Source organism: Strix uralensis, chromosome Z, assembly GCF_047716275.1.
Source record: "Strix uralensis isolate ZFMK-TIS-50842 chromosome Z, bStrUra1, whole genome shotgun sequence".
Lineage (NCBI taxonomy): Eukaryota > Metazoa > Chordata > Aves > Strigiformes > Strigidae > Strix > Strix uralensis.
Window position 1 is genome coordinate 96,152,684 of NC_134012.1, and position 144,179 is coordinate 96,296,862.

Sequence of the window (144,179 nt, forward strand, 5' to 3'; positions counted from 1 at the left end):
AACATTTCTGGACCAGGGTACTATAAGAATTTATTTAGTTATTGCTAGGGATTCATCTTTAAATTAACTGTGCCTTTATAGTACTAAAATTCTGCTTTTTCTCTAGTGACATAGCTTAATTGCTTTACAATCAGGGGAAAAAAAATTAGAAATACGAAGAAGAAAGAAAAAGAGGAGAGTAGCAAATACCTGCTTGACTTAACCACATTAAGCAGCATGGTGCAGAATATAACTTAACAGTCCAGTGAACTGTCAGTGGCAGAAGTAATTGGAAATTGGTGGGATAGTTCTTCATGTGATGGGGATGGGAGTTTTTCATGCCTATTTTTAATGGGCAAATAGCTCTCAGGGCAGCTTCATATTCTGTCATTAATTTGTAAAGATCTTTTATAATGTAGAGAAGTTAAGATAGCAAAAAAAAAAAATTCCAATTACATGTTTAATGACTTGGCATTTGTGGTAATGCTATCTAGCACTAATTCACCTGTTAGAAAACAGTCTATCTTTTAGCCCTTGGGGTTAATAGAGTGCAAAAGCCTAGTCTTATCGGAGGGTGGGAGAAAAGTGATTAATTTTTTCCTACAAATAAGATAGAAAAGCAAGAATGACAAAATTGATTATGAGTTTTCAACTTGCTTTTTGAGCTTAGACTATTTGTCAAATACCTTCTTAAAGAAAATAACAAACTTCAAATTGCTGGTGTCTCTCTGTCCCTCAGTATTTTGCAGAGAGGCATGGGGGACCTCATTTCCTTTGTAGCCAACACGAGCACCCGCTGGAGTGAGGCATATATGCATATCGTGTCACTGGGCTGCAGCAATGATGCCGTATAGCCTGCCCTTGAGATCAAGGCCTGCTTCACGTCTATATGGAAATAGGATCCATAATAAAAAAATATGGTTTGATCAGTCAATACGTGGATGGATGGATTTATTCCGTCCTCAGCTACATACTCATAACTACACTGAAATAAATAGCAGATGCTTAAATGGAACTAAAAGCAGAATTTGTTCCACAACAGCAAAGAAATACAGTTTATGCAAACATCCATATTCATTTACATGTCTGTCTTTATCAGTCACTGCTGTATTTGCATCTCACCCTGGATAAAAGGTTAGCAAAGGCATTTGTAATGAACCCTTCCATTTTAAAACGTTTAAATAGTTGGTATTATAAATTGTGTATTCTGACTGCTCTGGTGTGAATTTTTGAGTCCACTGAAAGGAAGAGAGGCAGTATTTACTGTGTTTATGCAACATCTTCCTTTGCTTAATACCAGATTTGTCTGTGTCAAGGCTAAATCAGGATTAGCCTCAGAAATACTAAATGATGTTAGAAGTCATGCAGTCCTGTCTAGTCCATGTAGAACATGGAGATACTGGGAATATCAAAAAACCCCAAACCAAACCAAACCATTGTCATCAGTCCCATCTCTAAAACTAGGAGTTTCACATTAAAGATAAGGGCTGTCTAATGGCTGGAAATCAAGCCCAGAAATCAAGGCTTATCTCCCCTGTTCCTAACTCAACTTGTGGTTCATCTGTCAGGAGCTAATGAAGGCTGAATACTGAGCATCCAGAATACTGAAATCCAGTGATTTCATCCAGAATTCTGTAACCTTGGGTCTTCCGAGCAGTCAGCCCATACAACTTGTTCTTGAGCCCTTAAAGGGCAATTATGGTTTTCTCATTAACTTCAGTTGGAGAAGAAAACACCAAACTTCATATTGCCTGTCCCTCAGCACCTCCTGTCTGTGGCAGGGAAGCAACAAAACCCAGCGCACTCTCAACAATTTGGATGTAACTGGTGCTTAGAGAACTAACACTTACAATGTGCCCTTTAGTGACTGGTGGTTACAGGGAAACTACATAAATCTCAGCTTAAGGGTGGGATTCACCTCATTTAATATTAGCTTATAAAAGCAGTGTTTAATACAAGTAGGTCATCTAGGTTGCCTTTAAAACTTTTTGAGAAAAAAGGAATTGCAAATAGTGGTACAGCCCAGCCTCAGGCAATTAATGAAGGCAAGTGTGATTATATTGCTCTTAAATGTTACTGCCTCCTTCCCTTGACTCTAAAGCAAGGTGAGGCTAGCCTAGACAAGGTAAAACTATGTATCCCAACATAACAACAATTTTAAAGAAATTAACAATCTTTTTTTTTTTTTTTTTTTATGGCCTGAAGCCTTATTTGGATTTGGATGTTATAAAAATGGACTCCTCTGTAAGTGGGTGGGTGGGTGGGTGGATGGATGGATGGATGGATGGATGGATGGATGGATGGATGGATGGACAGACTAAATTTTGTCATTAGATGCATGGTGAAAACTTACGTTTGTGTTTTGATTTTCTTTTTAAAAGTTGCTATTATTGTTGCTTCTTATTTGGAACAATCTAAAAGAAATATTCAGCTACTTCAGGGAAGGAAGCATGGGGTGCGGGTGAAAATATGACCCACTCTTATAAAAGAGTCAAACTTGTTTTCCCTAAGTTAGTTGAAAGTGATGTGCCCTCATTCCCATGGCAAGGAACATTTCGTTTAGTGCAGCTGACAGGTTTTTCAAGGTGTTTCTGCACATCCTGTAGGGAAAGCAAATTGTCATCAAAATTGAAAATTCAGAATATGGTTGTTTTTTTTTTTTTTTCCCTGAAGGTCCTTAGGGCTCTTGAAATGCTAAGTAGAAAACTGAGCTCAATGCATATGGAGGAGATTTTCATATTTTAAAAGACAGACAGAGTGTCAGCCGGCAGATGCAGCAACTCCAAGAATCTTCAAAAAGGCAGAAGCAGAAAAGTTTACTGCTTGTTCGGCGGACACGTTATTTTAGCCTGTGTTCTGCAGATTGAGAGGCAGATTGCCTAGGGTCAGAGGGTGACCCTGCTCTGCAGCATGAGTATTATTCCTTTTTTTTTAAAGTGCAAATTTACATTTGGCTGCAACCTGCCTCCTTAATGATGGATCAGCCTTTTGTGCAGGTATAAGCTCTGATTGATGGGAGACGGGGATGGGAGAGTAGAATGGAGAAAACAAGTTTATAAATTTGACATAAGATTTGAATCGCAGCAGGAACTCTGCCAGTCTCCTTAGGCATAAAATTGGACTGGCTGGAGATATGTACTGCATGTGTGATGTTTCAGCACTTATTGCTTTCATTATATCTTTACTTACTCAGTTAACAGACTACTGAACTTGCAGAATCTGGCAGACTGGCGGTTTTTAAAACAAATTTTACAATGGGGGGAGGGGGAGGAGGAACTAGAAAAACCTGAAAATTACATACAAGGTCTTCATCTGGTGTAATCCAATATTATGTAATTGATTTCATTGGTGTTACGCTGATTTTCTATAGCTGATGACCTGACTCAGTATTTTTGTTTTGCTATAGCTTTTTTTTTTTTTTCCTTCTGAACAGGCTGTGTTGACATTTCATGTTTCCCATTATTATTATTCCTTCTCCTTCTTTGTTTCAGGAATTATATGGCTTATTGACTAAACAGCATTAGAAAACTAAAGTTAATGGGCCAAACTCTTCCCTAGTGCAACTTTATTGAGTTCAAGTTATATAGAGATGAATGAGTTCAGGGACTCCTCCAAAGAGGGTTATTGCAGAGACTGATTCTATAATAAAAGAGAAGTCCACAGCTTTGTTGTCATTTCAATGGAAATTAAACATTGCAAGAAGCCCAGTGCTTTAATCTTCAGCTGATGTGATGAAATGTGAGGGTACTGAGCACAAAAAGGTAAAATCATGTCTTGTTTTATTCAATTAGAATAAATCCTTTACTATTATCAAAAACACATTTAATAATACTCCTGCCCATGTCTACCTACTCACCGGAGCACTCGGAGTTGTATGGCCAACCAGAATGGTCACCTTCTCCATCCTATCTCTATCAATGGCAAGTGAGAGAGGGGCTCACTGACTGGTATGACATCTGTCCCAGGAGCGAGGTGAGACTGTGAGAATCTGGCTCCTTAAAATAGCAGAAATGCAGCACCAATCTGGATCAGGATCAGAGAAAACAGACTCTTATGGATGGGACAAAAAAAAATAAGGTGTTTTCTAAGTGGGAGTGTTTTAGGACAACCTTCTCATGATCTCAGTGGAGCCAAAACCCTTTTTGCTTGGAAAGTGGAACTCACTGAGACAGACTGAAACAGTTGGTGCTGGTAAGAACGGGACTGAACATGTGAAGAGATGCCCGCAAGTCCTGGATTTCTCTGAGCACAAAGAATGATGCTGTTGTTCTTGTCAGAAGGCTGGGGAAAGAAGAACTTGGAAAGTTTTTCTGGTGGTAGTGTCACTTAATGAGAAAAGGCTTGGCACACACTAGACAGAAAATACTGTACTTTCTACTGTAGTGTTTAGGAGCTAAGTCCTATAACAGCAAAGCACAGTAGAAATGCAGAAGGGTAGATGACTTCTTCCTCAAAGAACTCGACTAGTCTTTAGTTATGGAAAAGTACAAAATCAGCTAGAAAGTGAACCTTATTAGGTAAAACATCATTCCATAAATCTAAATTATTGGTGTTGTGAGTTTTCAAATAGAACTTTATGCAGGTATTTGTGTTATCTGGATGAGAAATTGTAGGGCCACCCTTGTGAGAGCCTCAGCTCTCTTTAGGAGTATATGCTGCTGGCCAAACAGTCTTTGTTAGACTTTGGATATTTGCTCCCTGCTCCATATGTTCTAGATCTGAATGTTTTCTGAGAACATTACAGGAACAGTTTTGTTTCAAGGTTAGAATTTTGAGAAGGAACTCTGTCCAGTTTTTTGACCCAAATGATACTATTAGGTTTGACTTTAACTCCAAATTAACTGTTTTTTTTTTTTTACAGCTAACTAATGTCCTGCACAGATACTTAAAACTATTCAATATGTACAGTATATGAATAAATAGCCTTTTAAAGCACCTATAAATAAATGTAAAACATACATCTGAGGAAAGGAAAGTTTTTTTTTTTTTTCTTAAACCCCATTCTTATCCATTTTTAAAGGAAAAATGGTAGCCAGTGTGTTAACCACCTCTCCGTTGTAGTTCTAAAAACCTGCCTGTCATTGTGGTATTGGAACAGCAGAAACTCTCTCTGCTGTACATCCAGAATGTAAAGTCTTTCTTGGGATATTACTAGAGGGAAAAAGGCAGTTGCCAATTCAGTTTTGTTCCAGTTCATTAGTGACCGAAAGTCATTACCATCTGACAGATTACTAAGGGTTATGTATAGCTCTTAGTTTTCTCAGTCCAGTTTCTAGTGGACAGATGTTCACATTCAGAAAAGATGAAACAAAGCAAGTCTGACAACACAGCTACTTTCAGCAACTTTGCTGAAAGTCTTTACCAAGAATGTGGGACCTGGCTGAAAATCTGAACTGATCAGTACTCTTGCTTATCGTGGTAGTCCCATTAGCAGAAAATAGATGGTGTATGAGGAAGCAATGCTGTCCTCTGGAAGATGGTATATATTTCTTAGTAGGATTGAGAGGTTACATATTTCTCTGTAGATATCAATCAAATATGAACCGCAAGTGATACTTTTGCTTCAAAACAAGAAAAATAGCCCCATTCCCTCCAAAGAGAATCGTGTCAGCAGCAGAGCTCTCTACTGCTCCCACTGTTTTCCCGATGCTTCACCTCATCACGCTTCTGGGACCTGACAAACTATCAGATTGAAAACCAGAAAAGGGATGGGGTAGATTTTAATGCATGAGCAAAGCAATCAAGAGTGTCAATCTCATACTTGCTATAGGTTTTCCAAAGACAAGAATGGCATAATATCAGTAACTAAATCTAGGTGTAGCCAGCCAGTTTCTTATAGTCTTCATGAGAAAAAAATAGATTTCTCTTTGTGCACTTTTCCTCGGAAAGTTTGTAAACGCTTACGTGTCTTGAGGTCAATTGGTGTTTCAAGATCAAACACTCAGGGAAACATTAGGGTGCTACAGGAATGTGTTGTTGGGCTGTGCTGTGGCAGAAAGCCAGGGCCTGTGCCACTGCCCCAGCCACAGAGCAGACCGGTGGGTGGCCAGGGCAGCTCCAACCCGCAGCATCAGGCACCTCCATGGGGATGGGATGTTAGCCCACGAGTGGGAGTTGTCTCAGTAGAGCCCATGACTGAGCTAGGCAGGGCTGTGGTGGAGCAGGAGACTATCTATGGCATTGCTGGGACATGGAACTCCCTGAAATGGGATCCTGGGCCATGAGCAGGGTAGATGGGTGACCAGTAAGGCCTCTTGGTCCCTCAGGTCCCTCTCAGTTTCACTTCAAGTCTAGAAGGGACAGATGCCCTTTTTCTGTTGGCACAATGAAGGTCAGAGGTTGCTTCAGAATGTACTTGGAGCGTCAGCAATGTCGACACTCCAGTTTGCTTCCAGAACTTGTTCCTGCTATCCCACACACACAGTTCCCTGTACAGTGTGTGCTAGTTCACTCCCAGACTTCCTTCTGGAATATACTTATTAGTCTTCTTAAGGAAGAAACCCAAGCAGAGTTGCCAGGAAAGTTTGCTTATGCGTGTGCTGCAGATTGGCAACATGAGAACAGATGTTCCTTGTTTGACACCCAGCACTTGAAATAATGCTGCCCGACTTCAGTAGGCCAGAAACACTCAGCCACTGCAATGTGCCTTCATGCCATGCCCTAGATGTCACACTATAAAAACCTTCCTGCAGGCTGCAAAACAACCCTTACATTACATCAAGCACTTTGAGCTGGAAAACACACAGAAATAATTGTGTCTTTTGGCCACAAGAGTGGTCAGTGAAGCTTAGAGAAGAGACGGACCAAATATTATTGCAGTTGGGATACAGATGGACCAGTCTGCAGGGGCCAAGTCAAGATAGGGTAGACGTGCGTCACACACACTACTTTATTCAGGGTCAACAGCCTACGGTGGCTGTTTTTAGCAGTATAGATGTTGCCATGAATGCTGAGTGCCCTGAAGGATCCAGAGAACCGGCAGCAGACAGTAAATGGGATAATGCCCTTATCTAGCTCTGCATCTGCTCCCTACCAAATGGCCCTGCTCAGCTTTAGCATGCTACCTTGGTTGTAGCAATGTGGCATGTCGTACAGACACTGCGCCCGCTCAGACATCTGTCACCTCCGGCAAGATCTGTGTCACTAGTGTAGGCAACAATTCCCAGGCATGTACGGTATGTTCATCACTGTGCTTTCGTAGTGCTTCAAAGTGAAAAAGTACTCTTTCTATCTGCCTCTATGGCAGTATTTGAGAACTTATAAATGTAAGGATATTAATATGAGATAGTATAAAGTGACATTTTTGATTGAAATCGCATCTTTCTTTCGACAATTTTATTGTCGAAAATGTCTTTCCTAAACATTTTTCTCCTCTTTTGCCTCCCACAGACCTAATCTATTTATTTAGTTAGACACACTGGAATCTGAGAAAGTTGGGAAATATACCACTTCAAAAACTTTTTTCAATGGCAACTTCAGAGGTCTTCTGTAATTTTTTCCCTTATTTTTTTTTGGTGATAAACAAAACTTGAATAATAACCTGAAAATGTTGCTGTAATGGTGAAATCGATGTCAAGATTACTTAACTGATTTTAATTGAAAAAGGATCCAATTTCTTCCTGAGACAAAATAACCAAACAGGTACACACAGATATACATTGCTTAGCTTTAAAATTGTCTTTTACATTTTTACAGTTTTATCTTTCACTTCTTCTCCACAGCCAAGAAGAGCAATACGTTTGTTTATCTTTGTTATGGAAAGCAGAGATGTTATGTAAAAAACTGGGCTGGAACCAACCAAACAAACAGAAGCCATCAAAAATTACGAGGCAGGCAATGAATGAATGGCAGCTGCCAGAGCTGTAGAAACTGTAAATGTGATCAAAAAGTGACAAATTATGATAGGAAAAGCTGGGTGAAAGATTACCTTTTTTTAAAAATATATATATATTTTTTAAAAAAGTAATTTTAACATAATCTGTGCATTGGGAATTTGTTAATTATGTTTAAATTACATTTTGCATTCATGACACATGCCAGCTTGGCAGTGCTGGAAAGCAAAGGCTTCATTTTAGTGATACATGGTTTTGGGTCATGTTCTTCTCTAATTTCCTAGTTGTTTTGGAGAAAAAGGAAGAAAAGACCTCCTGACCACGGCACCTGCGGGGAAAAAAAAAATAGTGTTGAGGTGAAACAGTCCTTCTTTCCTTAAAGAAGGGTTTTTCCCCTGCTTTGGCCTCTTTCCCCATTGCTGCTGACTTGCAAGAGAAGAGGACTAGCTGATGACATGTCCTTCCACATCCACCCGTTAACGGTTCTTGCTGTGAAAATGGAGGAGAATGTACGGGTTCCAAACGACAATTATCTTTTTTAATACAAGCAGCGCATGCTGGAAGAGAGCACCTCTGTCTTGATGCTTCCTCAAGACTAGCGCTGCTGTATGTACAGCAAGCTACACCAAAACAGCACTTTTTATACTTTTGTTTAGCAGCGCTGAGAAGTTCAGTGGCTGTGGTGGATTGTAAAACACAAAGGCCCTCTTTAGTCAGCCCCGGCTGCTCTGCCTACATAGACAGAGTAAGTGTAGGATAGTAATGACAAGTATATTTTTGTCACTTAAAAGCGCCTGCAATCCTTATTAACCCTCAAAACCCTAAGGATCGTTTAAAATTATACAATTATTTGCAATATGTAAGTTGTGGGTGATTTTCAGTTGTCTGTGCCAGATATAGAGTCATTCTCTACTTGTATTTTGCAATTTTGTTTTGTTAGGTGATGATCACTGATCACCTACTGCTGCTGACAGCTGAGACTTCAGGAAAAACATAACAAATGAGCAAAAAATACTCCCAAAGTGTGGTGAGACTCATGGTAAAATCATTATGATGAATTCACCGATCTACCTGTAATGTCGGCGCCCTGCACTGCATTTGCTGCATGCTGGGCCTCCTTCGGAGGTGTCGGTAACATAAAGGAAGAACCATTAAGTATAAAGTTACCCGGTGTGCGACTGCTCCTGGAGAAACATGAAGCATACAGGCTGTATGCCTCACAGAAACGGCACCTGCCTTCCAGAGCACAGAAGGGCTTTGGAGACAAGGAATTCGGTCGCAGCACAGAGAGTCACAGCCTGAGGAAAGAGATGCTGAGAAATCCAAGTGCTGCTGGGCCTCCTGCTGGAAAACAGAACAGAAGCAGAACCTGGAAGCCTTCAAGCACATCACTCTGGTCACAGCTACCGCGAGGCCCGGCTCTCTCTGGTCCTAGGTGGCACAGCCCGCCACCTCGCACCCTGCAGGCGCACCCTCCATCTTGCCGTGCCTCTCCCTGAAGCGGCCATCTTGCGTGCCGTACAGCCGGCGGCAGCCATAGCAGTGAGAGAGCCGTGGGCGCAGCCATCTTGAGGCCGCGAGGTCAGCTGACTTCGGCTGACGGCCATCTTGGTAAGGGGTCGCTACAGCGAGAGGCAGTGGCATCCCCGCTCCTTCCTCCCTTAAGCGAAATGGCGGCGGCGGCGCATGCTCAGAGGGCGGCGGCGCGGGGCCCAGGCGGCGGGGCGGGCGGCGCTCATGCCCGCGGGCTGTTGTGGTGGAGGGTTCGGGCGCCGCTGAGGCGGCGGGTGGGGACCGGTGGCAGCCATGGGCGAGACCGAGAAGCTTTATTATGTTTATAGCTGCGACCTGGACATCAACGTGCAGCTGAAGATGTGAGTGAGGGGGGCCGGGGCGTACAGCGTCCCCCTGCTCCGCCGCGGCCGGCCGGGGCTGTGTGGGAAGCGGCCCGGTCCCTGCCGCCTTGGGGGCGGCCGGACTGCCCGCCCGCTCCCCGGGGCTGCGCGGGGTCCCGAGGCCTGGCAGCCCCCGGGATCCGGCTGCGGCGCGGTGCTGGCTCTGTCTCCCCTTGCCAGCGCTGGGAGCTCCTGGATGCCGCCGCCGTGGCCGGTGTCCCGCCGGGCTCGCGGCCGGGCGGAGGCAGCGTGGCCACGTCCCTGCCCGCGTTCCCCGCCGCACCGAGAGGAGCCGGCGGGGGGGGGGGGGGGGGGGGGGGGGCGGGGGCCGGCCGAGGTGCTGCGGCGCAGCAGCAGCAGGGCCAGGGTTGTAAGCTTCGCTCTAAACGCGTTACAAACGTTCATGGCGTTGTGTCCCGCAGTGCAGGACGGTGCTGTAAGGCAAAAACTGGTTGTCAGTTCAGCGCTGGTGTCACAGCTCACCCCTCAGTGTTGGGGGACGGAGCTAAACTGCCAACACTTTTTACTAATTGCTTGAATGCTCCTTTGAAAGCAAGTTGCTCATGGTCGGGTTCATTGTTGTAGGCAGGTCAGGTGATGCAACAGGTAAGTATGTTCCTAACTGGGCATATGCAGGTGCTCTTGTGGAAGCTGGTATTACCATGCACTGATGCACTTCCTTGTTCATTTTTTAATTCCTTAATTTTTAAGTTTGGGATTTTTCAGCATCACACCAATGGGATGTTTACATTTGCGTAGGAGGGACGTGGCTGGCTCTAAAATGTAGTATACGGGCTGTTGCTACATTAAGGTATATTGCGTGTTTTTGGAAAACTAACTTAGGGAAACTTATTTGGAGGTTGTTTAACTTCTGAATGGAAGATGATATCTGAAGTCAGAGGCATGTGTCCTCTCTGCTAATTCATTCTGCCAAACAGAAATTCTGCCAAACTAGTTTTTTTTTAGTGCAGCAGAGTGTATGTCCTGTAACATGCTATGCTAGTTTCTTGCAAAAAGACTTGTTCATCTACTCAGAAGTGTTTTTGTGGTACTGATAGATTTTTGTTTTCTGGAAGATCTTTCGTGGTGTTCCATCACCACCACAATTCCTTTTTTGTTTTCACGTCTGCATCTGCGGTCAGATATTTAATACGTATCACTGTTTTCATCATGGTAGAGCTGAGGCCCGAGAAATTCCATCGAATTACTAACACTAGCATCCTGCAAATTGTTGCAGGACTTTAATCAAGTTTGGTTTGAACAGACTGCTTAGTTGAGGTTCCATTTGTTCTTGATTTGAGGGATAACTGGCATCCAAAGCCAGTTATATGTTTCACATTTCATACAGCTTACCAATAAGGGTGTTCTTATCATGTGTGGGTTTGTTGTTTTTCTTTTTTTTTCAGGTAGCATTTGGAGCATGTGTAATCTGATGGTTTGATCTTTTAATAATAGCAGTATACGTCATCTTACTGTTATCCTGCTTAGGATATCTCATTTGATGCTGTTAACTTCTACTACAACCTGTAGATCCTCTATCTCCATTGAAAAGATAAACCAGTAATTCTTCCTTTCCCTTCCCTTCACTTCTTCCCCCCCCACCCGCCAAATCATTAAAGCAATAAATTCTGTGTTTGTTCATCACTTCACGTCCTGGGTTCCTCTCCGATATTTGGATTTCACTACTGGCTAGTAATGCAAAGTGAGGGTAGCTTCAGTACTGGGTGATCTAAATATAAGCTATGGAAATAGAGTTTTTACTGTGGATAAAATAAATTTTGGTTTATTTTTTTCTCTTTCCCTTCCTCCTCCCATCCCCACCTAGAGGAAGTCTGGAAGGGAAAAGAGAACAGAAGAGTTACAAAGCTCTCTTAGAAGATCCAATGCTGAAGTTCTCAGGACTGTATCAAGAAACTTGCTCTGACTTGTATGTAACTTGTCAGGTGTTTGCAGAAGGGAAGCCTCTTGCTCTTCCTGTTAGAACTTCCTACAAGGCTTTTAGCACTAGGTGGAAGTAAGTGGCTGACTTTTATTTGATATTCCTCTTAGTTACTGGGGCATCAAGTTATGTAAATAAATTATGTTTTTTATTTGTGTCAAAAAGATTTGTGTTCTGTTGTCTTCTTCAAATAACTTATGTTTTTGCAAGTCTCTGTGTGGTTACTAAGTGTTGCCCTGGTAGTATGAAACAACTTTTTTGTGTAATGGGTAATGAAATTGTTACTTGTGTGTTTGAGCATGGCTCACTACTTAAATAACTTCTGGGGCCTTGACTAGCACACTTTTGTACTGTTTACTGGACAGATTGATCTTTGGTACTTAGTTGTCAAGCTAGAGTATTTTTCCTTTGTTATCTAGCCTTTTAATCATGCTCAAGTATTTGGTTAAAGCCCATAGGTAAACAGTCCATCTGCCCTTAGAAATTCATATTCTAAGGAGAATCTAGGTTGTATAAACTCATACAGAGTAACTTAAATTCTAAAGCTTTATGACTAATAGAAAGTGTTCCTCTGCAGCTGGAATGAATGGCTGAAACTGCCTGTGAAGTATCCAGACTTGCCTCGCAATGCACAGGTGGCTCTGACCATCTGGGATGTGTATGGACCCGGTAAAGCAGTTCCTGTGGGAGGAACAACGGTCTCGCTCTTCGGGAAATATGGGTATACTGCTTTTTCTTCTGTGGTACAGATTTGAAGCTCACTTGTGAATAGTAAGGTAGCAGTCGTTATAAGAGATTTTTTAATTTTTTTTTTTAAAATCAAGTTATCAGTTCCATGTTTGAGAAATCGGATACATAGATGATTTACTTTGTTTCTTCCTGAGTGTAACTTCATACATGCTACAGTGTTGTAAAAAAAAACTCTTCTCCTGTATAACACCAAAATTCAGACCTTTTATTTTAGCTCTGTAAGCTTGGATTTTAAAATAGCAAATGCTGAAATCACTTCATATTATACTTCTATAATGCATGGATGCCAGTACTGATTACTTAATTAATTGGCTTGCAAATGGGCTGCTAATGCAGTGTTATTTGTAAGGAATAAAGTGTAACTCAGTAAATCAGGAGTTTTCAAAATTAATAATCTGTGATTCAATAGTTTAATAAATTTGTGGATGATAGCACTAACATGGAAAGGATTACAAGCATGCTGGAAGGTGACAGTACATCAAAAGAATCCTGACTAAGTTCAAAGGCAACTGAAAAAAAAATAGGATGCAGTTTAAGGAAAAGTATGAGGCACTGGTACTTTTTGGAATTGATTCTAGTCAAATGCAGAATGGAGAGAGCTGCCCAGGAAAACAGAGAAAAATATTTGGGTTTTAGAATGAATCTTAAGTTTTGCGTGATTCAGCATCATGATGTTCTTGTGAAATGTGCAAACAACATTGAATATATGAACAGTCGTACAAGTATGTGCATCAGGGACAATGCTGTATCCTTTTTGTCTGACTCATCCATCTGGGGGTATGTTCAGTTCTATTTAACTGACTTTAAGCACGTTGCTGACTACTGGGAGCCTAAGGGAGTCCATATCATTGATTGACTAGCACATAGGTAGAGGAGGAGTAATGACTAGTGAGGCTGAAGAACAAACTAATAGGAACACTTTTCGACTATGTAGACAGCATTGGAAAATGGGGAGAAATAGCCTTTTTTTGTCTCAGTGGTGGATAAGAAGAAATAAGGCTAAACTGAAGAGCAGGAAGAGTTTAGGTTAGCATTAGAAAAGCAGTTGTAGTGATACTTGAATGCAGAAAACAGCTGTAGAGAGAGGTTGTATCTCCGTCACTGAAGATACTGCTTTGACAAAAAGACTGACATTGTCTTAGCGCAGAAGATAGAACTGAATCAGTTGGACTGTGCCCCAAAGACTGCTGGCAGTTTTTAAAGTATTGGAGCATAGTTCCTGGAAAAAGAATTTATAAAAGTAAATTTCATTTATTTTCAGCGTGTGGGGCCTAGGGGAAATAGATGAACAGCAAGCAGCAAATAATTTTGAAGTTTTGTATTTGCTTGTAAATGGAAACCCTTGTAGTAGTATTCCACAAAGTGATGGGTAAATTCAAGGTCAGATAGTCCTTCTAGTTGATATTTCTCATTTTTAATGGTTGACTTTTTAAAGTGTTCCTTCCAGTTGTATTTACCTGAAGTTGTTAAGAGGTAAGTGATCACCTCTTACTGGCAAAAGTAATGCACTTGATTTCTTGGGGGATCTTTTATAGATGGATCAGTATAAATACACAAGGGAAGCAGGATTTTAAAGAGAAAAGGTGTGGTCAGTTACTCTGCAAAGTTCTTTTCACTGCAGTTTCAATTAGCAATTCAATTTCAAACGTAGATGGAGAAAATGGTGTGTGGAGGGCTGTGGTGGTGTTTTTTTTATTTGGCAGCTCAGAAAGCTGCTTTTTATCAGTTGGCCTTCATATGAAACTTAGGTAGTTTTTTAGTTTAAATTTTTTTCAGACTGGCAGACCTAAAGTCAGTATTATAATTTGCAAGTCAAGAGGAATATTTTCTGATTCATTGCAAGTAATAAAACGAGGAAGGTCAAGATCTGTCCTCAGTTTGCATTTGTACCACCCCACTGACTTTGGGAATTACCCATTTTTCTTCCACTTGCCAAATAAGTTATCTCAGACTTACTCATTTTCTTCTAAACTCCGTGTGCCAATAAAAATGAAGGCTGTAGAGGGCACAAGGTGCAAGACACTTTTGCAGCAGTTAAATTATGCATGGCAGTCCATGTTTGTAGGTTTGGCAACAGAAGCGACTCCATTTTCTTGCAGCTGCTGCTATACTTTGATTCCTGACAGTTGTATTATTTTGAATTTACTGGAGCAATTCTGCATTTTTCCCTGCAGTATGTTTCGTCAAGGAATGCATGATTTGAAAGTCTGGCCCAACGTAGAAGCTGATGGCTCAGAGCCCACCAAAACTCCTGGGAGAACCAGCAGCACAGTCTCTGAAGATCAGATGAGCCGCTTGGCAAAGGTAACGGCAAGTGACCTTTTAGATGTACGTGAAAAGCTTGCACTTCCACTGCAGTGAAATGAAGACAGGCTTAATGAAGACAGATGTCTCATCTTGTTTTCTCAACTGAAAGATACCTTCCTTTGATTGTTTAGATATTTCACAGCATTTATACAGATGAGTAAACTAGATAATACTTGCTTCTGAAGCATTTTTTAGAAAGGGGACAATAAATACCTTTTTAATAGACATAGCATTCTGTTGTAACAATTAACATCCTAATTCTTTGTAAAGAATGAAAACGAGACCATACTTTGAATATGCTTGAAACCAAAATTCCATGAGGTTCAGTAAGAGCAGCTCCTAACAGTAACTTGTGAGGATAGTCCAGTTGTTTCTCAGTAGCTAGCCTTTATATTTAAGGCTGGCTGGTGTAGTGTTCAGATGTGTATGACATACCTCTACACTAGAAAGAATTTCAGTAGAACTGCAACAATTAACTGAAGTTTCATTCATTTAAGCTCATGGATATGTGTGTATATTAGTATTTTCTTCTCCCAGCTTGATGGCAGAGTGTGTTTTTGCCATCAAAAGTACTCCTGGAATTGATCAGTAAATGTTAGTTCTTGAACTGTTTTACTAGCTGATCTCCCTCATTCTTTAGGGAAGCTTACTCCAAGCTTGCCGAATGGCTCAATCCACTTACTCAGTGTACTTCTTAATTTTGGTCTTCTAGTTTTCATCCTCAGAATTGTGCAACTCCCAGTGAAAGACAGGTCTAGTGTTACAAATTTGTCCATTTTCTCATCTAGAGATTTATCACAGCAATAAACTAACTTTCATTTAGCGTCTTTATTAGTCTAGTTCACCTTGAATGTATAATGGAAAACTCATTAAAGTTTTCTGCCAGTGGTGGTGCCCCATTTCTTGATCATAGTAGAACAAATCCCCTCCAGCCTCAGGAGGCTTTGTAGACAGACACTAAATATCAAGGCTTGTTTATAGTTTGTCAGATAGTTACATGATGTAGGCATTGGGTCTCTGAGAAATGGTTTTACAGTGTAGGCCTTCCCTTTCATGTTAGTTTTATTACACAAACATGGCTATACCCTACCAGTGTTTTTTTTCCTCTTCCCTTCACTCCCTTATGCTTCCTAGCTCAAGAAATACAAATAATGTAGAGTATTTCAGTCTTGAAATACCTGACTCTGTTCTAGCCTGTTCTTTTGGCATATGGGAGATTAGGGCTCAAGGCTGCTTAGGAAGAAGAGGGAATTCTCCTTTCACATCACAATTGAGAGCTCTAGTTAATGGCTAATAATAAACTAATAACATCACTGTCCCCATCTTCTCTTCTGAAAGCTGTTTTGGGAGATTAATTTCTGAAAGATGAGAGTGTTTTAACTGATATTTTGTTGTGTTCGTTTATAAAAACAGTTTACCATCAGATGCTAGCAAAGTGACTAGGGTTTCTGGGTAGTGTGTCTGTGAGAGCTTGCATTTGCACAGCTGTTTACACAGCAGATGAGGTTCTTGTGATGTATTATTCCTAAATAGCCATTGTTTGAGCACAGTCAGCTTCAGTTTTTCTATGACTTACTCATCAGTTGCCGAATGCTTCCTGATGCTACTGTATGTGAAGGTACATTTAAATATAGGTAAGAGGAGTAGGACTAATTAAATACAAGATGAGTTTGTGTGGACTTTGTTAGTCTTGGTTTGGTTTGGGTTTTTTCTGTTTGTTGGACAGACTTAATATTTATAAGTGTCATGCTATTGATCGATGTCTGATACCAGAGGCCAAATTTGTCCTCCAGACAATAAGTAACTTCTGATAAGAGCTTGCTGAAGGACCTTTTCTCCGTCTAAAAAATAACTTTTTCTTTTCTTGATGTGCTTCTGAGTGCATGTGTGTGTATTTGTGTGGTATTTATTATTATGGGGAATTTGTATGAAGTCAGTGACTGGCTGCTGGAGGAGTTGCATCCTTTTACCTTAAATAGTTGATACTATGGCAAGTCTCTGATTCTGTGTTGAGGTGTCATATGGTGGCGCTCTGACAAAACATGTGAAAGTTGCTTGTAAAATTGCTACTGATGAAAAAGCCGTGGCTTTGCGTCCTGGGGGTCATTGTGAATGCAGATTTTTTCCTGTACTAAGGAATGTTAATGGTAGGAGTGTGGAATACCTTAGTGCACTCAAATATTAATGACATTAAGATGTTTCTCCCATGAGTGATGTGTTAATTCATTGTACTTGAACAAAAAGTACTATTAAGTTCTCTCTGATCCATTAATTTCCCTCGCACCTTGTGCTGGCTGAATGAAATTAGATAATAACAATGGTGAGATAGTATCAAAAGGGATGCCTCTTATTTAAGTAGCAGATGATGAATGCTTCTTTCCCTGAAGGGAATGCACTAGCCTCTCTCTTATTTTAAGCTTTGAAAGTTAATCCGAGAACAGTTCTTCATGTGTATGTATATGCCTACAGTTCTTCTGGGTCTTGTGTGCAGGCCTAACTAGTGGCTGTATTATGACTTCTTTTCCTCTATAAGGGGGGTTTACAGGTTTAAGAGATTAATAATTTTCCTCTGAAACATACAGAATGAATTTTTTCTTTATTCTGTAGTGCACTGAACAAGAAAATGAACTAAGAATTTGTGATCAAGGTATTTAAATAACCTTTTTTTGCTAAGACTGAGAAGTGCTATCCTGAATCTGTGTGTTAGTGCTGGATATGAATACGTGGTATTCTGAAATAAGAGGAAGATATTAGAATAATAGAAATAAGAGGGCTACCTTGAGTAAGAAAAAAATATATTTTTGTTAGATAAAAAAAATAGGGAGTAGTTTAGAAGTGGCTAAAATGTAAGGGATTTCTTCATTGCTGAGAATGAGACCTTTTCTGTGAACTAGGTAGGACGTGTTTGAATGCATTGAGTGATGATGTCCAGCATGCCTGAAACAGCATTTTGGGTTGTAACTGGTCTGCATGCAGCTGGTTCTCTACCTTTGAAATATAGTATAAAGCCACATATGAGGCCAAGGCGAAGTCTTGCATTATCCTTTCAGTATAGTCCAGGCACATTCTGACTCTCTAATATTGCTGAGATAGAATTTGATGAACTGGCTGCAGAATATAAGATAGCAAAAAAATTATTACTATATTGTACTTCTGTTTACAATCCTGCTGATAAATTGAAATAACCCAGACTGTGTTTCTGTGCTTTGGTTAAATTCAGCATCCTGAAATGTTATTAAGAATTATACTTTGCTCCCCGCTGCTCCTCCCTGCCCTCACCCGCCCTTCCTTTTCCTTTTGTGCTGTTAAGCTTCTGCAGTTTATTGAAGGCAATCTGAAGATTAGCTGTCCCAGAATTTACTGGATATAAAACAAATTTTTAAGAAGCCCCTACTACATACTGAACGGAGTTAATTAATTCTTAGAAGTTGCAGTGGTCTTCGAAAATTTGCATCAAATCTTACTACTTCTGTGAAGCTATACTGTGGTCTAGATCTTAAAGAAATGTTAGGTGATTTAGCTGCTTCAAGCAAACAATCTCATAGATGTTATGGCATTATGTTTTTATGTTTCATGGAATGAGTTCAGAACAAAGGGCATCAGATGCTTATGGCTAATTCACTATTTAGTGCTTCTTGAAATGTTTAGTTCCTAGCCAATCTGGAAATAAGTTAAAAAAAAAAAAAAAGGCAGGATTTTCCTCCTAACTGAATAGGATTTTTTTAACTGCCTTTTAAATTGTGACTGCTTTTGTGTAGTCCTTTACTTTGGTAGAGCCAATTACTATAGTTGAGGATTAATATTCAGTGGAAAATTTTAAACTTCATCTCTCATAGACTTAGTAGGAACCAAGAATCAAAAAAGCTGAATTAGATAACATATTTGTGAAACGAGCAAGTATTGGCATTCATAGCTAAATACCATGCTTGCTTTCATAAGTAATCTGCCTTAAAATGTAATTCAGGTCTTGAGAGGGCGCAGAGGCCGTGGTGTGGGCTGTAGTGTATTTCAACTCTTTCTAACATAAAGTGATTGCAAGAAAACTAAATTGGGAGTTTTGTTTCCTGCTTAGTGGTAAGAACCAGAATCCAAAAATGTTGCCAGACCCTAACACCAAATTAAACTCTGTGGAGGTGAGTAAGAGATAAAAAAAACCCAACGAACTTGTCTTAAAAAGCAAGAAGTCACTTTGTGAAAAATCAACAAGCAAGATGGTCTGTTGTTGTTGGGTATGAAGGGGCAGTTGATCAAGGTGTTAAAACGGAAGGATAAATATTTAGGTGATCTTTGATGGATAAGTGCCACTGGTAGAAGAACACCTGCAGGGAGACTGTAGAACACTGAAATTTCATTAATGGTTTTAATGGCTATTACGGTCTTGCTGTTATGTCAGCATTGCTACCTTTTAAAACCTTCCAACGAATCACATAATTTCTGAGTTCTTGTGAACTTGTCATGTATGTACTGTCCAGATTTGTCAAGATCTGGATCTGGACATGAAGTTGATGCTGTTTTCAGAGCACATTGTGATGGGGTTTATATTTAGCCCAGGTTATTCTTGGTAGACAGAAACTGCAATAGGATGTCTGTGCTGTAATACTTGTACTGCCAAGACATCAGTTTACTGGGGGTTTGAGTGAAAATAATGGAATGGTACGTCTGGTGCAAACTCTTAACTATTTTTCCTCACAGTGATATTTTTTTTTGGCACTTACAGTAGTGAGCTGCTGAAAGTCTAGTGCCGGTATCTGACAAAATGTGCAACCTAGACAACTCCCAGCATATAGGAAATCCTGAGTCTTCTGTGTCTCTTCTTGTAGTAACCTGATCTCCAGTTCTATATGGAGGAAGTAGACTTGTGTATCCTGTGTTCTCCTACATACAGGATATGCCATTCCTGTGCTGTCCCAGTACTCCATGTGTATTGCCTGTCCCTTAGCTGTCAGCTAGGCAGAAAGTGGCAGTTGGTGTGATTGTATGGCCTATTCAAATTTAAATGCTTATGGGTGGGCTGGTTGCCCACAGAACAAAGTTGCTGAAGTAGTAGTTGTAACCTTTCCCTTAACAGGAGTTATTCCGAAGGTCTCTTCACTAGCTGTTTTCTAGACGGATAATGACATGAAAGAACTTGATGTCTTCTAGTCGCTTTGTGTCTCTTCTTGCATACTGGAAGAATTACTAATGCTTTGAGCAACACTTACAATTTCTTAGGAGCTGAAAAGATGATCCTTGTTCATATTTGTGTGGTCTTCTGCTGAATTTTTCATAAACTATTGCGTGTCAGTGCATCTGAAACTACAGGTATTATGGCTCGTATCTTACTTCTCTTCTACTCTTCTGCTGTTAGGTAGTCGTTTAAGCAACTCAACTTCCATGGTATTTTTACAGCAGTATGTAGATGTAGGAGTAAAACTTGAACTACTTTTCAGGTGACTAAAAAGAAATGGAGAACAAGCTCTCTATGACTTGCTGTAAGTCTTCAGCTGGCCTTTTGCGATATGTAAGTCCCAGTCTGAAAACTTGTTTAGGTAAGGCTAACAAGGGCAGAATTATTCAATTTGGGTAGTTTTTTAAATACCTTCTTTTTGTTTGGCTTGGTAAGTTTTACTATATGAAGGTTAGTAACACAAAAAATGAAGTATCTTTGTTAGACCTTGCTTAAAAAATAAGTTCCTGTTTCTAATGTGTTAAAAATGCAGAGGTGGTGTGCTTGGAATGTGGTTTTGGTCTTTGTCATGATTGGTGTTTTAAATAGTAGAATTATTTTTATGGCATGGCTTAGCTGTTTACAAGGATCTGCTGTGTGTACTATACGAACGTTTTGTTCAGTTTATTTTTCCCCTGATTTCATGTTAGTGTCTCTGTTAAATTATAACTTTGATATTCTTTTCCTTGGTATGAGCAATTTAAATGTAGTAATTGTGTTTTTTCATGCAGCTCACCAAGTCTCATCGGCAAGGTCACATGGTGAAAGTGGACTGGCTGGACAGACTGACCTTTAGAGAAATAGAAATGATCAATGAGGTAGGTCATTCTACATCAGATCTGTTTTTTTTTTTTTATCTTGTTAATATGGAACCTTTGCTTGCTTAGGAGGCTAACTCTAAGCACTTGTCCTATTTTTCTTCAACTGCTAGTGTATATGATAAAAGGAAAAATAATTCTTTAAGCATCCAAAGTGGATTTTACTTTGGCAATAATGAGGATCATAGAATCAGATTGGATTGGAAGGGACCTTTAAAGGTCATCTAGTTCCAATCCCCTGCCATGGGCAGGGACACCTTCCACTAGACCAGGTTGCTCACAGCCCCGTCCAACCTGGCCTTGAACACTGCCAGGGAGGGGGCAGCCACAGCTTCTTTGGGCAACCTGTCTCAGGGCTTCACCACCCTCACAGTGAAGAATTTTTTCCTTACACTTAGTGTAAATCTACCCTCTTTTAGTTTAAAACCATTACCTCATTTCCTGTTACAACAGGCCCTACTAGAAATTCCCTCCCCATCTTTCTTATAAGTCCCCTTTCAGTCCTGGGAGGCCGCTCTAAGGTCTTCCTGGAGCCTTCTCTTCTCCAGCTGAACACCCCCAACTCTCTCAGCCTGTCGTCACAGGGGAGGAGCTCCAGCCCCCCAAGCATCTTTGTGGCCCCAGAGCTGGACACAGCACTGCGGGTGGGATCTCATGAGAGTGGAACGGAGGGGGACAATCCTGTCCCTCAGCCTGCTGGCCACACTTCTCTTGGTGCAGCCCAGGATACAGTTGGCTTTATGGGCTGTGAGTGCACATTGCTGGCTCATGTCCAGCTCTTCATCCACCAGAATAGGTAGCTCTCTTGTAAAGTTTTCAGCTTCAAGTGAACTTGATCACAAAAGACAGAATTTATTAATAATTTGGAATGATTTGTAACAAATGCTGTTATGTATGACTAATTTAACTCTAGGATTTAGACTGAGATGGGATGCTTTTTGGACATGCAGGCTGTTCCTTGGTTTTAGACCTGTTGAGCTTTATGGGTTTTGATTTTCGGTGCTGAGGAAAAACACTTGTAAGATTTGAATAAATATTTAAAAAAAAAAAAAAAAGTGGTAGTTAAATACCTGAATGAGGTGAGCATTGAGCTCAGTGAGCAAAATCACCCCCAAACTGTTAAAAGATTATATTCATCTTGCACAACAGAACTCCATTGTTTTCTTCTTTGTGCTCTGGGTTTTTTGTCGTCATGTTTATAATTAGACCTCTGGGAATCAGATTAATTTTGAACTTAAATCTGTGGTTTTTTATAAACCCTTATGAATATTTTTTTTTAACTCGGCCTATCCCTTTTGATTTTTTCCTCTTCCCTTTCTGTAAAAGTACAGAAAACTAAAAATTACTGATTTCTAGAGCTGTGCCTTAAATGCAGTACCCCTTTGCCTGTTCTGGAAAGTCAATCCACTGTTAATGCATGAAATGAACTTGAATTGCTTGTTATTAAAGGGAATGCTTATTTTTTTTTGCATTAAATATATCTTTCTGGTGGTGGTTATGTATAACTTCTTTCTTGTTTCCCACCTAGACCCTAAAATTCTAAGCACTTTTTTTAGGTAACGCATTTCAAAAACACGTACATGAGCAAATCTGCCTCTGAAAGTGAATGCGTATCTAATCTTGTAGCCCAAGTTTAATTTGTCTCTTTCATGCTGTTACCTAAAAATGTTTTTTTTGTCATGTCTTCTGTTTTTTGACTTGTGTCAAAATGGTCAAAATGTGTGTAATGATTTAAAAAAAAAAAAGGCAAATGCAAAAAACCCAATTGTTATCTAGTTGTTCTTCATTGCCTTTTTTCAGACCTTTAGTCCACAGTTGCAAGTCTCTGATTAAAACAATGTGATTTTATCTGTTACATGTGGATGTTTATCATGACGTGGGATGTGAGGAAGAAAGAATGTCAGGAAGAAGGTGATATGGTCTCAAATAGTGCTATGAAATGATTAACTGAATAATTGCTACAAGAATAGATAATCTAATTAATCAGTTATAGCACAAAAGAAGTAGGGTAATTGGTCTACTGAGAATGCTGAAGATTGATGCACTTTAATATATGATACACATCTGTGGTGGTTCTCTTCTCAGAGGGAAAAACGAAGTTCTAATTTTATGTACCTGATGATTGAATTCCGTTGCGTCAAGTGTGATGATAAAGAATATGGAATAGTTTACTACGAAAAGGTATGTGCCTTGCAGGCTTTATGGTCTTCTTTAAAAAGCAACATATGCACCTAAAATGGATGGGTTTTTCTACTGAGGTGAAATACTCTGCTGCAGGATAGTGGCAGACAGCTGTCAGTGGCAACTGTTTATGTACATACAAATCAAACAGCATAGATGCAACAAGATTGCAGAAGTCAATCATTCGTGTAATACAGTTCAAGATTGCAGAATTTAATAAATGTGAGTGATTAAAAATTTTCTGATTTATGGTTCCTTCAGTCATCCAGCAGTAGTTTCAGCGTAGCTGTATGTAAAATTATGTTTTATATCAGGAAGAAATGCACCTGTATTGACTGGTAACTTTGTAAAAGATAAGTTATTAAAACTTTGCACAGGAGCTCTGCTGGTGAACGTTTTCTCTAAAAGGAACAAATGTAAAAGCTTAGTCTTTCATGCTGAAAATGTTTTGAAAGTCAATTAAGTAAAAGACTTCTGGACTGGAATGTCTTGCATCTTTTCTTTCTGTTTCCAAAGCAGATCTCCAAAACAGTGCCTTCAGTGTTTTTTATGAATTCAGTTTTAATGAAATGAAGGATTCATCAGTTTAACAGACATCAGTGTGTCACTGGAAGGCATTATCAGTACTTGTATGGACCTGTGTGTTGTGGAAAAATGGCCTAAAATAGAAAAAGTAGTATATCTATAATTTGGTTGCAAAAAAAAATTGTCATTAACTGCCTCTTAAAATTTTCAGCCTGTTTAGATTCATAAGAAGTCAGAAAGTTACTGAATAATGCAGCTTTATGGGAAAGAGAAAAAAGGTAGAAAAAGAGACAGAAGTACTGTTGAGATCAGAGGCACTAACTTTAAGCAGCATCTATTCTGAGAATTTAAAAAAAACCTGTAATTCAGTACACAGAATGTTAATACAGTAAAAAACAGCAAATATTTCCATGTATGTGACAACATTACCAGTTGATCTGGACAGAAAAACTGTGATCTAACTTAAGATTCTTGAAGAAGGTAGTGAAAAACAGTAGTAAATGGCAAAAAGCAGGATTCCACAAAAATAATTCTGAGAAGAAACAGATCAGAATCTGCCTCAACTGTATGATCTGTTGCAAGTTAAAGCTTGTGGATGTTTGAAAAAATAATTGTTTAAATGCTATTAGTGTAGCCCTTTGAATAAAGGTGTTGTTGAATATCTGAAACTATTAACAACAGTAATCTCAGAACTTATTGTAATAGAGATGTCACTACAAAAGAAGCTGTTAAGGTTGTTTTTTCAAATTGCTGTAGTCATAACAAAAATGACTGGCACTTTTAAGAAATTTTCTAAGCCCTTGCAAGAGCTTTGTCTTGCAGACGTGATATAAAAATAATGCCTGTGGGTTTCCACGTTCTATCCCATACGGCAGTAGATGCCTTTGTAATGCTTCTATTACAATATACACTTACAAATAGCAGTTCCACTTGGCACTTAGTGTCCTCTCCCACAGTCTGAGGCAAATATGATGGGTGTGTTTTGGGCAGCATGTGGGGTGTTTTGTGTTTGAGGGTTTTTTTGTGTGTTGTATTTTTGTTCAGGGTTTTTTCTTTTTCTTTTGGGGGCATTTGTTTGTGGTTTGGTTTCGGGGGTGGGCTTGGGTATGGGTTTGGGTTTTGTTTGGGGTTTTTGTGGTGAATTTTCATAATTTTGGTGAAACTATACATTAGGCAGATGTCTAGGTTAGCTCTTTTGCATTTCTTTTTGTGGACTGTAGTTGACAATGGGACCTCTCCCCACCTTTCCATATCTTTTTGCCTTTAGAATAGCTTGTTTCATAGTGCTTCTATACACTTCTAGAACCAGCGATTGTAGAGGACCTTACTATTACAGAACTCCCTTGTGTTTCAAATCAGAATGAAACCTACGATATGTCAGATTCCTCCATGAAACAATATAAAGTTACTTCTGTGGAAATCAAGGAAGTATTTTTCCAGAGAGCATAATGGAATATGATCAAAATCTTGAAACCTTTTACTATTAGCTTTTTACATGATAATGTGCTGTACTTTTCCCAGGTGCAAACTGATGAGTGTGGCTACTGTGCAACTTTGTGTCTTTGGCTCTTTTATTTTTATAGTTGAGTGTGGCATTCCTAAAAATGATTTCTCTCCCTCACCTCCAGGAATCTACTATTATAGTTGAATTATTGCTCATTTACACACACTTTTTTTTTTTTTTTGGTCATCAGTATGGTTTTACAGATGTGCGAGATGAGGGAAAGAAGAGTCAGTCTTCAAGCATGCATCTGTTTCTTTTAATAGATGTTAAAAGTGCATGGAACAAAATAACTAGGAATTGGCTACTCTTCTGGAAATAAAGTAATTGAATGAGTTATAGTACATATTAATGCTATAGCTAACTGCAGTTTGAGGGATTGGTTGTTATGAAGTAGCTTTTCAACAAGTTCTTGACCCTTCTCTGACAGCAGTAGGAAACAATACATAAATTAGTGCCTGTCTCCTCAGTTTTGTCATGCTTCCAATTACAGTGTACAGTATACATATCTGGCATCACCAATCCAGTATATTGAGTCTAATGAAAGTAGGTTCTGTTGTCACCTGCCTGTGACCGATAGTCGAAGTGGAGATTACTTGTCACAGTTTTGTTGATAAATTTGTTTTCAAGTGTTTACGAAGAACTAGCCTGTTAAACAGTGGCTGATAGAATTTGAGATTCTTTGACTCAACATTCAATTACATTGAAGTGAAGTGGCAGTGGCTCCTTCCTTGTTCTCTGTTAATTTTAATACAGCATTCAAGATGTGAAGGATAGCAGTCTGCAAGTAACGAGAGCATTGCTCTGATTCTCCCTTTAGGCAAAAATTCAGTGTGACTTTCCAAGTGCAAATAACACCAACGTTTATGACTGTGTTTTCGTGCAGGCTTCAAGTGAAACCTTTGTTTGAATAAAGAAGTTGACTGTATTGCTGCATCCAGTTTCTTAAAAAAAAAAAACGAACAACAAGTAGTCTGATTATCAGAGCCTTTTTCATAGCTTGAAAGAAAGAAAAAGTACTGTCTACAGCTTTAGGTGTCCATTTACTTTTTGTGTGGGAGAAGTTGGATTCTGTTGGTGTACTTGAAATGATGTTTTGACTAAAGAATAAGATAAATAGAACTTCGTTATTTATTGATGTTGTGAAACTGATTTTCAGGAAAGTGCGGAACCACTTTGCTGGTTTAGAAAATTCTGCAAATTTGCTAGCTTTCTTAAATGGACTTAATATTTATATAAAGTCACACACAGACCTTAATGTAGTGAAATACCTCTGTAGCTCTGTCACGTAGTTTAAAGCAAGTTAATGCTGTTTAGTACTGATGTTACTTCTGTTTCCCAGTGGCAAAATAGCAGGTCATCTTGGGTTCTGGCTGTGCTAGCAAGAGGAGCAGATTTACAGAGTGAAGAGTTTGCTGAAGGCCCAACATCTGCGCTGTGTTGTTACACTTTAATCAGGTCCCATGGACTGAATGACTGTTGGTGGTTGGAGGATATTAGGTATTTCTAAAACTTCCACGATGCGAACTAAAGCTTGCTACGTGGGTATGATGAGGAGAGGGACTTCAAAAGCAAGCACTTGACCAAACTCAAATGCTAATTTAGAGTCGACTCTCAGCATTGGTGTGCCTACATTTAGTGAGTTCATATGGTCAGGGTCACAGTGATCCACAGGATGCTCTCCAAACGTGATGGAGAATTAGAGCTGCGTGTTCATCTAGTTGGAAGGCAAGTGAAACAGCTGACATCATTCGCAGGCCTTGTATCTTCTTGAAGATTTCATGAAACAGTCTGTTGAAAATGTTAACTCAACACAGTAACTTGGCCTACAAATGCTTGGCAAAACTTAGTTTCATAGCAAGTTTTGGTTGAAACTTAAGGCTTTGTTCTAAAATGCAGTGAAACAGTGGGAACAGTTTTCCTGAGCTGAATAACTAGCTTTTCAGCTTGGCTCTTCAGCATAATCTAACTGCATCTGGAGAGTTTAAAACACTGTCATTACAATATTTCTTTTGAAAAGTTAAAAAAGATGCCAGCAATGAGTTTAGAAATCATTCTTTTAACACTAGTATTGGAAAAAATCCCCAGTCTTCATTTTAGAGGGTATACAAACATTTTGATGTGAGGCGATGGAAGGCTTTGTGCATTTTTTTAGTTTTGTAAGTAAGCAAATTTTAGGAAATTGTGATGCTGTCATTCTCATCCTTGTAAGTTCTGAGTTGGTAATAGCTGTCATAGGCTTTTGATTGTGGGGTAGGTGCTCCGTTTTTACCAGCCTAAAAGCTTTGTCAGACTCCTTCCCTTTACAGCTATTTTATCTGAATGTGTTCACAGAGAGAATGATGTAGTAGTATGGGTGTTATTACTTCTTATCCCTAGAGAATTCACATGGGATATGGATGTTGTAAACACCTTGGTAGGAGTTTAAACATTTATTGGTGAATCCACTCCTGTGTCAAGTTTTTCCTAGAGCGCTTTTATGTGAAGGGTCTAAGTGGCATATAAACTTGTTTGTCACTGTGGCATTGGTAATCCTTTGTTTTATAAAGGGCAAGTCAGATTGCAGTCTTAGGTTTTGATTAGGAAAATAACCAGTTAGTAGATAGAGATCAGTCTGTCACCTCTTGGCATCAGATGTGTTTATTTTCAGAAGGACTTCCCCCAAAAACAAATCAACTGTTTTTTATGTAATTTGACTTTAAGACTAGTATAACACGATCTGAAAGTTGTGTCTGATGAGGTGGAAAAGGTTTTAGTACAAGGCAAGTGCTGATCTGTCAGCGTGGATCCAGTTCAGTCTACTGTTACAGTGATGCAGTAGTATTTTGTTATAATACTTTGGAAATGTTTTGATAATATAGAAATATATAATATAGAAATACTTTGGAAATGCTATTAATTCTATACAATCAGGTTAAAGCTAAGTTCATTATTTAGACAATAAGGTTTTAAAACAGGGAAGCTATAAGTACATGTCCTCTTTATCCTCTTCAGCATTTGCATGCGTACTTTTTTGAAAGAGTAATGGGTAAAGCAGTCCTGCTCATGTTTTGGGACCATCATCAGCCACAGCCAGATTGTATTTATATTTCCCTTAACTAGAAAGGATGTGTGTGTAGATACTGTAATTATTTTGACATTATTTTGACTATAAAATTGTTACTTCAAAAAGGCATAGGGCACTAATAAATGTAATAAAAGTGCCTTCCTGAATGTGCATTTTAATAATAAGAGATCTTTTACTGTAGTCAGGAACACAACATTTAGATAGCTGGAAAAAAATGTTTCTCCTGAAAGGTTAATGGCAGTTTTAACTCCTGTGTCTTGTTGGTGACTGTGTGAGGCTGCACAGGCAGGACTCGGGAACAACCACAGCACCACAGATGAAATGCAAAGAGTACATCTACTCATGACCTGGTGACCTGGGGGATCTCTGCAGCAGCACCCAGGCAGAGGCACGCAGGTGGGGACACAGGCACCACAGAGCTCGACACTCGCTTAGACAGAAAGAGAAGAAAGAAAAGGTCTCAAACCTGCTCCTTCTGCCTGTATAGATCAGGGATTTTCACGGGCGTAGTTTTCCACTTTGATCTTTCCCACAGCAGAGCAGGAATCTCCAGGATGTTCGATAAGCTGCCTCTGAGTCTATCACAGGCCTGTGTTATCTAAACGCAGACATTCTACCTGTCAAGAACTAAACAACAATTAGTATGATATGTGTTTTTCGACACCCCACCTGCAAGTCACTTCAGCATGTTTACAATCCTCCTTGCCAATCTGCTGTTGTATTCCCACAGTGACAAATGATTCTTTTCTTCCCTTGATACAAGCCCCTCACTTCTTTGAAAGTTACCTCTGAAAAGTATAAAGCAAAGCCATCCCGAGAGGCATATGTGATTGGAAAAACAGGAGAAAAACAAAGAAGAGGGTGGGAGCAGAAGCAAACCTGAGCGAGTTATCTCAAAACTGTCAAAACTTACATTATTGAGGGAAAAGTTGATACATTAAAAAACCCTTTTATTCTGAACTGAAATTTACTCCAAAAGAAATGGAAACAAACTAAGTATAAATATAGCATAGCACAAATTGTGTTGTTTTTTCTGTTTTACTGTCTTTGAAATTTTCTGTAGATCATGTCAACTAATGCTTAGTTACACTTCACAGTTAAAAAAACCCAAAAACTGCTGGGTGTGACTGGAAGAGTGAGAGAGTTTCTGGTTTTGTCATGTGGTGGCAGGCTTTGTATTTTTTCCTTCTCCCTGGTTCAAATAGGAAACTTTTAGCTTCTCCCTTCCCTCACTTGTGGGGCAGCAGGTTAGACTCCCCTAAGGAAAACTAGAGGGCTCCTGTCAATACTGCTCCAGAGCAGCACAGCACAAACCTGTAGAAGAGACTGTGGGTTCCATGTGGAACCCATGATACACAGGCACACGGGTATCTTCCTAAATTCATCTGTGTTGAACTATTAGGAGATACTTTCTTCAACATGGTGGTTATTTCTGGGAAATTACTTCATTTTGGTGGAAATATGTGCTCCGCTTTGGTTTCTCTTTGTACTTGCAAAGGACACATGTAATGATAATGGCAAATCTCTCCACTCACCTGTGTGCCAGCATAGTAATGAGTTTCCAAGCTCCATCTCCTCAGATGAACTTAATCTGTTTTGCCACCTTGTTTATCATCTAGCAAAAACAAGAAAAAAAAAATCCATTTCTTATTTTCTGTTTTCCCCTTTATAGCTATCAAAAATCAGCAAGTTGTAGTTGCATCATTCTTTCACTGTAGTATAATCCATAATACATTAATATGGCATGTTGTTTTTTTCCTAAAACTTGAGATGTTTAATATGCGTTCCAACTTTTTGTCATTCAGGATGGTGATGAGTCATCTCCAATTTTAACAAGTTCTGAAATTGTTAAGATTCCAGATCCCCAGATGTCTATGGTAAGCATGCTCCATGTAATGCCATCTGTATTACAGTATTTTTGTTGAAGTTTTCATAAATGGAGATGAAAGCTTGCCTATATTGCTGTCTTCAATATTTTAAAATTCCACTGGAAAGATGTGTTTGACCAGTTGAGAAATATCATTGGGTTTGACTTTTAAATTTTTTTTTATTTTGTTTTTTGCTACTGCTGTTAGATTAAAATACAAGAATTGATTTAATGCTTATGTTCATCTCCTCCTTTGTATACCTAATGTTCTTGCTTCTGAGGTGTAGGAAAGCAGAGGGAAGGGGGATTGTTGGCAAAAGAGGTCAGAGGGTGGGAATATAAGGTAAGAGGGAGCTGACAAAGAGAAATTTAGAGGAGGGTACAGTAACTCTTGGTCACTTTGTCTGTTAAAATATTTTCTCCCTACACTCTCTTGTATGTTGTCTTTCATGTAGACAGTGCCTAAGTACAGTTCTAGAAAAGATTTCCATTATTGTGGATGCCAATTCAGTGGGACTGGTATTGGCAGCTTTGGGAACCTTAATGTAAGTGGGCTTCTACTGGCAACACTGTTTGAGCACTGTGTAATCTAACACTGCAAGAGCAAGTCTGACTGCTGAAAACTGCCTTGGCTGCTGAAATCTCATTGACACTGTGGCTCCTATTGTGGCTCCTACTGTTGCTAACATGGTATTAACAGTGGGAAAACTTTTTGAGATGTTTTTCTTGCATACAAAGCTTTATACTGCAAACATCATCCTAAAAAATGTTCATAAAGTGGCTAGCACGTTTGGGTGCTGTCAATCACGGATGTGTTGACTGAGACGCTTACATTTTGCAGCAATTCACCAAAAGGCAAGATAGGGTTTGCAAATGTGTGAAGTAAAACAAAAGCAAGACTCAAAATCCCCAACAACCCTCCACATATTATTGAAGGAGTTCCCTCTAAAACAACAACAAGAAAAAATAATCCAGAAGACAATGTAGTTATAGATGTGTATTTTAATTGCCATGCATTATTCAAGATACTGGTGAGTCTTTGCTAGGTGGTTTCATTTCAATAGTAAGTTTCTCTGGAGTTTAAGTATTTATATATACTGACCCTCTGCGTTTAGGAGAACTTAGTAGAAAGCAAACATCACAAGCTTGCTCGAAGTTTAAGAAGTGGACCTTCTGATCATGATCTGAAGCCTAATGCAGCTACGCGAGATCAGCTTAATGTAAGTCAATCATATGATGGCTAAACTCAATTGTATTAGGTAGGTTGGTATTTATCTATGGCAACAATTTAAGGAAAATGCAGTTCATTTTAGTTTACAGAAAGTCATTAATTAAGAAATGTTGTTAAGTGTTTCTTACAAGTGCTTAGATAGATGGGTCCAACTCAGAAAGGAGCAGAAGGTACTTGCTTATTTTTATGTAAAACAGTTTGGGAGGGATAAGAATGCGTATTGTGCACATATCATGTAGGTTGTTAATGGTAGTCTTAAAGTAACTGTATGTTTGCCTACACTGCCAGTCCAATCAACCACATAACTGAGGAGCATCACTGTGATAGCATGAGAACTTTGTATTGTTGAAAAGCTTTTTTTTCTAGCTATTTTTGTGTTGTCAGTGTTGTGCTTTGTCACAGTGTAGTCTCTTGACTTGATGATGCCTGTTCATGCTTTTAAACTGACTTTCTGACTATGTATCTAATAGATCATAGTGAGTTATCCACCGACAAAGCAGCTAACATATGAGGAACAGGATCTAGTTTGGAAGTTCAGATATTACCTTACTAATCAGGAGAAGGTAAGTTGAATGATTGAGAGGACTTTTTAATGCAAGAGGTGCTTCATCTGGCAGTCATTCTACAATGTCCTGTCCTTGCAGAGACACAGAGCTTCAGTATCTTAGAAGCTAGTCAAAGTTATTTTAATTTTTTCTGTAATGTGTTACTGATATAAAAATTAGTGACTGTAATTTTCCCTCTTAAATCACGTGAACTGGCTATTACTACAGCAGTCTTTCTACAAACACTGACTGTCAGCTTAAAATACCAGTGTTGCCAATTCTGTCTTCAGCAAAGAAGAGTTATTAGACCCTTTTAGACAAGGTTTAGCTTTACCAGAATAAGTAGCAGCACATAAGCCCCAAGTAAATAAAATAACCAAATAAGTCCCCAGTAGTGGGCATTTTTTGTGTAGTGGCTATTGTGGTAGAGCAGTGACCACTGACTTTACATTTTACTTAGAAGATAACTCAGCTGCAGTTTTTTGGGACGTATTAAAACAATCCAATATTGTATGGTCCACTTATATCAGTAAGGTTCCCCAGGTCTTTGATGATGTAAATATAGTCTGAATCTAGTTCTACCTTAACATGAAACCTTAAGTTTTGAAACCATTTGTTTAACCTGGCTTTTCACTGATGAATTGTCCTATCTCTATTTAGGCCTTGACAAAATTCTTAAAATGTGTCAACTGGGAGCTACCACAAGAGGCAAAGCAAGCACTAGAGCTACTGGGCAAGTGGAAGCCCATGGATGTGGAAGACTCTCTAGAACTTCTGTCATCTCACTTCACAAACCCAACAGTTCGGCGCTATGCTGTCGCCAGGCTTCAGCAGGCTGATGATGAGGTATACCTTCATCTGTGGGTACATGTGAAAGTCAGCTGGTGTCGGGATTTTTAGTCTAATTGAGTACTTGAAAGGTTTGCTACTTTTTAAGGCATTTAAGTGAGTAACAGTGATGGAAAACTAAAGAAAAATGAAATGCACTGTGATGCTATTTACTACCAGCTCTTTATGGAGCAATGTCTTCACATTATTAAGTGGCACTCATTGATAATTGTCTTAGTGTGAACAGCCAGTGATAGCTGGTTTTGTCAAACAAGGTGAAACAACCATATGTTCTCCCCAGAATCCAGTGATAAATTTTGAATGTTAACTTGCATAGAAGTGCTCTGAACTTAAATAGTCTATGAAAAGATTTTCAACAAATCCACCTGGTAAATTGAAACTGTATATTGTCATACTCTTTTGCTGAAGAGGGTAGAAGAGCATCTGTGGAAATAAGGTGTTTCTAAATTGTATACTGATCAGAATATGATGAGCTGTGATTTGTGAGTAGAGCCCACTTAATAAATGCTGATCTCTTAAATTTTAATTATTTATCTATTTTGACAGTAAAAAAATATACTTTGAATGTATTACCATAACTCTTGAATCCTTGGCAATCAATAGCGTTTAAAATAGGGAACATAAATATATCAAATTTTTGCAAGCCTGCTTCAGTTGCCAAGGTCATACTGCTTTGACTTTAAAAATGTACATTTCACAAAACATTTGAAGGCAACTAAACAGAGCAGTTGAGTAGTAGAGGGAACAAATTTATTATAAACACCAAGTGATTAAAATTCTATTCTTCAATCTAAAATAGATGTGTTCTTTTTTTTTTTTTTTTTTTGGATCATCAGCTACACAAGGGAACAACAACAAAAAAAGATAGTGCATAGGGAGGAGAGAATCTGAATTCTTGGTAGCATGATCCATGTCTTATGCTTGAATTTTCTTCCTGAGCCACAGACTGAGAGGTTTAGTTTGTGGATGCTGGAAGCAAGTAGGGCAGCTTAACTAAACAGAACTTTAAAGTAGTAATTGCACTTAAGTATTTACTTAATCAGCACTTACTATTTTAGAGTAACAAAGAATTAGTATGATAATTCAGTATCTTTTGGGAGTCAAACTCCATCCTACACCAGTTTTTTCTATTGTATATTGCTTGCTAGGGAGACCCCAATTTCCATTTCTTCATAGGTCACTAAATCCTGACTTTTTCTATAAACTAGAATTTTGAAAATATATGGAGTCCCAGTCAGCTTTGACTGACGCCCCTCAATTGATTTTTGTTTTTTTCCTTCATGAGGATTTGCTGATGTACCTGCTACAGTTAGTCCAGGCATTGAAATACGAAAACTTTGATGACATAAAGAATGGACTGGAACCTAGCAAGAGGGACAGTCAAGGTTCAATGTCAGAAAGCATGGCAACATCTGGAACTAATGGTGCAGAAATAGACAGGTAAGAAGCTTAGATTTGCAGTAGAAAAGCAGAAACGTAACATTGTAAACCCTCAAATTCTTTTTCCTTTTTAGGGACCATTGCATATTCAACATTCTATTTTATAATCTGAAGCAATAACATAAAAAAAATTATCCCCCGAGTTTTCATGGAAGGTATTTCCTGACTACAGATGGTTTACAGAGCAAACATTCTTAACCTCGTAGTTGTGGCCTTTGACCTTGCTACACAAAAGGAAAACAACTTCTAGAGAGCAGGAAAAACTTGCTTCCTCCTGTCCTTGCAAAAGTTAGGATGTCTTCAGTGAAGTTTTGTGAGACTCCACTTCCCACTTTCATCAAAGAATACAAATCTAGAAGTCCAATCAGTCTGAAATGGAAAGAAATTTCTTCTGGTCCTGCAGAAGAAGGTGTAGGGAGAGTCCTGTGAATGTAAAGGAGCTGGGGGAGCATGCTTTTTATTCTTGCAGGAATCCAGAAGGACTGAAATACCTAATTAACATAGCATTAAGCAAGATGCACACAAACTTGGTTAACTGAAGTCTCCTGTGAATATTTAATACAGATTTTCAGGATTTTTAGTCTTAAGCTTCAATGTCTAATCACTTGTATCACTAGGGTATACTTTCCATTTTACAAGTATACTGCTTTTTATTGATCTTGCTGCTAAGCTGTAGAGTGGGTGTCCTGGGATATATGGTGTATTTTGAGGCTGCAATGACACTTAGACATTAGTAGAGCTGTTTGATTACTTCCTTTCAGGTAAATTTACTGTCTGATAATTTTGCCTTGCAAGCATGGGTTTGTCTACTCTGTTATGTGTAATTGCATTCCAGAGACAAGTGCTTGCAGGTGTTCTGTATTAGCAATTTCATCTTAAGAACATTTAAAAAAAAAGCTTATCCTGAAAATGCGGATTTGCTAAATTCCCATCTGTGTCTGCTTATTTTTATGGAAGATGAAACAAAATGCTAAGTTGGATATAAGTCAATGTCCTTCACAGGCATAAGCTCTGTAGCTACCCAGGCACAGATTTTTGCCGTTTTCAGGAACTGCAGCTGTCAAAGTTGCTGTTCATGCAGTTTATTCTGAAACAGGGTTGAGATGCTATCTTCAAAGATACACTTCTCCTCCCGTTTTCTGAATTTCCTATGCTGTGAAAGTGAAAAGCATTGCTATTTCCGTGCATGCCCCCTAACTCCCAAGCAAGAATTTTGAATCATGCCAATTCCGTGCTTTCCTTTTTGTAGTTCCCAGATCATGAGTCCTACTCCACCTGTTTCCTCACCACCTCTTACTTCTAAGACAAAGGACCTTGCAGACAATGAAAACCTGGATGTAAGTCAAATGCTTTACCTTGTATTTTTGATACTTTTTTTAGTGATCTGGTACTGTTTTTAGGAGTTTTTTTTGTGGATATTTAGGTCTTTCTGCTGTATCTTGCTGAATACTTAAAGTGCTCAGAGAACATAAACGTAAACTAAATGCTAAGAAAATAGCAATACCTTAACTTAATTTTTTTACAGGCCATCTCTTTACGTACGTAGTCACACTAACCAAAATTGGAGGACTGGGCATTGAATTCTTCATAAAATTAAAGTACTGTCCTTTAAAGGAGAAAATTACTGTGAAGGCTATCACATGCTGATTAGATACTGACAATTGCATGTGTTTGAGGTATTTTAAAGCAGGTTTTTTAATGGAAAACTGTTATCCAAATGTTTTAATCTCTGCAGTCTGTTCTTCCTGTAGCCATATTTTTTGGTGTGGGTGTCATCTTTTTTGAACCTAAGTGAGACACTGTGTTGATTTACGTCTGCCAAGGATTATACTCAATTTATACCACAAGTGGAAGAGTAATAATGGGACTGGAGTGAGGGAAATATGGAAGGTAAAGACAGTTTGAGGGAATGTGATTTAAGTCTGATTTTCAGTTAATTGGTCTTTGAACTAAAGATCCATTCTCTGTTGCAAATCTTCCTTTTTGTGTCTCAGTACTGCATAGAAAATAAGCCTCAAATTAAGCATATCAGTGAGGATACACAGATTTTTTGTTAGTTGGAATATTAAATGTTGAAAAGGCAGCTAAATGCTGTGTATCCTCTACAGATCTTTTTCTTTATGTTAAGATGTAGAACATTTTAAAGAGTTTTAGGTCTTCTGAATGCAAAATAGGGTAGCACATCCCTTTCAGGGCTGAATCTTACAGCAAGAGATAATTGCATAGGAGGAAAATGTAATATATTGTAAATAGAAACTTTACATTAAAGGTTTGTTGTTGGAGAACATGTACTTTTGATATGTTGGTAAGTATGTTACTGTAGTGGCAGACTTTTGTAGTGTTGTTGCTGGACTTGGAGTAATATTAAAACTAGTATGATTTAAATATTAGGTTGGATTGGATTTAGATTTTTAGAAGGGAATGTATCTCTCAAAAGTCCTTACAATTATTTGGGGTTTTTCCTCAACTTCATGTCTCTCTCAAGTGCTTAGACTTCTTTGTAACTTAATTTTGCTTTTTTCAATCTCTTCCAGCAAGACCTTTGTACTTTCTTGATATCACGAGCATGCAAAAATTCCACGTTGGCAAACTACTTGTACTGGTATGTTAGAAACTGTTCATTCGTGCTGTATCAATGCCTAATTGAAATCAAAGCTATAATGCCCAGAAGGATGCACAGCAAAAGGTGACCTGTCTTGAGAACTTGAGAATCTCAATTTCTCTTAGTATGAAGTAGTAAATTTAAAACCATATGCATTTGAACAGAGTAACTAGTAAAAGGAGAGGACTGGTTTCTAAAACGCACAAATACACTTTACTGTTAGACAAAGAAAGGAGATTTGTAGGGCATTAAGTACAGTGTTCAAAACAAAAAAAAAAAAGCCTAACTATGGTTTATAAGTTGTGATTCGAATTGTTTATGGTGGTGGGGAGGAGATAAAGTTCATCATCTGCTCTGTTTTTCTGTTTGATTTGTGTTTGTAGTTTTTGACGGTGTTGGCTAGAATATTGAACTTACACACTTTAGTATTAATCAAGTGTATACTTTATGAAAGTTCATAAAGCGCTCATTATTTTTTTTAGATTCCATTTGTGGTTATATTATGAGCACAAACAAAATGTCATTGCAGATATGTGCTTTCTTAAGGGGGAGCTTTAGTTGTGAATAGTTCATCTAGATAGTGGACGGCTAAGATTACTTAGCTAAGGTTCTATTCTCACTTCAGTGGTTTAAGAATTAAATTAGATGCCTAAACTAGTCATCTGCACACCTTCTGAGTAAGCATTTGCAGACAGGAATTCTCATTTGAAGAAAGCTGAGATGAATAGAGCTGTACTTTGAAAGTCTCTGTATATGTGTATTAATGTACATGTATATGTATATATACAACACAGCCAGCTATTTACTTGTATATTCATACCTATCTTAAAATAGAGAACTTAGGTGCCTTTTACGTGGCTAAATTAGTCAAATGGTTCTCATTTGTATCCTTTGTAGATGCATCTAATAATCAAAAATACTAATATGTATGATCATAATGTGCTATGAATATTAGCCACAGATAAGTCATGAATTGGGAATGGAGTGGGATATGTGACATAAACCTACCAAACTGTTCTTGCAAAATTCTTAAAAGAATCCTAGCCTATCCTGAGAGCAATGACATTTGTAAATGTCTTTTTTTTATTATTTCAGTGCTTTTTCAGTATCTTGAATTTAAGAATATTTAAGTGTATGACTTAACTATAGTTCTTTAGTGTACATACTTCTATTGCAGGGGCCAAAGATAATGCTTGGCTTCAGAAAAAAGTGTTATTAAATTGAAATGATTGAATTGATGTGGTTAGAAGCCAAATGCTTGACCTAATCAAATACTTCTCAAGATAAGTGTTAGTAGGTTAGCTTATTTCTATCACTTTGATAGAAACTATGCACTTACGTTTCAGCAACATCTCAGACATTCAGTCTACAGAAAGTTCAAACATCCAGAACTCTGAAGTCTTATGACTTAAAAAAACTGCAAACACAACCCCACCCAAAAAAAAAACCCAAACAAAAAAAAAATCCCCACCAAACCAAAAAACCTAGTCTCTTTATTCTTTGTTTTCTTTCCAGACATCTCAATTTCTCAGTGACAAAATAAAAATGTTGCAGCCACTGTTTGAGCTGACGTAGCCATAAATCCTCTTGGCTGCTGATCAATTGCTTGTTTCAACTATCCAGACACAGCATGCACCTAAAATAATCAATGGAAAAAGTACAATAACCCTTGAAAATCAAACCTCCTGCTCAGTCACTTGTCATTGTAAAGCTATCCCATCTTTACACTTTAAGAGCAGCTACAAGAAGTCAGTGCTACTGCTTTTTTCTGTCTCTTCTTCGGATGTATGAGACACCAATCCAAGTATGAAGCATTACTCTTACTCCCTGTTGCAAGATATCTTTGAGAAGCTGTCTAGGGCTTTTTAACAAATGGACATGAAAATGGCATGTTTCAACTAATTACTTCCTGTTTTCCTTGAAGTTTTGGTGCACAGACTTTGTAAATGTGGAGTTATTTTTACACAGATATTACTGCAATTTAATTTTGTCGTTTTAGGGAACGAATAGTGTAGAACAATGTATTAGCAAGGTCCTTAGAAGTCATCTTTAGTTACAGATTTCAGTGAGATAATGCTCATGGAATAAGCTACATGTGCCTTATTTTAATATATATAATATATTATGTATTTATAAATAAGACTAGTCAAATCTGATCAGCTGCAAATGACCAACCTCTAATCTTGACCCATAATCATTCAGTTGCAAAGATACTCTGCACAAGTGCATAAGGAACGGGTACTTCTAGCTGCCAGCGTAAAGTCCAAGTGTGTGTGTTGAATCTATAGAGTCCCTTTTAAATCCAAATGTAGTATTTGAAAATGGACTGACTTGCTGATTTCTTTGTTTTTTAAATAGTAGGCTTATATGTTTTTACTGTGTAGTACTAGGAGATAGCAGAAAGAAGACCTTCTGTGCGTAGCTGCTTTTTGCTTATCACTGCTGCAAATAGAAATAAGCACAAAAGCATTCCAAACAGCTGCTTACCATATCAGATTTTCAGCATAACTGTCCCAAATTGCACTGTTTAAATCTTGTACCTGAATCATAATTTTAGAAATGAAAACTTACTTTGGAATGTAGACTTTGGAGAGCTGCTTCAGGACCAATATCATCTCTTCCACCATTGCTGATGGTAAAATAGGGACCAGGTAGGGTGAGAGTCTTTTTGGTTTTGCAGGTATACTTGAATCACAAGTTTGCAGCTACTGCCTTATGTAGAGGGTAGTAGCACAGTGGAATGCCTTCTCCTCCCACGTGTACTGCTTGGTTGGAGCGTTCATGTGATTTGGACTCAGGACTTGCCCTGTTTGAGTGATGCCACTTCACTGTAAGTGACAGACCTCAGAAACTTTGATAGGTTCTCCTGGTCCAAGTGGGAATTTGTGACTATGCAATTTTGAAGATCTCACCTGTTTGTTGACATAGAGATCTCATTCAAAGCTCAACTTTATTTTTAGTTCCAGGCCTATAATACAGGGCTAGTGTATTTCACTCGCTGTGTAGCATGAGAGTACAGCATAACTTGGGTTGTTTTTATGCTGCAGGTATGTAATAGTGGAGTGTGAAGACCAAGACACTCAGCAGAGGGACCCAAAGACTCACGAAATGTACTTAAATGTGATGAGAAGATTTAGTCAGGCTTTGCTGAAGGTAATGCCTCTGCGTAAGGAAATACATAGTGGTTTGGGGTAGTAATTTTTTACAAAGGCACAGGTGTCTAGGAGGATGACAGTTTTCTATGTCATATGTATTGAAATTTTTAAAAAGCTTCCACTTTTGCTTGAATTTTGGGTTTGTGGTAAACCAAAGAAATTACTGAAAAAAGAACAAGTATTGAGAACTCTTTCCTGAGTTTTATTGCTTGTTCCTCTTAGTAACATGGTGGGCCTAAAATCCTCTGCCTTGTGTAATCAGTCTATTTTATTTAGTATTTCTTTATTGGGAACACTTGTCCTTGCAGTGCAAATTAAGACAAGAGACCCATCTTTTGAATTCACAAACTGTTGTTCTGTGTATCAGCAGCAGAGGGTGCTGGAGCAGCGGGGAAAAAAAGCAAAACCAAAAAATCCCAAACTTTCGTGAATTGCAAGCTATAATTTATAGCAGATGTGCAGTCTTTCCTGATCTTTGTGTATCTCACGCTTCACATTAATTCAGATTTTTAGGGACATTACTCAAATCTGACTCTTACGCTTCATACCAATGTTCTATGTGCTTATCCTTACTAACTTATTTTGGCTGTGTGAATAGGTTTGTCATGCATGACTGTTCACCACTGCAATTGTTGATGCAAACTGAAGTGCACTGATAGGTCAGATAATTAATTGCCAGCTACAGTGATTCTGATTGCGTTTTACAGAAAGTACCTTTTGAATTGACAAGAAATTGATCGTTATTCACTTATCTCTTAAAAGCCCAAAGGTCTAAGAATAAAGGAATAATTTCTAGATAAAATAATTGCAGAACAAAGAACTAATTTTGTTTCTTTTAATTCACTTAGGGTGATAAGTCTGTCAGAGTTATGCGCTCATTGTTGGCAGCCCAGCAGACATTTGTAGATCGGCTGGTTCATGTAATGAAAGCAGTACAGCGTGAAAGTGGGAACCGTAAAAAAAAGGTAACTATGGATTGGAAAACTTAGCTCTGGCTAGAATTTGACAATAGGAATGTTAGCTTGTCACTAAAATTTCTTAACACTGATATTTATAACTGATGTCCATCTGTCCTATAACAATTTTAATTAACTTTAAACAAACTTTGGAGAGGTTTAGATGGGTCAGAGTGTCAATGTGTTCTGAAAGTTTGTAGGTGAGGCCCTTGAGAAAAGTCTTGGGATATTTTGGCAAAAGGAAGATAGGAGAATAATTAAATAGTTGCTGATACAACAGTGAACAAGTTGTGGGGGACGTGGGAATGTAGCAGAGGTTATTGTGGTGTGAGAATTATGCCAGGATAGATAGTGAAATTCGACTAGCAGCAAGGTTTCATTTGTTCCAAGAGCAACTAAACTATTCTTTTGAGGTGTGTGTTTTAGCAGAACTTTTGCCTTCCATTGCATGTTGAGGAAAAGGATTTCTACGATAGGTGCATTTTAAGAAACTTTGTCCTTCTTGGTTAAATTATTTTTAAGTGAACTTGACAAACAAATATGGGGAGGAGGCAGGAATGTCAGAGGGATTTCTATTTGTGTGTATCAGAGGAAAAGAAACTACATTGGTATTTTGAAACATGGACTTTTCAGTGTAATGATTTTTGTCACCTTCCTTCTTTGAATTTGTGGGGTATATGTTTGCAGGAAAATGAAACACTTAAGTGTTGCATCATTTCTATGAAATTTTGTGAACGTTCCATGTGTTGGTAATAAAGGTGTGATCGCTAAAAGAGGAGGAAGGTTTTTCAATTCGTAAGAATATGTTTTCTGCAGTACGTTGGTAGCATTCTGTCATATATTCTTCTATAATTGCCAGGATATTTCTGTAAAACTAAAAAAAAACGTGGCTTTGATATTTGAATTAAAATCTAGCTAGTGACAAATAACCATTAGACATATTCCTAACATTAGTGGTCTACCTTGCTGTGTTTTTATAACTGTTACATTCAGCAGAGGTAAAAGACTAGAGACCTCTATATATTCAACCTTTATTATGTAGGACACCAAGTATAAAGTACTTGAAAATTGACTGGTGGTGTGTTTCTGGTAACTACAGATGTAGGAATGTAGAGCAAAGTCTGAAATCACATCTGTGCAAACAGTTGGCAATTTGGTTCATTGGTGGTAGGGGATCTCCTTGAATTCAGAGATTTAAAGGATCCGAGCTAAAGACTTGAATCAAGTTTCTGAAACAGCACTACAATTGATACTGGTATGGAAAACAAATCATGCTGTTACTTGTTCAGACAATTTAGAAATAAATTTTTGTAAGACTGTTATATCTGGCACTTACAAAATTGCTTGGCTGTACTCAGACTAGATGGAATATCTTCTTCCTTATTCAGATTGCTGCAGATAGAATTTATATTTGACTGGATTTTAAGAGTGGAACCTTGATTCTTTGGAAGAGTAAAGAATAAATTGGATAGTTATTAATAATGCAACCTTTGTTAAAAGACTCTTTAACTGTTCGTATATACTTAGTATATGTTTTATGGTGGTTTTTTAGAAACAAGTCTTTATTCTTCTTTTAGAATGAGAGGCTTCAGGCACTGTTAGCAGATAATGAGAAGATGAATTTAGCAGATATGGAACTTATTCCTCTTCCTCTGGAACCTCAGGTGAAAATTAAAGGGATAATCCCTGAAAAAGCCACTCTCTTCAAGGTAAATGAGATCTTCTGAATAGCTGAAATAGAAACAAATCTTATGATCACTAAGCTTAGAAACATGAGTTGAAAGATTTAAAGGGGCTGACATAGGCAAAATGTAACTGTAAGGTGGTTAAACAACTCTTTATTTTCTTTGTGAAACTCTTTTTTTCAAGTTAGTGTGGAAACTTTAAAGCAGCTTTTATAGGACTGATAACAGTTTATAAAGTTGATGAAGTCCCCAAGCTCAAGGTGTGCTTCCTAGTTCAGAATTTCTCTGAACTTAGGTTAGACTATGCAACAGGAATACCACTTATGATCAAAATCATACAAATCAAGTCAGGTGTGCTGCATCTCAGCTAGATGAATGTGTCTATTCCATTGCAAAATAAAACTGTTAAATTGGTAGAGGCTGGAAAGCAATAAGGTGGTCCATTTCATGCAGTTGCAGTGAGCTGACAGGTAGATCCTATATCTCTACGACTAGTAAGTCCTTAAACCAATCCGGAGCCGTTGCTTGTAATCATATGGCCATTTCTTAATCTAGTTTATAAACAGTCAATATACTACTGAAAGGGCTGGGGTTATTTTGCTTCCTATATTACTTGAAATGTAAGTTACTGCCTGGAATGTAAGTTATTACCTGTGTCCAGTGATGTAGGGCCTCTTTATACATTTATTTTCAACTCATATAGGTGACTGATCTAATTTAAGATGACCAAACTATGCTTTTACAAGTCTGGCCTATCTCCAGGAGTCATTCTCTGCCAGTTAAAACACATTCAAGATGCTGTGACAACTAGTGTTAATCCATTATCTCTACTAGATCATAAATGTATTTATTATGCCCAGTAGTTTTGAACTTTCACAGGCTCTTACTGACCATGAGATAATTTGTGTTTACTTAAAGTTTGAGATAAACATTTTTACATTGTTTTCTACTATCTTATGGTTTCCCAGCTTTGGTTTGCTTTGTTATATAGCAGTTAGTCTCTTTGAAGAGTACGCTTCTGCAGTTTCATAAGCTTGCACCTCAGGTTGGAGCCAACATTGGGAGATCTTGTCATAAAAGCAAGGTTTTGCAAACCTGAATCAACTTTTAGCATGAATATGACTTCAGGGATGGGGAAAGAATGTTGACAAAAAGACTGCTAGAACAGCACCTAAATACTTCCTATTGAGAATAGCGTAGCTTAATAAGGACACACTCAAGTCAGATAAGTCTTCTGCATATTGGTCTTCTGTAGCAATGTAGAAGATTTAGGACCAAAAATATGAGATGTAACTTATTCCAAAATCAGAGATAGTTTTGATTCTCCTGATTCTGAAGGGTTACAGATTTCCATTTAATATCTTATTCTGTACTGTTGGATAAAAACAAACAAACAAAAAAACACAAAGAGGGAAGAATGACTAATTTTTGGTGCTCTTGGACATCACATGACAGTTTTTGTAGGACTATTTAAAGAATCATTTTTCCTTTATTTATGGAACTTAAAAATTTTGAAACATTAACTGCATGTGAAAATCTAATGTAACTGACCAATATTAAACTCTGTGTTCATGACTGGGATTTTTTTGGTTTGGTTTTGAGGGAAGTGACTTGGTCAGTTGCAATAGATTAAATCATTCATGTAGGTAATTGATCCCTTTCAACCCATTTTATGCAGAGAAATTGCAAGCAATTAAATTGGCTTTCTCAAACAACAATGTAAAAAGGCACTTCTGCTTTTACTGAATAGATTAAGGAAGCAGTTGTTTAAGATGTCTTGCCTCTAGCATTTCTTTGATGTTTATCCTATAATTGTGACTCTTTTTGGTCTGGTCAGCTTAAATTTATTTTGTTGTGACCTTTTACATGGTGCTTCTATGTTGATTGGAATTACATGCATACAAACAAAACTTGAATACCTCTGTCCTTTCCTCCTCTGCTGCTGGGGGAGGGTTCAGGGGGGAATGTATCCTTCACACTTCTTACTAAAAAGGAAGGAAAGCTTTAGGTACTGTATTTTTAAAAATATGCCTAGATCACACTTTTGCTAACTGGAAATGGTATGTTCTAATTGTTTAATCCTAGACAGTGAGTAACTGCTCTTTAAAAGCTGTAGAATTGCTTCTTTCCTATCAAACTTGAGGAAGATAAGAGCTCTGGTGCTCACTGCCACACTGTTCGTATTCAAATTGGACTATTCTAATCCATTCTGTAACTGAATTTGATACTTGAATTGTATGACCTGATACTTGTTTACAGAAGTTTCTTTTTGCAGAGTGCCTTGATGCCTGCTCAGTTATTCTTCAAGACAGAAGATGGAGGCAAATATCCTGTAATATTTAAGCATGGTGATGATTTACGTCAAGATCAACTTATTCTTCAGATTATTTCACTCATGGATAAGGTGGGAATTATTAATCCATATCCTTGATCACCTATGTTCTTGATTTTCCTTTTCAGGAGCAAGACTGTTAAAAACTGTTAATGCAGTTTATGTTCCTAATAAATTCCAGCGTTCTCAGATCTTAGGTGAACAGTGGAGATCAATGTCCAGTAATACACATTTCTTTTAGAAATAGAGGCTGCCTTTCTGTTGCATTCATCTTTGCTTTTGTGTGTTGTTTTTTTCCAGCTGTTGAGAAAAGAGAACCTGGATTTGAAGCTGACACCCTATAAAGTGCTGGCAACTAGTACAAAACATGGTATGAATACTTCTGTTTCCTAAAAATACAGTATTGGGAGGAATCTTCTCCCTCTGTTTGTAGGCTGTGTTACGCCACACTATTTTCATAAGAGATGTTTTGCTTAGTGCAGCATTCTGAAAAAGGAGCTCACATGTGTAAGAAAATCTTGCTGCAATATAAGTCATGGAATTAAACAACCTCAGTGCCAACAGTATTCCATAGGTGACTCGAATATCTTCATAAAAGAAGCCTGGTCTGCATTTTGGAGTGTGTGACAATCAGTAGTCTTATCTTTGCTGCTATCTTGCTGTGTGGTCTTGGACAAGTAACTTTCAACACTCCTATTTATAGATCTTTGCTTGAAATGGAGGAAAAAAATGACAAAACAAAATCAAACTTGGCTATGCTTTTAGATACATTCTGGATAAATATTTAGAAAGCCATTGGTTTACTTTCTCTTCTAATGTAAACTTGGACAACAGACCTTTTGCAAGCTGATATGGTGTTAATGACAAGTTATTTTAAAACTACTGAAGGCAGAAAACTGGGAAAAAACATGTTTTTTTGCCAGTGAGAAGCAGCTGAATGAAGGTGCGTATTAGCGTTGTCCTTTAATAAACGTGTTACGGAGTAGAGCTTGAAAGTTTTATGCATTGGAGATTTTCCTTTTTGGATGTTTTCTGTCACAGGCTTCATGCAGTTTATTCAGTCGGTACCAGTTGCTGAAGTTCTTGCTACTGAGGAAAGTATACAGGTACGTGATGGTGGATTTTTTTAAGTCAACTTCTGATCAAACAGTATAAATTGCAGGCTTAAATCTCATACAAAAGTCATTAGTCTCTCAACTGATTTTTCTATCTATTAGAAGACAAATTACAGCTTGAAACATAAGGATATTTACGTCAGACATTTTGCTTTAAAAAAATATTCTGAAATCTCTGTGTGAGTATTTCATGTCCTAAAAGTAATACCATTTAAGTAATTAAAGTGTAATTTAGTTGTGAAACTGAAATTATGGCTTTTCTGTAATGATGAATGGAAGACGCATGACACTTTTCTGTACTGTTTTGTTTTAAAGTGTTTCTGTTGTTCGTTCAGTAGTTTTGGCTTCATACCTTCTCAAAGTATATTTTAATGATTTTTTTGATGGAACAATTACATAGTTTGTTCATATAATTTCTGAACTCTGTTTCCCAGCCATAGTGGATGTGTAGATACTGTGTGATTATTTTTTTTTAAATATATATAATATATATATATATTATTTTTCAAGCAAACTTCCTGTAACTGTCAAGGAATGAAGTAGGGATACATAATTGAGTAGTGACACACAAAATTCATGCTAGTTTCAAGCACAGAATACAAGCAAGGTAGCAGAGGTCAGCTGGTTGAGATAAATATAGTTAGATAAAAATATGCCAAGTTGCCGTATGAGATATATAGCTAATAAGTTTTGTAATGAAAACACAGCATGTTTATGTTAGATTCAGTTTGTCACAGTACCTTTTTACCTTTTTTGTAATTGATACTGAAGTTTGTGTTTGTTCATCGCTCAGTAACTGAGAGCCAAAGCAAATAGCTCCCAGCTACTATTAAAAATATGGAGATTAGTAAATGCTTATCATTTGTCATTATCATTTGCTTAACAAATAAGTATATCAAATGTTTATGATTTATAAAAAAAGCTTATCACTAATGAATGACCAGCATCAAGTTGCATAACTTTTTTTGAGCTTTCTATTTCATAAAGATTGTGGCAAGCTACATTTACACATTCAATAATCATGCAGTTTTAAAAGTGTTTTCTTGGCAATCCTTAGTAATCTTGGAAATGTAATATTCATATTCTACTCCATTGTCATTTTGCAATTACTTATCACACTCCAATCTGAAATAAGTGCCCCACTGGTTTAGTTGTGGTCTAGAAGTATGGAGCAATTTTTCCTGTGAAGAACTGCTAATCTAAATAGGCAAGATGCCAAAGGAATACGATCCAATGTTATTTCACAGATCAATGGCAAAATGCATTCTAGAGCCCAGGTTTCCTGTGCCCAAAGCATGATAAAATAGCTGGGCATTGTAGGCCAAGGAAATAAAAACTAAATGAACATTTCCAGGTGTTGTAAAAGTTTGGTTTATTCTTTTTATAAATGTTCATTTTGGGTGTCACAGCTGTTTTAATAAAGATGGGCACTTTATATAAATCTTAAAATGTTTCACTTCTGAAAATATTTCAAGCAAGTAATTTAATACTGTCTGGTAATGCAGATCTGCAGGAAAGAAAAGGCATTTTGATATTTGAGTGCTACTTACCTTCTATCAACAATCTTAAAATTACAGTTCATGTTTTAGAGGTATTTCTGTTCCACACTCTACAGTTTAGCACAGTTTAGCATTTGGATAGTCTGAAAGTGATGTTTTGATTTTTGTTTGGTGGGTTGTTTTTTTTTTTTTAGGTACAGCATGTAAAATTTTGGAGCACTGAAAGTAGATCTCTAGTACCAGTTAAATGAAATCCCTAAGTGAAATGTGGAAGAAAATTTTTAACAGAATCTGTATACTGTTTAATGTATCTCAGAAGGGCGTATTTCTCTGTAAGCAGAGGCCATTAAAACTTTCTCCAGGCCTTAAAACTCTGATACGTTACAACAGGACTGCATTTCAAGCAAACTTACCTTAAATAACCTGTAGGTACCTTCCTTCAGTACCTCCTCTTTTTTAACATTTCCTTCCCTTTTTCATTATGATTTTAGTCACTTATATGTCATCCAGATGCCTGCAAAGCTCCTCTTACAGTGCTTACTTAGATTTGTGTTTGCTTACTGGAAGAAACTTGTGTTTAGGCTTGGATTTAAGTTAGTTATCTTTCATCACAGTCAAGGAAAAAACAGTTTTCTTTTGAGTGATGGTAAGGACTGTTGTGGCCCTGTCCACATTTCACAGGAGATGTGAAGTTTCCATTTGATTACTTAGATTTTCCTTTTAAACTCAGTAGCAGTTGGTTGTATTGAGGAATATGGAGACATAATGATAATAAAGTTTGTAAGGGTGTCTGTGCCAAATGTAGTTACTAATCTGGACTGTTAGTCCTGTTTTAGTTTTTGGTGATCAGACCTAAAGAGTTTCCTGTGGAAGTACTTGCACTCATAGGTATTAATTAGTAACTTTTCAATGCATTGTTAATTTTCTGAAGCTGTTAGTAAAGAAAACTGCTTTTCAGTTTGAACTTCAGATCTGTTTCTCAGTGTAGGAATGTGATGATTAAGACAGAAAATAAAGTGATATTAAATTAACTTAGCTCTTCCTAGGTTATTTGGGAGTGATTCTTCGTTTAACAGATTGTAATAACGGCTATTTGTGGTCTTGATTTAAATGTTGTTTTCTACCAGTTCTAAAGGTCCTGTTTCAGATCATGCAGAATAACTATGTTGATGTCTTCCTCTCCAGAACTTCTTCAGAAAACATGCACCTAGTGAGACTGGCCCTCATGGAATAAGTGCCGAGGTGATGGACACTTATGTTAAGAGCTGTGGTAAGTTATGATCTTACAGCTGGTAACTTAATGTCTGAAGTATAAAGGACAGGGTAAATGAGGTACTAAGACGTTTTAATGACTGTGGATAGGGCACTGTGCATGTACTTGCTGTCAGAATCCCTGCAAAAAGAATAGTTTTGAGCCTGGCATATCATACACAATTCTTCTCCTCAGTCCTCTCTTTGTTCTCCTTTGCCTTCTAGCAATAATCTTATCTCTGCCCCCTCCACATCATGAGTTGGGGTCTTTATAATTCAGGGAGATGTAAAGCATTTATACAATAATAAATGATCTGTATTTGAGGAAGAAAATTTTAACTTGTTTTTGAAACATTGGGGGGTTTTTGGGGTGAGGCTACATTCGGCTGCTTCCATTTGGATGACAAAAAATAATAGTATAGTTCTTGTATTGTAAACTGACAACAATGTTAAAATAACACCCTTGCTGTCCTTTAAATTGAAAGCAACTTTATTCTACAAAAATAAATTCAGTTGTTGCTTCACAGTATCTTCTCCTTTCCCCTTCTCTTTCTGATGGTGCAGTCTTTAGAACTGCTTCAAACTGTTCTGGTTAGTGGGTGAACATAACAAAACTGTTCTCTGTTTATCACAGCCTGTCTTAACTGCTTAGCTTGTGAATACTCCTGAGGTATACATTCAGATTCATATCAATGTCTAATGCTTGTTTACAGTTGCCTTAAAATATCTTCATTTCAGAATGTGTACGTTCATTTTGCTTAAAATACTTGATCTTCCTTTGAAGTATCTTAATCCTAATATTGAATGAACTTAGACTTTTAGTGTTAGGCATAGAATTATGTAGTAAGAAATTAAAATCTAGGCAGTACTGAATAAACTTCAGAGTTTTATTTCTTCAAATATTCCTCATAGTGCTGATAATCTTGATTATTCTTCTCCAGTACCACCCCTGCCCCCAGTCTCTATTACATTTATTACTAGTGAACAAGAATGAAGATAATGTCATGCTGTTGATAATTGTGTGGAACTTGTTGCTCTTTGGGAAAGGTACTTATACTGATGTTTACATTTTACTTGTTACAGCTGGTTACTGTGTAATTACTTACATTCTTGGAGTTGGAGATAGACATCTGGATAATCTTTTGCTAACAAAAACAGGTAAATTTTTTTTAACAGTATAATTTTGTAACAGCAGTTGTTTAATTTTTAATGTGTTGGTACTGTTTTGCTCCATTTTCCTTGTGAGTATAACCCACCAAGTACTGTAGATCAGAATATATTTTTAAATGTAAACTTATGTTGTCTAAGGTAATACTTGAGCCAATGATTCAAAGTTTAGGTTTACAATATTAGTATGGACACAGTATACAGTAAAACTAGTCTGCCTTTACCTAAGACCAAGAAACATTTCACTGTTATCTTAAACTTGGCTAAAATCATAATTACCTTTTTTTTTTTCACAGCTCTTGGTCCAAAACTGAAAAAAATAATGCATCAAAAAATATTTGTAAAGTGACTCCAGCCCTGAATATCCTAATTGCTCTTAATCAAACCATTTAATTTTCCATTAAATTGTGACATTCCTGTTTAGTTGCTTTTTTTAACATGCCATCAGAATGCAAATTCATGACCTGCTAATTGGATGCCAGTTGTATTTTAATAGTTGTCAAATAATTCTGCTTTTTTATGTAAGCTATTTCAAGTAAAGTAGATGTTTAGACAAGTATTGGCAGTAGTCATATGAAATTAGGTATAATCTTCATGACTTCACTGAGATGTCCATGCAAATTCTTGTCTCTGATTTGACTTTCTTTTAAACGAAGTGATTCTTTGAGCTTTCCAGGTCTGTATGTTTTCCTAAGAAATTTACACGATACGTCCCAACAGTGGGAATGTCATGTGAGACCTGTCAGAATAGGATTCAGTATTGTCTATTGTCTATGAATCTTGTGTTCTTGATGAAATGAAACCATGTACAGCAAATACCCAAGTGGTTCATCATGTAACTGAGGTGTTACGTATATATATATATATGTATTTTTTAAGCCTCTTCTAAAAACAACAAAGGAAATAGTGTCCTGCTCATTACAAATTCACAGCTGGGAGGGAGGAAGTAGCAGAAGTTACTGTTTAATCAAGTACATCCTTTAGTTTGCAGCAAAACCCATATATTTTGAAAGTTCAAAATGGCAGATAGGCATTTTGATTCTCCTTGACTTGTTGCAAATTTTTAAGTGTCATTCTTTGTTGTCGTCTGCATGGATTAATAGCAGACCAGGTAGAGTGAATAATTCCACTGATTCTAAATAAATAGATGATTTCTCTACTAGAGGAAATGAAGGATTAGAAAATTAAGCTACTTCAGCTGTTACAGTCAGTACCTTGGGGTGAAGGGAAATTCAGGTGTTTTCACTGAAAATTAGTTTGTGTGTAGCTGCATGAACTTACAAAGTTTTAACAAACCAAACCAAACAGGGAAAAAATATTCTGGAGTTGTTCTTTCGTTTGGGTTTTTTTGCTTGCTTGCTTTTGAACTACAGCTTCCCGTAGGAGTTATGATACCTTGAATTACCTCCATTATGTAGTGACAAAGAGTTAGGAGTTGTGGTTAAGTGTTTATAATAAAGTGAAAAATTCATTGAATGAGAAACATGTAAGTAAAAAATGTTATTTGGGGAAAAGAGACACATCCCCATGGAAGGCTTGTTAGTTTATAGATAAAGCTGAAGCATGTATTACTTAGCATACTCTATATGAAAGAGTAGAAAATTAACCATTGGGCCTTGATATTAGGGTAGAAAATCTTGGTCTACGCACATGGGGGAACAATGAAAGCAAGTGTATTTTTCCTTGCTTGTTTGGAAATGTACAAATTGGCATTTAAAAAAATCTGTCTTGAGAGGTCTCTGTCGTTTGTCTAAGGTGATGGATAGAAATCTTTCCACAGCAGGCATTGCTTGTATGCTCAAAGTAGTAATATTTTCGGGTTTTGATGTGGGGTAAAGTGTATCTTAACCGTCTATGTTAAAAAGTAACGGCACAATGGCTGAACGGCTTGGTGGAAGAATTTAAGCAGTACAGCAGAGGGCAGCACACATCCACGGTACATTCTGAGTCTGAAATTGTTTTCGACTGCTACCTATGCTCTGTCACATATCCAGAGAGGTTTTTTGAGCTATCAAGAGATTCTTATATTCCAAATGCAACAAAGGCTTGCTACTGAGAATGTCTTAGACTTAAGTTGGAAAAAAATTAACTTCATTCTTCTCTTGAAGAATGGAAGCTGTAAGTACCTTTCTTCAAAATTATATGACCATATATGCCTCCTTTCCTGATGATACTTATTTAATGAATTGAAGCTTTCCAACAGGGTAAAAAATGCTGAGTACCAGCTGTGGGTTCACATAATTTTCTTGGATTTATTTGACAATATATATCGTTACCTTTCCTGGCTCTGCCTTTTAGTTTGGTGATAGATTTAGTTTAGTTTGTTTAGCCACGTCTGTGTTGGACTACTTCCGATAGAATTGTTGCATCATCTTGTAATATACAATTGTCTATGCTTATAATAGCTATGGTATAATTTAAATAGTAAGCAATACTGAAGTTCATGAAAACAAATTGTTTCCCACTCAGTGTTAGAACTATATTTTTTTTTTGTACTATAGGAACTACATTTATTTTGCACTAATGTCTGTTTTCTGGGTGAAATAATTTCTGCTGTCTTTCATGACTGTTTTATACCTATAGTTCTAGAAATAGGGTGACTTTTTTTAAGTAGTCTTAAATAAGATACGTAGACTTCAGATTTTTTAAATGCTTGTACTCCAAAGGCAGCTGTAGAAGTTTTTTTGGAAAGAGATACAGGGATTCAGTCAAAACATTTCATGTATCAGTAATGTTAAAAATTACAAGAATACTTGCATCGGTTTCACAAATGTGCCTTAGCTTGAAACCTGAAGGTCACATTATAGAGTCAGTATTGCGTTACAGGAATGTTATTTTCTCTGAGAACTTTCAATTTCCTGCTTCTCCAGGAGTATGTTATCAATTGCTGTATGTTTTAATTTCTTGTTTTCAGATCTATAACAGCAGATATCACTGTGACTTGTAAATAACAAGACATGGTTTTGCAGCTGAATACCCAGCTTTAAGTAACATCAGTGCCTTGTTGTAGGGTTACAGACTGATATATATATATATATATATATATTATTGCCAGCATCTGACTTGCCAGCTAATGTGCCCTTTGTTGCCTTGGAAGGAAGAGCTGGGTGGTTGTGAATCTGGACTGTGATACAGGAGATGTAGTGTGTTCAGTTAGCTTTCACGTGGTATGTGTTATGTTAGTATGTTTCAATTATGCCGTGCCTTCCCTTGAGAACACTTTCTTCTGCATTTGTTCCACTCTGGTTTTGATTGTAGAGTTGTGATCTAGCTACTGATAAAACACCCAGATACGGATGTCTTCATGTTTGCTAAGCCTTTTAAAGTCTTGAGACAGTTGGTGCAGTCATCACTAGAGCTTAAATAGTTTCAGCTATGATAGACAAGTGAAGTCTCCTGTCTTATTTGAGATATCTTAATAACTTCAATTTGCTTTATAGACAGACAAAGGTTTCACAAAGGTCCTGTCACATTTTCAGGCTATGTGTAGATATTTTAGGATATCCTAGATATTTAAATAGCATTCTTGAGTAGCACTGCATGTGTGTCTGACCAACTAACTTTCACTCTAGTGACTGGTCAGCTCGATCTTTAAATAACCTTTAGGGACTTACATGTAAATTCCAGTTCCTGTTATAGGTTTTCTAAATACAGGTGCTTTGTTCTGAACTCTACACCTGAAATTGCTCTGTAGCAGTAAAGCAAAATGCTATGTGGATAAAATCAGGTTATTAATATCTGAGGGCAGGTCAAAGACTGAGAGCTTGGAACTTGAAAATGACATTTGCTTTTAGCATCATGTGTAGGTAGGTGAAATAACTGGGCTGTCTTCTCTTTTAATGCTAGAAGGTAGATTTGTGGTCTGTCTTCAATATGAATTGCACCAATTGACATTTTATTTATTCTTTAGTCTCAGTTAGAAAGGGTTGCCAGGTAAGACAGCAAAGATCTAAACAGTTCCATATGTGAGATGACACTATTTGTACTTTCAGTGCTTTTCAGTTAAAACCATCTATCCCAAAGCGAGTTTGAAGATGACAAAAATGGAAAAACTATGGGATTCAAACCCTCCTTCCATATCAGTGCCTAGATAAGTACATTGATAAATGCATTTATTAATGTTGCAAACTATGATAGTATGTAAAATCAAGTGGAATTTTAAATATGTTTGTAAATGTTACTGCTCTTGATAGAGGAAAATCCATTTAAAAAAAAAAAAACACAAAGCTAACATATCCTGTTACCCTTTAAATTTCTCTCTGCAACTCCAATTTCTGTGCTGCCTACCAAAAAGAATATAAACTTTTAGCTATTGGCCTGCTAAAGCATTTTCTCTTGTAGTTATCTTGAACAGTATTTCTCATTTATCAATATGTATCTGACATCTTATAATATGCCTGCATGGACTGTATTTTGAGCATGGACAGCTTGAGGTGTGAGGGGGGAAAAATTACAATGCTTAGCCCAAGCTGGACTCTTACCCATTATATGGATGACGATGATAAACTTTATTTCTAGCTGTTGCTGCACGCTGAGTTTAAAACCTGTATCCTGAATAAGTCCCTAACAATTCATGCTACTTTATTCCATTTTTATGTAGTCTTAGAACATGTAGCTGATGAAAATGATGACAATAAAATAGGCATTCTGATTTTTTTCAGCACAGCAGTGCTCTGTTTGCAAAGGAGAAATCTTGATGGTAACATCAGAATTTGCTGGGAAAGCTAGGAAAGCACCCCATCCATCCATCTACTCATTTTCATCAGAGGAATTTTTACCCTATTGCCTCAAATTTAAAATAGGAATTCAGTTAAAATAGTCACTAAACTATACTTTTTCTCTACAAGCCAGATAAAAATAATAGTGGCAGTTGCAGTTTAAAGAAAATGTATTGAAATTCAGAGCTTGGGGGCTTTTGTGTTGTGGTTGGATTATTATTTTTTTTTCCCCCCCTTCTTCCCAAAAGTGGGAACAGATAAGAAAGTCCAGTGAATTATTTGGAACTTATGTGTTAAAAGACAATTGCTACCAGACTTATTTTATTTCAGTAATCGCATCTAATTTGCTTTGCCTTACTTATTTTGTTCAAGGAGTTCAGAGTTCTGTGCAGGTTTTCAGTAGTTTTTCCTAACAGTCCTCTGATGAAATAAAATGATTTCTGTGCTATGGGAATAAAATGATTCTGTGATATGGGAATTCTCTCCTGTACTAAAATCTAGGCATTAGCAGTAAAAGTGATGGACAAATCAGCCTCTCCAGCTGCAGTCAGATGTTATTGGCTATTGCAAACACCAGATACCAATTTTCAGTCTCCACAAGTCCATGCTTCACTTAATCAAAGATCACTTCACTCTCCAGGATGAAAGGAACTCAGATGGACTTTCAAATCCCTCATGCCCTGACTGCTAGTCAGGGAAGCTCCATGTTTGATGCCATTTCCTTGAACTCTCCAAGGCCCTGTCCTCTTCATTTCATATGCTAGAAAAATCAGGTGTTCTGTAGAAAAATGTAGTCAGCCTCATATTTTATTTTTTTTTTAAAAAAAGCTTAAAAGTACACAACAGTATCAGCTTTTAGATTTTGAAGGAGATAATTTTGTGTGTGCATGCTGCATTATTGCATATTCCTGGAAACATCTCATCCTCTTCCAATTAGTAAATGCCTTGTGACTTGCTTTTTCTACAGTAAAATAGCTTAAATGGTGAGTGGGGAGTGAGTATTAGGGCACTGTTTTTTAAGGTGAGAGACACTATTTGAAGTCTTTTCAGCAGGTATTTTTCCAGCTTCCTGAAAGAGTGCTAATGTCATCTTCTGAGGAGTGAGCCACTTTCAACATCGGAAGTGTTTGTACAAAGCTGCATATTTTGAACTATATGTATGTACCTACATTTAGTCCTGCTCCTAGCCTTGAAACAGGGCAGGAAGTTCATGCATACTTGTCTCTGGTCTTGAGGTGTTTCCTGAATTGTTGTTTTGTTTTTTCACATGCCTAAAATCCCCCATTTTTATAAGGAACTCAGATTTCTAAATAGGTGTCTAATGGTTTCAGTGGCTAAATATTAGAAACCCAAGGCTTTTATATCTGGCTTTACAAGAATGTAAGAGGCTCAGAGGAAGAAATCTGTTTCACCTGTTCTGTTAAGTAACTTCTCTTTTAGTTTGAAACATGACTCAAACAAAGAAACCTTGCCCATCTGATTTAGGAGTCATTCAGTAATAAACCAAAACTAGAAGTCCAGTTTTAATTTATAAGCATGTCTAATAATTAAGAGCCCTTTGAACTAAGATGTAATAAATCTGAAGAAGATGGATTAGAAGCTGAGGTTAAAACATAGTGGTCTAAGAGATCGAAGTGTGTGTGTTACGGCACTAACACTGTATATTGAAGGAAGGAAATGTAATTGTTTTATAAAACGTGGAAGTTTAAAGCCTTTAGAAATAGTAGTGTTAACACACAAAGTTCAGAAGCAGTCTGATTTACTGGACGGTAGATGATAACTGTATATAAATAGCATGCTATGAGTACAGATTATTACTCATAGTGAGGATGACAGAGCACTGGCACAGGTTGCCCAGAGAGGTTGTGCAGTCTCCATCCTCAGAGATGTGCAGAAACCGTCTGGACGTGGTCCTGGGCAAGGTGTCCAGCTCTGTCGCCCTGCTTGACTGGAAGGTTGGACCAGATGTTCTCCAGAATTCTCTTCCAACCTCAACCATTCTGTAATACTGTGAAATAAAGGTTTAAAAGAGTCATCTACTAAATCCAGTTGAGAAGATATGCTTATCAACCAAATTATGTAACTTTCAGGAACTTTCAAATACAAACTGTACAAATTGTGTGACACTCCAGAACTAAAAAGACTCCCTCAACACCTGCCTAAATAAGATGCTGATTCTCCTGTAGACTGATTTTCAGCTGTGGTTACTAGACAAGGTATTGTTATACCTGAGGCTGACAAATTTCAAATAAGTAGTGTTTTGAGGAGCTGTGTCCTTGTAGAAAAAAAAAAAACAACACATGGACAAAATAATAACTCATAAGTTGTTACTGGCAGTTTTTGCCTCCATCGTTACAGATGCTTATCGGGAGTGATGTCTGTGTTAGGAGACAATATGCTATTCACAGTGAAAGTAAATTCTTACAGAATAAAAATTCCTATTAAATATATTTTCTGTCCTCTAAAAATTACATCTTCAGTACAGTAATTTCTAGACCAAAGTGTGATTTTTTTTTTTTGTTTGTTTGTTTGTTTGAAGTTTGTATAATCTACAACAGTTGCTTTATATAGAGCTGGAATGTTCAGGTTCCAATTTTTATCCTATTCTCTCTGCTGCTATTTAGTGGTTTTTGGCACTGCACCTTGTCAAATAAGTGCCAGAAACTTTCTCCAGCCTTTTTCTTGTAATAGAGCTTACACTGAGTAATAGTCTGATTATCACATACATTAATTCTGTGAAAGTGGCATGTTCAGTGTTACACCCTGATACAAATTTTACTTGAGATCATTACTTGAGATACTTGCAACCTTCTATCTTAGTATTAAAAGATTTCAAACCATTAAGTTCATGAACTTGATATTATTAATTATGTTAATAAATAAAATTATTGCCTAATTTTAAGTATTAAATATACAACCAATTTCACATGTCCAAAGCAGGCTTGTTTTTCGCTTTTTCCAATTATATAAAGTCCTCAAGAACATAAGTCAGGCTTCTCTGTAGAAAGCTGTAAAACTGCAGTACTACCTCAAGCTTGACTGGTTGGTTTTTACTGGTGTCACAGCTTCAAGCAAGCACCAAGGGGAGCTTTCTGTCCGTATTCTGTAATATGGTATGCTGGCTTAATTGATCTTGGAGGAGCTGCACGAATGAAGATGAGTTAAGTCTGTGTTTAGTACATAGATTTGAAAAATATTAAATATATTTAATGTATTTAAATGAAAGCTTTTGACATACATTTTGAGTCAGCTTAAAAATCTACTGAATTTTGGAGTACAGCTAGGAAAGCTGTAATGTTCATGTAGAATGGCTTCCTCTTACACTTTCTTTTATACTTTGTTCCTAAAAATGTGTAAGTAGTTGATACCTAATTAATTTATATTAATATATATCAGTCAGCTATTAAAATGTTTTTGAATGTTTTAGATGCGTCTCTGTTACCAATTTAAATTACTAATTATTGCCTCTTATTCCCTATCTCCAGAGCCAACTAAATAAAAGATTTAATTACTGAAACATGAGTTACTGTTTTGTTCAAAACATTGTCTCTTGACTCTTCAAGGTGACAGGCTTGAGTAAGTGAACAGAAAACAGACCCCCCAAACTTTTTAATTAAACATTTTTTGTAACTTATTGTGGGAGGGGGTGTATATATCAAAGTGCCTACTTGAAAAAGTGTACAAAAATGCACTCTAAAAGTAACTCTTGTGGCAGCTTAAAAAAACTATTGAAGGAAGGGAGGGTTTTTTGTAGCACAATTAGGTATGCAAAATGTAATGGTTGTGGCACTTATCAACTAGCAAATACTTTGCTTGTTAAGCATCCTTGTGATCTCCCTTAGAAAATTGACTGTGATGGAATTTGTTTCTCAAGTTGAAGAGTGCTTAGGACAGAACTCGAGCAGCCTTCTCTGATGATAGAACTTTATTCAATAAAATGGTCAAAGAGGGGTGACTAATTGAAAAATACTGACTGTTAATTTTTTTTTTTTTTTGAGAATGCTAAGCACCTAAGCTTATAAAAATACTAAAATGACTACAGATGCTGCAGGTTAAAATACACCCTGGCAAATAGATCTCTGTCCATAATGCTGTTCAGTTCCATAATTCTGAAGCAAGACTCTTATGTTCTGGGCTATCTGTGACTGTCTAGATAACAATCATGCTAATAATTTTCTATCTTCTTGTTTAAAAGATCTTCCATCTTGTATCTACATTTCATCCTCTTCTATAAATTAGTCACATAAGGCTTAAAGCTACCCAGTGATATTAAGAAATTTGCTTTGGAAGCAAAACTTAACTTGCTTAACAGTTCGAACACACATGTTTTTGTACTACTTAATTTATATATCTTAATTTATACTGCAGCTCTGGTATGGCCCAAGTAATTGTTTAAATTATGCATTTCAATCTGAAAATTTGTTTGCAGAGCACTTTTAAAACTTTTTTTTGCTTTATATGGTCAATATTTTCTGCTTAAGAAGTGAGTCGAGAATAATTCCTAGTAATTACGAATTGTACTATTTTGATTTCTGTTGACAACATTTTTGTTTTTTATATGATATTCAGATTATATAAATGCTTTGGTAGGTTTTTTTGATTTTGCTGGTGTTTCAGTTGTTCATTTCGCCACCTGTTGTATCTCACATATGGTTCAGTACTATTGAAAGGGAATACAGTGAATACTCCCCAATAAAAGTCTGAGCAGTATTGTAATCAGCATGGCTGCACGCAAACTCTTGATAGGAAGGGAAGTTGCCTTGTGCATTTAAAGCAAGAGGTGTATGTAAGTGTTTGTCAGAAATACATGTATGTATGTATGTAATGCTGCAGAAACATTATAATGTAGTCAGTTGATCTGAGAAGGGAAAGGTAGTGATCAAGTGATGTAACTTGCGTTTTAGTACTGGAAAAGTGTAAGACTGGACTTGGCACGTTTGAAATACAATTTCAGATTCGTAATTATAGTGATGTTTCTTTGGTATATTTGAAAACTGTTGGTAAATTTTAACCTTGCTCAACCCAATTTTGAAACAGCTTTGAAATCTTTGGTATTTAGTGGCTTCAAAAGGTCGTCCTTAGGGTCATGAGTCTTATTCTCCCTTTGGTAAATTTAACATACAGCTAAAACAACATATTTCGTGCCACAGCAACCAAATGGGATAGTAAAAGCAACGCAATGTGTGTATTAATATTTTAGTTTGCTAACGAATTGTAAAGAAGGTGCGAAGAATTAGTAGTATCTATTATATAACTGTGCATTTAATATCTACTGACCAGTTTCAACGTTGATTCAGTCTTGTGAATATACTGTGTTTAAAAAAAAGAAAATAAACAGAAAAACTCATCTTGTTTGTTAGTACTCTTAATGAATTTGAAATCAGCTTTACTTTTTGAAACCCATAATTTGAAATTGGCAGCTGAAGATATAAAATACACAGTTATAAGCCTTACAGAAAAGTGAATTGTATTTTTTTTAATAGCCGCTTAGCATCTTAGAGATTGCACTGAAAGATTTTTTTTTTTCCAACTTTTGCATCAAGATTTGATTCTCTCTGAAGTGTTCTGCCTTTCCTTCTTCCACAGGTAAACTATTTCACATTGACTTTGGTTATATTTTGGGTCGGGACCCCAAGCCTCTACCTCCCCCGATGAAGCTGAATAAGGAGATGGTGGAAGGTATGGGAGGCACGCAGAGTGAACAGTACCAGGAGTTCCGTAAGCAGTGCTACACAGCCTTTCTTCATCTCCGCAGGTAACAACACTGGGTTTATGATAAAATTTATTAGAGCCACCATAAAGCGGGAGAGGAGTAAATGAATCGGAGAAAATACTTTTGTTGAAAATTCAAAACTTGTTTGTAGTATGAACATAGACACAAGAATTTGCGTGAAACAAAAGAATGAAAACATCACAGAGCTGGTGTAATGTGGAGCTTGAATGTAATTGTCCTTCAAGTTAAGGCCTCCAATTGTCCTTCAAGTTAAGGCCTCCAATTTTGCTTGTTTGATATCTAAAATAGGGGGTTTTATAACTCCTGTGGGGTATTAACTTAAATCTTGCTCTTTTTGTTTATGTTTTTGCCCTTAAGCAACTTTTTTTCTGATTATTATCAAGTAATGGTCCTTTTAACTTAAGTCATTACTTGTTTGCTGCTTTATCCTCTTCCAGTTTAGATACATTAGTGATGATCAGATTCTTTGGCTTGAAGATGGTGCATACATAAGCTTAGATGGGTTCAGGTCCTGTGGAATAATGTATATTCCATGTTCTAAATTTTGCTTAAATCTGTTCCGTAATACTGTATTTCTGATTTTTTAAATACTTGAGTTGTTTATATCATTTAAACCTAGCTGTTCCAATGAAGAGGTCTGTTGCGTCAGTGAAGGATTGTCCATTGCATTAATTTATGTAATGATTTGCTATAAAGATCATCGTTGTGTGAAGTATAACAGTAATTAGGGTATAAAACTAAACTGTAAATCAAGATGGTTTCATTTGTAATGTCTGGGATTGTAGTTGTAATTATAGTCTCTCCAGTATTTGTTCAGTTTAATAGGAAAGTATTTTTAAATGGTTCTGTATAAATATCTTTAAGGCTTTCAACAATGGTAGCATAGGATAATAATATTACTATAACTATTACTTCAAGCAGCCAGAACTAAAAATGATTAAAATTATGTGCTTATTGAAAAAAGAATAATTAGAGGTGGAATAGCTTAGTTCTAACAGTTCTGCATGTTGACACAAATCCGTTCAATAGTGAAGATAATGAAGAGGGAAGAGCAAAGGTGAAGCTGGATGGGATCACGTCAGTTTTGCTTGAGTCTGGACTGCAAGAAGTTAGTTCTGGAAGAAAAAATGCCATACCTTATTATAGCTGTCTGGGACACGATAGTGATTGGGGAGTATGCGTAGTCTTGAAGAGATGAGTCCTGGAGGGTCCCAAGTTATACTGCAGAAAAGGTGATCAGATTTTAAACTTAGAAATTTTTGAGTTAGATGAGGAAAACAGGGCTTTAGTTTGGGACTGCAGATAACTATATACTTTCCTGTCATGTCTTTGTAGTGGAAGTTTGTGGCTTCAAATTTAATAGAGTATTGCAGTGTCAACAGCCTAAATACTGAGTTGGTTTAGGACATCTATATGCAAAGGGACTGGTAAACGGTGAAAAAATACATAAAGGAGTCCTTAGGATCAAGCATATATTTGATGAGGTATTAAACACTTAAAAGTTGCTGTTCTCAGAAAAGACGGCAGTGAGAATTTGAACTTTTTTCTGATGTATGTATCATTTGGTATATATGAGGCCTCCTCTATTTTGTTGGATTTCTTAAATTTTTACAGAATCCCCTTGTTTTTAGCACTTCATGTTCAAGCCATAAGTTTAATCAACCTCCGGCATAGTTGAGTGCTCATTTATTTTGTAAATTAATTTATACTGAGCTTTGAGGAAAACAAAGAATGCATTTACTTGAGAAGGATTTAGGGTCTGGTTTAGGTGCTTAATTGAAGCTCCTTAAACCTAGGAAAACTGAACTCCTACTTCATTCTGGCTGTGGATGGATGTCAGCCATTCCAGAGGCCTTTGTAAACGTAGATGTCAGAGTGATATAACCTGCCTGACAAAAGGCGTTTGGTTTTTTACAGGTCAGTACTGGTGTCTCAGCACTTAGCATAACTCTGGCATCTCAGCAAAATGTCTAGTCTTAGGATGAATTTGGGATGTTAGTTGACCAGTTGTGAACATCTCGGCATATTTGCCAGGGATATTGATGTTGCCTACGGGAAGGATGACAGCCAGCTGTCTAAAGTAGGAAGCTCTTAGCCCTCTTTTTTTAAATAGTCCCAGTTTTTTAAATAATCTTTCTAAAAAATCTGTGAAGTGTGACAAGGATCCTAGAAGCAGCTAAAAAATTTACTTAATAAACTGCTTTTCATCCTTAGAACACTATCTAGTTATTCCTGGATTGAAATGGTGGGGTGAGGGACAGAGAAGAGACATGCAGATAATATATAGTGAGCAGCTCTTTCCTAATTTTTGTCTCTTCCCACTTCCTACTTCCTCCCAAAATTACCTTTTCTTGATTTTTTTTTTTTTTTTTTTTTAATGGGGTTCTTCAGATGATCTTGTGTGGCCTGTGTTTTTACTTTAAGCACCAAGAACCCAAAGACTTCATCGCGTGGAACAGAACTAGCTCTTAACTGGCATGTAGCAATGATACTTGGACCTTTGAAATCTCTTTACAAACCTCCATCACTTAACCCCAATAGCCTGTAGTGCTCATAAGCTCTTCTCCTGTATGTGGTTCAAGAGCAAAAGGGACTCTAGTCTGGATTCCTGGGTCAGTTCAAAGGCAGAACTACCAATGGAGGCTACCAGTGGCCTAGGAAGACACTTGAGAGAATGTAACTGTAAGATTTAAGGATGTTTGAAGTGATATTTGCTTGTTTCATGCAAAAAATTTTCATTAAAACCTATGGTGTCCCTGGCACCAAAGCAACTCGACTGCCAGATTCTTACCTAGATCTGAAACCAAATGGTAGTATAACTTTTCTGTTTTTCCTTTTAATCCGTGATGAAAATAATTTTCCTAATTCCAACTGCTTGCCCCTGGGAATGTGAAGCAGAACAGCTGAAACAAATTAGACAATGACGATTTCTGCCCAAACAGTTTATTTTACATGTTCCTGTTATAAAGGGTTAAAGCTTATATTGGAATGTGTTATATAGTGCTAGTTCCAGATAATAATGAAGTGTCAAGATTTTTTTATGGAATTTTGCTTTTCTAGAGATATTTTTTTTTCAGCAGTATTTACTTTGTAAAATATGGCTATGAAAGCAGTTCTTTTGTGTAGTTAAAATACTTTGTACTCCATGCAATTGTCAGCTTGCTAATAACAAGTTTTGCTGCTAAGAATTCATTTTCTATCATCTATGAAGCTCCTACTGCTCTTAGCAAAGCAGTATTCAGATTTTGAAGTCAGTTACGTACTTTGTCTCTGAAAGGGGACTAGATCTCTTTACAGAGGAAGGGAAGTTTCAGTTTATGTTGAACAGCTTGAAAATTATCCTTTCAAAAAGCAACGTACAGCTAATTTCCTGCAAGGGCAAAATGGTGTTCTTGCAAAGATTCGTGAGTACTTCCAACGCCACATTAAAACTGAAAACTATACTCTGTCGTGTCTTTTTTAATGGTTATAAATGACATTTATACTTTGTAAGTGTAGCATGCCTACCAATGTTACTGCAGCTTAACTGAGCAACTGCAGACTTGGATCTGGTTAAATCACTTATATTCACCTTCTTACGGCAAGAGCCCTTGAAGCAACTTGAAAAATCATTTCTTGTAATTGTGAAGACCTCAGCTGTTTGAATGCTAATTTATATAATGCTGCTGTATCACCGATATCCTTTTTAATAAAAAATAACCTTTGAATCAGTATTCTAGCATATGTTTGTCCTACTAGAGGTAGAAAATGGCACTGAATCTTACAATATATGAAACCACAGTTTATATTTGATGTGTATCTGAATAAATGTTCTGACAATTTTTAGAAAATTACAACAAAACCAGAGCAGTCTGTTTAGTTTTGGCAGTTTGAGACAGTTTGCAGATTAAACTTTCACTGCTAATATCAGGTATCTTATGCTTTTAACATAAATGTGTTCAACTGAAGCGTTATGAATGCATCTTCTCTGAAGCATTACCAATTCACACTAAGATGGTGATGTGTTCTTAAATGAAGCTGTTTACAGAATGTCTTCTGTACAATTTACGAAGTGTTTTACCTAATTTGCTCTTCTGCTTAGGTATTCCAACTTGATCTTGAACTTATTTTCCCTCATGGTGGATGCCAACATTCCAGATATTGCTCTTGAACCTGACAAGACTGTAAAAAAGGTAACTGGAAAGCTTTCCTTGTCTTTCAGTATCCCAAGCCATCAGGTAATGAAACTTTCAGTCAGTCATGGTGACTTATTTGTAACTGACCTGAAAATACTTGCTCCTGTTTTATAAGTTTTGCACAATTTCTGAAGTCATTGAAGTTAAAGACAGGAGAATATACTTTTGAGATCACTTAGCACATGTGTCTGTAAATGCAGAGCTGCTCTTTATCATCCATGCAGTAGTGCACAGTCTGCTGTAGCACTCTGTTCCATTCTGCTAAGAACAGTGATCCCACCTGATGAAACTTTTGATGAGTGAAGCAATCAGCACTGTCTATATCATGAAAGATTGTTTTGTCTAGTCTAGAATCCTGTAAGTCATGGACAGTTTTATAAAACCAGTTTACTGGTAGATACACAGCCAGTCTGCTGAAGATTTAAAACTAGTAGACTGGTATATCTTCCATAGCCAAGAAATTTTTGTTTACTGTGAAAACGAACTTGTGTCCCATAATTCTAACTTTGTCCCTTTGCACCAGCCTGAATCATTCTTCTCCATTTGATGTTTCAACAACAGTTGACGTTAAAAACACCGGATAACTGTTCCTCTAGATTTCATTACACTTACATTTTAGGCAAATGTTGACTCTTTTATAACCTGATTTATAGTGAAGGGCTATCTGTTTTAATTCCACAAAAGACTTTGTGGAGCCTGTGTATCCAGTGGAAAACAGTTCAGTATAATCTTTATTTGAGCAGTGGTTTGTCTCTAAAATAGGCTGTTCTTCAGTGTTTTCAATAAGCTATGAAAGCAGAGATTCAGAATCTTTAAATTAGTATTTAATCTTCTAATACAACTGCCTAAAAGAAAACTAAATTGTGACTCCAAGGTTTTCCTTTCACCTGCAAGAACTGGAGTATTTCTGTTCAGAGTTTCTTGGTTTCAAATAGATACAAAGAGTTCCTGTAGCTATTCAGTTTCATTTCAAGGAGGGCTGAGCTATACAGAAGTGCTGTATTTTGTGGTAAAGATGACAGCCCTCCCTCCACTTGATTGTTTCCCTGAGCAACTGACAGCTAATTCTTTTTCCATATCAATATTTGAACCTCACCTCTGTCCCTAGATGCCCTGCAAAGATTGAGTAGATTACTCACATAGAATGTGGAAGATAGTCTTGAAGTAGAAAACCAAAATGGTTCAATACCTACCAAGTTCTGGAAGTAACTGCATTTAGTAGAGAGACCTTTTGAAGGAAGAGATTTTCCTAACCGTATGCTTGCAACATGTCTGTGAATTTCATCTTTATAAAGACGACATGTTTGGTTCTGGCTACCTATTGGAAAAATGGGGAGAAGTACTTTTTTTTTTCTTTCATGATGTCCTAAGGAGGAGAAAACCTTTTAGATTGTAAAGTCTACAAACAGATGCACAATAAATACTGGGAGAAATTGAAATATGTATCTACAAGTAGTGCAAGGGCTAATATTGGAAAGTTTGTCATTGACTGAAATAGTCATCCAGAGATCAAACTGATGATTTCTCTGAATTCCAGAAGTGCTGGTTCTTTCATGTTTGCAGCAATAAGTTTGAGTCTGGATATGTATTTTAATCTTACTCATCTCTGCCCAGTGTTCACTGTCACTTAACATGATAGTGTTGGTTGGGCATCTCAATGTGAGAGAGATCTCGAGGTGCTGGAGCGAGTGCAGAGGAGGGCATCGAAGGTAGTGAAGGGCCTGGAGAATAAATCCTATGAGGAGAGATTGAAGGAGCTGGGACTGTTTAACTTGAGGAGGAGAAGGCTGAGGGGAGACCTCATCACTCTCTACAACTCCCTGAAAGGACATTGTAGAGAGGTTGGTGCTGGTCTCTTCTCACAGGTGATTAGTGACAGAACAAGGGGGGATGGCTTTAAACTGCAACAGGGGAGGTTCAGGCTGGACATGAGGAAAAAATGTTTCACAGAAAGAGTGTTTAGACAGTGGAATAGGCTGCCCAGGGAGGGGGGTGGAGTCACCATCCCTGGATGTGTTTAAGGGCCATTTAGATGAGATGCTGGGGGATGTGGTGTAGGGGAGAACTTTGTAGAGTAGGGCTGATGGTTGGACTCGATGATCCCAACGGTCTTTTCCAACCTGAATGATTCTGTGATTGCCTTGAATGCTCTCTCGTGAGCCCTGATGTTTTTTATTTAATGGAGTCTCCCTGTGTTCACTGCCAATTAACATGGCAATATCCTTGTTTCTTACTGGTATCTTGGTATTGTGTTTTATATTAGTGAACTCTGTAGAAGTGCTGTCCAGGGGTATATTACTTTCTGTAATTAATAGGATGTCAGATTCTGTAAAATATTTGTAAAGGTTTGTCTTAATGTAGCAACATGTAAGTATTTCAGACACTTCTAAAACTCTTACTCTGTATAAATTTCTCATATAATTTTCTTGAAATAGCAAATTGACATAAAGAATTGAAGGCCAGGAAGTTTTTTCTACAGCTGCCAAGTATGTTACAATTGACTGATGTACAGTAGTTAAAAATTAAGATGTAAAGCATGATTGTATCGTATCTGATTGGAGATCATGGAAGGAAGCAAAATCTAAAAGGAAGTTCTAAGAACTATGAATTAGATCAACGTGGTTCTTTCTAAATTCCCTTACAAAATACAATAGTGCTACCTTTGCATGAAAATAACATAAGCTTGGTTGCTCTAGGACAGATCACTGTTAGATCAAATGTAGCAATTAGTTACTGAGATACTGGGCTCTGACAGTGCTGCAGCTTGGTGAACTGTGACTTTTACTCTCATGGTAGGTTCAAGTCTGTCTATTCACAGAGGCTTTAAAATGTGAAAAGAGCTAGAAATGAACCAGTAAGGCAAGTATTTCTGATAAGGACTGCATATCACACATTTTCAGATGTTTTGAGAGGGAAAGATTTTACTTTTCCAAGTTCTGTAAGTTCATTTAGAGTGTGCTTGTTCTGTTAAAACAAACAAACCAAAACCCACACAGTAAGGTATTTAGCTTGTTCATAAATGTTTTATTTGTAATTCATGGACTTTTCAGCCCTTCACAAAGTATTGTTGTTTTACATAAACTCTTTTTTGTGGCAGCTCATCTGTTTTTAACTCCTGTTAACTGTTCAGGTTTGGTCCTTTATGGTTCAAAAATTACCCTTTGGATATACTTCTAGAATTTGTGCAAAAATAATACATCATAATGGGATCCCTAAAGAGTAGGTGAACAGAGAACCCTTCCATAAACCAGTTCTTGACATTATGATCTACTACATTCATATGGGTATGTTCAAAGCTCCTATGACACTAATTGTTTTTAGTTCTCAATTTTTGGTTTTACTTCTTTGCTTTTAAAAAAAACAGCAAATCAGCTGTAAATGGGCTAGGATCAGAATCATCTTAACCCATTATAGAATGGTGAAGAATAGGGCATCGGGTTTTTTAAATAATGTGTTGGAAAATTTCTTTTGGGTATTAATTCAGTTATGAGCTTTGTTAGTACTAATAAAGAACAAGGTGTCTTGTATCTCTTGGGCTGAGTGGCAAGTTTGTTCAGTCATTTAACAAGATAATACTGTACCTTGTAGGAAAATTGAATAAATGCTTTCAGCATCTCAATTGATTTTTATATTTTTCTTAAAGCTTTAAACAAAAAATCCATGTGTATTTCAACAGACTTAAATTAGTTAAAGATCCATTTTGGACTGACCTGCAAAATTAAATTACCTTTGATGTGTGAGTCGAGTCAATAGCCATTTCAACTGTGATACCGCTTTACAGAAGACAAAGATGGAGATTTACAAATGTTTCTGTATATAAGAAGAGATCGTGCTTAATAGCGTAGGTAGAAGTTCATAGACAGCGTTTTTCTTATTGGTGCTGTAGGGATCCTCATTCTCTGTTTTGTAGTGCCCTCATTTTTGCTTTAGGGAGCTGGTGAGCCAGTGAGGCAAGCACAGGCAAGCTGAATTGTCAAGTCACTGAGGTAACTAGACAGGTTACCTTTAAATTTTGCGATAAATCAGAATACTAGTTTATAGTTACAAGGAAGATTATATAGTAGAAAAAAATTGCTTGTTTTTAAACAAAGGAGTGCTTACTGAAGGCAGTATTATGTTTCAGTGAGAAATACGTAAGATGTAAAAACATGCTAGTGAGTAAAGCCCCCTTTGGAAATATTTTTGGTGTTTCCCTTTTCTAAACATTCAGAAAGTAATCTACTGAGGTTTTAGAGCCAGAATGAGGGTTTAACTTTTATTTTTATTTAGAATATGTATATGTTTACAAAATTTGCATATAATATGATAATGATGTCTAGAATAAAACAAATTGATATAAAGATTACTACTGTCATATTGTATGGCTTGATTTCTTGTGCTTGCTTTTGTCACTTCCTGTGAGATATGCATGTATTATAACAGGATGCTTGCTAGTTAGACTAGTTAGAAAAGGTGGTTTGAAGTCAGCAGTCCTTGGACTCTCTTATACTCAGACAAATAAGGAAGCAAAGTAAGATCATGAAAGAAACTACTGTGTGGAACGTGTCCTCTTCAGTGAGGCACTGGATGATTTGAATTGTGATTTTTTTTTTTTTTTTTTTAAATAATTTCAGACTGGTATGTTATATAAGACCTTTTAGAAAAACGAGTGCAGAAAGCACTCTTAAATATTATTGCTAATCTGAGGAACAAAAGGAAAGGCAGGATCTTTATAGTTGGACACTGTTTTTCCAATATGTCATTTACCTCCCAGTAACAATGTGACATCCCAAGGAGCTAACTGCAGAACGTAATTGTATAATCAAGCTTAAAATCTAACTGAAAACATATTGTCCAGGTGTCATTTCTGTCCAATAGTTGTGAAATGTCTTGGGAGAAGTATGTATCGAGTGAAGGTAAAATTAGAACAGCAGCTTGTGTCACGTACAACTTTCTGTTTAATAAGCATATATTACACCTGTTTGACATGGTTTATGGGACAGGATGGTGTAAGCAGAGCTGGGTGCTCGTTCCTGTCATCAGTGAAGGTACTTTCACATTACTCTTGTTCAAAAGAGAGCAAGCTGTACTCAGACTGATTTTACTTACCAGAGAAAGACAACAATGTGGATATTTCCTTCCTGTTAGTGTGAAAAGAACCAGACGCTCCCAATGACTTCAACTGGAGATGTGGATTTAGAACGTACCAAAATTTGACAGCATCTTCTGACTGGCTTTACATAACATTTGTTTTCAGAAATTAAATCAGTGCTGACTTTAATGATGCATTCTCACACCTAAAATTGGGCTGAAAATGAGTGAGTCAGAGTTGGCCTGAAAACAAACAAAAGCTCTGTTTAAAGTTTCACAACTATTCTTTGAGAGTGTATGGAAGAATGTGTTTTCAACTAGCTATCCACTTTCAGCGTGTATACCTAATATCACTAGATAAATTTGCTAGTACCTTTCAATTATAAGAAAAGGTTTTAGTGACTCACTTCCCTCATTCCACTTTTGATCACTACTTTTCCCCATAGAAAATCCCAGAAAACAGTGATTATGAACTACACAAAATTGTCCCCATCCTCAAAACCATAGGAACCCTCTTCAAATTCCTAGTGTTTTGTTTAATAGTAAAACGACTGACAATTTTTGACCAAGAAAAAGCAGCTGCAGAGCTTAAAATTAGTTGTCTTTTTGATCCTTTCATCTCCTTTTGTCCTCTCCATACTATTTATAAAGAAAACTGTCAGTCTGGTGTCTTCACCTCATGGTTCATGACTATCTCCTACTGCCACCCTCTGATTTAGGCTTTTCTGAAAACCTGCTTTGGCTCCAAAATGTCACAAAATGAAATTAAATTGAAAAGTAGCAGAATATTCTCCCTAGTTTGCCTGTCCCTTTCTGTGGCCTCTGAGGTAATTGCCTTTAAATTTTCTACTCTTTTCTTATGCTTTTCCACCTCTCAGTTTTCAGGATAAACAATGGGCTGAAATCTCTATGTTGAGTTATCAATGCATAACTGATAATACAATGAAGATTTCCCCACACACACCTTTTTCTGCCAGTGCTACTTGCTTTTTCATTTCCAGTACAGCTGCAACACTAATTGCTAACTGTTGGGTCTTTTTCAAATTAGCCGGTGCTATAAATTTAGGTAGTAATGACTTAAAATCTGGAGTCAATTATATAGCCAGTTTTGCATAAGGAAGAGGGAGACGATCACTCTTCAGTTGTAGCTAATGTATTCAGCATTGTCACCTCCTAACAAAAAAAGCTTTTGATTTTTCTACAGGAAAGCCAGATGGTTTCTATCTGTCCTTCATACCAAATCTGACCTTTAAATTAGAAAACATGAGGGACCAGTGATTCATCATTGCACAAAGAACTCAGCAGGCATTAAAGGACAGTGCCCTAATTGACTGAGCTGTGTTTCAGATGGCCATTGATTAAAGAAGGTGCTGCAAAGATGTGGCAATTGTTTTATTTACAAGCAAGGTTATTGGGCACAAATACCCGGCTTCCAGCAAGCAGTAGGTAACACTGTTTGTGAAAGTAGCCCCGTTCAGTTTTGATAGTGCCATACACAGAAGAGGCTAAAATGAGCGTGGAGTTTTCTTCCTACAGAGTGTAATAGTGAGATCACCCTCTGTGTTTCCAAGTCTATGCAAACATTGACTAAGTCTCATCTCCCTTGATAAGAACATGAGTTCTATAATTATTTGGAAACTATCAACAAGAGAGAGCAGACATGTTTTGTTCCTTTTACATTAAACATGTAAAATGATTTTTTTTATTCTACAGGTATAAAAGCTGAATCAACGATACAATGTGACTTGAGGTACAGAAGGAGTTTCTGAGCTAGCTTGTTTCTAAGCCTGAGCTAATCTTGCCAGTTTCTTCATCTTGATTGTAGTAAAACTCCCTGTGCTCTTCCCCCCTCCTCTCTCCTCCACAGGAGTGAGTCAATGGATAATTGAGAGTTGAGTTCACAAATTAGTAAAACAGAAAGGTCTTCTAATTTGGTGCTTGACATGTCTTTTTTAGGCAGTGGATATCTGTCCCTTTTCACCTGACTGAAAATGTGAGTATTTGTTAAAAGGTGAAGCTTGGAAACATTTTTAAAATTTATTAATGCCAAGAGGAAATTTACTTTTGTAGAAGAAATAAACTCGGTTTTGCTTGGTTAAGGTCTGTTTGTTTCAGGATTTATATTTGCCTGCTGCTCTGGGGTTTATTCTTTGTGAAAGTGACATGGAGCTTATTTTGCCTAGGCAGAAGTTCATCTTTCTGTCTGCTTGGGTAGTGACACTGCAGCTGCACACCAAGCTTTTCTATTTCTAGGCTGTTGATTTTGCATGTATATTAATTCATTTTAAACTAAAAAATGGAATAGACGTCACAACATAGGAACCAGGTGTGAGAACATACCTCTGTTGCTTTGTATTATGCTGTGTATGTGATTAAAAGTTTTTGGCCAATATGATGAAATTGTGAGCTGGAACAGTATTGTCTTCGTGTACTGCAACAGCAGATTTTCATGGAAGTTCAATTTAGAGATGTTCACTAACATCTTTACTGGCTTCTGTTTAAAAAAAAAAAAAAAAAAAAAGCAGCCTACACAGGCTTGTTTAGAAACTGCAGTTTGTTCAAATCGAAGCCTTGAAAACAAAAGCTATTGTTGGAATAGTCTTTCAAATTAAATTGTTCATGCAAATACAGCATCCAAATAGTTTGTAGTGTGAGTTGTTTGGACTGCCTGCAACAGGGAAAGCAAGAAAGTTTTGTTGAATATGAAATGTGATAAGGGTTAAGCCAAACATTTAATGCCAGTTTCTGCTGCGTGAATGTTGGGTGCTGACTGTTGGTAACTATTGAAAGGCAAAAGAGTAGAAATAATCATGAAAACACCACTAAATTTTGTTGTTTTCTTTTTTGGCTATCAATTGATTTTTATCTGAAGTTTTAATAGTAGTCAGGGTGCTTATATCCAATTCATATTATGACCCAATGAAAAAGGACACTGAAGTTTCTCTTAAGTTTAAGCAATGTAGTACTCATAGAAAAGACAAGCAGTGCTGCTTAATATTGCCGAAAGAATAAATACTAGAGCAGCCACCAGTCTTCAGAATGGCTGACTTGCAATTTGTCTGAAGATAGGATTGAAAAATGGTTCTCATATGTATGTGTGATATGTTACCTCAAAATGCATTACTACTTTCTTCAGTACTTAGGAAAAACATAGCTACAAATGTTCATGAGGTGGAGATCTGGATACTACCCTGAAGTTTATAAAATATTCTGAAGAATTTCTACAGTTTGTCTTAATCTTGAGCCTTAAGTACCTAATCCATTTTAGGTAATGTTTTAACAGTGAGAAGATACTTGCTAGTAAAAAAGAAAAAATTCTGAGTTTAATACAAGGCTAACTGGACTATGCTGGTCAAACTTAAGGACAAAAAAAAAAAAGTCCGTACAACTCTGCTCTTTGGTAAGAGGGAAAGGGCAGTCTTGTGGTTAAGGAGCAAAACACATAAGTGAAACTCTTGGAAATTTGCAGTGCACTTACCTGCACTAGTGCTGTTCTCAAGCCAATGCCTATCATGCTTCCAAAAATACGAAATACCAAAAAAGGGTAAACTTGGAACTTAATTCAACTAAATGAAGACACAGGCCTGCCATTATCTCAGACCTTTAACCGCAATTTTTAATATGATGATTAGGGTTTTGTTGAGTATTTATCTCCTCTTTATTGCCATCCTGATTTTTATACAGTACACTGTTCTGTGGGCCTGACTGGGACTTTTCTCTGAAATCACCTTCATACAATATATTTGATAGCATTTTCAAAACTATAGTCTCTTTAGTTCTCCTTGAAGACACTTCAAGCAAAAATAAAGTGTGAGTTTACCAGCAGTTAACAGTACCCATTATTCTGGTAGATGTTATGCTCTTTCCCTCTCGGTTAACTTTATGACTTCCCTTTTTCAAGTGAAATGTCACATCAGATGTAAATATACATGAGGTTCATAGGTTTTGAAACTTTATATCTTTAAAACAGGGGTTTTGGTTTGGGGTTTTTTTGGGGGTTTTTTGTGGTTTGGGGGTTTTTTTTGGTGGGAAATATCAGTGTTTTTCATGAAATATTTTAATCTGTACTGCAGTCTTATCTCTCATGACGTTCTACTTCCCCATATTATTTGTGGTGTGGGACTTCCTTTACCTACCCCAGAATTTAAGATGTGGGATTCTATGTAGTCTTTGCTTTGATCAGACTGTGTCATCATAGGATCCTGGGGTTTCTTACAGTAGATGGATGAAGTGACCACTTGATTTTGGGTGGAAGTGTTTTGTTTGGTTTTGCCAGGTAGAAGAAGAGAAGTTAATTCTAATTTTGACTGGGGGTCTCACAGGATGTTTGTGTTTGGGGTTTTTTTTTCAGTTTTGGTGGGGTTGGTTTGTTGGGTTTTTTCAGCAAAGTATAGTCAAAACTGATAACTGTTTTTGTTGTTTCACCCTCCACCTTCCTGTGTCTTAGCACCTTAATCATGGAATGGTTTGGGCTGGAAGGGGCCTTACAGATCATCTAGTTCCAACTCCCCTGCCACGGGCAGGAATACCTTCCGCTAGACCAGGTTGCTCAAAGCCCCGTCCAGCCTGGCCTTGAACCCTTCCAGGGAGGGGGCAGCCACAGCTTCTTAGGTTTAACCTGTTCTAGAAAGCATAATAATGTATCTGCAACCTGTGATTTGATTATAAATAAAATGTGTAAATGCAGCTTTAGGCCATATTAAAAATGCTGTATAAGATCGGTTTTAAAAGTGCTGTATAAGTTCATCTTTGCATAAAAAAATAAGGATCTTTTGGTTAATGCTTTTATATGCAATCTCTTAAGATACTGAAAAATTCAATGCATGGGGCAGCAGTAATGGAATGGGCAAAGACCTTGATTTATATCAGTTACAGAAAACAAAACAAAAAACCACCACCAAAACAGTACATCTGTTATTGTCTTGGTTTTGCACACTGTGCTGGAAGGTGAGGGAGCCACTAAGTATCCATTTCCTCCTCTTGTAGTCTTCTTGAGTTTGTTTCAACTGTAGTTGTTAAACTGGTAATTTTAGGTGGGATAAGCATGGTGCAGAGCATTATTTCTTGGTGGGTTTACTCTTGATTTTTTTTTTCCTTTTTTGCCTTCTTACTTGCTAAGTTCCAGTCCTCTGTGTGATTCTGCAGCAAGTGATGATCAGCTTTTTTCTGTTCTCATCAGTTCAGCTCTAAGTAATTCATACTTAAATGCTTCTCCCCTTGCCCACACCCTCCCATGTATTCTTCTGAACTGTACCTCATGGTTTCTGGCCTCTTCCCCTTTTAATTTTTTTTTTGTGTTTTAAAAAATAAAAGCTCTATCATGATAACTGACAGTAGCTTTCTTACAGGACACTTCAAATTTAACTGAAGTATAATAAAATTTCTAGTGATGCAGATTCAGATATCTGCAATCCTGTTCTTTTATGCTTTATTACTAAACTACCCACTGTGCAGGGGGATAGGAAGTGGACAACTTGAAACCTTGAAAGTTTAATGTCAGTATCTTCATGGACTCTCTAATTCTTTATCCAACCTTTTCATCTTTAAACATTTAAATTTTGTTGAGACCTGATGTTTAAAATCAATGTGTGTATGCAGTGAGGGGTTTAAAACTTTACTTTCTGGAAACAAAGCAAAAGTTTAAGCAGATTCATCAAGGGTATTTCTTTTCTCTTTGACAAATACTAATGACTAAACTAGAACAATTCACTTAAATGCCAAAGTGAGAACTCTAAGTAAATAATTCAGGCGGAACATTTTTGATGCCTTCGTGGTGGCCATTCTTCTTAAGTGTGTAGAATGAGATAACTTCAGAGCTCATCAGAATCTGAACCCCCCCGAATTCACTTTTGTTTTTTTACACCATGCAAAAATCTCTTCCTAGTTGCACCTTGTCTGTGAGAAACTATTGGCTTTTAGAATACGTGGCTTGCTTTGGAACTCTTTGAAATAAGAATTAGTATTGGTTTTGTTACAAGAACTAGAAGTCAATGTATATTAATCTTGTTGCTGCTGTTGAATCTCAAGAGGTAATTTGTCATCTTGCTGTGTTTCCTCCTGGCTAGGCTGCAGCAGTCAGTTTTAATTGCACTGCTGAAAAACTTTCATGCAAAGGCCTAGTATTCAGCAGCATTTGATCCTGTGGGAAGTGTGTTTAGTTATTAATTCCATAGAATGAAGCGGCACCTTAATATCACTAACTGCAAAACTTTCTGAGAAGTTGTTCTATGAACAAATTACAAAGTTGCTGAAGTGCTTGATTACTAGAGTTGGGTAAAAGAGCATTACAGTGATTTTTTTTTTTTTTTCTTTTTGAAACTGCAGTTAGCAGTTTTGCTCAATTCTCATTACATCACCTTTTCTGTGAGCATGAAAATAGATCTGATAGAAGTCTGTGCTCTAATTTCAGGAGGTATTTAAGCTTGTACATAATTGCAAGCATGTGATTAGTCCATTAAATTCAGTAGGATTCTGTGTGCTTCATTTGCTGTCAAGCTTCTAATATGTCTATGGGAGATAATAAACTTCCTTCTCATCATGTTTGTTATGAAGATAAAAATTCTATAGTATTAGCCTGAAGTGTCTTCTAAATCTCTCCCTTGTACTTGCTTCCATGAGAGTCTGAAATTTTTTGCCTTAATCTATTCTTTCATATTGATCAAAATTCTTTCTGAGGGGAAGTTGAGGAAATACTCAATTTATGCTTCAAACATCTCAGCAACAGAATTTTAACAGTAGTTTGAGTGAGGCAGTGTTATCTTTCCATACTTGGCATGTTAAGTTATGCTTGTTATTGTAGCCCTGCAGGGCACTATTTTGGAATACATTGCCTTTGAAAAGAATGCAGAGTAGTACTAACCTGAAATCTCAGAGTATTTTGCTGTCATAAAGAGGGTGGTGGTATATGCGGTATTCTTGGTGCATAGAAAGAATATAGAATGGGAAGAGAAGATAGTATCATCTCACAAATACAACCTTATTAAAAACATTGTTGAAGTAATTTGCCTCACGTTTTTGTCAATGCTTAAAAAAAAGTGGAAGCATGGAAAATGTTCAGGAAAGACTTGATTCTGTCTTACAGTCAGTCTCCTTAGTCATATCCAGGAGAAGGTTAAGAAGCAACTTACATCGTTTGATATTTGCCTACATGAGAGAGATTTCTGATGGACAGTTCTTTAATGTAAAAAGTTTTAATGAGCTCAACTCTTTGAGATGAAAATTGGACAAATTCAGATAGGAAATAAGTCACAATTATGAAATAGAACAATTAATCATTGAAACAATTTGCCTAGGATGTAAAGCATTCTGTCTCATTATAAAGGCTCTGTAAAAGAGATTCTCACAGATAAACTACAGGTTACGTATTTGATACAAAAATTGTTTGATAGCACTTTACCTAGCTCGTTATACAAGAGACTGAAGTAGATGAATTTGATGGTCTCCACAAGAACTTACATCACTTGAAATTTATCTTTAGGAGAATAAAGCATGTAATTAGATGGCAGCAATTAATTTTCTGGAAGTAATGTGAATTTGGTGGGTAATTTCCATATTGTGATCAGCACTACTTTGCAAGGTTACTAGTAGTTTTAAACTTCAGGGTTTTAATTGATTAGAGAACTCTAGGATCTAGGCCCATTGAAAGAGTTTTAAACTAGATTTGAAAGGGGAAAGGGGTAAAACTAGTCTCACTAGAGATAAGCCTGGGGGCAGCACGTGTATGTTTGAGGGCTGGGGTGCTAGCGAGGTCCTTTGGTCTGCCGTCTCTGGAGGTTGGTGATGGAGATCCATGTGGCAGCAAAGACACAAGGGTTATTGATGTGTTAGAAACCAGGGAGGTGCCTCAGAATGATCACATAGGAATTAGGGCTTCTCCCCCCCAAAAGGTGTCAGGATCAATAGCCCAACTGAAGTTTACCTACATTGATGCACACAGCATGGGCAACAAACAGGAGGAGCTGGAAGCCGTTGTGCAGCAGGAAAACTACGGCATAGTTGCCATCAGAGAAATATGGTGGGATGACTCACACTGGAGTGTTGCAATGGCTGGCTATAAAATCTTCAGAAGGGAAAGGCAAGGAAGGAGAGGCGGTGGTGTAGCCCTGTATGTTAGGGAGTGTTTTGACTGTCTAAACCTTAATGATGTCTAGAGCTTAATGATGGTGATGATAGGGTTGAGTGTTTATGGGTATGAATCAGGGAGAAGGCCAACAACTCAGATATCATTGTGGGAGTCTGTTATAGACCACCCAACCAAGATGAAGAGGCAGACAAAAAATTTTATAAGCAGCTGGGAGAAGTCTTACAGTCACTATCCCCAGTTCTCATGGAGGATTTACCATTCAATTTACCATTTATCTGCTGGAAATCTGATACAACAGAGAGGAAACAGTCTAGGAGGTTCCTGGAAGATAGCTTCCAGACACAGCTCGTGAGTGAACCAACTAGGGAAGATGTCCCGCTGGACCTGTTGTTTGCAAAGAGAGAAGGACTTGTGGGTGATGTGGTGGTTGGAGGCCGTCTTAGGTGTAGCAATCACAAAATGATAGTTTTCTCCATTCTTGGAGAAATAAGGAGGGGGGGTCAGCAGAACTCCTACCTTGGAGTTTCAGAGGGCAGACTTTGTCCTGTTTAGAAGCCTGGTTGACAGAGTCCCTTGGAAGGCAGTCCTGAAGGGCAAAGGAGTCCAGGAAGGCTGGACCTTCTTCAAGAAGGAAATCTTAAAGGCGCAGAAGTCCATCCCTGTGTGCCGAAAGACAAGCCACTGGGGAAGAAGACTGACCTGGCTGAACAGAGAGCTTTGGCTGGAACTCAGGAAAAAAAGGAGAGTTTATGACCTTTGGAAGAAGGGGCAGGCAACTCAGGAGGACTACAAGGGTGTTGTGAGGTTATGCAGGGATAAAAATTAGGAGGGCGAAGCCCAACTAGAACTTAATCTGACTACTGCTGTAAAAGACAATAAAAAAAAATTTCTATAAATACATTAGCAGCAAAAAAAAGAGGGCTAAGGAGAATCACCATCCTTCGTTGGACACAGGGGAGAAACAGTGACAAAGGATGAGGAGAAGTCTGAGCTACTTGATGCCTTCTTTGCCATAGTCTTTAATAGTAAGACCAGTTGTTCTCTTGGTACCCAACCCCCTGAGCTGGAAGACAGGTATGGGGAGCAGAATGAAGCCCCCATAATCCAAGGGGAAATGGTTAGTGACCTGCTACACCACTTAGACACACACAGGTCTATGGGGCCAGATGGGATCCACCCAAGGGTACCAAGGGAGCTGGTGAAAGTGCTCACTGAGCCACTTTCAATCATTTATCAGCAGTCCTGGCTAACTGAGGAGGTCCCAGTTGACTGGAGGTTAGCAAATGTGACACCCACCTACAGGAAAGGCCAAAAGGAGGATCGGGGGAACTACAGGCCTGCCAGTCTGACTTCAGTGCCAGGGAAGATTATGGAGCAGATCATCTTGAGTGCCATCATGCAGCATGTACAGGACAACCAGGAGGTCAGGCCCAGTCAGGATGGGTTTATGAAACGCAGGTCCTGCTTGACTAACCTGATCTCCTATGACAAGGTGACTCACTTAGTGAATGAAGGAAAGGCTGTGGATATTGGCTACCTTAGACTTCAGTAAAGACTTTTACACTGTTTCCCACAGCATTCTCCTGGAGAAACTGGCTGCTCATGGCTTGGATGGTTGTATTTTCACTGAGTAAAAAAGATGGCTGGATGACTGAGCCCAAAGAGCGGTGGTGACTGGAGTTAAATCCAGTTGGTGGCTCATCACAAGTGGTGTTCCACAGGGCTCAGTATTGGGGCCAATTCTTCTTAAAGTCTTTATCAGTGATCCGGACAAGGGATGCACCCTCAGTCAGTTTGCAGATGACACCAAGTTGGGTGGAAATGTTGGTCTGCTTGAGGGTAGGAAGGCTCTACAGGGGGATCTGGACAGTCTGGATCAATGGGCCAAGGCCAACTCATCCAAAATGCTTATTTATGCATCTGCCTCTCAAAAATCTTGTGAGGGGTAAGGCACATCTGCAGAACTTGCTTGGCTTCTCTAAAGCAAAATTTTTTTTTTTTTTTTCCTCCCCTAAAGATCTGTTTAAGCTCTTGCCAGTTCTACATAGAGGGTTTTTTGAGTATTACCTAAGGAGTGTCTGTGGTAATGGCGCTTGTGAGATGTTACCATCTGGACCAGTCATGAACAATTGCCATGGAATTACTTGGAATTCACAGAAAGGCGTGTACTGCACCTTGAATATTTGTAAATATTCATGGATCAAGGCTTTGCCAAGGCTGAAATAAGAAAGTATAGGTGTTGTGCTGCTCTTAATTACAGTGTATTCAGCTTTTACTTCATATACAAATTGCAAGTACTAAGCAAAATCTGTTATTGGTACAACAGTTAAAATATGTTGCTGTCAAAAAAAAACCACTGTTGGGGTAGCAGTGTCTCCAACCAGCTGTTCATGGATGGTGGATAGAATCAAAAGTTAATGAAATTCTCACGTGCCATATAAAGGTTGGTTTTGGCAGGGTTGTTTTGCTTGCCCCTCCGTCTGATTCTGTATTCTGTACTTAATTGCCTTACAGTTTCTGAAAGAGTGATATCTGAAAATAAGTTTAGAATCAGGAAGTGTTACATACTTTCAAAAATGGTTAGGATCATCCAGACTCTTCCAACTTTGTATTTAACAGGCAAAGTTTTATGTTTTTTCTCAAGTGACATGTCATTCTTGCTTAGTTGAATAATACTTTTCTCTTTTTCTCATAGCATGTTTTCTCTTTTTCTCATAGCATTTTAGTTCTGTTTAAACTCTTCTGTCCAGGTACTTTTCTTGTACCTCTCTCTCAAGCTTTGAAATTACTAGTTGAGGTGTTGAAGTGTAGGGAACTGTTTCTAGCTCTTCTAAATACTCCCTTTTATGAAACGGTTAAAAATATGCATTTTACATGACATTGTAAATTTCTAATATTCTGCTGTAACTTAGAAACTTTCATAACTGAAATCATTATGTCTGCTACTATATGCTTCATATAGAATAGTGTATGTTTTCACTGTTGAATTGAACTAGTTTTTGTCATCTCTGCCCCCATTCCAGGTTCAGGACAAGTTTCGTTTGGACCTGTCTGATGAAGAAGCTGTCCATTATATGCAGAGTCTAATTGATGAAAGTGTCCATGCCCTCTTTGCAGCTGTGGTGGAGCAGATACACAAGTTTGCACAGGTGAGATTTCTTCTTGGTGGTTTCTGTAAAAGCTGAGTGAGGTGAGAGGTTATGAGTGGTAAGTTCAAGGCTTAACATCATTATTTCTGATGTTTTAGTTCATTTTCCAGCAAATTAAAAGTGTGTCCTCGCTGCCAGGACTGGAGAGCAAGCTCTTAGTGATCCTACAAGTAATTTTTAAAGCACCTTAGGAAACATGCTAAGCGGGCAGTAACTGGTTGTCTTACCAAGGTAGGAACTGCAAATTGGAAAGCTGGAGTTCTGAGAAAAGGATCCAGAACTTCCTTATCTTTCATTCCCAAAGTAAATGAGTGAAGATAAACTTCCTTTCTTTCCTACCTTTGCTAGACTTCCTTAACTGTGCATTCCAGCTTGTTATTTTGATGATTAACAGACACAGCAACTTGCACAGAAGCGGGCAGGAACTCTGCTCATAACATCATCCACATCTTCCGCAGTGCTGACGTTGTACCCCAGAACATGGTCCCCAGCAGTGATGTGAACAGCTGTCACCTGTGTCAGAGGCCTCAACACAGATGGAGGTCCTGAGGGATAATGCAGTTTTTCTGATATAGGGCTGGGACAGTGGGAATCAGGCTCCTTGCTTGCATGAGGTGTGCAGTGGTGGAATGTCTGCATCACCAGGTAAAGGAGCTGTGGGAAGAGGTCGGCAAACTGCACAGTATCAGGGCTGACAAGAAGGGGATCGACCAGATCTTCCCCAAGACTTTGGAGACAGAAGAGCCTGAACCTTCAGCTGCACTGAAGAAGAAACAGGAACATGTTGGGCTCATTGACTTGGGAAATAGTGACTCCCAGGATAGTGACAGCTGGAACCTTGACACTTCTGGTATTAGGAGGGATGGCTTCTGTGCTACCTGCGGATCTGCAGAATAGATTCAAGGTGACTGGGAGTAGTCAGATGGATTTACAAAAGGGTAATCATGCCTGACCAGCTTGATAGCAGCTTAAGATAAAGTGCCTAGCTCTGTGAACTCAGTGAGAGCTATTAGGTAGTATTTACCTTGACTTTGCCATTGTCTTCCATAATGTCCTCATAAACAAACTGGAGCAATATATAGAGAACTGGATACTGATGTAGATTGGGAGCTGGCCGGTGTGCTGGGATTAGAAGGTTGTGATCAGTGACACAAACTCCATCTGGAGGCCAGTCACTAGTGGTGTATGCCAAGGATAGATACTGAGGCCAGGATTGTTTAACATCTTCATTAGTGACCTGGATGATGGTGTGAAGTGCAACCTCAGTAAGTGTGCAGGCAGTGCAAAACTGGGAGGAGTAGCTGATACACCAGAAGCACATGCTGCCATTCACAGGGACCTTGACAGTCTGGAGAAATGACCACGCAGGAACTTTATGAAGTTCATCAAAGCGAAGTGCCAAATACTTCACCTGGCGCAGAATAACCCCTTGCACAAGCATAGGCAAGGGGGTCGGGTGATGAGGTGGGAAGCACCTTTTCAGAGAAAGTCCTGAAGGTTCTGGTGGACAAGTTGCACAGAATGCTGACCACTAGTAGTGGTCAACAGCTCAATGTCTGGATGTAGGTCAGTGATGAGTGGTGTCCCTCAGGGGCCCATATTGGGACCAGTACTCTTTAATATCTTCATCAGTGACACAGTGGGATTGAGTGCACGTTCTGCGAGTTTGCTGGCGATGCCGAGCTGGGTGGTGCGGTTTACACGCCTGAGGGATGGGATGCCATCCAGAGGGACCTGGACAAGCTCGAGAAGTTGGCTCATGGCAACTTCATGGTATTCAAGAAGACCAAGTGCAAAGTCTTACACCTGGGTTGGGGCAACCCCGGGTATCGATACAGGCTGGGGGATGAAGGGATTGAGAGCAGCCCTGCGGAGAAGGACTTGGAGGTACTAGTGGATGGAAAGATGGATGTGAGCTGGCAATGTGCGCTCGCAGCCCAGATAGCCAACCGCATCCTGGGCTGCATCAAGAGAAGTGTGGCCAGCAGGTCGAGGGAGGGGATTCTCCCCCTCTACTCTGCTCTTGGGAGACTCCACATGTAGTGCTGTGTCTAGCTCTGGACTCTTTAGTTCAGGAAAGGCATGAAACTGTTGGAGCAGGTCCAGAGGAGGGCCACAAAAATCGTCAGAGGGATGGAACATCTCTGCTATGAAGAAAGAGAGAGTTGGGGTTGTTCACCTGGAGAAGTCCCTGGGGAGACCTTATAGCAGCCTTCCAGTGCTTAAAGGGGCTACAGGAAAGCTGGGGAGGGACTCTTGATCAGCGGGTGTAGGGATAGAGTGAGGGGTAATGGTTTTAAACTAAAAGAGGGTAGATTTAGACTGTAGGTTTAAACTAGATATAAGGAAGAAATTTTTTACAATGAGGGTGGTGAGACACTTACACAGGATGCCCAGAGAGGTGGTAGATGCCTCATCCCTGGAGACATTCAGGGTCAGGCTGGACGGGACTCTGAGCAACCTGATGTAGTTGAAGATGTCCCTGCTCACTGGAGGGGGGTTGGACTAAATGACCTTTAAAGGTCCCTTCCATCCCAAACCACTCTATGATTTTGTGCAGCAGTATGGTCTCATGGCAAAGAAGGACACCAGCTTCCTTGACCACATTAGCTGGAGGGTTGCTGGCAGGTGGAGGGAGGTGATCATTCCCTCTACCAGTACTGTGTGAGATGTATCTGGAGTGCCATGGCCCTTTTGGGCTCCCCAGTACAGGAGAGACATGGAGCAAGTCCAGCAAAGGGCCATGGAGATGATCAAGCACTTGAAGCATGTGTCATACGAGGAGAGGCTGAGAGACCTGGGACTCTTCAGCCTGGACAAGAAAGGCTCAGAGGGATCTTAGCGGTGCATATAAATACCTGATGGAAGAGAATAAAGAAGGTGAAGCCAGATTCTTTTCAGCAGTGCCCAGTGACAGAACAAGAGACAACGGGCACAAACAGAAAGACAGGAAGCTTCATCTAAATGTAAAGAACTTTTTTTTTTTTACCGTGAGGGTAATAAAACACTGGGACAGGTGTTTCCCAGAGAGGTGGTGGAGTCTTTGTCTGTGGAGATATTGTAAAATCCAACAGCACAATGTCCTGAGCAACCTGTTGTGTTTGACCCTGCGTGAGCATGGTGCTTGGAGTAAGCGATCTCCAGAGGTCCCATCCACCCTCACATGTTATCTCATTGTTGCTACTGGTCTGGGTGTCAGTAAATTATTGTCTCCACTATTTTTATTCTTAGAATCTACCCTTGCTCTAGTACAGAGAATGAAATGTTTAACCACATGTATGCGTGCTGTCTTACTACAAGCCACAGTAAGACAATAAAACGTTTTCATCCTCACATTGAATAAAACTGTTTTCACAAAAGCATTTCTTCTTTGAATTTACAATGTTTTTTTCCCTAAAACCATCTGACATAGTTTGTGTTTATCAGAGATTTAAGATATTACACTGTTTGCCTTAAGTATTAGACTCAATGACAAGAAATGGAATTGAGAGGAAAAATGAAACTGATCTGAAAAGCCAGTCATTATCCCAGGTTTTTTATTGATTCTTTCTTCAGAAGACTGATCAAATGCTGATATAAATTGAGGAGAACTATTTAATGGCTACCCATTTTGCTAAAGGTCTTCCAAATAATCTGTTGTTTCCTGCAATCTTAATTTTTTTATTTTGAAGAACAGCACTATAGTGCAGGGCAAGAAGCAAAAATGTCATTTTCATCTGCATGTATGTTAAACAAAGGTGGTCTTTTACGTGATACAAAAAAATTAGTGTAATTATATGAAAATGTTGCAAAATTTTTTGTCATTTATTATGGATTACTGTTATCATAGGATGGAGAATGTAATTTCATAAGGCAAAGTGAAAAATTCCTAGCGTCGGACATGGGGTTCAAAAAAAACAAGCCATTACAAAGATTCAAGATTAAAATTTTAAGTGCCTCCAATATGTGTATAAACCTTTCTTTTAATCACATACTGACAGTCACTTTTAAAGATATGTCTTTTTACTTCATTGGGCTTAGGTGACTGCCAGACTCCCAGATAATTGTTACTGCATTTGTGAAGCTGTATTAGTAAGTCAGAGTTCACAGGTTTGATTTATGTGACCTTTTCTTTTTCCGTTCAGACTTGTTCTTGCTTGACCTTTCTCCAGCACTTACAACTGTTTTTAAAATCACAGGACAGATTTGTTCAGAATATTTAGAAGCACCCAAGAATTTGAACCCCAGGCTTCTAGCTCCCAGGAACGGTGTTCTAAGCATCAGGCACCAACAGAATCCTCCATCCATGTTTCTGGGAGTTAAAAAGCAAGCCCACAGCGTGTGCTGCATTTTGGATACCAAATAAGCAGATGTGACAGCCACTAACGCAGGCCTGATCCAGTTGTCTCCTTTTGGGGTTTTTATACCTCTCCAGCTGGCCAATGCTGAATTCCAGCATGGAGACTTCTGGGCTCTTTTTCCTGAGGCCCTGAACTCTCCTCATGCACTGCTGCAGAGTTTGCTACCTATGTGCTTTTAGCTTTCCTTTCTACTTTTTGGATTGAGTGCCTAAAATCAAAACAACAGTGTGTTGCTTTGTAAGTGCTTAAGGCATCTCTTGGTTCCATGGGATGCAGGATTCTTCTGCTAGTTTTGGAATTCGGATTATTGCCTTCATTCATGTTCTACAAACACGCTTGCAGGCTTCCTGCTGCAAGAATACTGGCTGCTTATAAGTGTGAGGAGGATACATAAAGGGTAATAACACATTAATCAGCAGTTGACAAGTCTTAAGAATCTGAGCTCTGTTTATAAAAGTTTTTGAAAACTTAGCAAAAAATCCATCAAAAATAAATGTAATTAATGTCTATTCTCTTCCTATTACAAGTGAGATAGGGCACTTTAGTGATATTTAGTACTTCATTACTCAAAATCATTGTGTCTCCTTTTTGTTTGAGGCACTCTTAAGAATTTGCTGTTGGAGTCTTCACGAAGTCTGTAAATCGTTGAACAAATGAACAATTAATGCATCATTGAATTTGCTGTAAAAGGGGTCATCTTACACAATGGCCAATTGAAGCTTTGAATTTGTTCACACATAATGCTGCACTGAGTTGTTAATAGCCTTGCTCTTAATAATAATACAAGTTGTCTAAAAAAAAAAAAAAAAAAACATTAAAAACCAACACTACACAGGTATTATGACACATGCTTAAACAGATTTTAGCCTAATGCCACACAATTTTTCATTTCATTTTCAGCATGTTTTTTTGTTTATTGGTATTTATTTTCTTACTGCCTCCAAAATAGGCCTACAAGGAATCTGTGCTGTCTACTGCAGCAGTTAAGAGCTTTTTAATAAGGTTGGTTATTGTAGTAACCATTGTGTATCAGCATTTTATATGTCACTCTGTAGTAAGTAAAGCTCTTGGATAAAGCAGTCTAGATATTTTGGCATCAGCTTGGTATTGTTTTTTAACAATATTGTAAATTGAGTTCAACTCAGACCTGTGTTAAGAAGTCTTTTGTTTCTAATGTATCTAATTATCACATATTTTACAGACCTTTTTATGTAGTACTTGTCTCCTTTTTAATGGTTATCAAAAAACTGTTTTCTTAAAAGTAAATAAATTTAACATTTAGATTAAGTTAATGGCGTTGTACAGTAGTGCTCAAGAAGAGAAAAAGTGCATACTAATTTTAGTTGATACTAATGAAGTAACCATTTCTCCCTGGAGAGTCGTTTTCATTTTAGCAACATTATTTATTTCTGCAGAGGAAAGAAACAATCTCCAGTTGAAGGGATGTTAAGCAGTGATTTAAAAAGTGAAAGCTTGGGGGATGAGGGGTGTCCCACCTAAAATGTAGCTGTACAGTTTTGGGTTGTGCTAATTGTGCTAATGCTTGGCCGTTCTCTGCTTAGGAGCAAACTCAATTTAAGCTCTAAATGCTACGTCGCTTTAGAATATTTCCAGGCTGTGGTCCCAGTGCTTCTGCATCCCAGAATGCAGCTGTGGTTCCTTTCGCTCAGGGTAGTGCTTCTATTTTCCTCCTATTGAATGCCAAAATAAAATAAGGAACATCTGCCAGCAGGATTATGTAGATTGGATGAAAGCTTATGTCAAGGGGCAGATAGAGTTGGTTTCCATGCTGTTTGTTCTCCTGGAGGGTTGTGAAAATCACCTGCCTTGAGGCATTTCAACATGTTTTTAAACAGAGTTCAATTTATGCATAACTTCTGTTCTTTGAGAGTAAACCAAGTTGAGTAAATGCTGTGCTATGTGTGTTTTGTTTTCTTTTAGTATTGGAGAAAATAAGCCTTTTGCCTGCCTGTGGTGGAAACAAGCAAATGCTCAAGGAAGATACTTTCTCAAGCCCCTGTGGACTTCACCAGACAGTTTTGGAAGTCAAAAGCTGCAGGTTTGGTAGCATGGAGAATTGAGAGCTCAGGAGGTGGAGAAGCATTTTGAGTCTCTGTTCATTGAAGGTTTAAAATCAACCATTTTTTAAAGGAGAATGGTTGTTTATACCATCCTTGGAGCCTCAGATGCTATAGCATTTCTTTCCACTGAAAACATTTGGTCCTCAAAGGTTGAAGTAAGAAACTTCCTCTCAAGCCAAAGATAACTGGAAGAAGCTGGGTTTGATGGTAAATTCTTGTACGTGTTAATAGATTTTTCTTTTTTAAAAATAGAAGTCATTGCTGTGCTGAACACAAGTATGTACAAAGTCACAGCAGTGAGGCTGCAGTTCTTGGGTGCAGAAAAAGCACGGAACTATGGCAATCTCCTCTCTTCCCTTCCCATCAACTTTGTTCCTTGAGTAAGTTTTAAATGTAATTCGTATGATCTTTTATTCCCACCTTGGGCAATGTTATCGTTTAGAAAGGACAATCAGTTCTTCCCTGTTTAGAAAGATGTTTTTAAGTGCTGATAAGTTAGCCAGCTGTAGGCAGCCAATTAAATCATCACTAACAGGCTCAGCCGCTGGAATGCACAGTGAGCAGTTCAGTATTTCACACTTTAACTCTGAATGTTTTCTGTACAGTGATTATATATTCTTGGCTCTAATAAACTCTTTGTTGTTGCAGTCTTGAGGTGTTCTGTTTTGTCTTTTTAATCTTACCTGCTGAGACATGGCGTACTAGAGGATTATGTTCATAACTTGGCTTTTTGCAAGGATTTTCACTTCTCAGTTCACTTGATACAGGAATAAGGCCACTCATGAAATGACTTTTGTGCCACATGTTGAGTTCATAATGAATCTGTTTTGAATGATCAACAATGTAATTAGCTCTTCGTAAATGTGTGGATCTCTTCAAAGAGCGCTCTTATACTCCTGTATTTTTTTTTAGTAATTTTAAGTAAGGAAGAAATTCCTCCCAATTATACAGATAAGAAGGACTGATTTAAATCTGAATCTGATGTTTGTGAGTCAGTCTTGCTTTGTGCTTCTTTTGCTAGCAAACACCGTAAGAGCTTTGATGGAGGAAAATCCACTAGAGCTGTGATGGGCCCTTAGTTATTTCAGAATATTACCCAAATTTGCCAATGAAGTACAACATTGGTTCAGCCCCTCTTTTCCCCTGTATGCACGACTTAGAGGAACTGTATTACTCTAATTACTTGGTGGTTGTGTTAGCTGGCAAAACACAGTGCCACAGAGGAGCCACAGTAGTACTTCTTACCTTTAGCTGACTTTTCTTTGAAGAAGTAGTAATTATCGTTTTCTCACAGGTTTTTTTTGGTCTTGCTTCATCTGGCAGAAATACATATTTCTCTACAGACTCCATGTCCCGTGAACTCATTCTACATACAGTACTTTGTATCTTTCAAGGCTATTTCTGAGAGCATGGACTTTTCAGACATTCAGAGATGATTCTGGGAAAAAAAAAAAATTGCATGCTTTTTTGTTTGTTTTGAAGGGGCATCCTATGTGCTCACACAACTTTGATTTATATGATGTAGCCATAGTTTATTTGACTGAGTTCTTGACTCCTGATCCCCAACACTTTCCACTGTATATGTTCTGGGATTTTTCCTGTATTTCCTTTGAAAAAAAACTTCCTCTTCACTCTATCTAAGACTAATTATGAAGGATATGGACATGAGCCACACAATTGACCAGACAGGCCAAGGATGACTCCTTGTTAAAAACCAAAATGCATCATCAACCTGATCCTACAGCACATTCCAGTTTGTAAAGTGCTAAATACAACTTTTATAACCACATCATGAATTAATACACAATTGTTTATCATGTCTTGTGGTTTGAAACTCATGTAATAACCTGTGCATGTGCTGGACTGTGCCACAGCCTATTAAAACTATCCACTAAGTCAGTTATAAATGTTAGCATGTGAACACAAAACGGAATCTGAGTATGATAGGTAAGGCTTAGGAAGACCCTGACTTCACTGTAAATCACTGACCGCTTTATAAATAGAGAACTTCAGGCACAGAAATGGGCAAGCTTGCATGAGTCAGTGGAACATAACCCAAACAGTGTATTCATCCGTGTTTCTGCTTGTAGCGTGGCCCTGCATATATTTTCAGTGTATTTTCCACATAATTTTGTAAAAAATGTACCAGCTGAGCACTGACAAACTAACTGGATATGTCTCTGATCCAGCTAGTGACTTTTTTTGGGCTGATCTGCATACTCTGTTCCCAGCTCCTATGAACCTTTACAGCATGAAGAACAGGACAGCACTGGGACTGCTACAACATCCTAGATGTAAGTAATTTTATTACTTTAAGCATTGTGTTCTAAATACCGAATTTTGTTGAAAACTGTTCTTAGAAGTCTATACAGCAATAGATTTACTCCTGGTTTTTTTAATCCTCACACAAAGTAAGTTCTGACTTTGTTTTTTAAAATCTCGTGGCTCTCAGCACTTTGTGCAGCATCATCTACTTAAAAAAAAAAAAAAAAAAAAAAAAAAACGGGAACAAGATGTTATGCTTTAAATGAAGGGTTTTCTTTTTTGGTATGTTGGTCTAAAGTTTAATAGGTTATCTATCATGGCTTGATACACCTGTGTAATCCAGTACTGTGAGTATATTATATGTCTCTAGTAGCTTCTGAATCCCTTGAATAACTACTACCTATTTTGTCTTGAGGGAGTACAAGTCTTAAAGGTGAAATCCTTACATGTTTCACAAAAGTAGGTCCCCAGTCAGACAAAGGTCCCCAGGGGAATATCAGACAGCGGTTTCACTCTACGTGTGTATTTGTATGTATGCAGATGTGGGTCTGCATATACACGTGGAATTCTCCATAGAGACAAGCTGTGAGCTCCAGCACCTGTGTCAAAGCAGGGTGCAGTAGTTGGTAGGAAACCAGGTTGTACCAGTCGTGTCACAGAGTAACTTGACAAAAGTCATCCTTTTCAGTCTCTCCAGGAAGCACTGCAGAGAAAAAGAAACAGAACAGTCAAAAAATAACTTTGCTATGGGCTTGTTTTACCTAGCAGTTGTATTTTGTACAACTAGAGATAAAACGTACTATAAAGCCAGCCTGCGGGTGCTTTATTTGACTTTCAGCATCCATCTTGCTTTCATCCTGATTTTACTTTCTTCTGGAATCTCTAGTGGCCTTTCTGTTGGGATCAAGAGTGAGGGAAGCAAAAGAAATTGCTCCATCTTTTTTTTTTTCTTCCCTACCTATGAATTGTCATTGGTTGTTTTCAACTGCCTGTGCTTCAGGACCAGAAAGTGGCACAGCTGTCTTTTTTTCTTTTTGGGGGGAGGAAGCAGTAATTGTCAAAAGTAGTATTTTTTTGGGGGGTGGGGTAGGGGAGTAGGAAAAAGGGGCGTGGGATTTTTGCTTTAAAATAGAAAGCATATATCCTTTTGGCAAGAAATGTCCTTGTTCTTATAGACAGTTACCTGACTTTGTTCTTGTGTGCAATCAAAAAGCACTTTTGCGAGGCTTTAGGGGAATAATGGCTTTGGAAAAGGGAAGAAGGAACAGAGAATGGGAATCTCAGTGCCTCCTCACAGAGTGGGGGTAGCGGCAGAGAGAGTTAGCATCACTAAATGTCCTGCCTTTTGTAGTCGGCAGAGGTTTTACTCACAAGGCTTGGGGTCATCAGTGGATGGTAAAATACCATGGTTATTATGAAGTATCTGAATCGTGTACATTTAAGGAGTCTTAAGGGAGTCATTGAAAACAGATTGCAGGTGGATTGTGTTAAAATAGATTTTTGTAACCTCTTCAGCTGATGTGATGATTCTTTGTAGTAGTGAAGCTACTTGAAGTGTAATATTGCTGTTGTCCTGTCCTTCCAAGCATCTGTGATTTAGAAGGGACTCTGGTGGGGGGAACAAATTTTAATTTGGAGAGTAAAATACCTAAACCCAGTTGCTTCTAGAGTATCGAGCAGTGACGTGGTTCACCTGCATGTGTTCAAACCTGTAACGGCAGGAACGTCGCTTGGAGAGGATTTCATAGCTTATCTACACACAGACATTAATCAGTTAAGCTGTGTGTGGGATGGTCCTTTCCAAAGTGGATTAAGCTATACCACAGAGAGCTACTTAAATTCTGAATAAAACTTCTTCACAATTAGAAATTGTGTAAAATTAATAGAGCCACTCTGAATTGCTTCCCTTGACAGAAATGTGTTTGTCCTAAATTTTTCCCCATCCTCCTCATCAATGGTGAGGGATCAGACAATGGCAATTTTACAGGCTTGCCCTGAGGAGGATATTCAATTCATAAACTACAGTGCACGGGAAGTAAAGCGATGTGAAGGGAGGGCCGAGCCAATGTGGGGACTCTGGGGAGCTCTGGATCAGGTCTTCCATGGGCGAGCCATTCAGTTTGCTCCAGCCTGTCGCCCTCACAGCGACAGTCGGATAATGACACTTTCCCCATCTCACTAGGTGCTTAGAGATTAATTGGAAAATGTAATGGGTAAATCATATGGATACACGTTCCACAGTGTCAAACAAACTGCTTCATCTGTCCTTGATCTATAAAATAGGAAGACTTCTTGTGCTGTCCTTCCTTGACTGTGTCTTCTTTCACTGGGAATCAGATTGTGAAGTTAATTGTAACCAAAATCTTTTCTCTCCCATGTCTGTTTAATATGATCTCGCTGATTAAAGACTGAAGAACCCATATTGCGAAAGAAAAATGGCTTTTTTTTCTTTAAATAGTTTGGATTTTTTTTCTGGCACAGTCATACATAAAGTTTTCTAGCTGAGAAGATGGGAAGTAATTAGGGAAAATCTCTGCTTTTAACAAACCATTCGCAAACTACTTGCCTTTAAACTTTAGGTAGAATAACAAGCTCCATGTCTGCATGCAGGTATAGAGAGGTGCCTATTTATCTTGCCTAGCTGGTGGTGTAGCACCCTGCGACAGGGGCACTGTGTCCCCAGGACAGGGACAGAGCTTTTTTCCTCTTCCAGACAGTCAGCTGTACTCATTCAGTCCAGTCAGCTGTCTGTCACCTTTCTAATGCTGTATCGTTGTCAGCTGACATACCAAGGAGAGATTTCTGTAGTAAGCAGAACTGGTCTAGTAGTGGTGTCTATTCCCTGAGGTAGGCAGCTTCCATTTCAGCTTGAACTTTTTTTTTTTTTCCTTTGACTGTCCCTGCTGGCAGCCATTCTTGTGTGGATGACTGCTTCACTTCTGTCGCTCCAGTCTGACCATGCAGTGAGGGGCTCAGATACAAAGTTTTCTGACCCAGCAGAGGTGGAGATGGTTGATGCTGTAACAATTACCTGATTCATTCACGAACCTCAAGGGTGAGAACAGCAGCACGCATGGCAGGTAGCTCTTTCTTCAAAGGAGTGATTCAGCTGAGATCTTGGACCAGGTTCTGCCAAGGCAGCATTACCACTGGAAGTTAATTCAGTTTCTTTTCCAAGGGAAAGCACTGCAACAGCCCTTGGGATAAGAAATGAAGTTGTTTTAAAAATTAAATACATGGTAGAGAGCTGGGTACAAGAACTGTGCTTGTTGAAATCCTGAATGGGGAAAAAAAATGGTTACGTAGTTCAGAGGTGTTTTGTGTGGTTAGTCCACTCAACTTACTAAAACCTGTAGGCGGTATCTTTTCAAGGATATTGGGCCATATTGCATTTATCTTTTCCAAGTGGCAAACAATATGCCAATAACGAGGTGCTGAGTGGCATTTTACTGTGCAAACAGGAGGTGGCATGTCTTAGCTCCCATTCTGTTTCTAACTTGACAGACACTACTTTTGAAATAATAACGGAGAGACTCTGTATTACAGTCCTGTCTACGGCTTTTGTTGTCCATTGGCCTTGAACATTTTTCACTTTTTGAACCTCCCAGCTCTGTAAAATCAGTGGTGCAGGACCCATTTTTAACTTGTCTCACAAGAAGTACTTGGGGCTTTAATTCCAGACGGATCTGGGAAGTGCCATTATACTCTGCCAAACAGCAATGCGTTTTAATTGCATTTTGCATTCAGCCTTGGTTCATTGGCTTGTATTTCTTCCCTACCTTAGAGCTGAAAGATGCTCGAAGAATTTTACTTGCTGGAACTCCTGTTCCTGTCAAACACTGTTCTGGTGGTTCTCTCCATCCTTCTGTCTTAGAAAACTGTAGTCAAAATAGGAAGAGTGAAAATGTTTCTTTGCTTTCATTAACTAATCCTTTGCTTTCATTAACTAATCCTAAAATTTGGTACGTACAAAAAGGAAAGCTTATCTGAAATACAGCAAAATAAGATGATCAGTTTTTCAAGCAAGCAATATCCACAAGACACATTTTCAGGCCTTTTTATCAGGGTCCATGTTTTCTGCATCTGCATCATCCAGCTTAATGGGCACCTGATCCTGATTTAATATGCTGCAACAGATAAATTCTTTTATTCAGTGAAGAGATATAGCCGGAAGGATAGCTAAAATCTGTACATTTTTTTTTTTTCTAGTCTAACGCCATATGGGTTGTAAATAGATGTGTATAAGAACAACTGAGAAATTTTAAGGATTATTTTCTCATTTACGGTTAGAGCTATATAATAGGCAAGAAGACCAACTCATTTAAGACTTGTAAATCAGCATAAATCCGGACACACAGTTCAGTATTACATCTCCATTATGTACGTATACAAAAAGCTTACTTAGCATATGTTTTTCCACTATTTCATTATTTTGTTGCCCATGTTAATATCTCTGGTCACGTACCTACTAATGCTCCTCAGTGGCAGTTTTAGTGTTGAGCCTTTTGTGCAATCACAAAGATGGTTCTCTTTGTTACTCAGGTTTTTGCATATTGAGTTCTAGTGCATTGCTATTGTAGCATGCCAATTTTCAGCCATGGTGTTGGTACTAGTCCAAAGGCTAGCATGGGTGTGATGGTAGAGTTACTAGCTGTCCTAATTTTTGTGACTGCAGTGTGTTGACCTTGGACTGGAATATCTCTGAAGATGCAATCACTGCTCAAATACTTGACTACAGTTTAACCAATATACAGAACTGTAATATGGAAGCATGAAAAAGGAATCTGGGACCATTGTAACTGGTGCCACACGGACAGATTCGGGACAATTAATCCTACTAGACTTAAAGCTGCCAGTTGTACACATGTTCTAATCCTGTAGATATCAGTATCTACAGGATCCTGTTCAGTTCTTTGCTGCCCTTGGATAACTGTTGAATAACCTCTTCCTTCCCGTTTGTCTTGCCAGGCAAGAAGGTAAGGACCATCAACCTGAGCTTTGTATTGTGATATTTAGATCACAGATTAGGATTTCTAAAGGATGTTTGTTTATGGTAGGTCCCAGATCTAATCAAGATCCCTCCTGGACTCTAGCTATTGCTCCAGAAGAGCATGGGTTACCTATATTTTCCATGTTATATTTGCCAGCCTGCCATGGAGGTCTTTGTTACCTCAGACAAATTGTAATTATGGAAGAAACCAGCAATCCAAGCCCAAATGAAGAGGCATATGTAAATAGCATAGCTGGATCTTGACAGTTCAAATTAACTGTAAAATGAGAAGGGACACTAGATAGCTGCATTGAAGACAGGAGAAGCCCTCTGAATAAAATGTATACCTTCTGCTAGAAATAATTCACCTCACACATTTTCCTTTTGTCAACCTGAAAATATGAGGAAAAAAAATACAGGTTTTTTGTTTTCTAAATCAAAGTGAGAAGAACTGTCAACTACTGTTGTTAATCACCCAGTGAAATCCTTCTAGTCTGCCTGCTAGACTGTGCCAGATGACTTCTGGTGAAGAACAAAACTGTTAACATATTTAGATAGTTTACCATTTTATGTAGGATAGAGCTGGAAGAAAATGTCTAAAAATTCAGTCAGAAAATGTTATTGTTAAGGTGGCAGTAATGCATGCCTGTGAATTTCTGACTCCACACCAAGAAGCTGTGTGTTGAATTGCAAAAAGAGGTAGCCAAGCTTTGTCTGTAACAAAATCATAGAATAGTTTGAGTTGGAAAGGACCTTTAAAGATCATCTACTCCAACCCCCCTGCCACGGGCAGGGACACCTTCAACTACATCAGGTTGCTCAGAGCCCCGTCCAACCTGGCCATGAATGTCTCCAGGGATGGGGCATCTACCACGTCTCTGGGCAACTTGTGCCAGTGTCTCACCACCCTCATTGTAAAACATTTCTTCCTTAAATCTAGTCTAAATTTACTCTTTTAGTTTAAAACCATTACTCCTCATTCTATCCCTACCCCCCTGATCAAGAGTCCCTCCCCCCTTTCCTGTAGCCCCTTTCAGTCCTGGGAGGCCGCTCTAAGGTCTTCCCGGAGCCTTCTCTTCTCCAGCTGAACCCCCCCAACTCTCTCAGCCTGTCCTCACAGGGGAGGTGCTCCAGCCCTCTGATCACAAAATAGTTTTGTCTTTGGCCTTGAGTGTACTTTGAGTGCTTCTTATCCTTTTGGAATGAAACCCTAAAATACTCAAGTCTTACCTCATTCAGAGCATAACGCACCTCTCCTGCCCCTGAACAAGCAGCCTTTTCTGATCAGATCCCATGGGGTTTTGTGTCTACTAATCTGCACGTCAAAAGTTAAGACTTTACTGGAAATGTGAAAAGAAAGAAAACAATGCAAATATTTACAGTAAAGCAGTCTCTATGCCTGTCTGTCTTGTACGAAGAGATCCAGCTACTTCAGACCTTTCCAAGCATGACCTATGGGTCATGGTAGCCAATCTGGCTTTGGAAAGCAAGTTACATAGCAGAAGTAGGTAGTGAAAGCATGGCTGTTCTGCTTCCTTCTTTGTTTCACAAGCCAGAAGTCTTCACCTCTTTTACTGCTTACTTTACATACTTCTAAAATTGTGACCATAATGTTGATAGAGGTGACCAAATTCTGTCATTGCATAGACCAGCATGTGAGTGTAGAAGGCATTCCTACAAACTATGATGTAACCATCTCACAAAGAAAATCACTTGTAGGATCAATATATTACTTTAATATTCCATCTTTACACATACATTTTTACACTTTGTATCCTTTTCTTTTTTCCCCCTTTCATTCACTTTTCTGTTTTGCCATAGGAAAATAACTGAAAGGGGACTGTTGCGGATCAAGTGATGCACTTCACTTACTATGACTTACAGTCATGTTACATAACCCACTGCAGTTTCTTCCAAATTTGGCTTGAGTCGGACATTGACCAGCAGGATGGCTAGGTGGGCGCATTGTTCAAATTAACCCTTAGCTATTGTATGTTGTCTGTCACCCCTGAATCCACTCTGAGTCGGATGCAACCATCACAACAGAGACCAGACGCATCCGTTACCACCGCCACTGGTGGTTATCACTTGAATGGGATTATGGGAGATACAGGTCAGGTTGGGAGCGGGGAGCACACCACCACAGGGGCAAAAATGCTAATGCAAAATATTTTCTCAGTTTTTGTTGAAGAAAACAAAGCAAAAACTGAAGGAAGAATAGGAGGGGAATCATCTGAAAGTGATTCTAATAATAATACCACCATAAGGAAGAGCTGGCGTTATACAACCCCATCTGTTAAAAGGCTTATTCAGGAAAAAGATCACAGAGCTCTAATACGTAGTTTTAGGAAAACATCTTTTCGTGCTCAGTAACAAAGAGCAATCGAACATTAGGAGTTGATAGAAAAGGCATAGAGAATGTTCAGAAAACATCCTCATGCCATTGTGTGTGTTCATATATGTTCATCCACACACTGAATGCGAGCAAAGCTATGTTTGTCCCATCCCAAAATTGATATATTGGATCTAGAGAATATGAAGATGAGTAAAAAGGGTAAGCAAGGGAACAAAATGACTCCCAACCTAGGATCAGTAGCTGGACCAGGAAGCATCAGTCTGGAAAAGACATGGCTGAGGAGGGATGTGAGAGAGGTCTTCAAAATCTGCAGTACTGTGTCCAGCTCTTGGCTCCCCAGTACAAGATAGATACAGGCTTACTGAAGTAAGTCCGCAAAGGGCCACAAAGATGAGTGACTGGTCCATCTTTCCTGTGAGGAGAGGTGCTGAGAGCTGGGACTGTTCAGCCTGGATTAGAGAAGGCTCTGGGGGAATCTGATCAATGTGTATAAACACTTGGGAGTGGGGAATGAAGAGGAGGGTGTCAGACTCTTCTCAGTAATGCCCAGTGAACAGGACAAGAGGCAATGGGCACAAACTAAAACACAGGAAACCAATCTGAACACAAGAAAACATTCTCTTTTTTGTTTTGTTTTTATTGTGAGGGTGGTCGAACTTGGGGACAGGTTGCCCAGGGAAGCTTTGAAGTCTTCATCAGTGGAGATGCACAAAACCCAACTGGGCACAGTCCTGGACAACACCTGGTGACCCTGCTTGAGCAGGAAGGTTGGACTAAGTGGTCTCAAGAGGCCCTGTCTATCCTAAAATATTCTGTGGAAAATCCTGAGTAATATGGAAAAAAGCGAACAAGAAAGGATTGGGGTTTGTCTGTCTTAATGAACAGATAGTATCAAAAGGAAATTATCAAGAGAAGGGTTTGAAACAAATAAAAGGAAGTGCTTTTAACAGAGTATGTAATTGAACTATGGAGCTCCTTATCATAGTTTTGTGGATGCTAAATAGCAATTAGATAAATGTATGGAAGAAACAGTCTTCAAGGGCAGTTAAACACAATATTACCCACACTTCTTGCATTTCCTGAAACTGCAAGTATTTAGAAACTGAGAGAATACAGCAGAGAAATATTTATATATTCTTACCCTTCTCCTCACTCTTCTTTTGACTTTTGTTACTGGTCACAGTTGAAGACATGACACAATACAGTTCACCTTACATAGTTTAAGTTTAGAAGTATAATGCATGTGCACATTGTGATCCATTTCATTGCAAATGCTCTGTGAAAAGATCATAAGAGAGAAATGGGTGATTATCTTAGAAAAAGAAAATATTGCTTCCACGAAGAAATGATTTGCATAGAGGGCAGATTTTTTTGAGCAAGCAAGTTCCATTCTCATGCCTGCTTTTGATGAATGCTGTATTTTGAGACTTTTTAAAAACTGATATTTAATGTATAATGCAGGAAATTCCATACCGGAAACTATTCAAGCACAAATGAAAATTTAATATGCTTTTCAGAGGCTTGGTGTAATTCTGAGGTATGTAAGTATAAATAAAATTCCTTAAATTACTTACAGTCAAATGGGAGTTAGGAAATCTGTTCCTTTTGCAAAACACAGGAGTATAGTTTTATATTAGGAGACTGAAGTTCCTCATTTTAAAAAGCCAAATCTAGAGCATATGCTGAAGAAATTGTTCATCATAATTAATTCTTAGGCAAAATAATGAAGAACTTGATTTGCACAAGACAGAAAACCGACTGTAATGGACTAAAATTGAGGAGTCTGAGCCCTGGGGGTTGTTTTGGGGCTGATTATGACAAATAAAGCAAATCAAAAAGTAGCTACAGTCTTGATTTATAATGCAGGGAAGGAAAAGTCCGGATAAGAGAGTTTTATTATTTATTTTTTGACTGAAGACCTGTATATTCAAACTGAGAAGAAAGAACAAGTGGAAGTGACAAGATTTTGTGCCAATAATCTGTACAAGGTTGAAAACGTTGAAAAACTCGACATCATGAGGATTAATTGAAGTCTGGGCGAGAAAGTTCTATTTTGAAGATGAGAGCAGCGGAAGCTGCCTTTGAACTGATGTCAGTGGGACACTGTGATTAAATACATCTTGTTTTTAAAGTGTTGCCGATCCCTGTGGAGCAGCGATTAGGAACCCAGATCAATTATATGTCGGTATGGGTTTAAGACTGCTTTTTTCCTGCTGTTGCCTGCATTGCAAGCCTTTGGAATAAGGTGGTAAAAAGGAGGAACTCCAGGTTACTAACCTGGATAGGCTGTTAGTTTTGTTTGGGTAGGAAAAACCCCATGGAGTATCACATCTATTACTTCCTCTAAGTTCATTTAGGATAGTCCAGCTTACTATTTTTCTTTTTTTTTTTTTTTCTTTTTTTTTTTTTCTTTTTTTTTTCTTCATGTCTACCTTGCATGAGTACTGACCTGCTGTGGACAGCAGCTGAGCCTGGTGCTGGCTGACCTTCCAGCTGTCATGAGCTTCATCTGGAGGGCTGAATGCAGCTGTAAATATTCTAAGTCCCTTTGTTTATAGTTTGATTGCTTTGATAATATTTTTCCATCATGTGTGATGAACATTTAAAGCATCAGGCACAAAAGAAACATGAAGAAGCAGTACTGGCTGCAGTAAAAAAATAAAAAAAAAAAAGCTTTTCTTTAAATAGTGAGATCTTAGGGAAAGAAAGAGGAGGAACCTGAGTGCTTGAAATAGTTTTTAAGCAGAATTTGAGTGTCTGTGGTGCTAACACCACCCACTGAGTCAGGCAAGACTTTGACAAATCTCTCAGCTGCTCTCTTTGACCTTAAAGTTTGAACACAATATTATGCCTGTTTTGCTAGGTTTGTACAACACTGAAACTTAAATCAGGACTCTGAGAGCAGGTGACCCTCTTAGTTTATGACATCCTCAATTTGATGGGTTTGCTCTGAGGAAATACAAAAAAGTGCCCTTTGGGAAACTCGGACATCACGCAGAGTCACACCAGCCACACCAGTAGTTGTCTGCTAATGATAAAACTTCTCCAGAAGGAGGAGAGCCAAAGTCTGTGCCCTTTCTGGGTTCTAGGCTGCAAACCAGAGACTGAAGTCCTTTCCCTGAGCACTGCTTGTTTCCACAGAGTGTTCTGTGATTTCCCTTGGAGAACTCTCTACTGGATGACTAAGTGAAAGTCCACCATTACTGCAGAACCTAGAGCAAGGGGATGGCCAGAACCCTGCTGTGTGGCATGATCCACCAAGCTGTTGGACTCCTTGGTAATTAAAGCTCACAAAACCAGCTAGTTTTAATGACTGATTGGTATCAACTACCTTTGGGATATAATCCCTCCCGAGAGTATTCAAATACTCACCTGAAATGTCAAAAGAGAAAAAGAGGAAAAATCCCCTCTTGGGAACTGTTTCTATTATTCTTAGCCCATTGGCTGCTAATTATTGACTGTGTGTGAGCTCACATTATCGTCTACTGCAGAAAAGGCACCATGAAAGATGATATAGATAGAATTTATGAATTTTGAAAAACCACTTTCAGTCCATGACAGTCAAGTCAGGCCTACAGTCCACTGAGTCAATGGCCTCTCATACAGTTTAGACAGACTTCCCTAAAACTGAGCATATAGTGATTTTGTTCTTTTTAATCATTCTTCCATGCAGGGACTTGCTATGAGAGCAAACCTGACCATGCTGACAAACAGAATTGAGGGTGTCAGGGCTTTCTCCCTTTCCCAAACAAAGTCAAAACTAGAGATGTATTTGTACACATATATTTAGTTCAGGTTTGTTTTCAGACCAATGTTTTCAACTGATGGAGCTGTCCTGTTCAGCAAATTAACTACAGTATATGGAAATAGCATATGCTGCAGGAAAAACTCCAGGGTGACAGAGTGCTGCATGAGAGGCTTCTCTGGGAGGAATAGTTTTCCCCTGAAGGTGGCAGATCTCGTTCTGGGGTTTTACTATAACAATCTGCTGTGCTCCCTCAGTATGTAAAATAGACCTCTGTCAAAAGGAAATTACTGTCTGAAGATCACATGGTCTGAGAGACATGAAAAATGATGTGCTACTTCCAGGAGGAATGATTTACTGGCTCAGCACAGGGGCCAAAGAAGAAGGGCTTATTTAATTCTATTTCTTCCTAAAGGATGGGGAGAGGACACCTGTGCTGTGGCTCAGAATATCTATTTCAGATCTTACTCATAGTGAATTTCCACGTGAGATTTTTCTCTAGTAGCAAAAGCAGTTTAGGATAGCCTTTTCTTTCCGTTGTCCTAAGATCTCATTCTTGCCTCCGTGTGATACTGTAAGATTGTATGTAATGAAGTCATCTGAACTCACACAAAACACAGTAAAAAATCCAGGACTCTTCCAAATTTAAAAAGGGGATGAGAGAAGAATTTATCTGAGAGAAGTGAGGAACATAGTTAAAGTACTTATAGTCAAAAGGAAGATATGCCTTGTTAGCATTTAAATGCACATAAATCAATTCCTGTGCACTGCTTAGGGCCCCAAAAAAAGCTGTTATAGGAGTGGAGGAGGCTCCCTCCATGACAAGAAATGTGAGTACCCACTGAGCAGTACTACAGGAGGAAAGGGAGACCCCAGAGCTCCTCCTTCCCCAGCCCTTGGGGATTGTCTCTCTACTTTGGAAGCGTGTAGCTATTCCTGGTCACATATGTGCTTCTTAGCAATAATAAGGATGTGTCTGCTCTTGCCATACAGCAGCCTGCAAGCATCTGCTGTCTGTTTTGCCCAGTCCCCAAAGAGCTCCACTGCTGGAGTTCTCCCTGCTAGCGCAAATGTAATTGAATGTAGCAATGTGGTGTTTCCCTCCTCCAAAGGCAGCTGAGCTCTCCTTTTCCAAACAACCGTTGTCCTTTCTCCATTATCCTATTGCCTTCCAAGGGCTTTCTGGCAGTGGCTGAGATGCTTTGCAGAAATTTCATCATGGGCTGAAGGTGGTCTAGAAAATTGGCACCCATTCAGCTTGACACTCATTTAATTTTAATAATCATACAGTGGAACAACTCAGAGGCAATCAGTTACAAAAGGAGAAGAAAGACAGAAAAAGAGCAAAGAACCCAAAGAGAAATCTTGGGTTAAATTCTGGCCTCAGTAAGCCTGATTTTCATAACCAACCATGTTACTGCTCAGTTTCTATTTTGTGGAAGAAGAGGCATAGAATCATAGTATCATAGAACCATTTAAGCTGGAAAAGACCCTTAAGATCATCAACTCCAACCGTTAACCTAACACTACCAAGTCCACCACTAAACCACGTCCCCAAGTGCCACATCTACATGTCTTTTAAATACCTACAGGGATGGTGACTCCACCACTGCCCTGGGCAGCCTGTTCCAATGCTTGATAACCCTTTTGGTGAAGACATTTTTCCTAATAATCTGATCTAAACCTCCCCTGCTGCAACTTGAGGCCATTTCGTCTTGTCCTATTTCTTGTTACTTGGGAGAAAAGACTGACCCCCACCTCTCTGCACCCTCCTTTCACATAGTTGTAGAGGGCAATGAGGTCTCCCCTGAGTATCCTTTTCTCCAGACTAAACTCCACCAGTTCCCTCAGCCACTTCTCATCAGACCTGTGCTCCAGACCCTGCACCAGTCCGTTGCCCTTCTTTGGACATGATCCACTTCCCCAGTGTCTTTCTTGTAGTGAGGGGCCCAAAACTGAACACAGTATTTGAGGTGTGGCCTCACCAGTACTGAGTACAGGGGAAAGATCACTTCCCTCATCTGCTGACCACAGTATTTCTGACACAAGTCAGGTGTCCTTGGCCACCTGGGCACACTGCTGGCTCATGTTCAGCTGCCTGTCCAGGTCCTTTTCACCGGGCAGCTCTCCAACCACTCCTCCCCAAGCCTGTAGCATTGCATGGGGTTGTTGTGAGCCAAGTACAGGACCCAGCGCTGAGCCTTGTTGAACCTCTTAAGAGTTGGCCTTGGCCCGTTGATCCAGACTGTCCAGATCCCCCTGTGGAGCCTTTCTACCCTCAAGCAGACCAACACTCCCACCCAACTTGGTGTCATCTGCAAACTGACTGAGGGTGCACTTGATCCCCTCATCAGGATCACTGATAATTACATTAAACAGACCTGGCCTCAATACTGAGCCCTGGGGAACACCACTTGCAACCATTCACCAACCGGATTTAACTCCATTCACCAGCACTCTTTGGGCTCGGCCATCGAGACAGTTTTTTACCCAGCAAAAATTATTCCTGTCCAAGCCATGAGCAGCCAGTTACTGTAGAAGTAATCTGTGGGAAACGATGTTGAATTTTTTATTTTTTTTTTTTTTTTTACTTGAGGCAATTAAACAGCCACAGTAGAAGAAGATGGCAACAACACAAAAATTAATCAACAACAGTAAACCTGGCATCTTATTCTAGCATCATTATCTTTTTCTCCTAAGAACAGGAGAAAATACGTGTAGGATACCTGTTGGGTACCTGCAAAAGGGGTCACCATTTAGAAAGGGGGTTACTGTGTGTATAATGCTGATTCTTGGTGAAGCTGTTGCTGAGGTTCTGAGGCACATAATTCATGGCAATTCCTATGATGTCTCATCATAGACTGGGTGGATGGATAGACTGGGAAAAATGTGTTTAATGCAACACAGTGATCACCCATCACTCCTTTGCTTTCTTACAGTGTTAACTTTACATTCTTCACAGTGCAAACCAAATCCAAGGGGGTGTGTCTTGGACACCCAAAATAATGAACTGGAACAACTTCTTTGACCAGTAGAAGTGTTCAAAAACCGAAGAGACCAGTCTGTTATGGAGTAGTCACTCAGCTGAATTTTCTTGTGCTTGTTAAAATGCAAATAATGACAGTGATTGTTGTTTTGGTTTGGGTTTTTTTTTTCCTAAAGCTAGGAAGTTCATAAAAATTTCTGGTGCAGCTTCTCTGTTTAATGATTCTTGGTCTCACACTACAGCTGTTTTAATCAGCAGGGAAATTAATAAGGTCTCCCTTCTTGATTAAAAATTCATTTCCATGAAACATACATTCATATAATATCTTTGAGACCTCTCTGGTCCACCACATATAGTTGAAACTGGCCAACAGCTTCAGCAGTTATGCTGCAAAAAAAAAAAAAAAAAAAGGACAGATGGATGAAAAGTAATAATATAAACCTTTCAGCTTTAGCATAACATCACAAAAAACATTCATAGCTTTGATGTTTGTCAAACAGAATTATACTAGCTAATTTCTTCACTACCAATCCCCAAGATAAGGCCTATTAGGAGCTTGGATTTTATAAAAATTTGATTTATGAACCCAACATAGTGACTTGTTGAAAAATGCTATTTTATCATTTTGGATCCAGGGAGAAAGCCTTCATCTTTGATAGAAAACATTAACCCTCACTTCTCCTCACCTGCACTGAACAAACTATTTTGTTCCACCTTTTATTATTGTTAATGACAAATTTAAAATAATGAACATTGTCTGCAGCTTCACCTTCTGAGGATGCCCTTTCCAGTGTCCTTCAATGTCCTTTTGAAGATCATGGGGCAAATTTAGCCAGCAGTTCCATGGATGCAAATGTAAAATATGTGTGATAAAGTCTGGACCTATCCCCTGAACATCCTGGTCTGCAATTTATTGCAAACAACTTGAGCAGTCGGATCTTAGTGAAGGTTTTAAAGTCCTGCTATGCAGCTTGAGGAGTCCCTTGCCGTGGTTTAAACCCAGCTGGCAGCCAAACACCAGGCAGCCTCTCGCTCACCCTCCTCCATCCCGGGGGATGGGGGAGACAATTGGAGGGGTAAAGGTAAGGAGACTCATAGGTTGAGATAAATCAATTTAATAATTTAAATGAAATAAAATTAAAATCATAATGATAATAATATTAATAAAATATACAAATGAGTAATGTACAATGCGATTGCTCACCACCTGATGACTGATGCCCAGCCTGTTCCTGGCTAGTGATCCCAGAGGAGAGGAAATCCCCAAACTGCAATCACAGGAGAGCAAGAGCCAGCTTCCTGATCAATCCTCATCTATATACTGAGCAGGATGTTAGATGATCTGGAATATTCCACTGGCCAATTTGGGTCTGGTGCTCTGGCCGTGCTCCCTCCCAGCTTCTTCTTCTCGGGCAGGACATGGGGAGTTAAAGATTCCTCGATCTCTTAGTAACAACTAAAACCATCAGTGTATTAGCAGCATTCTTCTCATACCAAATCCCATACCGAATCCAGAATACAGCACTTATCTCTATCCCAGCTGAAAGCAGGACACCCCTTGACTTTATAGCCAGCCCAAACAGTGCAAAGAGCTACACTTGGCTGGGATTACACAGAGTTCAATCGGTGCAACAGTTATGACAGCTCTACCCAGCTTTGCAATTCTGGTGCTGAGCATTCCAATAAATTACTGTTTTCAAAGCCTTGATGCTTTGTGATTTCACATCTCTCACAGACATTCCAACCTTCAACATCTGCAGAGAGTCTGAGTGGCTGTCTGTGAGACAAGGAGGCAGAGAATGATCCCTCTGGCTAAGGCAGGGATACAGTTAAGGGCACATAATCACTTTCTCTCTGAGAAGTGATGGAAAAGCTCCATAATGGAGCAGACATTCCCTGAACTGTACAGATGTCACATTAATGCCATACCCAGGTGTACAATGGAAGCTAATTGAGGCAATCGAGCAAAAGATTGGTGAATCGCAAAAGATGTCAGTCCAGCGTACAGAACCCAGGTGTTCTGTGGGAAATAATTAGATCAGGGAGTGAAGGCAAGATGAAGCTTTGACAGAGGAGGAAGGAGGCTTGGGAGGGAGAAAAGCAAAAGAAAAGAATAATTAAATTAAGGACTTTGTTACAGCGAGGAGGGGGGATAGTGCTAAAAAAAAATGCACAGTGTGTGGCTCAGTGCAGCGCTTTGGGGCAGTCAGTAGGATTTGATGAAAATCCCATGATGACACACAGAGAGGGCTGTTTCTCGCTGGGGTACCCCAATGCTGTTGGTGCTGCTACTGCAGGTGCTCAGTGGCAGCGTTTGGAAGAGACTTCCTGCCAGCCACAGCCTGGACGTGAAGTCTGAGAGGGGAGGGAAGGACTGAGGACATCCCAGAATCTGTGCTCTACAATCCCCATCACACTCAGCTGAAATCTTTCTTGAGAAGACGTGGATGGAGTGATGCACTTCACTCACAAGAGAGAAGTAGCTATGCATTTACTGATATAAAACGGTGATTTAACAAAATTTGATAGTAAATGCAACAGTGGTTTAACAAGATTCAATGTCAAGGTTCACTTGATATTTACTACAGAGGACAGGGTCAGACAAAACTGTCAGGGAGACCCTCCCATTGAGTCATGAGGTTCAGAAAGGACCTCATTTGCTTTCTAAACTTCTTCTCAGAGGGGAGTCTTGGTGCAGCTGGACCCACTCCTAGTCCCAGACTTGGTCAACGGTTTATGTCTAAAGGATTATATATGTGCAATCAATCCTTTTTATAATTTAGCTAAGATTTCAAAGTGTGGCACGCTATTAATCACTTATTAAGAATGTGTTGGAGCAAGGAATGTCTCAACCTCATGGTGTAACCTTTGAGAGGTGTCCCTACTCAAGGGGAGATCCTGGCGTGCCACCTGCTGCCATGCAGGAGAGCTCAGCAGGCCCTGGACTGTCCACTCTTTATGGAGTGAGATAACTGACCTATAGGCATATTTACATACCAACTACGAAAGTTAATTTCTTCCAAATTTGGCTTGAGTTGGACATTGACCAGCAGGATGGCTAGGTGGACGAATTGTTCAAATTAACCCTTGGCTATTGTATGTTGTCTGTCACCCCTGAATCCACTCTGAGTCGGATGCAGCCATCACAACAGAGACCAGATGCATCTGTTACCACCGCCCCTGGTGGTTATCACTTGAATGGGATTATGGGAAATACAGGTCAGGTTGGGGGCGGGGAGCACACAGCCACAGAAGACAGGCAGCAATAACGCTCCTGCCTTTTGGATAGAGGCAGGTTTCTAAAGCATTCCTTGTGCCCCTCTTCTGAGGTTACTTTCCTCCGTGTACAAGCCGGTCTGAAAGCTGCTCGGAGGTGCATCTGGAGTACAGACCTGTTGTCCATGGAGCATGTGGAGAGCTGGGCACAACAAGGGCTGGGCTCTTCCCACCTCCAGTGCCAACTTGAGGACACATGGAGTGGCAGTCTGAGGCTCTCTTTCTCCCTTGATTACAAAGGGGGACCAAAACACCTAAGATGTCTCAATTTAGGCTTGCCAACTTAAGGTGAGATACATCCTGACCTGGGGGTAGCATCTCTTTCTAATCAGGTAAGTTTAGCAACCTGAAAGCTCTCCTGCATCAAGGTACCATTGCTGTAGGATGTTGTAATATCTGCCCAGAGAATTTGTTTGCAGTCCATGTGGTTACCCGCTATAATTTTCAGCTGTTTGCAGGCTGAGTCTTTGCTTTGTGCATATTAAACTATTTTACTGCTTGCTCTTACTGATGTAACGTAACAACGATGTGAAAATGGTATCAGTTCTGAGTTTCCCATGGAATTCATCTTGTTTTGCCACCATCTGTCTGTATTACTGACTTTCAAAACTGTAGGCTGTGAGATAAAGACTGACAGTTTTGTCAAGCCACCTCTCTGATGTTCAGCTCTTTTCAGGCAAACCAGTGAAAACACACGTGTTGAATCCTAGTCCTATGTTAGAGTTGGAGAATAAGCTCTAAAGTAATCAAGTAATAACTATTCTGTAATGCCCTAGAAAAAAACTAATGAAGTGTTTTAGACCTCTATGTGCTGCCTCTTCTATGGCTCTTTATCTTTTTCAAAGAATGTTGAAAAAAGATCCGAAAGGCAGGGGAGGGAGTGCTCTATTTCTCTGAATAGTGGTTTGTTTGGTTTTGTTTTTTTTTTAAAAAAAAAGGTCTGTAGAGGGTATGATGACACCCTCTCTTTGAATTGGACCTTTAAGTGATTTCAGACACCTAAATATCAAGAAATACATTGGGCTTCTCATTCACTGTAGACTTTTGGTGGTGCTGGAATGACTGCAGACCTGTCAAGTGCTCTGGGCTCAGATTTTTTAGTTTATAGAAGACCCTGGCAAAGGTGAGTTTTGTGCTGTTTATACAGGAGTGGTCTTTAGAGAGCAAGATTTCTAACCTGCCTTCTACTTCATTGTTTGGGGAGACACAAATTGTTTCTGCTGTTTCTGGTATGTAATAAACTGAGTATTTATCTAATTCACAATCTAATGACACAGTGTTTTGGGTCTTTAGGTGACTCTTTGTATTTCCATTTTTCCTGTATAATTTCCTCTTATCCTCATTTAGCTTCTGTAAAGTCAAAATTAGTTTAGAGACTTTAGTTTTAAAAGATCATTTATGTACATTAGCTCAGGCGAAAAAAAAAAAAACAAAAAACACCACACAACACTTTGGCATTGAGCAAGGTCCTAACTGCCATGAAATCACATTGAACTGAATCTGTCCTAAAGTCTGTTGTCCCCAGGCAGAATGGGCATGGCAAACCATTTGACTGAATGGTTCCACGGGGAGTAGTTACATGCTACATTTTTTCTGTAGCCATCCCTTCAGCTGTGTTGATACAACTGTGTGGGGTTGCAGTATAATTCAGGTCTCTGAAATTATATGGGTTAAAACAAACAGCATAAAACCTTGTTCTCTTAATTATTTTATCACCTTTGTACATTTTTACCTTATCAAGCATCATCCTGGTCTCTGTTGTGCTGGTACAGCAGAGGGGAGGAGAGGGGAGGGGAAGGGAGGGGAGGCGAGGCGAGGGGAGGCGAGGCGAGGGGAGGCGAGGCGAGGGGAGGCAAGGCAAGGCAAATGGGGGCAATGAGAGTCTTTAGAGAAGGAAACTGAAGGGAGGTGTGTAGTTTCATCCTTGCTTGCTCGTCTCTTTACTTTTTTGATAAGCAAGGGTTTGAGTTGGGCCCATTAGTAAAAGCCAGTTCCCTTTGAAATGTAAAAAAGATGGACTGTGACCCCAAGCTAGAAGGGAAAGACCAGCACAGGAATGCTGTATAGTGCATGCATTTTCCTGGCACATATGAAGAATTCCTCTTTAATACTCCCAGCACTTTTTAATTTGAACTGCTGCCTGTTATTTATTTTACTTTAATCTGTGTCACTTCTCTGTGTTTTTTATCTTCCTTCCCACTGTCTCTCAAGTTATGTATTTCTAGCCAGGCTCCTATAATATTAGGGGGTCTTTTCAAGAAGGGAGGACTGGGTTTGTGGGGAGGGAAAAGTTCAATAAATTATCTAAGCAATTTGTAACTGTCAGAGTACAAAATACAAAGTACTTAAAAAAGTAAAATAAAGCAAATGTTTGCATTTACATTCCATACTGGGAATTTATATTTTAAACTAAAACTAAAGCCTTTATCTGAACTGTCAGTGTTATAAATGGTGCCTTTATATATATAAAGATTTGCACTTAGCTGTTTTAACATTCCAACCTTTTATTTAGGAAGGGGGAAAAGATAGTATTTTAAAAGAATATGAAAAATGGATTGCCTTTATTCAGGCCAGTCCATCAATCTGTCTTGCACTAGTTTACTTCAGACACAGAAGCCCTTTTTGGTGGTTGTTCAGGATATACTGTCTGCGAGAGGAATTCTGGGGCTGGCCTTCCATCTTGGTTTTCAAACTCTGTGTATAAAGTGTCACTCCTCCCATGCTCTTTTGGTACCTGAATTCCTGTACATGGTGGTAAATGCCTTGATCAGTAATGAAGATTAATTTAGGAATCACCAGTTGGAGCAATGAGTTCTGGTTTGGTTTGTGAAGCCCTACATTAAGTTCAGGATTGCATCTTCAGATCTTGAGATCAGCTTTAACCTACCAGTCATTGTCTGTTGTGTGACCATGGTGCAAATGGTGTACACAGACAGTCCAAATCTACAGTGGTTCTCCCAAAGTGCAAATTCATCACAGCCTAACTCAGTCTGTCAGAGCTGCCTTTCCCTGTCCCAGCGTTGGGTAAGTCATGTGTCTACCCAGTTCAGAGAGCAAGCCAACAAACACCTGATCCATCACTTTTATAGTATTGGATTTCTTATGGCCAAACTCACTGAACAGATTTACTTAGCAGGCTCAGGTGGGTGGGGCAGGATGTCTGCTTGTGGCAGTCCAAATTTAGCTTATTCTGCCATGGAGTAGCACCTTTGAATGATCTCAGACTATTGACATGGAATATTTTAGCACTGGAACTGCCTGTTTCAGTCCCTGAGGTCTTATGTGTGGTGGTTTGTGTAACAGTCTTAACCAGGGAAATTATATTAAGGGGTATTCAATCCAGTGCACTAAAGTATAATAGAATTGGATACCAGGAAGTTTAGGTCAAATAAATTCAAATGGAAAAGAATGAATTCTGTCAAGGTGTTTAAGCACGTTGTAAGCTTAGCAAAGAAGGTGGTAAATTCACAGTGGAGCATTTACGCCGAGACTGGATGTCTTACTTAACAATAAGCTATAGTTCAGCCACCAGCAAGTTATTGGGCTTGATAGTGTTCAGTTAGGAAGAAAGAAAGAAAAATTCCCTTCGCCATGGTGGGTGAAATCCTATGGCCTGTGTTAAACAGAAGGTCATGCTTGCAGAGGACTATGATCAATTCTCTTTTGAGATCTATGAATCTCTGCTGCTAGGTGTTTTAAGGTTGCCATTTGCTATGTGTTTTACAGAATATGTGAAGTTCCAGACCTCTGTATGTGAAATTGCCTGCAGTTATATTAATCTCTCAAAAATTATCTGGCCTTTGAAGACATATGCCTTAATACAAACAGTAGCAAATTGCAGTGTCATCTAGGCACTCCCAGGTTCCTAGAGCCCTAGGTTACAGTATCGAAGGGTTAAATTCTATTTCCAAGAAGGAAGCAGAAATTGAACACAGGCTCTTTCAAATTTAGGCTTTTGTCCCCCATCATCCAAATGGGCTCTACAGCCTCAATATTAGGGAGCCTGGATTCTCCTCAGGGAGAATCCAGTGACTGAAAAAAACCAGGTTCAACTCCTCTAAGTGGAGCAGACAAAAACCCAATGCAGGTGAGATGAAAGCAGTGGGCATGTATGTCCATTTTTCTTTTCTTCCCCCCCCCACCCCCCCAAAGTGACAGTTTCCACCCTTTTGGCTGATGCTCTGCATAACGTTACTCAGGAATGGGACTTCAAACTCCACTTAGCTGGGTTGGTGAAGTTTATCCAAACTATCAGTCTCTCCACACTGTCAGAAAAACATCCACACTTTCTGATGAAGGTCCAACTCTCTGCCACAGGGAAAAAAAACAACCAACCAAACCAAACAAAAAACCCCCAAACCCAAAAAACCCATGATCTCCTCCATTAAAAATCTAATCTTTCTGCACTATCTTCAGTCTTCATTGAAGTCTATGCTCTTCCTGAAGCTTCCCCAGAAGTTCAATTTGAAGCTAGGATCAGGGTTCAAAATTTCTTCTGCCTGCTAAGTTGGTCTGCTACAATTTCCCCAGGTTTTACTGGTCCATGGAAATTGTGTGCATTCCTCTTTCTCCCTCTCTAGACTATACTGAGAGCTTCTTATGAACATTAGTAACATTGGAGGGTCTTCTAGACAGTGTATTGTCCACAGAAATGTGACAGAAGCATTAAGGGCTGCCATGCTCTTCAGTCCCATTGTATATAAATCCCTGACAGCTGGATTCAGTTTATTCATGCAAAAATCTGATTTATTTTTAAAGATTAAAATATCTCTCTCTCAGTTGCAGAGAAGAGTTCCCAATCTCCATCTGAGAGGCAGCTGAAGGTTGCAAATAGCACCACAAGAATTTTGTTTTCTTTTTGAGTATTGTGATTCTAAAACTTGATCTCATATTTTTTGGGGTGGGGAAGGGCAGACCAGTATTGTTACCCTGCTTCTCTCAAATGCATATACGTCCTGCTATTTACTGCTGCTCTGAAGAAAAGTGAGTTTTACTACTTGTCACAATTATGTGAATCCAATGCAATGGCAATTATGATCTGTTATGGCAGCTCTGGGCATAGGGCTGCAGTTCTAATGTGGGCAAAATCCCTCACTGCTGTCTCTTCCTAAGCAGCAAACCTCTCATCCATTTTCCTTGTTTCCTCTCTTTGATGTTCTTACTGAAATTAATCACTTGACAGCAGCAAAGGCTTGCTACTGGCCTCCTGTGACTTAGCTATCTATCATGGATTTTATTTAATATAATAGTACAAAACCTTCTTGCATTCAAATCTGTTTTGATGTTTGTTTAGGAAGTTCACGATTTTTTATCTGCCTCTCCGCACCCGCTCAAGACACATAGAGCTTGGGAATTTCTGGTTGTCTGTTCACAGCGATGGTGGCCATCTGACATGTTTTTGGCCATTGGTATTAAACTAAACTCATCCTGCTCCTTAAGCTCAGGTTTCTGCCTTCTTATATCCTGGTAGAGATAAAGGAGAATCTCTTTGACAGCTGTGCACAGAGCCCGTGAGACACACCAAGGCCATAGCAATTCTGTCATGCAATGCACATTTTAGCCTGGGAATAGTTCTCTCTCTGCATGTTTGTTAGGCTGTGATCTCCCTGAAACAAAAACCCTGGCACAGACCCAAAACAACTCTGGAGTGGAACTCTCCACTGAAAGATGGGGCTGTTTTACAGAGAAATGGGCAAGGAACTGAGGTGCATGTTAATATTCCTTAAAAGCTAGGAATTTAGTCAGTCATCCACTGGAGAAACAGGCATGTGGTCTTGAGTCAGTTGTCGGACAGGAGCACAAGGAGCCCATTTGACTGCCTTGGACTAGATACGTACCAAAGCTAGGTGAGATGAATTGCAATCTGCACCATCTACCCATGTTTACACAGTAAATACATGTCTTATTGGAGAAATCTGAAGGTCCTTGCCAGTGCCTGACCAAGAATGTTATTGTCTCCTTCCCTGTCCCACTGAAATCTGTGGGATCTTAAACTGCTCTGATAACTGAGCTAGTGAGGAGTAAATAGAGACCATTTGGGGATTTGTCTCAAAATCGTTACAGCTCCAAAACAAATTGCTGCAGCCACTGTCAAACAAAATTTGGCAATCTTGTTTTCTTTTCTTACAGGAATATAGCAAAGAGCTGTGTTGCTACTAGAGACAGGCCCAGAACAAAACACCAAAAGAGTGGTCTATAATGTCAGTGTTCCCATTTTATGACCATAATCTATCTGTTCTGTCTAATAATACCATGATGCAAAGAAGGGTATACGTTTCCCCTCTTTAGCAGTTGACTTCTTAAGCCTGTTTCTTAACAACTGAAATAATATTCAAGCATTAATCCTGTCATGTTTCGACACAAATTATTTTTATTGTTTTTTTATATTTATTATTTTATTGTTATAAAGATAAATTACATTTCCTTTTTTTTTTTTTTTCCTGAAAGTGCTTTAGTAAGAAATACCTATTAGAACACATGAAGTCGATCATTAATGGGATCAGTAACTGGGAAAAATAACATTTGAAATACTTATAAGTGTTTTTACTGAAACATTTCCATATTTTCTCTTAAAATAGGGTAAATCTCTTCAGTCAGCTGATGGAATGGCAGTGTGGCACTATTTAATTCTTCGTGAAACCTTTGTCACTGGTTAAACAGAGAAGACTACCTGGTCAAGCAGTTTTGGAAGTTAGGACCAGAGCTCTGAAGTGATGAAGGATGGAAAGAATGGCATATTTTTTAACAGAACAGAGATGATATTGGAAGGGTAAAGCCTCTCAGCTTTGATTCAGATTGATTGTGTCTTTTTGGGTAAATACTTTAGGCTTAGCTAATGGAGACAGACAAGTTAGACTGTAGTCAACATCCTATAGTCAGTGGAGACAGGTGCCTTTAGAGGAAGACTGGGGTCACTAACACTACTTTTGAAACTCCCTGTCTTTTTTCCTTAACATTGTAAGGAATCTAAGTTGAACTGGGAAGAAAAACACCCCAAATGTTGTAATCATATATACAGTATATGCTGATAAAAATATAAAAGCTTTTCTAAGTGTTTTGAGATCAAAAGCCATTAGAATTAGTCATTAATTTCTGCTCCTGGATTTTTATCTGAGAAGAAAAAAATCCAGAAAAAAGTAGGAATTGCTAAAAAATACTGAGAGAACAGCCATGAAAAGAAGTCAGAAATAATATGTTTGTCTCATTGGTGTATATTTATTTACTTAATTTTCAAGATCTCACATCTGTTGTATAGGCTGAAATTTTGGCACCACACCTTTCTATCAAAGACCTTTCATTTCTTCTGGAACATTATCTCTTCTTCAGGTGATGTGGCAGACAGAAATGGATAAATTGAATCTGGAGTTTTCTTCCATGACACAAAACCTTAAAAATTAACGTGTACTGACTGAAGTACTGGACCATGTTGAATATTCAAAGCACTTGACTTCATGTACCTGTAGACTGCAAAGGCAGAGCAAACAAAAATAACCCTTATGAAATATAGTATTTTACATAAGCATTGTTTTCATGTTCTTTCATATTGCCAGTGACTGAAACTGGATTCCTTTTTTTTTTTTTTTCATTTAAAGAAGGACCATATGCACAGGTATTTTTAATACCATTATGAAAGTAGTGCTGATGACACCTCAATAATTCCCTAAAATAAACAGCAAGCTTTTAGTGATTTAGTGAGTGAATTGTTCTGTCTTAGAGAACAACTGTTATCCCAAAGCCACAGATAGTTAGAGATGTCTAAATCATCAATTCTGTTTTGAGTCCTTAGGGAGATTCTATGTTACACTGCAAAAACAGAGGGTAGTAATTAGGAGCAACCACAGCAAAATGTTAATAGTGGTGTTGAGGAGGGACTGTTAAAATCACACAATAGCAGCTATATCTTTTAGTCTAAGCCAAGACTCCATTATTGCCTGTTAGATTTCTACCAGGAAAAATTATCAAGAGACTAGCAGAACCACATGTGTGTATATTTGTTTCCTTTACTTGCTGGGTCAACACCATGTTGGTACAACACCAGTGGGGTCTTCCTGGAAGGAAACCACCTCTGTTAAAATCAACCAAAGCCAAAGACTATCATCTAGTAATTTAATCTGCTATCAACCTCATAATTCAATTTCATTATGTTTTGTGTTAATGCAGTGATTTGGTCATTCTGAGTCTATTGATTTACTGATTTAATTTTAATTGTGACCTCAATTTGACCATCGCGTTGTTCAGTCTTTAATTGTCCTAGTAAAAATGTAGTATATTGGCTCACTAATAGGTGCTCTTAAGTGAACATTTGCTTGCTCATCCTTTTAAATAAATCCATTAAAAGTATACAGAACTGTTTTATTCTGTCTGCCTGAAATGTGGGTCATGCATTCTGAAGATACAATTAACCTCAAGTGTGAAATTTGCAAGCCAATAAGTTATTGCATTGAAAAGTAAAACCAAGGTCTTTTCACCTTATTATGTAAGATACTATAAAGCCTTCAGTTTCTTGCTGGAGAGAGAATTCCAGAGCAGAGATGAAAAGATAGGATGAAATGAACAGAAATGCTGAAGTTTGGAGTTTTCTTTTTCTTCTCTTTTCCATTAGAATATTGCTCAGGGAATACAGTACCACCAAGGGCCCATCTGGTGGCACTGTTAGCTGAAGTCTTTATCTCACAGACAAAAGGACAGATCTTACACAAGAGAAGGAAAAGGCCAGTTCTGGCTAATGGAGCTATTCATGTTGCAGTGGTCAAGTGATACGGTCAAGCCACACTTTATGTGCCTATACCATCACATTCTCTTCAGTCCCATTCTCAGGATTCCCACAGGTGGGAATATCTAGTTTTTGTATCCTTTTCTTTTTTTTCAGTTACAGCAAATACCAGAAAATAAAAAAATGTCCCTTGTTAAATAAGTGCCCAAATGTACGATCATCTAGAGATGTATGTGTGTGTGTGTGTGTGTGTCTACTTTTTTTCCTGTAGTGTCAGAAATTTGGTAATGCTGAGCCTGATAAACTTATTAACAATCCTAGACAGAAATTCAGAAATTTGAAATGTAGATGTAATGAACTCATAGATGTATGGAGGAAATCTTTTATTTATTAGTTCTTATTTTATACCTTAAAAAGAATTCAATATGCTTCTACTTGGAACTGCTTGTAAAGACACCCTTGCTCTTTCACGCTTTATGCATTAATGAAGAGTTAATACATCCCCTTTTCTTGGACTAAATACACCCCTTTAAAGTTATGGATAATACCGAATTTTTAATGGCATGACTTGAGGTCACCAACGGAGAGATTCAGGTGCCTAAACTTAGGTGTCCATGGCCATTTTAGATGTCATAGGTTATCCAGGACATCTGCTGTGCTGCAGGATGAGACACAGGAAATATGGGGCACCCACATCCCATTGGAAAATTTATGGGCACCAAGTGGGAATCCACATGGCATTATTATCACTCCCTCAGTGCTACAAGACCTTTGTAAATTCAGGATCTCTCAGTCCTCTAGGGAATGAATGCACAGGCTGCTCACATCAGTGTCTATGTGTGGCACCTTCCACCTTCCCCTCCTGGGTGTGTCCTCTCATTTGTTTGGTGCTGCCTTTAACATTCTTAGGACCTTTGCAGGAGCCAGTTTACCTGACTAAAATGTCAACAAATGTCATGGGGAAGAGAAGAGTGGGTAGTTTTTTGATATTTTATTTCATTAAATTGGTACAGCACAGGTCCAGAATCAGCTCAAGGGAGGGTAGGACCTCATGGTGCTGAAAGAGGGACAAGGAAGGATGGAGACTTCCTCTTCTGGCAGCAGAAGTGCATTATGACATTTTCCTACATTTGAATCAGCATCTCTTGTGTCTCCCCTTGGAGGGCTTTGGCACTCTCTCCACCAGGCCAGCTGGCTGTTTTCAGGCCCCAAGCCAGCAGCTCTCTCCCGGATTTGATGTGGGAGGATATTTGGCATCTCCCTCAGCATGGTGTATATCCCCTGTGGAGCTAACTTGATGGTGCTGGGTAAGCCACGCAGATTTGAAGGTGGGATTTAGATGCTATTATGAAAAAAGTATCCTACACCTAAAAATGCAGGTAGGTACCTTGGGGCATTTCTGAAAACAACGACAAACTGGACCCTTAACTCCAGATCAACACTTGTGAAAATCTTGCTATAGTCTCCAACTTCTTCTTCAGAAAGAGTGTGATAACTCAGCCCAGGACTACCTACTTACCCCTCTTAGGTAAATGAGGAACTTATCCCCTAAAAGTTGCTAGGAATAGATTTAATTTGTGGTTGCTGTGCAAGTTTCATTGAGTTTAGATCCCCTCCTTAATCAAGCCATTAACTTTTAAAGAAGCAGTAGAGAAGAATATAATGTAACAGCAATAAAAATAATTAGGGTTGGAAATGCGTCTTTGTTGCTGTCTGGGAATTTGCAGAGGAAATCTGAGTTTTGATATACACTGTTATTGTCATGCTGCATTGATATTCAGACTGATGGTTGCTCAGTGAATCTCTCTCTCTTTTTTCCAGTATAATGTGAGACAAATCTACACAAGATGAGAATATCTACGTGTTCAAAATGCAGACTTTCAACCTAATACAGTAAGGAAGTTTGTAATTGAAAATTAATTCATACTAGAAAGTGTAGTCAATAGACAATTACTGGGATATAGCTTGTGTTTATTGCTTGAGGAATTTTACACAAGATTTATAACAACTAAAAGCAATTACCTTTACATGTAAAGAACAATCTAAAAAGATGAAACTTAATTACTGTAGAAGCCTTCAAACATTCTTTATCTCATGTAAATAATCACCAACCAGACAGTAATTGAAAAAAAATTAGATGTGAAAGTCATCATGTTATCCATGTCAAAAAAGATTACAGAAAAGTCTCCATATTGTCCATGATTCTTGTTCTATTGGTTTTACAGAAGTGTGGCACTACTGTTTTACTCCAGATGTAAGAGGTGAAAATTGGATATAATATCTGTGAAATTGAAGTCAAGTAGGCACAAACTTTTCAAAAGTATTCAGGAACACTGCTGCCTCTTCCATCTTCTATGCCCACTCTTTAGACCACACTGATAATCTCAGAAACATGGGATTTGCATTCTTCATATAGAGACTTCTGAAGGAGCTTCCCTGGGTGTATTAATTCCCATTTGTGGGAATGGAAAAAATTATTTGAGTGTTGACCCAAGCCAGAGTGAATGGCCTGCTCAGAGCTCTGCCTGGTAAGAAATTCCTAATGGCATCAAAATGAGATTCTCATACCAGAGGGCACTCTTTAGCCCCTTTTGCCTGACCTAGCCGGTCTGTTCATGTTCATTGAAAATACTTGGGACAAGTTATAGTGGGGACAAGATGCCTGATATAGTGAAGACTATGTGCTACCTTGGAAAGTGGGATACTGAATGCATGGCATGAAAACATTTTAAAAATGTCAAAGATAAATGATCTGTAAAGACAAAAAAGAAGCCAGGTGCAACTGGGAGTCCCAACAGCAAATACAGAAGACGGTTCAGAGTATGAAACAGCAGGAGACCAAGGGCATTGCCCAAATTGGAATAGCATTGAAGAATGGAAAGGTGAATCCTCTTTCTCCAGACTCCTGGGTCATTGTCCACACATCCAGAACAAAACCCCTGCTGGAATCATGTCTGGAAAAAAGTTTTCCCTAGGCTTTGTTTCTGGAAATCACTGGTTTGGGTTCAGATTTGGGGGGGAGTATGTTCTTTCTATTTTTTATATTTTTTTTTTCTTCATTATGGTATGGATCACATACGGAACACATCTCTGTTCAGTAACCAGTGGGCCTCGGGCATTAATATCTTGGTTTTTCTTTTTTTCTTTGGGATAGACAATAGTTTAGACTCTCAAGGACTGAAATGCCTGACTCTGAGGCGTGGGATCAAGATAACATATGAACAACACATACAATGATCTGTAGAATATGAAGTCAGATAGGATAAAGTAATGGTTCCATTTTTTCCCTTTAAAAATCTGTGAAATTCAACCTGTGTACTTCTGGTGAGTTATTATTTTTATAATATCTTCCTCTGTCCCAAAATCAGAATGGAACACCAAAAATGAAGGGTGTGAAAATTGTTTCTCTTTCTAATTTAATGACCACATTTAACTTTTAGATATGCATTTGGTCTTCTTTTTTTTTTTTTTTTTTTTTAAAGAAGACCAATATGTGATTAAGTGTTTAATACCTCATGCTTAAGATAGTGAATATCTCCACTCTGAAAGCCTGTGAATATGTTGTGGTGATTACAAAGGAGTTTTGTCTCCATGCACAGGTGCAGGGAAGAGAAACAATGAGAATTGCAGTATTTTTTCACCCTGGAGTGAAAGGAAGCTGCAAATTGGTTATAGAGTGAGAAGTAAGTGTGTGTGAGTGGAAATTTTCCTCTGATCTTCAGTCTGCAAATTACTTCTGAGATTAAAAGAGTAATTAGGAAAAAAAAAACCCAACAAGATTTATTGGTCAGTGAGACTAGAGCTCAGGGTATGTGCTGCTTTTATTGGAGCTGCAGCAATCTTTTGGTTTATTTTAAATGCTGGGAAGGCATCTTTAACAACTGCACTAAAACAGGAGGTAGTGCTCAAGTGACCCAGGAGTGGGAAAAATATGGTCAGGGAACATGCAAGTTCCTGTGATCGCCTTCACAGTAACGTGGCACTGGGCTCAGTGAGATGAATTTTCCTCTGTGGGATGCAGACAGCATGCCCAGAGCTTCCTTGTTGAATGAGGATGGTGTCTTCTCTGTCCCTTCCATGCTTGGGCTTCCTGAGTAAGGCTAGTAGTAGCAGTATTTAGCATCAGAAGGACAGCCATGCGAACACCCTCCTGTTGCAGCCCCTTTCAGAGCTTCAAATCTGAAAACAAAATGTAGTGATGTGCAATTACAGGGTATAGGTTAACAGGGGAAGACTTTTCTGTTTATATGATCTGGTGCAATCGGGACTGCCCGCAGCTGGAGGGCCAGCAATAGGGTCAGACCCCCTGTGAAAGGGTAGAGCTGTCCTATCATGGTCCCTCTGCTTCTTTTTCATGTGCAAGGCAGGAATCAGGACTTGATGGCAGAACAGATTTAGTCCTTGGTGAGCAGCTATGGCACAAAAGGCAAAATGTATGTGTGGGCTATTATGTACAGACCTCCTGGGTGACTTTTCAGCACTTGACTACATTTTAATTATTTTTGTAATGTGAAAGTGAGCTTAGTCTCCTGAGAAGAACTGTTTCTATTAATCTAACAGGTTATAGCAGAGGAACAGCAATTAGCTGTCTGCTTTTTATTATGCTATAATTATTAATAAAGAGGGGACTCCAGAAGTCCCATTTTCCATAGCAAATCCCACTTGATCGAGCAGTCAGATGGTGCATTTTGGTCTAGGTTTGACAGATGGATCAAATGTGGCGTGAGCTGTGTCAAGCTCTGTCAAACTGAGCGGATAACGGGCAGGTATCTCTAGCTGATGTATCCCATGTAATGTGGTAGCACCAACAGCACCAGTTCTGGGTACTACACAAACAGGTTCAAAGAAAGTTCCCTGCAAAACACAACCCACAACCTGATGAAGGAGCTACCTTCCTTCATTTCTGTTATTATTAGTAGCACAGATGGACTCTCCAGCAGTTAAAGCTACCGTTACTGCCATTCAATTGAAGGCAGATGGAGAGCATTTGGGAGGTGCATCATAAATGCTGGTCCTGTTATTCTCTAGTCATCTGCAAATGGCCAGTTCTGGAGGTGAAAGTATGATATGCACTCCTGTACATATTACACCACCATGTTTCAAGCAACCTATAACTTGCTCAAAGTTTATTCAACCTCATGTTTTCCAGGCCAGATGTCTACATCACTGTTTCAGAACAAACTCAGGGAGAACTATTTTTAAAATATTTCCTTTTTACACAGACAAAACTCATTCTTACCACTAACCCATAGTTACTCAGAATTTCTCCAAGAGAGGCCAAAGGGCCAGTGGGCAAATAACTGTGGTATCAGAAGTTATGCATGTTTGGCCTGAAAAATATCACATGTGCAAAAGAGATTTTGGGAACCACGTTTCTGAAACCCCTTATCTGGTTAGAGAATGCTCTATGACTGGCTCTGCCTTTGGTGCTGTCCTTCAGGGAGACGGTGCCTGCTCCTTCCTGGGATGGCTGAGGCTGAGAAGTAATTTTCCCTGTCATGACTGTGGTTTGGTATGAAAATTTAGTTTCTGGGAAAGAAAAAGCATATATGATCAGATAACATAAACATACAGCAAAAACTGTGAACTAAACCCTCAGTCCTAGCTTATAGAAATTTTTTAGATCTTGATATTGTAGCTTGATTATTCTTCTAAGAATGATTTGGTGATTGTTTCTAGACCGAGTAACTCCCCAGCAAAATGGAGAATTTAACAACTCTAATTTTATTAAGGAGTCCTGCTTCTATTTGATAGCTTCTGCTTGGAAAAGAGCTTTACAAGATTAGCGTCCCTCTGAGCAATTAAGTAGCAGGGTCCCCTAATCTCTGAAGTCATACACAAAACAAATAGAGTAGCAGATGTTGCTTCTCTGGGATCATAACAATTATTTATTGCTTTTAATAAGTCTGAGTTTGCTTGAATCTGTCAGGATATCCTTTTGTACTAGTGTCAACGGGAGTAATCCTAACAGTCAGTGAATCTGATAAGGTGAAATCAGAATTATGACCACTGCATTTTTTATTTTCTTGCATGAAGAAGGAAAAAGAGAACCTAGAAAAACTCTGTGGAACTCTGAACCCTGTGGTTTTCTAGCTCTTTCATAAAAACCTGTTGTTTGAAATTTTCAAGTTTATAAAGCTTCTTTTGCTTTTCCACTATAAAGCAGTTTTATAGTGAGCTTACACTTTCTAAAGTATTACAGGACAGAAGTCCACTCATGTTGATCTTTTTTCATGGTTTTGCTTTGTTTTTTATCACCTGCAACATAGGTCAGGGTGCAGCTGTGATCAGAAGGGTGGGAAGGACATAAGGAGGCTGTTTCCCTCTTGCACAAGTTAGATGGGTTGCATCTAAGAAGATAGACTATAATGTGTTACATCATTAATTTGTCATGTGTTGCTGCATGAGAGGGTGTCGTGGTTTAAACCCAGCCAGCAGCCCAAAACCACGCATCCACTTGCTCACACTCCCCCATTCCCAGGGAATGGGGGAAAGAGTTGTAGGGGTAAGGGTAAGGAGACTCGTAGGTTGAGATAAAACCAATTTAATAATTGGGATAAAATAAAATAAAAATAATAATGATAATAATGATAATATTAGTATTAGTACTACTACTACTAATAATAATAATAGTTAATGCACAATTTGATTGCTCACCACCTGCTGACCAATGCCCAGCCCATTCCTGGATAGTCATCCCAGAGGAAAAAGAATCCTGAAACTACCATCCCCAAAACCCAAATGAAGCTCCCCAATCAACCCTTGTCTTTATGCTGAGCATGATGTTAGATGATGTGGAATATTCCATTGGCCAGTTTGGGTCCATTGTTTTGCCTATTCTCCCCCCGCAGCTTCTTGTGTACCTGTGTACTAGCAGGACATGAGAAGTTGACAAGTCCTTGATTTCTTAGCAACAGCTAAAAACATCAGTGTATTATCAACATTCTTCTCATTTCAAATCCCATACTGAACCCAAAACACAGCACTGTTCTAACTAAGAAGAAAGTGAAAAAACCCGAACAATTAGCACTATCCCAGCAAAAATGAGGACAGGAGTGCAGTTACTCCAGTAATTGCTGGAAGTGTAAATAGGAAGAAGTGTAGTCTGAACGATGGAGGGGGTCATGAGTACATATTTTGGAAACTAATGATTTACTCTCCATGTTTTCAAGCAGACAGGGGGACTCCAGATCTGTGGTTTCTTTACGCTGGGCAGTTGCACCACTATCTGTATCCAGTTTTACCTGATGAAGATCCTTGATCACCTCACCTATTTGGGCAGGAAAAGTGCTTGCAGTTGTTTTGGTTTGATTGTCTTTGCCTCTCGGAGCCACTTGATGGCAGTCACTGGCATAACAAAATTGCATGTAAACCCATATGTGTTTGCATGTGTTTATAATATAGATAGTAGAAATAATTTCTTAGGATCAACAACAGTCTATTCTCTCCTTCATTGTGCTTAGTGTGGTAACTGTGTTTTATATACAGTGATTTTCCATGTATTTTCCTAGATTTCTGTAGCCTTTACAAAGCATTCACCAGCTTCTCAAAGCTCTTTACCAAAAGCCAATTCCTCATCAGTTGTCACACCCTCTGGATGAAGCCAGGCTGTTCCTGAAGAGTGTAAGTTTGAAAACATATTTTCACAGCCATCATGATAAATTATATTCATGATACAACTTTCAAAACTTTTGAGTTTTAGTTGGATAATACTTGAATGTAATGTACATCCTCTCATGCAAAATGTGTTCTCCTGGAAACAGTGTGTGCAGAAATAGACAACCATTATGCACCAGCACAAGCTTTTAAGGATAATCAGTAAGGGACAGAAACATCAAGTTATCAGGGAGAGGGGATTTCTTACTGAATAACCATTCTAAGTCTGGCCTCTCAGTCCTGAATCTCAAGGGAAACCTACTCTACATCCCACTCACTCCAAAAAACCCCACCACAAATCCCTCAAAAAATGAGTCCATGAACTGGAATTTAAAACTACACTGGATACGAAAAATCCTGAACTCAGGAGAGACACTGGCTTAAGGTATGTTTCGGTTTCCTCCTCCCTTGCCTTGCTACCTCCTACCTTTCCCAGAGGTGATAAATCACCTGGTTCTGCTCTTCCCATAGGAGATAATTGCCTCATCACCCTTTTCCCTGCAAATGCTTATTTTTGCTTTACAGACACCAGCAACATTTTCTCTTGGATGATTTAACTAATTACCATATCAAGTTCAATTCAGAACAATTGTTCTCAACCTGAATTTAACACTGACAGTTGCTGCTTCCTTTTCAGACCAAAAGAAGAGCTTGTGTTTTGGAAAGCTTGACTATTTCTCCATCTCTAGCAGATAATACTTTTCCTTAAGCACTCCCTAGCCCTTAGTAACACACAAGAGTTCTAGGACAGTTCTTCTGAGCCCCGTGTTTCATGCCCTGAGGGTTATGGTGAGAATTTTAAATGCAATTATTTGATACTGTGATTTCAAATTAATAAATTACCTTTCCCTGTTCAAGTCCAGGCCAAATCTTGATGAAAGGAACAAAGACCTTTGTTCCAAGGTGGCTCAGTGGACATGATCGGGAGTGCTGGACCAGAAGGTGGTGAGGTTGAACAGTTAAATAGTGCCTGGGGGGGCAGCAGGCAGTAGATGTGACTCACTTCCATCTGAAGACTAGACTAGCCTTTCATATTTTCACAGAGAGTGAACTCACTGTTCATGCTGCACATATTCTCTTTCCATTGCATATTTTCCACATATTATTTGCAGTGAGAAGAAAAAACTTCTCTTTCATTAAAAGCAAATGATGGGAACAGATCTGCAGAGGGTCAGGTGAAGGAACCCAAGAAGCCCCCATAACTGGTGAAAATGGAGGACACTAAACTGGTTATGCCTGAGACCCTCAAAAGAGAAGGATTAGCCCAGTGTCCCTCCTGTGAACCCCACCAAAGGGAGACAACTAAATAAATTCTCCCCAAAAACCTTTCAGACTAAAGGGTACAGGACTCTGTGTTGCCCTGTATTGACTACAAGGGTATAAGACCTATTATAGAGTGTGTGGAGAAAAGAATTTGTGGAATGAGTAAAATTTATGGTGAGATGTTTTAAGGGGATTATGGGCATGATTTACTAATGGTATGTTTAGGGAAGGACCAAAGGTGGAGAAACAAGGTTCAAGGGAGATTGGCAGGAACGAAGTATGGGAAAATAAAAGGAAAAGGGCATAAATGGGGCCATTCAAGTGCAGACAAGTGACTGACTAGCAACGTTACCCCTGTACTTGTCCTCTGCCCTTATCAAATGCTATTTCTGACTGTGTTTCGTATGGGCACACTCTCAGAGCATGCGTGTGTGACCTAGCCAACTTCAGGCTGGACTAGCCAGAAGCAAGATAAGAGGTCTGAGTACAGACCCTGGTGCAGGACCATGAGTCTCAGGGGATTGAGGGTCCAGGTGTCACCAGTTGGCTGGGGACAGAAGACAACAGCAGCCCAGCTCTCTGGGGCTGGCGTGGCAGAAACTCCCCTGTGTCCCATAGCCCACTGAATCAGCAGCCTCTTGGCAACTTAATTTCTCAGGGGTAGATCCCTCCTTGGTTTTTGAAGGAAGAAAAATTATGGAGGAGAGACACTTCTGGAAAAACAATGTCTTTCAGGCTGAATGGCTTTATTAACTGTGAGACAGCCTCTCTGAAACTGTGTCTCTATGTCCCACCCATCCTGGAGAGGAATTTGCCTCTGCATTTGAAGTTTACTGAAAGGTTTATGTGAGAATGTGTGCTGTGATTTCTGTCAAGTTTAATGGTGTTTAAAATATAACTGTTCCAATAGCAAGATGCTGCTCAGTGAATTTTATGCTGAGGGTTTCTATTAAATCCTTATAAACAGAAGCATCTGCAATCGCTGTAACTGTCTTTCATGTCATCAGCTTAAATACCAGCAAGATTAAAAGTGCTGTAGAACTGAGGAACTGAAAAAATCCATGTGGGCTCATTGAGCTGTCTGGGCAGAGGGCTGGTCCAAGCCCCTTCTGATGTAAAGTTGGGCAAGCTCGTACACACTAGTTACACAGAAGACTTTTGACACTGAACTGTCATGAATAGCAGGTACTTATATTTGGAGAAGCCTCATCTCCATGGGAAGTTTTAGACAGTTCCTCAGTGCCTGAAGTTTTTCTTCTGGCCCTGTTCAGGAGTGAGTGATGTGGTGTCTGAGCTATGCTGGGAGTCACCAGTGGTGTTCCTTCACCAGCACAGCCTGCGATGGTTGTTGTTTGCATCCTTTTGTATAATTAAGGATACCAGGCAGTATCCTGGGTACATAAATAACATTTGGGGAATGGACTCGAACTCACTGACATGACCTAACCTGACACTGGGCATCACGATGTACCAGAAAAATTTGATTCAGGAATGCCTATGGGACTCATAGATGAAAAATATTTTTGCTTGTTCTTGTATTTTATTAATATTTGTAAGAAAAATAACTTATAATTGTCTACCAAGGGTGCAGGTTTACAAAGTACCTTGTTTATAGTTTCTTTTGGCACTCTTTGGGAAATTAACTGTTTCAGAGGATTCTGACCTGTATTAACAAAAGGAACTAGACCTGAAGCCAGCTCTACCCCAAAACAGCAATACTGATGTTTTTTGAGATTCTGATTGTGCATTCAGAGTTCTTAGGAAAGAGCTGCCCAAAGTCAACACCTAAGTACTGATTTGAATATGTACAGCTACGATTAATTTTAGGTGGGAACCTAAGTCATGATTCTGATGTCCATTCAGACACAGACCCAAACATTTAAAAAATGTTGATCACAAACCATCTTGTATAAAAATCAGCAAAGAGCAGCTCTGAAAATCCATCATTTCTCTCTCTACAGTACCATGCTTTCTTTCCCCTGCTCTGCTTGTTTTTCAGACAGGAAAAGTAAATTGCACTTATTAGGACACTGTCACACATATACCTCATGAAAGCTTATAAATATAGACTATGGGAGCAGATAAAGGGAACAGGAAATGTCAAACGATTGTGCAGTAGAAGGATAGTCCGGAGTAATCAACTGACCACCCTCCCTTACATACCTGTGAGACACAACTTGTAAAAACAGGTCCTGAAAGAAACAGGCCTGCAAGAAACAAAGACTGGGAAAAACAGCCTGAGAAAGAGATAAAGGATAGCAGGGGGAGTGGAGGCCCTCTGAGCTAGGGAAGGTCTCAAACACTCACAAGTAGTGAAGCTGTAGCTATGGGGTGGGTAGTGTGGAGGTCGAAGCTGATAAGGCTGCCCCAATAACACAGGATGCAGCTGGAGGGGGGAGCCCTGTGGAGACAGGACAGCTCTGATCTGGTGCACCTGGTCAAGTTTCAAGGGCCATCTGTCCGGTGAATGACCTTTGCTTCATTATCCATGGAATGTATATTAAAGTTAACACCCCTGACTATGCTAATGAAGACTAACAAGATCATGCTAATTACATCATCCCATGAAACACTTTATGCCTCCCCATACATGGGATATGTAGGTATGTGGGTTGACCTAGGGGACAGACCCAAGGACAGTGGGTATAAATCGAGGGGGGACAAAGTGGAGGTGGGGGAGGGGGGGGCCTGGAGAGTGAAGTGAAGTGAAGTGAAGTGAAGTGAAGTGAAGTGAAGTGAAGTGAAGTGAAGTGAAGTGAAGTGAAGTGAAGTGAAGTGAAGTGAAGAAGATGGATGCCTCCTTGAACCCTTGCTGGTGGGATCGATGCAGGAACCCAGACCAGTCTTCTCTATGTCTCTATTCTCTTCATCTCCTTCCTTTCCTTTTTCCCTTTTTCCTTCACTACCATTAAGTAATGCAAGGCATACTGTATTGCTTGCCACAACTCGTTATATACTTAGCCAATTATCATGTGTCCAATTAGCACATTGTGGGAAGTTAATAAATGTTTGGACTTTGAGACTTGTCTCACTGTTGTCTGCTCAGCTGGGGATTTACAAATCTGAGTCACTTGTCTCCCTCATCCGAGCAGGATGTGAAAACACCTCACTAGCACGCATGCACACAATGTACAGCATGCTCCAGGACATCTGGGATTTGTAATAAGATCTCAGAAACCTTAATCCAGATATTAGATAAGATAGCAGGAGAGGTGAGTATGTCAGGAGCCTGTAACACTATGGAGTTTGCCAGTTTAAACTGTGAGCTGGCGATAGGGAGTGTGTCATATCCCCAGGTAGGAAGGAAGGAAAAAGGGAAGGAGGGAAGGAAGGAGTTTCTACCAGTTTTGTCATAGGACGGTGTTCTGCTGTAAATATGATGCCTGGTTCAGCTCTGAGAGCATGAAGAAGAGACATGAACCAGTCAGCAGAAAGATCCGGACATCACAGATGCCCATAACACTGTAAGTATGTACAATGCTGCCATTGCTAGGACAGGCTGTGGGTTGAGTTTGCACAGTCCAGGCTTGTCCAACCTGCTCTGTTTGAGCTTTTCTTGACCTGCCTGCAGCGTTGTTTTAATTGGTTTAGCTGAAACTGCAATTTTTCTAAGTTTTACTTTTGTTTATCTTTGTGTGGTGCCACCATGGTTTTAAGACTCTAACTTGTTAGGAAATAGAGGTGGGGACACAGGGTGTGACATTGCATGGTCAGGCACTGGACCCCCCACATGTATAAACAACTCACCAATGGTTAAAGAAATGCAGATCTGCAGATGGACAAAGATGGATCTAGGACTAACAAAGAGAACAAAGAAATAATATTTGACATATGGACAACGTAGCATATGTAATAAATTCAGATGTGGAGCTGCAAAACAATGAAGAGGAAGTTGTAGAAGTGTGCTAGGAAACATAAAATGACCCCAAGTGGAGCCTAGAATGAGGAAGAAGAAATTATCTACATGAACAATGTATTCCTTCCAGTGAAGGACTCTAGACCCTGATAACACACCACCAACACCAGAGAGAAACTACCGACCTTGTGACCCAAAGCTGCAGGAGAAATGTGAGTGCAACAGCAGGAAAAAGGGTAAAAACCAAAGAAGTGCACATATAACAATTTCAACTTGATTATTAGTATATTATTATTATTATACATTCTTTCTGTGTAGAATTTCTCTTTCTGTAATAGTTAGATCCAGACTAATAATGATTCTAAGGCTAGACCTTTAAGATTTCAGTTATATTAACAACAAACTCTTGGCTTTATATATAAAGTTTATTGGCTTTATTTATTTACATTTATTTATTATTTATTTATTTATGTATGTTTATTTATTTGAAGGAAAAATTTTGAGCCTTAGCAGTAATCCACCAATTTGGAAGCTTTGGTAAAGCGGCCAGTGCCTTGTCACATCCTGTGCTCTGTTATGCAATCCCTTCTCTGTTGTATAATTCACAAAATATTTAAGATGGGTGATGTGTTATTTGAAATTATTTCAAAGAGCTGTTTTAATAGGAAAAGGATACATTTAATAATTTTCCATGAGCAGTACTAGGTGTTCAAAGTTGTTATTTTTTTTTCTTGCAGATATCTAGGTTATGTGTGTGCATTTGTGTGTGTGTGCATTCTTTTTTTCTTTTCCTCATATAATTTTTTGTGAGAGGAGAGAAAATATCCTACTGAAATCATCATCGATTTGAGAGAAGGTGTAAAATAATGAAATGTAAAACAAAAGCTAGAATCTTTCAAAAATGTTTCAAAAATAGTTTGTAGAAATGTTTGTTTTCCCTTTTATTATCTTTAGTTTAAGAGAATATGTGATTAAGTTTATACTATTTATCCCAAATGATAAACATGGGGTCATACCTGTTGAAAAAAACCCAAACCCCAGGGATCTAATCTGATGGCTAATACAGTTAGGTCAGTCAAGCTTCATCTAAAATCTTTGTGCATTCAGAACATACAGTGATTTCACCATTACTCAGAATCTGGATTAATTTCATCTATTTCTCTTTCTTCTGGGAATTTAGCAATGCCCTTTGTAGCAAGGCTGTTTTCATCTCAGTGATGTTGCTATATACATATTGGCCTTTGATAATACAATCTTGTTTCCTGGACGGTCTGCATCCATTTGAAGGGGACATTCTGATTTAATTACAGACTGTGACCGTACATACCCTGGGTGGTTATGTCCAAAACCACAGAGCTCTGAGCTTCCCTCACTTCTCCCAAAGTGAAACAGATTGGTTTTCAAGTTTACAGGCTGAGGTGTAGTTTCCAGTTATACGGCTTCCTTTGCAGTTATCTTTCTGTCAGGGACTAGCTGGTGCCCCACTCTGAGCAGGAGTAAGGAGAGGTAGCTCCTCTGCAGTAGTCTCCCTTGAAGGTACTGAAGGCTTCCCCTGGTATCTGGGAGCCACACAAAATGTGGCATTTCCTTCTTGGGGGGAAAAAAAAAAAAAAAAAAAAAAGAACAGAAAAAGGAAAAATCAATATATAGAAATTAATGTGCCTTTGTGAAGATTCAAAACAGATGGGGAAAAGGTCAAGGATTCTTTGTTGCTAAGTGCGTTTCTATGACAACTGCAATGTGTGTGTTATGAGTGAGCAATCATTTGTTCCAGCTGCTGGATCATTAAAGGGGCAGCATTTCCCGCAGCACTGGGAATGTTATTTATGGCTTATTTACTTTTTCTTTACCCCTCTTTAAACCAAGGTTCAACAGGTAACGCTCAGTGAGTAGGTGAAAGCTTCAGTCAATCACAGCATGCTACACCATCAGTCTAGGTAAGTCTGGATTGCACAGTGCCTACCTTAGAGGATTCTTGGGGAGTTTAGTAAGGAAATTATGGAGATTAATTTAGATGCAATCATGCAATTAAATCTGTAGACTCATGATGACATATTCTATGATTCTATGATGCTGGGCTGTGTCGTATGTGTTTCTGTAGAGTTTATGGCATGACTTAAGAGACACATGTGACTTGTCTCACATGGAATGATAATATGTACAAAAACTTATAAAAAGTTTGGGTATTGCTAGAATTAGCTAGAATAATGGTAGAAAACTACTCCTTTCTTCACACATTGAAATAAAAGAACAAAGCTCTCATCATGGCCTCATTGCCCATTGTTTCAACAGCATGGTATCCTGGTCTAAGAAGCACAGATTTTATTGTCCATAGGAGACAAATTTGTGAAACCTTTCCAATCACCTAATTTTACTTATTTTTTCCCCTAATGTTTTCACTAAAGAAACCCCCAAAACAAAAAACCACTAGAACAGGGTTGATACAGGGTCAATATCCATTGCCAGTGAGACTGAAGAACATGTTGTGTAATATTTCTGTTCTGTGAATTGTGTATCTGGAAAAGGTGACCGCTTCAGTGTCTCTGAGCCTATCAGTCACTTCTGGTGGCACATGTGTCCCTTTGTCATCTCTGCACTGGAGTGCAGTACTTCATCTGACAGCCAGAAAATGCCTCTAACTTTCAATACGGTATCTTGTTGGCTTCTGACTGTGCAATTGGCTATTCTTCAACATGGAATTTTTTTTTTTTTTCATCTATCACTGCAATAGAAAACATCAACTTTCTGATTAAAAGACAAGTGAAAAACAAACAGTCCCAAAGAAAATTCTGTGTCCATTGGGACTGACTACTTCTCTAAACTGATACCTTCTTTTTGATCTTGTCTAGGAATTGAAATGTCTTCCACTGTTTGTGGCTTTATAAGATTTTCTTTGGAAACCTCACTGTGCAAAGCCATTACTCCTAAGAAATGAAACTTTTTCATTTCAAAAGAAATGGGAAAAAGTTTTATTCAAGAAGCTTTAAGATTCTCCGAACTTGCACGTTGGTAGACATGACAGTCCAGTTGCCCTCAAAGTTCATTGTAACTGGAGAGAGAGATTGTTTTATTGCCATTACTTGCTTTGGCCAGGGAGCAGAGTTAATGTTATTTAGTTGGGAAGTGGAAGTTGCAATAAAACTAGGCCTTCAGTATCAGAAAACCAAATCATAACATAGGCTTGGCTAACATCTCTTTTGTCTGTCTTCTAACAAATAGTCTTTCTCTACTGCACAGATTTTTTTTTTTTTTTTTTTCCCTCACACTTTGTTTGTTGCAGCTGGCGGAAGAAGAACAAAACAAAGTGACTGCTCTGTGTTTTGGATCCCATCCATCTTGCCTCGCTTCACCATATGGAGTGATAATGGACTCCGCTATTCAGATCTTGTTTTGTTCGTTGAGAAATACGGAGAGGGAGGTGTTTATTAATAAGTCAAGAGTGGTAGGAGCAAGGCTAAGCATCCTGGAAACTGAGCATCCCTCAGTGATTTAGAACCTATGTGGTTGACTGTCTTTCTGGAAGCTCAGCTGCCCTCTGCATCACAACTCTTTATCCCTCAGTTTAGGCTTTTCACAACCAGACGTAATAAAATTTTTTCCATGCCACTGCATATAATTTTGTTTGGTGAAAGAAGATTTTATTCCCCACTTTGCAGTCACAGCCTGGTGAAATAACTAATTCCATTAGTGGTTTCAGCTTGGTGTCTGTGCTTGTAGATACAATTACCTGGACTCACATCTGCTCCAAGCTGAGTACAGACAGGGCAGTTTAACAGCACAACTTTGGACTGAAATGTCACAAGGGTTGTTCCTGTACTGGGTCACTTGCATTTGGAGAATGTGAACTAGGAGATGTGGGAAAAGAAATTTGATGGGGAACATGTCTGCTGAGAGTGCAGCTGAAGGGGAACTGGAACAAGTTGTACAAAGATACAGAGATGGGATAAAAAGTGATACACTGCTATCTCAATGCATCTCAGATTAGCTATCTCAGATTAGCTATCCAAGAGGAATGGCAGACAAAAGATGGGTAGAGGAAGAGAGACTAAAACATCAACTTTGGAAAAAAAAAAAAAGTAGAATCAAGAGAGTCCTCCAGATGATAGGGATTTCCAGAACCTTAAAGGTGAAGTCAAGTTCCTGAGTCTTGTCACCTGTTGTCAGAAAAAAAAAAAAATCTCTCTCTCATGTGGATATATCCAAAAAGATAAGATGGTGGTTTATTTCTGCCAGTTATTCCTCTACCTAAAGTATCTTACGTGGCACAGTCCTGTGAAAGAAGACAAGCATGCCTCATTTTGGAGTTACTGAATTTGATAGTTGACTTCCTTTAAAAATCGTGGAAGCACTTTTAATTTTCCTCTATTCCTTTTACAAACGCTAATCACACAAAACCTTGATTAGAGTATGTAAACATTTTACCCTCACCATAATATCCAAATGCTCACAAGCAGTGACCTCTTTCACCACTTTTTGCGCTTTAGGGTAGAAAAAACCTAGGCCAAAAATTATATTTACATTGTTCCTAGTGTAGCCTAGGTACATTTCAGCTAGCTGGATATGAGTTGCTTGAGCCACATGCAATCTACCCATACTTCTGTAGCACAGTTCCCGAGGTGCTAAACCTTAAGCTGTACACACGTGGAGTACAGGTTAACAGGGATAATCTTCTCTGAAACCTTATTCTAATGGTAAAAAGTTAAGGCTTAAAAAATATTCATTTTCGTTCTCTTACTGAATGCCCCATTACAACCAGTTGCTTAAGAACTGCTGATACTCACACACAGTCTCTCACCCCCTCACATTTCGTTGACAGAGCAGCTCCCATTGTCAGTCTGACCTGACCAAACATGAGTTGTAAAACTATTTCCTGACCTGCTGTTCTCACTTCCACAGACTATTACAGGCCTGGATTTACCAAAGGATAGTCAAGACTCTCCTGAGTCCTGTATTGTTCTCACTGCTGCCTGCGTCGTCCTCCCTCCCCAGCTGGTCAGGGATTTGGGCTATGATCTTCCTGTCCATCAGTGGTTCTCAGAGTCTTTTGTGGGAATATGTGCCTATACTGCACCACATTGCAGATGCTGTGTTGCTCACAGATTAACACATTTGTGAGTCCTTTAGGAGAAAGTTTCCTTAGTGAAACTTATCTTCATCTAAAAGGCTATTAGCTATGAAGAGAGCAGAAAAATGAAACACTAGTTAGAGCAATAATCAACATGTCTGAGGATGGAGCTAAGTACTGTGTTCACAAATGAATATTAATAAACATTTGCAAGGAAACATCAGTTATTTTGTAAGACATATGTTGTAAATTGACAATTTTTTCAGTAAAAAAGAAAAAAAAAAAAAAAAAGACCGAAGAAACCCAAAGCAAAAACTCAAGAAATCAAAACATAGTGTAATTCTAAACTATTTATTCTTTTATTTATTTTGGGTTTTTTTAGCCACTGTAAAATCTCAGGGGCTCAGGTAGAAAGATCAGATAAGAGTCAGAGCCAAAAGAGATGAATTTACCAACCCATGGAGGAGGCATACTTGCTTCTCCCCTACAAGTTCCCTAGATGAATCCAGTCATTTCCAAAACAGTTACAAAAATTAATTAGGACAGAGGAGTTATAAGAGCAAGCTGTAGTAACAGCTAATTAATCCTCAAATGAGAGTGAATTGAATCACAGTGCTTAGGGCTTTGGAGAGTGGCACTGCTGTAGGGTGGTGGCTGAGCTCCTGGGGATGCCAGGAGGAACACGGCTCTTTACTAGGCTAATGCAAGGTCATCTACCTCTCCATCAGATTAGAAAGCTGTATCTGCAACACTGAACGACAGCCCTGCCACTGGAAAAAGTGCCCATCAGTTGGTTCAGGGGTACTGGGCACAGTGTCAAGCTCCCGAATTTTTAGGCAGCTCTTTTAGAAGCCCCCAGAGCAAGTTGCCTAAGGATTGCACAACAGGTTGGGAAATTGCAAACTGCCAGCTTGACTGGAAGGTAACCTGAGGCAACATGCTCTAAATGTCATAAACACCAGTTATGTTATTTGCCCTTAATCAGTTTTTGTTCATTTTTAAAAAAGAGAAATATCAGAGCTGAAAAGATTTACAATATTTATTTTGTTAATTGCTTAAAATTTTTATTGATACTCAGCTCCAGGGTGCACCTTTCCTGATTTACTGCATATCATATTTGTGAAACACTTTTCTTAAATTCAGTAACTTCAAAATAGCTCTCTAATGACAGGATGTTTTCATTGCAATCAGTAATAAAATTCTCCTTAATTTAGGGGAATTGATAAGCAAATGGTCTGTGCATTTCCAACACTTTCCTTGAAGAATTTTCTAATTCTAGTTCCAAGGTTGTCTTTTTTAAAATAAAATTAAAAAAAAATAAAATAAAATTTCTGTAAGAAGCCCAAGTAAAGCTTCTCTGTTTCAGGGCTTCTAACAGAGAATTCAAATAGATATAAGGTCAAAACAGCAGGTAGGAAAGAATCCATCTTAAATGAAGGATGATATCTCACTCTTCAAAATTACAACTGAAAGTTGTTTACTTCTCAGGAGCTAATAATTTTTTCATTAATCCAAACATTTTGTTTTCAAGACATTATGAAGGTTAATTGTGCATTTCTGAGCTAGAATGTACTAGAGAAGTAAAGACTGTCACTGATACTTGTTAACCATTTAGCCTGAGTCTTTCAGTTATTTAGAGTGTAATTACTTACAAATGTACTGTAATCATAATCCTTGCCTACCTCTGCTGATGTCAGTGTGAATTTCAGCTCTTTAAGAGAGGTTTTACTCTGTGTATTATTCCCTTTGTCTCAAAATTATCAGTTTGTTTTACATTAAGTTCAATGCATCAGCAAGTCACTAGGAAAAAGCCCCAGTACAGTGATGGTTCTACCGATATTTTCCTAAAAACAGTCAAAGTTTTTGAGTCAAAAATAAAGTAAGCTAATGCCATGGTGGGTCTCCGGTTTATTTTGCAGGCAGAACCTCTAAGGGATATAAATACGGGAAGGAGTGTGTGCTGATAGTACTGCTCATTTCAGTAATGGGCTTTCAAGAGTGTGCTTGAATATTTGCAGAGGAGTGCACACATTTGCTACAAATTCAATGACAAGAAGAGGGAAAATATTTGTCATACAAGAACTAAGTGTTGTTCATACTGAAGGAGCTAAGAGTTAAAGGACTCTGGGGTAAGAATGTGTCTTTGAAGATCTGAGAAAGCAAATAATGAATAATAAACTGCTATGACTGAACTGGGATACAGCTGACCTGGAAGATAGTATAGGCAAGTACTAAGACTATTAAGAAAGGAAGCTAAAAAGCTGAACCACTACCTTTGTTTCCACAAACTTACCTGATTACTTGTGATTTTTACCGGTATGTCCTAAAGACATTATTTATTTTAGAGTAACAAAAGAATGGCAAAAATAGCCATTTATGTTATTACAATATTGGACATCCCAGCTACTGATGGAGAAATTTAATGTGAAGAATATAAAGATTGATCTTAACAAGTCTTGTCAGTTGAATAGATTTTGTCAAGAAAATATGATGGTGTTGATAATTGTTATTTTTCTGTATTCTGTGTAAGAATGTTGCAATAGATTTGACAATTGCTAAGGTTACATTCCAATGTTAAGAAGTAGCATGCAAACCAATATTAATAGAAGTAATGATTTTCAATGCTTAAAAAGTCAATACAGTATGGTTCTTTCACTGACAAAGTAAAACACATTTTGGAGACACCAGTGATTTTAAGGCACACAGCTCACTATCTAACTGTCAGGAGAGCAGGCTCTCCATTAACTGATATCTAAATATCTTCAACATGTTTAAAGAGATAGCTGATTAACCATCCAGCATCCTTTGACTTACTGTGTAGATCAGGAGCTAATGATTTCTCAAGTGTCAGTGGCTGAAGTCTTACAAGTTTAACGGGATGCATGCTATATAATTTTTTGCAGGCTTGATAAATTCAGGGGACATGTCTATCACCAGAGATTTGTTGTTATAATCACTGGGAAGATGCGTGTGGTTGCCCTGCGGGCAGGAGGAGGTGGTCTACCACCACTCAAACATCCACAATTTTTGGCAAGAGGGAGGTGGAGTTAAGCTAAGAGATTCAGAGGTAATTTCACTGAAAAACCTCCTTGGAGTAAGAGCAGTAGTTAGAGACCTTCAAATGTGAAGGAAACTCTAGGAGACTGTGGGACAGAAGGTTAAGGGCTTTTAACAGGTTAAGTAGCAAATAAGTCTTTGGGGTTTTTGTAGAAAATGAATGCTCTTGACTTGATGGGCACTTTGATCCCTTGAAAAGTCCATATCATACCTCATTGTGTCTTTGTATGTATGAAGGCACGTGTCTCCCACATGTTACACTCAGTTTTTGAGCATCGGCAACCTTGTTATCTTCTGAAGCATGCTCAACCTGCAAGTGCAGCTGAAAGCAGCTCTAAAATGAATCAAGTATCCTAAGTGAACAGAGATTTCACTACATGAAGGAGAACAAAAGTTACCCATGAGGCTCACCCCATCTCCTAAGTCTTGGCAAGTTTTATCTCTGTTCCCTCACTCTCTCATGAAATCGTACCCTTTCTGAAGCAAATAGGAGGTTTCACTTTCATTCCACTTAGCCATAATTTAACCTTTTTGCTCTGGTTGTCTTTTGTCAGGTTGGTTTCCTTCCTGCCAGTCCTATGATAGCAAAAACTGTTCATTAAACTGAGTTAACTGCAAAAAAAGGACAGTTTAGGCATTACAGTTTTGATGCAAGGAAGTTCCTGCTGAGATTTGTACTCCTTACCATAGTGTAAAATGAAAGGGTAAAGGGTGTTTTGCAGGTGGGTCTGCAAGGCAAGAGCTATTAGTGTGAAAGAACATAACTATTTCTTGGCATAGTTTAGATACTTATTGGTGCAAACTGGCTTTTCACTGTACTCAGTGAAACTATATATGTTTTAAATAAACTAGGCTTTGTCCTTATTTATGCTACCTTTGAACAGTATTATGGGGAAGTCCAAGAATTTAATTGAACCTCTGTTATTTTCTTCATGAACATGTAACTTTTCATTTGTAGCTAGAAAAAAAAAAAAAAAGATACTAAAACTACAAATCAGAATAAATATTTCTGTTCCTACTATCCAAATTAATGTCTTTTCACTCATGGTTTTGTAACCCTTATACAATGTGATCCATTATATTGATGTCTCTAAGGATACTTACGTGAGTAAAGCCTCCTCATAGCAGACTGAAGCTCTGAACTGTGACCTGTGTAAATATCCTGTTGCCAACACTCACAGTTTTATCTTGGATATCAGTGCTGGGTTATTTTAAAATGCTCCAAGTTCATGGATAAGGAAGTGACTTCAGAATTCTATTTTTCATTGAAAATCAAGCACAAAATTCAGACTGTCAAAAAGCAAAAGCCTGACCCTTACCTAGGATCTCAGAGGAAACACAGCTGCAGATGCAGGTTTAACTCAAACCAAGGCACTGGTGAGTAAAGAAGGTTGTTGCATGCCTTTATAGATTAAAGATGCCTATCAGGGCTTTTTTTCTGAAGGACCAGAGTTATACAATACAACTAATTTCCAATATACTTTGTGTCATTGTGATAACCTGTCAAAAAGTCCCACTGTACACAAATACAAAGGACTAAGCTTATGGTTTTTATACCTTAGGTTTTTACAACTCCTGTAACTGGTTGTGTTCTTTTTGTTATGATCTTGCAATCTCTTTTTGTTCCCTGGGTTTTGATTTTTTTTCCCTCATATTTAGTTGTGAATATTGTAACACTTTTAGAGTTTATTCAGCTGAAGCAAATGCGAGCACAGCTTTGGCTTATTTTTTTCAATACAGGATATCATTACTGTGTGTTAAGAAGTGTGCAGGCAAATTGATGTGCCCAGCTATTTCATTTCTGCTGTGAGCATAAGCTTCTAGGAGCAAAAATGCTACTCTTATTATTGCTTGGTTTAGAAGGAAACAGTCAGCTTCCATTAGCCCATTAAAGTGGCTGATAGCTAATTCTGATGTCTGCAGAACTCTTCAAAGAACTAACAGTTCATTGATGTGCTAATATAAGCAAATAGATCACACCTTCTGTGATTTTAGATACAGCTGGAAGGCACGATTAACCAACTGTGTCCTCTTTAAGTGTCTGGTGCCCCAACCATGACTTGGAGAAATAGCTTAAGACCTGATTATGCACTGAATGGAATTCAATAACTGAGGCATTACTACCAAAATAAGATGCTAGGTAAGTGTAAAAATACTGTGCCATCTTACTTCTCTTTCCTGATTTTAAGAAATATGATTTAGAAGTATTTTCCTATAATAAGCACACAATTTGAATAAACATTTTACTTCTCCTCCCATCTCTGGATTCTGTTATTTATTTGTTGTATTACAGCAATGCAGAGGCAAGGTGATCTTTCTATACACATACACAAAAATACAAAGCATTTTGAAATATGGAGGTTCTTCATTGTATTGCATGTGGTAGAAACACAGACCTTTGAATAAGCTGGCACACAAACATCTGCCCTTTGAAATGAAATGTTACCATCAGCTTCATGTGGTGACCTGGCAAAAGTGTATCAGAAAAGAGGCAATGAGCAAAAAGATGTGTTAAAAGGAAGAGTCACTGATGTGGAAATAAGAAGGGAGTTCCAGCTGTTCAGACACATCTGCTGTGTAAAAGATGACTAGCTGTTAAAGACTGCCTTTTGGCCTGAGAAGAGGCAGCAGTCACTATGGAGAAATCAGCTCAGTCATAAACCAGAAAAAAAACATGAATGTAAAGATACTGTATGTCACAGAATCACAGAATCATCTAAGTTGGAAAAGACTTTGAAGATCCTCCAGTCCAACCATTAACCTCACACTGACCATTCTCAACTCCACCAGATCCCTCAGCGCTGGGTCAACCTGACTCTTCAACACCTCCAGGGATGGGGACTCCCCCCCTGCCCTGAGCAGCCCATTCCAAAGCCTAACAACCCTTTCCGTAAAGAAATACTTCTTAATATCTAGTCTAAACCTTCCCTGGTGCAACTTGAGGCCATTACCTCTTGTTATATTGCTTGTTACTTCATTAAAGAGACTCATCCCCCCTCTCTGCACCCTCCTTTCAGGGAGTTGTAGAGGGCAATGAGGTCTCCCCTCAGCCTCCTCTTCTCCAGACTAAACAACCCCAGTTCCCTCAGCCGCTCCTTGCACGACATGTGCTCCAGACCCTGCACCAGCTCTGTTGCCCTTCTCTGGACACGCTCGAGTCATTCAATGTCTTTTTGTAGTGAGGGGCCCAAAACTGAACACAGTCATCGAGGTGCGGCCTCACCAGTGCCGAGTACAGGGGTAAGATCCCTTCCCTGTCCCTTCTGGCCATGTTATTGCTGATACAAGCCAGGATACCATTGGCCTTCTTGGCCACCTGGGCACACTGCTGGCTCCTGTTCAGCCGGCTGTCAATCAACACCCCCAGGTCCCTCTCTGACTGGCAGCTCTCCAGCCACTCCTCCCCAAGCCTGTAGTGCTGCTGGGGGTTGTTGTGGCCCAAGTGCAGCAACCGGCATTTGGCCTTATTGAAACTCCTACAGTTGGCCTTAGCCCATCGCTCCAGCCTGTCCAGATCTCTCTGCAGAGCCTCCCTACCCTCGAGCAGATCAACACTCCCACCCAACTTGGTGTTATCTGCAAACTTACTGAGGGTGCACTCGATCCCCTCGTCTAGATCATCAATAAAGATGTTAAACAAGAGTGGCCCCAAAACCAAGCCCTGGGGAACACCACTCATGACCGGCCACCATCTGGATTTAACTCCATTCACCACCACTTCTTCAGACCCGGCCATCCAGACAGGTTTTTACCCAGCAAAGTGCATGCCCATCCAAGCCACGAGCAGCCAGTTTCATGAGGAGAATATTGTGGGAAATGGTGTCAAAGGCCTTACTAAAGTCAAGGTAAACAACATCCACAGCCTTTCCCTCATCCAATAAGCAGGTCGCCCTGTCATAGAAGGAGATCAGGTTTGTCAAGCAGGACCTGCCTTTCATAAACCCATGCTGACTGGGCCTGATCATCTGGTTGTCCCACACGTGTTGTGTGATGGTACTCAGGATGAGCTGCTCCATCAGCTTCCCGGGCACCAAAGTCAAGCTGACAGGCCTGTAATTTCCCGGATCATCCTTCCAACCCTTCTTATGGATGGGCGTCACATTGGCCAGTTTCCAATCTGTCAGAACCTCCCCGGTCAGCCAGGACTGCTGGTAAGTGATGGAAAGCGGCTTGACGAGCACCCCAGCCAGCTCCTTCAGCACCCTCGGGTATATCCCATCTGGTCCAATAGACTTGGTATGTCTATGTGATGCAGCAGCTCACTGACTATCTCCTCCCAGACTGTCAAAGCACAAAGAGCAGCTCACTGTGGTGCTGGTAGAATTTGTGAGCCTCATTTATCTGTAGGACAGGGGAGGAAGTTTTATAGCAGTGCTTGGGGTTCTTCTCACTTGATGTTGCACAAACACATAGTGCAAAGCCAAGACAGCCTCACAAAGATTACAGTGTTAAAATTAAAAAACCAAACCCTCAGAATCTCTACTTTATGTTTGAGGAACTGAAAAACAGTTGGTGACACCTAGATTCCAGTGTTTTCTTGGGCTTGGTCATGAATTCAACATTAACGCTCAGATGGTCTGAGCTACCTAAATTCTACTCATGTTCTGCTTTGGATGGTGAGAAAGTAGAAGGAGACTTAGAAAAAGGTAAAGATCGACTCCTGCTCTTGCTCTGCTTCTGCACACAATAAAGATGCAATGACTTGAGTCAGCTAGCCCTGAGGTATTTGATCCAGTCTTGATGTACTTGAGCTGTGTGCTCTCAATAGAGCACAGATATAGCCAAGGAAACAAAATCACTGTTCTTTATATTTCAGAAGACACCTGGTTGAGTTAGGATGTTTAACTAAGGGCAGTTTTAACAGGGAAACTAAGTGTTTTCTTACTTGATTAACTTTAAAGAGCAAGCTAACATGAGAGTTAGCTCCAGATTTAAAAAGCCAATGTACATGTAGATGTGCACATGTAGCTCCTGTTAGGGTCAGTGGAGATTTAGAGCTGTTTTTCACACATAGGTATCCAGAGTTATCTGAGATGTATTCAGGTGTTGTCTATCTGACTTTCAAGTGCTGCTGAAAAATGGTGGAGCCTCCCACAGGTCCCATATGACAGACACCATGCTCCAAAAATGTTTCATGTCACCAGAGACCTGCATGTAGGTAACTGAAGTCTGACCCCAGTGACTAGTTTGCTGAATAGCTCAAGCTCCACTGACTGTACTAAGCAGGTGTCCATTGACCTGTGAAAATCTGCTTTTAGGTGTCTTAATCTTGAATCTCATGCAGATTAGAATTGGTCTTTGAAAACAATAGGTAGTTTGTGAATTCATTAGCATCTTAGTGTTAAAGGATTTTGAAAAATTGAATGTGCTTTTTATTGTTTCATAAACCAAGCTGTATTTAATTATTCATTTGGATTTCAGCCTCTAAGAATCGTTGCTAGAGATATCCTGACAATAATTGTCCTCTATAGGGAGCTGCTTTTGTCTTCTTAATAAATTTATGGCATAAGGTTACACCCACACTGTTTCAAAAGCAGCCCTAAGGCCTAATTTGCCAGCTGTCCTCAATGTCTACTGTTACTTGGGCACTAGTGGTTAGCTTTCAGATGACCACCTGGTGCAAATGGAGGGAAAACCTTAAATTTGCCTACTGAGTTGGACTGCTCTCTAGTGTACAGTTATCTGCAACATAAATGGAGCTTTGGAAACCAAGATCTAGGTTGTCAAAAACTGTTAGTTCCCTAAATCCCCACAGTTGAGGATCTATTCCCATACCAGCTGACTAGCTGACGGAGAGAAAGGACATAATTCTCGATCTCAGGCCCTTTCTTAGTTCTTTCTTCTTAACCCAGAGCAGAGCCATAAGTGAGATGTAAGGTAAATAAAGCAACTCTTACTATTCATATTTTCTTTTTGTAGGCTATTCACCAACACTGCTAGCCACAAATGGGTGGTTTGTGTCTATAAGAGATGACACAAAGCATAAAGGCTTCTCTGTTTAAAAATAATTCTGATTGAAAAGTTAAAAGCTTATTCACTGCTATGTGACAAACCTTGAAAATAATTGGCATTTATGAAGAGAAGACCATGCAACAGCGGTTGCCTGGGTGATTTCAGTGTCAAGCATGACCACCTCCATGGAGTTTAAATACCTTTTCTTTAAAGACAGGTGAATAATTGCCATGTTAGTCCACTGCTCCAATAAGGTCAATCTTTGTTCTTGTCGACTTGCTGCCAAGGCACTCCCAAAGCAAGAGACATTTCTGCTTTGCAATGCTGCATAGCTGGCATGTTAACAGCTGTGTCCCTGTGGAAGTGTCACAGATACCACAAAGAGAGGAGGAACGGCAGTGCATCCCAGAGTCCTAAATGCTAGGGAGAAGAGAAAACAGTGAGATCACTTGGTTCCATCCCTCTATTCATGCAGGATTTCTTCCAGTGATACAGTCTTCAATCTAACTGCAAAGGCATGAATGTGAGGTCTCCATGTCTTCTCAGGGGGCAAATGTTGCACAGACTAAGCTGTTAGGACACAGTTTAGAATGATGGGAAACATGAAAGAAAGGAAGAAAATTCCACTGTGTTTGACTTTTTTCAGAGCACTGAACTGTCTTGGGATTATTTATAACTGGTTTTAAAAAAGTAAAAGTTACAGCCTTCCTCCATACACCCTACATGTTTAAACAAACAAAGCCACCAAGTGACATTGGCCACTCCTCTTCAACAACTAATTTAGAGAGAATTCTTTGTTGTTTTTTTTTTTTTTCCAGAGTCTGAGCTTGGTGCAGATGGATACAAAAATATGAAGTATACTAAGACAATGGTAAGAATCTGGATTGAGCAGGAACTCAGAAAGTTCAAGTTCAAACTTCTGTTGGACCACCGGGAGAGAGGGAAGGATGAGGAAGAAGAACGTTGAATGGACTGATTAGAAGAAAAGCTACCAGAAAACTCCAAAGAAGACAAAAACCAGCAAAAACATGAATGAATACCAAGCTGCAGAACTGAAAAAAAGATTGAGGAGGGAGAATAGTTACTAACGTTTGTGCAGGAAGGGGTCATTAAAGCAGTAACAGAGAAAGATTCAGCACAGAGGAAGAATGGTAGCAATAACATCAGAAGAGCTCCCTGTTGCAGAGAAGTTTCAGCGATCATAGAGAGCATTTTGCATGAGTTTAAAGGGGAGGGAAGTAGACAGATACCTACAGAAGGAGAATGATTCTTTACTTTTCTTATGAGGCTGGGAAGAATAGCTGAATATACTTGAATTACTATGAAGAAAATACAGCTGTGGTGGGTTGACCTTGTCTGGACTCCAGGTGCCCACCAAGCTGCTCTACCACTTCTTTCCTCCACAGGACTGGGGGGGAGAAAATAAGATGGAAAAAACCTCATGCATCAAGATAAAGTCAGTTTAATAAAGAAGAAGCAAAGGCTGTACATGGAAGCAAAGGAAAACAAAAGATTTGTTCTCTACTTCCCATCAGCAGGTGATGTCCAGCCACTTCCTGGGGATTCAGTCCATGTAGCAATTGCTCTGGAAGACAAATATAATAATGAATGTGTCTCCTCTTCCTCCTTTCTCTTAACTTTTATTGCTGAGCAGACATCTCATGGTGTGAAATATCCCTTTGGGTCAGCTGTCCTGGCTATGTCCCCTCCCAAGATCTTGCCCACCCCCTAGCATACTGGTGTGGGGGGGTGTTGGAGAGACAGCCTTGATGCTGCATGAGCACTGCTCCGCAGTAGCCAAAACAGTGGATTGTTATCAACACTTTTCTACTACCAATACAATGCACAACACTATGAGGGCTGCTATGGGGAAAATTAACTCCATCTCAGCCAGACCCAATACAACAGCTTAAACAGAAAATTAAAGAGAAAGGTGGCAACTACAGTTCACTAAG

At 38.8% G+C, this 144,179-nt stretch overlaps 1 protein-coding gene across 5 annotated transcripts; it reads left to right on the top strand.

The window, feature by feature from the left end:
* The first annotated feature begins 9,529 nt into the window (after positions 1-9,529).
* PIK3C3 (phosphatidylinositol 3-kinase catalytic subunit type 3) lies at positions 9,530-87,691 on the top strand. Of its 5 annotated transcripts, none has more exons than XM_074855782.1 (26): positions 9,530-9,685; positions 11,532-11,720; positions 12,223-12,366; positions 14,570-14,699; positions 20,640-20,726; positions 22,812-22,907; positions 29,806-29,877; positions 30,323-30,412; positions 30,983-31,087; positions 31,569-31,661; positions 32,304-32,489; positions 33,778-33,932; positions 35,182-35,269; positions 36,467-36,534; positions 39,582-39,687; positions 40,538-40,654; positions 42,223-42,354; positions 44,606-44,734; positions 44,963-45,032; positions 45,704-45,768; positions 48,462-48,546; positions 49,611-49,685; positions 59,999-60,167; positions 64,228-64,318; positions 80,498-80,623; positions 86,905-87,691. In XM_074855782.1, the coding sequence occupies exons 1-26, from the start codon at positions 9,618-9,620 to the stop codon at positions 86,917-86,919; spliced, it is 2,751 nt and encodes a 916-aa protein (XP_074711883.1). In that variant the 5' UTR covers positions 9,530-9,617; the 3' UTR covers positions 86,920-87,691. The 5 variants fall into 5 exon arrangements, 4 of the variants coding, with proteins under 4 accessions (XP_074711883.1, XP_074711884.1, XP_074711885.1 ...); XM_074855783.1 differs by lacking the exon at positions 86,905-87,691 and adding an exon at positions 81,082-83,968; XM_074855784.1 differs by lacking the exon at positions 30,323-30,412.
* The last annotated feature ends 56,488 nt before the right edge of the window (positions 87,692-144,179 follow it).

Bases quoted from the DNA above. Each gene is read 5' to 3' on its own strand.
- PIK3C3 (XM_074855782.1), top strand. From the start codon at position 9,618: ATGGGCGAGACCGAGAAGCTTTATTATGTTTATAGCTGCGACCTGGAC. The intron at 30,413-30,982 runs GTAAGTGGGCTT...CTCTGCGTTTAG, and splicing joins GCAGCTTTGGGAACCTTAAT to GAGAACTTAGTAGAAAGCAA. The intron at 40,655-42,222 runs GTAACTATGGAT...TTCTTCTTTTAG, and splicing joins GTGGGAACCGTAAAAAAAAG to AATGAGAGGCTTCAGGCACT.